General features: G+C 44.1%; 10 protein-coding genes, 1 long non-coding RNA gene and 2 other non-coding genes across 16 annotated transcripts; 8 read left to right on the forward strand and 5 right to left on the reverse strand.

The window, feature by feature from the left end:
• The first annotated feature begins 21,833 nt into the window (after window positions 1-21,833).
• On the forward strand, window positions 21,834-28,548 carry LOC120835462 (protein NipSnap homolog 2). The gene is made up of 10 exons (XM_040204465.2): window positions 21,834-22,161; window positions 23,065-23,204; window positions 23,314-23,359; window positions 23,761-23,855; window positions 24,342-24,412; window positions 24,497-24,637; window positions 25,359-25,390; window positions 26,449-26,543; window positions 27,202-27,285; window positions 27,494-28,548. The coding sequence occupies exons 1-10, from the start codon at window positions 22,067-22,069 to the stop codon at window positions 27,556-27,558; spliced, it is 864 nt and encodes a 287-aa protein (XP_040060399.1). The 5' UTR covers window positions 21,834-22,066; the 3' UTR covers window positions 27,559-28,548.
• A 6-nt stretch (window positions 28,549-28,554) lies between these two features.
• On the reverse strand, window positions 28,555-31,060 carry psph (phosphoserine phosphatase). The gene is made up of 6 exons (XM_040204581.2): window positions 30,811-31,060; window positions 30,097-30,240; window positions 29,846-29,980; window positions 29,482-29,627; window positions 29,107-29,255; window positions 28,555-29,022 (listed from the first exon to the last, which is right to left on the reverse strand). The coding sequence occupies exons 2-6, from the start codon at window positions 30,237-30,239 to the stop codon at window positions 28,912-28,914; spliced, it is 684 nt and encodes a 227-aa protein (XP_040060515.2). The 5' UTR covers window position 30,240; window positions 30,811-31,060; the 3' UTR covers window positions 28,555-28,911.
• Window positions 31,061-31,735: 675 nt separating this feature from the next.
• On the forward strand, window positions 31,736-33,323 carry LOC120835709 (uncharacterized). The gene is made up of 5 exons (XR_005714615.2): window positions 31,736-31,917; window positions 32,230-32,304; window positions 32,396-32,448; window positions 32,760-32,831; window positions 33,222-33,323. It is a non-coding gene; the product is annotated as an uncharacterized LOC120835709 (long non-coding RNA).
• On the forward strand, window positions 32,481-32,616 carry LOC120830214 (small nucleolar RNA SNORA15). Its single transcript, XR_005713875.2, has one exon. It is a non-coding gene; the product is annotated as a small nucleolar RNA SNORA15 (small nucleolar RNA).
• On the forward strand, window positions 32,905-33,041 carry LOC120830207 (small nucleolar RNA SNORA15). The gene has a single exon (XR_005713874.2). It is a non-coding gene; the product is annotated as a small nucleolar RNA SNORA15 (small nucleolar RNA).
• LOC120835316 (phosphorylase b kinase gamma catalytic chain, skeletal muscle/heart isoform) lies at window positions 33,073-38,581 on the reverse strand. Its single transcript, XM_040204210.2, has 10 exons — window positions 38,215-38,581; window positions 37,360-37,526; window positions 36,639-36,817; window positions 36,388-36,442; window positions 36,240-36,305; window positions 35,965-36,128; window positions 34,747-34,837; window positions 34,448-34,601; window positions 34,179-34,304; window positions 33,073-33,964 (listed from the first exon to the last, which is right to left on the reverse strand). Exons 2-10 carry the CDS (start codon window positions 37,443-37,445, stop codon window positions 33,698-33,700), a joined length of 1,188 nt encoding a protein of 395 aa, XP_040060144.2. The 5' UTR covers window positions 37,446-37,526; window positions 38,215-38,581; the 3' UTR covers window positions 33,073-33,697.
• A 54-nt stretch (window positions 38,582-38,635) lies between these two features.
• chchd2 (coiled-coil-helix-coiled-coil-helix domain containing 2) lies at window positions 38,636-41,554 on the reverse strand. The gene is made up of 4 exons (XM_040204794.2): window positions 41,200-41,554; window positions 40,001-40,253; window positions 39,376-39,544; window positions 38,636-39,010 (listed from the first exon to the last, which is right to left on the reverse strand). The coding sequence occupies exons 1-4, from the start codon at window positions 41,247-41,249 to the stop codon at window positions 39,000-39,002; spliced, it is 483 nt and encodes a 160-aa protein (XP_040060728.2). The 5' UTR covers window positions 41,250-41,554; the 3' UTR covers window positions 38,636-38,999.
• On the reverse strand, window positions 41,546-44,943 carry LOC120835393 (protein FAM98C). Of its 2 annotated transcripts, none has more exons than XM_040204330.2 (8): window positions 44,754-44,943; window positions 44,460-44,566; window positions 44,059-44,184; window positions 43,658-43,923; window positions 43,484-43,564; window positions 43,293-43,409; window positions 42,916-43,062; window positions 41,546-42,321 (listed from the first exon to the last, which is right to left on the reverse strand). In XM_040204330.2, exons 1-8 carry the CDS (start codon window positions 44,879-44,881, stop codon window positions 42,151-42,153), a joined length of 1,143 nt encoding a protein of 380 aa, XP_040060264.2. In that variant the 5' UTR covers window positions 44,882-44,943; the 3' UTR covers window positions 41,546-42,150. The 2 variants fall into 2 exon arrangements, with proteins under 2 accessions (XP_040060264.2, XP_077954389.1); XM_078098263.1 differs by having other exon boundaries at window positions 41,860-42,824; window positions 44,754-44,930.
• A 1,953-nt stretch (window positions 44,944-46,896) lies between these two features.
• LOC120827434 (uncharacterized) lies at window positions 46,897-59,853 on the forward strand. The gene is made up of 10 exons (XM_040190312.2): window positions 46,897-47,457; window positions 48,706-48,921; window positions 53,067-53,186; window positions 53,644-53,790; window positions 54,281-54,463; window positions 55,877-56,041; window positions 56,594-56,671; window positions 57,154-57,266; window positions 57,665-57,785; window positions 58,927-59,853. The coding sequence occupies exons 1-10, from the start codon at window positions 47,212-47,214 to the stop codon at window positions 59,137-59,139; spliced, it is 1,602 nt and encodes a 533-aa protein (XP_040046246.2). The 5' UTR covers window positions 46,897-47,211; the 3' UTR covers window positions 59,140-59,853.
• Window positions 59,854-61,087: 1,234 nt separating this feature from the next.
• On the forward strand, window positions 61,088-70,610 carry ube4a (ubiquitination factor E4A (UFD2 homolog, yeast)). Its single transcript, XM_040183757.2, has 20 exons — window positions 61,088-61,190; window positions 62,543-62,708; window positions 62,931-63,107; window positions 63,883-63,995; window positions 64,147-64,299; window positions 64,457-64,616; window positions 64,719-64,921; window positions 65,079-65,270; window positions 65,394-65,727; window positions 65,838-65,964; window positions 66,119-66,426; window positions 66,915-67,047; window positions 67,173-67,363; window positions 67,741-67,841; window positions 68,303-68,416; window positions 68,668-68,842; window positions 68,938-69,118; window positions 69,255-69,402; window positions 69,545-69,702; window positions 69,898-70,610. The coding sequence occupies exons 2-20, from the start codon at window positions 62,582-62,584 to the stop codon at window positions 70,031-70,033; spliced, it is 3,231 nt and encodes a 1,076-aa protein (XP_040039691.2). The 5' UTR covers window positions 61,088-61,190; window positions 62,543-62,581; the 3' UTR covers window positions 70,034-70,610.
• Window positions 70,611-73,136: 2,526 nt separating this feature from the next.
• Window positions 73,137-106,880, forward strand: kmt2a (lysine (K)-specific methyltransferase 2A). Of its 3 annotated transcripts, none has more exons than XM_078098265.1 (34): window positions 73,137-73,457; window positions 80,751-80,823; window positions 80,938-84,299; window positions 84,840-85,017; window positions 85,460-85,688; window positions 85,819-86,522; window positions 86,631-86,698; window positions 86,847-87,083; window positions 87,215-87,361; window positions 88,309-88,407; window positions 88,600-88,720; window positions 88,898-89,011; window positions 89,213-89,397; window positions 89,625-89,801; window positions 90,096-90,206; window positions 90,605-90,678; window positions 92,309-92,523; window positions 92,619-92,713; window positions 92,796-92,933; window positions 93,040-93,198; window positions 93,390-93,501; window positions 93,584-93,662; window positions 93,783-93,943; window positions 94,160-94,306; window positions 94,446-97,062; window positions 97,173-99,758; window positions 100,016-100,087; window positions 100,168-100,394; window positions 100,749-100,823; window positions 100,919-101,093; window positions 101,208-101,315; window positions 101,428-101,508; window positions 102,002-102,131; window positions 102,235-106,880. In XM_078098265.1, the coding sequence occupies exons 1-34, from the start codon at window positions 73,212-73,214 to the stop codon at window positions 102,508-102,510; spliced, it is 13,578 nt and encodes a 4,525-aa protein (XP_077954391.1). In that variant the 5' UTR covers window positions 73,137-73,211; the 3' UTR covers window positions 102,511-106,880. The 3 variants fall into 3 exon arrangements, with proteins under 3 accessions (XP_077954391.1, XP_077954392.1, XP_077954393.1); XM_078098266.1 differs by having other exon boundaries at window positions 100,019-100,087; XM_078098267.1 differs by having other exon boundaries at window positions 92,312-92,523.
• A 1,807-nt stretch (window positions 106,881-108,687) lies between these two features.
• c1qtnf5 (C1q and TNF related 5) lies at window positions 108,688-111,769 on the forward strand. Its single transcript, XM_040192190.2, has 3 exons — window positions 108,688-108,941; window positions 110,117-110,352; window positions 110,432-111,769. The coding sequence occupies exons 2-3, from the start codon at window positions 110,130-110,132 to the stop codon at window positions 110,953-110,955; spliced, it is 747 nt and encodes a 248-aa protein (XP_040048124.1). The 5' UTR covers window positions 108,688-108,941; window positions 110,117-110,129; the 3' UTR covers window positions 110,956-111,769.
• A 4,127-nt stretch (window positions 111,770-115,896) lies between these two features.
• rnf26 (ring finger protein 26) lies at window positions 115,897-119,496 on the reverse strand. The gene has a single exon (XM_040188785.2). It carries the CDS (start codon window positions 118,894-118,896, stop codon window positions 117,547-117,549), a length of 1,350 nt encoding a protein of 449 aa, XP_040044719.2. The 5' UTR covers window positions 118,897-119,496; the 3' UTR covers window positions 115,897-117,546.
• Between the last annotated feature and the right edge of the window lie 6,677 nt (window positions 119,497-126,173).

A 126,173-nucleotide genomic window follows, 5' to 3' on the forward strand; every position in this document is an offset into this window, starting at 1 on the left:
CTGAGTAGGGTCAGGTGTCAGTACATTACCCCCCCTATGCTTGTCATGCCGCTTGCTACATCAAAGATCTGAATTTTAAAAAGTAATACAAAAATAAAAAAAGGTTTTCTACCAAACGAGATACTGCAAAAAACAAAGCTATGGATTATTGTTGGATTGGACGGAAAATACAAGGGTCTGATTGACAAAAAACATAAACCTAAATGATAGACATCAGTTGAATTCCTTATTTAGGGTTGTTATTCACAAGAAGATATTATTGCAATGGATTGTATGATGGCCCTGAAAGCTCAATGCACCGCGGATTATAGGAAAACACCCACCTGGACAAACATCTGTTCGTCGTATGGTTTGTCTATATTAGCATGTGTACTCTGTTGGGTTCTCTTCCTCCCACGGTCCGAACACGTTTTAATTTGAATGTCTAAATAGGCCCGGAGGTGTGAATGTGAGTGTGAATGTTTATCCGGTTGTTTTGGGAGGGTTGAAAATGACAAAGGGTGTCATGTGCTGTGCACGTTGAAAAGCCCCCTGAGGACTATTTGTGACCCTGTTACCTCAACTTACCCCACCAGGTTTATATGTTTTCTACTATCTGGGCCTTGGGTCTGAAATAAGGTTTGGCTGATTGATTGATATGGGCTCATTAAAGTTTTAAGTTAGTTTAGCATAGCTTTTCCTCAGGGCACACATGAGATCCCTTTGCACTCCTGTTGCAACCGCTTCATTCAGAGCCAATGGCAATTTATAACTGCTATAATATTCCTACCAGGATACATATTGAAATGAGGATTTTACAGAGTGAACCATCTGTTTCATGCAGTGAAGTCATCAGACACATGACAAAAAAAGCATCGAATAAGTTTGAAAAAGAGATCACAGTCAATAACAAAGAACATCTGAACTGCTCTCAGCTATTATGATTACAGTGAATTCGTGGTTAGGGCCGAACATCAAGAGTACACTTAGTGCTGTATCCTGCAGGGTAACATACTTTCCACATTGTATTTAAGACCAAAAGCCCCAAGTGACTATTCTGTTTGGGAAGCAAAATATTCCGGATTTGGGTAGTGTTGTTCTCCATTTATTTGCTTGTCTTCATGTCTATTTTAGCTCATGTCTGGTGCTCCGTTTTAGGGCAAAGACGAATGGTGTTATTACTGAAGAGGCTGAAATTGAACATAGACTTTAGTGAGGGATGAGGAGGGGGGTCACCCAAAACCTACTCGTAATAATTGCAACATAAATTGGGAGTTCTTTATAACACTTGGATTATTGTAACATTGTAATTATAATCCGCCCTTTTTTATGGGGAACTGGTACAGAATATACAGTGCAGTTCAATGGTAGAACTTTAGCAATGTCACCCTTGACTAAATGTTGTGAATAATTTCTTTCATGTTCATTTAAAGTCATTAGTTTAACTCTGTAGATGATTTATCTTAATTGCTGCTTTCTGTTTGGAATTAAGGTATTTAATGGCTTTGGCAATTTGACTGTTTGCTTAACTTTACACAAAGAAGTCCAAGTATCTATCTGGACTAGAGTGCGGTTAGAAGCGAGCTAACAAACACAAATAAAACCAATATTCTTCCAAGACTAGCGAGGCTTTTCTGGGATATCTATATTAATATGTTATTCCTCCGAAGACTGCGTGGGAGTCGCTGTAGTCGGGCAGAGAGAGGCAACAGAAACAGCCGCTAAACACAATATCATTTTAGATCTTACTCGCTATTTATTTTGATTTCAGTCCACTTTGAATAAAACGTCATTCAAGATGGCTCAATAAGGCCATTAAGTCCATCTCAGTTCCAAGTGAGAAACTAGAATTTGTAAAGGTTGTTTTTCTGGTTCAGGTGTAAGAATATTTCCTCCATTGACATTGAGTGATTAATTAGCTTCATTCTGTATCAGACGAAGCAAACTCGCCGCTCTCGTGCAATGAATCCTGTTTCATGTCGACACACTTGGCCAAGCCGCATAAAGCCGGAGGGATCCGCTTTTTCGGTCGACCGTACAATTTCTTTAGTGGGCTACATTTGCCAACAGCACTGATTGGTAATCCAAATAGAGGGTGGCAGATTTTCCTTCCAAATTGCCCGACATGAAGGCATCCTTGATTCTCTCTTGGAGACGACCAAGGATTCCAAAAAACTGTTGCTCCGATGGCTCTCCGCTGCATGCACACTTGGTTGGCGGAGCATCACAACATTATCCACGTAAACCTTCCAAGTACTTTTGGCTTTGGCAGGAGGGAAGTTAAGTTTATTATGGCAACTTTTCAGGAAACCGCCAGAGACCATGTCATCTCACTGAGTAAGAAGCTTGAATGACAAGGCAGTAGAGGTTTTATTTACTAACTGACATACTAATTACACATGTGCTCTACAACACAACACCAGCATGCAACTCTAGTCAAGTTCCATAAAGACAATTCAAATAAAGTACAGCAGGATGTGCCTGAGTATCGACAACAATCGCATCAGTCATGTCAACTGATGTGCTTTTTTGAAGGAAATTTGACAGGAAAATTGAAAGGATTTTGAGGGAGTGCAATAATAAATGCTCCGTTTACACAAGCAATCAATGCACTATTTATCTGCATGTAGGTTGCCATTACTCAGAAATGGGGAGGTGATTTCACTGACTATTGACAGCTTAGAAAAACCCAAGGTGACTTCATCAAAAATATATATATTTACATTATCCAGATGCTGGGAAAATGGCAAATTATTACTTGAGCTGCTGGCGTTTTTACAGAGACAAGATGATTTCAATTTCCAACATGTTCATAGAACTTCATTCAATCATATGGAAATTGGCCATGACTGTGGCTCCAAATCTCTCTTTTCAACCCCCTCAAACCCTATTCACACAATGTCACATGGTACAAATTCCACATCGGTTCCCTCCACAGAAACAAATCACTCCTACTTGCGGCCTCCCGGGTGAAGGGATTTTGCTGCCTGCGATGGTCTCACATAACTAGTAAACTGATACTGATTGTGCAAATGTTTGTGTATTTATCGCAGCAGGAGGGGACATTATTGTTTAAAAGTATACACATGGTCTTCTATTGGTACAATGCACCTTTGTTCACTGTGTAAGTGATGACATCTTGCTGCTGGATGCTGTATTGGATCAGCTCTAAGATTGGTATCGTACAATAAACAGTGAAGTCGGCCAGCCGAGTTGGGTGGTTCCAACATAAGTGACATGCCAAGATTATTGGATATTCCCTTGATCTAAACCTGATACCAAACAGATTGATCAGATGTCCATCCATGCGATATTTGTCTTCAGCTACCAAAATTGTTTGCAAAAAGTAAAAATGGTCAAATCACATCCATCCACAGTGCAGTGGGAGCCTGCAGAGTAAGAACCAATGCAACGCGAGTGCAGTGGTGCAGCGCGAACGTCATTCTTTTAATGGTTTGTGGTGGTGTTACCAACCCACATAGACAGTGTGTTGGCTGGCCTACATCCAAAGTGCGGTACGCACATCCAGACCACACTCCAGATGTGGTTTTCCTGCAGTTAACATCGCAGCGTATATACAAAGCAAAGATCCAGTGGACATCAGGCCCAAGCTCAGGCACCCGGGGAAAACTGATGCGTTCTGGAAAGAGCCGGACCAGGCGGCATGGTGACTCAACGTTTGGCATTTACAGCCTCGAGACTCCGACTGCGAGAGAGAGCTTTGCATGCACACGAGTAAATCATCCAAGTCCATGAATCTTTTCTCCTTCAACTTTTGCTGTGATCCTTAAATCCACTACACAGGCTGCAATCGCATCGACAGCGACGACAGGCAGAGTTTGGTTACATTCAGTGTCAAATACAGCACCGATTAGGAATGTAGCCTTGTTCTAATCTTTGTAACTTCTTCATTATTGGGCTTGCCAGATAAATGGGGTTTTTAGTTTGAAAATGCTGTGTTTTGGTAAAAAAAAAAAAAGTATCACAGAGCCCTCTGAGGACGACCAGTTACTTTGAACAGTCATATCCACTTTAAATGGTTTTGGTCAAGCAAACAAAACTCCTAATTCTTATTTTGGTTCAAATTGAGATTATGATTAGTACGATTACTCATAGAGTTTCGAAACACTCCTTTGGAAACAGGAAATGAAATATAAATGCATCAATCTAGTGTGCTTTAAGGGAATATGAAGATGCTTGACCTATGAAGAACTTTGCTTTTATAAACAATGTAATCGTAAACCTAAAGATTGTATCAATATTAATCTGATGACAGCACAAAAAGGCGACACCCATAAATCCTGTTGAACTAGGCAGGGTCCGTGATTTAGGCTCTGTCCCATATGCAATAGTTATCAGATTCGCAGGGTAATTCTGCCCTCTGTGCATTGTACAATCAATACCACCTAAAGTGTTATAAGGTATGGTCATTTGACTAAGTACTTTTAAATAGTTGCCTTAAGTCACGGCTTTTCCCATTTCTATTCATTTAAAATATGGATCCGACCTCCTAAAAAAACAAAAAAAGCTTGTGCTTGTTTTGAAAAAAAACAATGTCGAAATGTATTCAGTGTAATGTCTGAATCTACATAATGTTTTCCATCACTACACAGAGAGCGCAGCATAAAAATCAGACAAACTGACTCCTCCTCATGTCAGATTACATCTAGCTGCAGATTAACAGAGACGCATTAACATTAACGATGCGGCGCTGCAGTGATCGAAGATGTGGGAAAAGTGAACTGAAAACAGGAGACCTTTTGGGCATTCCAACACCGTTTCTCAGGGCCTCCGTTGGGTGCAGTGACACTCATTTCCAACCCACACGCTAACACACTTCCTTATCGTTGTTATCATTTCCTTATATCCCCCCGTAACGGAACTCTTGGGTCCAGCTCTGTGGCCAACAAGAAGGGAGTTCACCCAATGTGATAAGTATTAAGTACCTTAGTTCGCTCAGTGTGTGTTCTTAATGGGTGACCGGGATTCAATGGCAGACTTTAGGAAAGCCGGTGACAAACCCAAATCCAAAAGATAAGCCAGCGAGTTCGCACACAAAGTCAAAATGGTTAACACCCTCGATTGAGACACTTTCCAAAAATGTGCTAGCTCAAAACAATCCAAACAAAGCGTGATATCCATCTTGGGAACCTACTGACACTCTACTCATTCCAGAAATGTACTTTATAACCACGCGCAGACCTCTGTGTTTCTCAAATTCTCAGCACTCTCCTCAGCTGACACTAGGTTGAGCGCTTTGAGAAACAGAGAGTGCAATAGTTCTCAAGGGTGTGTGTGTGTGTGTGTGTGTGTGTGTGTGTGTGTGTGTGGGAATGGATTGCGTCTTTCACTGGAGCTGCATGCAAGCCGATTTCATTCACAGGTTCATCAAAAGCTCTAAAACCTGTGTTGTGGGAACAGATCTCACAGAAAAAGAGAAACAAGCCGCAACCAGCGCAACAAACTTTTGACCACTAGAGGGAAGAAATAATCCAAAACAAAGACGCAGTAATAGGTACATTCTATAAGAAAAGCTCTAAATATATTTTACTGCATGGATGTGTGATCTCAGCTTTGTTTTTCAACATTATGTCCTTGTGTAAGGGGGATTACATACAGATATAATATTGCCAATGATATGCAGTGGCGATAAAAGTGGTTGCATGGGCAAGTGAATTATAGGTTTCTCTGTCAAACTTCAGAAAAACTCCATTGCCAATATGCATTTATTACAGTATCAAACTGTCCATCTAAGACGGGTCATTGCCTACATTTGCCAGTGTTCTGTTAATAAATCATTACATTCACTGTGCAGCTGCTAAAATTCCTCAAGCCCCAAAATGACCTTCAAGTTCTTTGCAAGGCTGTCTGTATTTGTCTTCTGAAGTTACAAATGTTCACAATAGTTTTCACTGACAAATCTAAAAGTGAAGTGTTGTTTGGGAGAAAAGGGCACGAGCATTTCTATATCTGTACTGTGTGGGGTCATACGATAGCTGAGATAGTGTTTGCTTTGGTGCAGTTTAAATGTATGTAAGGTGAGAAAGAGATTCAACTCATTATTATATTTAATAATTAAACTTTCCTAACGGGCTAGAGAATAATGAAACAACATGAGTATAGAGTCACACTTTATCAAGCAGTGCTTTACCCGGATTACAAATTAAAGGAAGTGTTTGGATTTTTTTCAAGCCCAAAAAATTCATGGAGGATGAGGAAGTCAGAAAGAGGTTTGTTTAATCCTCCACCCTAATCATCCACCCTAACCGATCCATCACAACTCTACTTTTCACATGGCTAGTTTATTGTTTTTTATTGTGGTTAATTCAGTTTTTTCCACTTCAAATCACATTTTCCCATTTGAAGAACCTTGTACTTTAAGTAAGCTTGTTGGGTAAAAGCTGACTTGTGTATCTCATAATGCAACTTGGTAGTGTAACTGCAGCGCAACACAGATGCAAATGCTTCTGATGGATTCGTTTTCCAAGCTCACAATTGAGCCAACATTTACCAGCGCTGCTGTTTTGATCGGCATTATTTATGTTCTCTCTGGGTGGCAGCGACGGAACAGGCCGAAGAGGGAACATTTCCTCGCGAAACAGATGCGATGTTTAACGGCCTTTTCCTGACAATCCATTTGGCGCATTGTTGCAGTTGTCTCACATTCATCCAGCCATAAACTGGGCAGTTAATTTCTGGATGTGGTTCTTGGCATGGAAATGGAAATGCTTAAGGGGCAAAAATCTACTGCGTAATGTCTGTGATGTATCCATAGAACACGGTCAGGAAGGGTTTGGCATTGCTGTTCTGCCGATTCAGTAAGCACCCCCCACCCCCCACCAGTGTCTGTTGTTCCAATTCTCCTGAAGTGCCTCTTGTTCTCTTGTTTTCCAGCAGCTGTAATCGCCTTGGAGGGAATGACGAGAGGAAAATGTGAACTAAGACGTGCCCGGGATGTGCCAGGTTTTCTTTTTTTTTCTCCCTTTTTGTTTAGTAAGTAACCACTGTTTGTTGTCGCAGTGTTCTCCTCGTTCATTCGTTGTAATGTTGTGTGTTGACCAGCATACAGTACGCGACGCAACAGGTGGCACACATTACATCTGTAAACACCCATAAAGGTTTAATAGGTGCCTTATTATAGGCGCATTTGGACTTCAGTTAACAACAAAACTGATCGTTAAAATTAGTATACAATAAAAAAAATAAGGAGGTACAGACTGTCAAGAGAAGCCAGCCCTAAACATGTTAGCGAAATTCTAAATGAAATGTGCATTCAATTTGTCAATGTAGGAATGATCGGTGAAGAAATCTGTTCACAATACTGGATGTAAAAGAATTGAACCTGAGATCAAACAATTGTCCCCCGACGACCAAAATAATTCCCTAAATCAAGGTCAGAGCCTCTCAGTAAGTATACCAATGTCAGCAGAGGCCTCCTTTTGTGTTGTGGAGACTTGCCGATATTTCATTGGGAATGTGTTTGTGCATTTCCAACGGCTCTTGTCTTAGAAAATGGCCTTCATAGCACACAATGGGAGTACATGGGAGCACTGATGCTGCATCATCTATTTTAAAAAAGAGATAACAATCGTGCGCTATCCTAGATTGTTGTGATTCAAGATGTGAAAGGCTCAGATATGGTATCAGATATGTGGATAGTCTCTTTCTTTACTGGACAGCTTATATCTAAAGGAAGTGTAACAAAGTCCTTATTTAACAACGTCTCACTGTTAAGCTCCACAAAGAGCAAGGGCTCCAAAAACAAAGAGCTCTTAAACTCTGGCATTGAGATAGAGGCCTCGTGAGGAGGTGTCATCATGCAGGAACACAGCAGATATGCTGTAGAGGCATCACGCTAACTTAAGTCATTTCCGAAATCACATCCAGATTAGCAGATGGATGGTTTTCAGAGAAGTGCTTATTCGTGTCATCGCTCTCTCTCTCTCTCTCTCTCTCTCTCTCTCTCTCTCTCTCTCTCTCTCTCTCTCTCTATCCCTCCCTCCCTCCCTCCAGCTGGATGCTATTCCTCACCTGTTAGACATCAACCGAAGCCCATGAGGAGCAAACTGAGACGGCAGCAAAGAATGCGACCTTAATGGACACCAGCGCTTTGAAGCGTCCATCACCAGTGGGTACGGAGCTCGAACCACATTCTCTGTACTTGTAAAGCTTCAGCCGGGCCAGCGGAACACCGATAATGTGGTTGCGGCTCCTCCTGCTCTGATCTTATCGAACGAGTGCTGGGTGGCCTGCAGGGCACCTCGGGCCGAGCTCGTATCCGAGGCCGTTCTCATTGGCTGTGAGCTTTTCAAACCGCTCAATGTGAGGAGAGTTTTGACAGCCGCTTGAGAACATCACTATAATAAGGAATAGTTATGATGTGGTTCTTTAAAACAGTTGGGGTGGATGTCTTTTGTTTTTTTAAGGTTGCATGTAAATGAGGAGGCGTGGACCACTATACAGGCAAGCTGGGGACGAAAAAAGTAATGGCGGGGGTCTAACAATAGATGTGTCACACCGCGGTGAGATCAAGTTGGGGTTTTCTCAAGTTGGGGTTGCCTTGTCTTGTCATTTCCTGTTTTATTTTGAAAGATTAACCCCTCGCTCGTTTCAGGTCACTTGCCCCTCATGTGTCACCAGTCAAATCGTTTTGATTGTGTCCACCTGTTTCCCATTACCCTCATGTGTCTTCTAGTCTGTGTGTCCCTTTTCCTGGTGCCGGAGTGTACCGACCATTCTGCAACCTGAGCCTGTCGCCTTTAACTTGGTGTTCCTCTGCCTGCCTGCCTGCCTGCCTGCCTGCCTGCCTGCCTGCCTTGGTCTTGCTTTTCCCCGTCCCAGTTCTAGGAGAATTTCAGTTTCTGTTAATGGACTCAGTTCCTCCAACCACTTTATGGTGTTATCGCTCGCCCACGTTTCTTCTCTCATCTGATCAGCACACTTTGCTTGCGTGGTTTGTTCTGACAAGACTGCTCAGCTCCGAGAGAGTAAAAGACGATTGGTCGACAAAGGGCCGCAAATGGTGCATGATCAGTGCAAAACCTTTTTACAGCCAGTTGGCTCACCTGCCAGTATTTATAGCAGAGAGAACAGCACAGGCTGTCGACCATAAACTGCATGTTATTTTTGCGAAAAGAAAGAATAAGAAATCACTGAGCACGCCAAAGTGTTTCTTGATATACTATGTGTGCATATGTTGTAAAAAGAAATAACTTGTGGTCAAATAGGGAACAAGCATAAAAATATAAAATATAAATGGAAACTCCAAGTCACTCCTCATCATGCCACACAGTGACTTCACTATGAGCTCATTAATCATAAAGTAAATCACCCCACGGCTGGTCATTATAACCTCAGAGATGTGATATCAAATGTCAATGTCATATCAAGTCAAAGCTCAATAACACATTGTGTCAAAATGAACACAAAAATACAACGAGTAGGCTACTACTTTTACAACACAAAAAGCCTTTGTGTTGTTGCTTCATAAATCATCAGAGCGACTCTTGTTATGAGTTTTGTCAGGCCGTAAAAACGATGTTACTGAAAGAAAGCAGTAAAAGCCCAAAATGTATTCCACAGACGGTGCCAGAAAAATAAGACAAAAAATGCTTTTGTTGTAGCCGTGGCACGGCGCACACCTATTCGACCCTTTCCTGGATCGAACTGCTAACACGGAGGTGAACGTTTGGATTTGACAGCGCTGAGAGTTCCTGATGCGCTCAGCGTGAAGGCTCGTCACATCTGTAAAAACACCGGCCATCAGTTCTGTGGCATTTTTGAGGGCAGATCCATTACGTTTTACAAAAATGTGTTATAAACAGAAATGTAACTTCATGCACTTTGGATGACTGTCACGAGGCTAGCATCCCAACATTTGGTTGTGTTTAAGGGAAAATATTCGGAGTGATGAAATTTCAATATGGTGTAAGCACCATGGGTTGTTCCATCATAATTTAGGACTTACGGTGGTGTTTAACCCTCAGTGGACATTTGGACAGATTTGTATGTTTCAGAGCACAAACGCTTCAGACAGTAGAGGCAATATACGGCTTTCTTTCTTGTGCTTTTTGGACACAAAAAGCACAGGTACTTAATCTGCTTTAAACCAATATTTTTCTTTTTGCTCCTGATTTTCAGTAAAAATTAAACGGCAAATGCAGGAGTATAACATAGCAGTCCTGACTAAATGCAAAACCCAATCCATCAAAAATGAGTCTGTTCATATGTTTCTTCTGAATATTTAATAGCAATCCAGAGTGCCTGAGAAAACATATGAAACAACTTATTCAACGTATAATAAGTTGGGCCCAATACAGCAGGGACTGATGTAATAAAATAACTCAACATGAGACAGAGCCAGAAGGCAGGGAGACAAGTATCGGTGGATGTTATTTTGTTAGAGACAAACACAAGCAGACCAAGAATGTAAGGGAGTGCTGTCATACTGCTAACTTGGAGCCCGAGTCAGCCAGAGAGGTGAGGTTTTTTGTTTAATATGTCATGCTTTCTTAGCCATGTCTAGACTTTTGATTTCAAAGGGAACCTGGTCTTGGCCAATCAAATAACTTTTTTTTTTTATTGACATTAATCATCTGCATGCACACGTCTGCATGTGTCATCAACTCATTAAAAACGACTTGATGTGGAACAGCAGAGATTTTTTCATTTATTTGTCAAAGATGATTCAACTAAACAAATCAGGGCGGCCAATTGTCTCCTTAGAGTGAATCAAACCATCATTTATAAAATTCCACAAAGCGGAGGTGCACAGGGGAAATAAAAGGGAAATCACCAAGAAATCTAGAACTCTCATTGTTCTAGTTGTCATGTGTCAAAATGTATGAGATTAAATCTGTTATGCGTTCAGACAGGTGAGATAGGAGGATTTAACCAAGTAAAAAAGTTCTTTTCTTTGAGTATGGTTATAAAACCTATAATAAGATGAGATAAGATGTTATTGTAAATTACACGGAACTCCGGATGGTGTTTGAAGTTCCCACAAAACATGCGATTTAAGACTAAAGCTCAAGTTGAATCCCTTAACTTGTGTAAAAGTGATGATTACAAGAAAAAACATCTCAATTGGACCATTAATTGATATTGTAAAATGGCCAATGGCGTTATCAAGCGTTTTGTCAGGTAGATGCTTTTATTAGATTTAACCACTTATCATTTCTACTGATTCTGTAATATATTTAACAAATGAATGACTACATTTTTAAAGTTACTCCACAGATTTATCCAACTTAACTTCAACGCAATGGGACTAGTCTGTTGAAAGAAATTCTTAATGTCTTTAGTGTCGTGAGATATTCCAGAAGCTGCATTCATAATACATTCACACAGAGTGAGTATTGATTCCAATTTCTACATCATTCCACATTCATTTTCATAAAAATCTGATGCTTCTCAAAACATCTGAGCTTCTCAATGGATGAATGAGTAATGAGGCACTAGTTGGCCGGCAGCGGGTCATTTCCCACGACCTCTCAACAAGTGAATCAATCACTCTAAATAGATGTAAGCAATCCTGGGAAAAGCTTGACACAATAAAAAATAAAGCGATAAGCTTTTAGCTGCGCTGCGGTATCCCGTCTGTCACCGCGCTGGCAGAGTAGCTGACCATAGGAATCCGTAAACGCAGACACATCGTAGCCGCCCCCCTAAAAGGAAGCCTTCTATATAAAATGACCAAGAGTCTGAAACAACATCGAAAGAAGAGGTGGGAATTTTCTCCGTTTGCAAAATTCACGTCCTTCTAGTGGGTATACATCAACTTTTTCAGACGGCCTCTTCACCACCTCTGAGCGGATGAACAATGCTGTTGGAATCGACCAAAATAAAAAAATAAGCATTCCTTACCGTTTCTGCGTGATGCTCTGACGTGGACACACTCGCTCAATAAGAGCTCAAGGCCCGAAGACACTGAAGGCATCTGACGGGTGTGTTTGAACTACACCCATTTAAATATTTGAAAATATTGAAAAAGTTCCACGAAGAACCTCAAACTGATCGGATGCCTTTATTCGGACCTTGTTTCAATTTTGTAGACTCAAAAGGACTCTGCAACTATTTTGGGGAAAAGTAATCAAAGCATGATTTTAAAATAAAAGTTGATTCATTTGGGCATTTCTAATGGGTTTAAATGATTTACAGTCATAAATCCTTTTAACGTGATTACAGAAACCCCGCTTTAGAGTAAATGGTGCCATGTTGACTTTTGGCAGTGTGATGCACTGCAGGTTAGAGTCTGTCAAATCTCTGTCGACACAGCGGACGCAGGGGGAAACAACAGTGCATGTGGAAAGCTTGCGGCCTAATTTTTGCCACCTGTTTTCTGTGTTTACATCATCTGAAGGAAACCTTGCGGTTTCTGTTCATGCCTCAGCTCTCCAGTAACCATTCCGACACCAGACAACAGGTATACTGGCAGAAACACGCAGCCACCGGGACGATGTGGTTCAGAGGATGTCAGGAATGTTACTCAACGTTAAATTCAATGACGGATAAAATGTGCTTTTAGCAGGAACAGTTCATTACTTCCGATCTCTCAATGGCCACATTTATATACATTGCGATGCGCTGGGTCCCAGTAAGGTGTGGACAGCATGTGGTCGGAATCTGGAAAATAAAACACAGGTCTCCATAATTTCCCCCCACATGGGAGTAAGAAATAGTATATTATTTTGTCCGATCACTCAGTACTAATACATTCTCTACATATTTCATATGATATTAACTCTTCATACCATTATTTTTCAGTTCAGTCAAGGTGAAACGCTTCTGAACACCTGCATTATCAAACGTTCATCATATCACAGAGCAGATTGATGGCCCGAGTACGTTTGCAGGGCCAAAGGAATGTGACGGAGATTCCAACCACACATAGAATGTAGCTCACAACTTGAAATGAAAATACTCTCATATTACAGTGAGATTTGTTCCAACAGTGCATGTGTATAACATTTGTCACGAATTCTCCATCGTATTAGTTTTTCTCCTGCCTGCCTGCTTTCTTGTCAATTAACTCTAATGTCATTCCAGATCCTGTCATCAACAAGAAATCACCTCATTCTCTTCACCTGGTCCTCATGCCCTTCCCACCTGCAGCCCATCCCCTCATTAGCCCCTCACTATTTAGGCCCCCACACTTCTGCCAGATTGTCTTGTGTGTATGCCAAGTTTTCCAGCGTTTTCCGATTACCTGAGATCCCGTCCTGACTTAGCCTGCCTTTTTAGACCACGAACTCTTCGCCTGCCCCTTTTTGGATTAGTTCACCTGTGGGATTGCCATCCTGGTTCTGAACCCTGCCTATCCTCGTTTACGGATTCCCTGCCTGAGTAAAGAACTGTGATTGGATTTCCGTGTCAGAGTTGTGCTTTTGGGTTCCATTACCTGTAACCCTTCCAACATTAATATCAAATGTAAATAATGTACAGTATTGTTCTTATAACTCTAAAACTCAAACACGCGGCCTAAAAGCATATTCTTGGGAAACTAAAACAAACATTAGATTCGGATAAACTTCCCCTGTTATATGTCACTGTCACAAAAGCACAATGCAAAACCTGCGGTTGTTCTTGTACTTTTTTTGCTATGAATCGCAAGGGGTTTAAACCTCATTTTGTTACGGCATTTATTTCATTATCTTGGTTTTCCATAGGATGAAAGGCCTAAGAGCGATAATTGAGACCGCTTTTCTGCCAAATGAATTGATGATCCTCTCCACTCTTATTGATTCAGCTGTGCTGCGGCTGTGGGAAGAATTAAAGTATATGTTGCTCCGTGGCGAGAGCAAAGTGTACATTTAAATTACGCAGATCCACAGCAACTTACCACCATTTCTAAACTGCCTAATGCATAGCACAATGTATTTGAACTTGTCTTTTAAATTAGTGTTTAAATTGTGTAAACATATGTATTTTTGTATGTGACAGACAAACCCCAGCTGATCAAAAAGGAGAATATGAAAACAAGGTGTAGTGTCGTGCTTGTAGACACATTTTGAGTTGGCAGTAAAAACTGGTTTGCTGGTTCGTGCATCTGGAAACCACGAACCAGGGATCAATCTGCAGCCCAAGATGTCGATCACAAACTGCTGTTTGACTGTTTTGATTAAATCCCACAGTGAATAAATGTAAAATGATAAATAAAACCAATTCTATAAAAATATGTTTACAGAATAAAATCAGCCATATGCAAATATGTGTCTGCTGGACAACACGAGCTAGACAACCTAAATGTTAATCACAATGCCTAATCTACCCTCCGCCCCCCTCAAAAACAAACAAACACATGAATCATGTTTATGACAAAACAGACAAACATGCTCAATATCAATCCTTTTCTAAAGGGTACCCACACGGTGTTGACACAAAAATGATCTCACATCTGGGCAGCATCAAAAGACCGAATCAATCCTCCTGAAATTCAAGGTCCTTGGCCGAACGTGCACCAAATGATTGCATCTGTTTGAACATGTTTGGCCTTTCAAATGTTGCAATTGCATTTGAGGCATCAAAGCCGGGTTGGCTGCACGGACAAATGGCATCCAGCAGCAGCATTGCTAAGGAATGTTTTTTAAAAAAAAGACTGACTGCAATATTGTGTTGGTGACTGCAGTTGTGGTGTGATTATGGGAAGATGACGGATTGAAATGCCTTTTATTAAACAGAGGAGAAAGTGTTTACATTACCTGAACATAACGTCAGTTAGATGAGGGCAAAGGTGATTTCAATAGATTACTGTAAATAAAAACCCAACTCGATGGGTAATTAATGACGGATTGGAAATATGGACAAAACAAAGACTAAACAGTGCTGCTAAACTTTGGAAGTAATTTATTTTAACATCAGTTTTGATTTGGGAAATAAATATTACAGCCGTTTTGCGACGTAGCGCCTTTGAGGCTCACGCCAACACAGGATGGTGACGTCAAGGGCTCACTGAGCTTTGAATTGGGATGCGGTGCAGTCAAGAAAGAAGCCGCGCTCTGAGATGCGATTAACCATTCTGTTTTATTACCTTTTTATGACCTATTGTTGGTCTCCCGCAAAACAGAAAAAAACAAACACTTGTAATGGCCAGAACAAAATTAACCAAATAACTGCAACCTCTCTGCAGGGGACTTCACTCCAGACTCCCCCGGCGTTTCCCTTTCCCCTCGCTTTTATACAGCCTTCCTGTCAATTGGACTAGTTGGGAGAAACCAAATGGCAGGGGGTTCTGTCAGGTCTAATTGAACCTGCTGTATACTAAACAGGTATGCCAATAATCCACATACATTCTTATATAACGTCAACACTGTTGTCATGTACATGTGAATAATTATATAATCAAGTGCTGACATTAATGTACACATTTAGGCGGTTACATATATATTCTGTGCCCTGTCCCAAACAAGGAATGCACTAGCCCATATGTCAGTCAATTTGGGGAAAAGGCTCTTCCTTTTCACACGTTTCCAGGACTAAGCTGTGCAGTGAACATTAACTTCAGCCGTAAACAACATGAATCTCGCTTCACTGACCTTTCCCAAGTTCTAGTTTTGTTGATGGAATTTCACAGATGCTTCTTCAATGTTTTAACTTTTCCCATACCAAACCAACACACACGTATTGTTTAGATTTCCCATATAATGTAGAACCACGTTTAAATTAGCTTAAACAAATCTAGAAGAATAGAGGAGCACCTGCTGCTAATGGAAGCAACCGTTCCCCCCGGCTCTACAGCTTGGACGAGTCCTCCGCATCACGCATCGATTTCTCTGAGCTCACAATGAGGGGAATTGTGAGCATTTCCAAACAATGTCGTTATGCGACACCACAAGCGAGATTCCATCTCAATCCGAGTGGGGTTTTTTCTCACAAGCTTTCTAACCTGCTTAAAATCAGAGGACATCGTTGCACACAGTCACCGTTAAATGTCTAATGTGCCTTTCTAGGCATTTTTTCCTTTCTGATGTTGTGGACTTTGAACATAAACAGGTTTAATACTCTCATTTCTTTCCATCCATATATGATATATAATTTCTCATAATCTTACTGGAACACCCTGATGGTTTGGGGATTCACATATATGCATGACAAGAAAAAGCCACAGAGAAATAAACCCTGCAGGATGTAAAACCATCTGTTGTTATCCTCTACCCAACAGCCTTACACCCAAAATGTATTTGTGCGATCAATGTCGCGTATCACATATTGTATTTGAATTCTAAATCAGCCACGATACACATCTACCTTGTTTTTGTTAAATATTGAAGGACACTATACATCTCAATTCCACTCATGGAAAACAATTTCACCATAATAATATTCAGATGTGCAGACTGGCTCACGCTTTTGAGAAGTCTACTGCATGTGACCTAATACCAAAAGCATTTGGCTTCACGAAAATGAACATGGTGTCTTCAAATGCTGATAAATGTCGATGGATTATTCAATAAGGATCTAAGAATTAGGCATAAGGCCCCTACGCCTGTTTCCTGACCTTCTACACCAAACTATCTAAAGAAAAGTTGGAGAAAAAAAAAGATTACGGCAAACTATATACATTACATGTAGTTTAACCGACACACTCATACCAGATGTTCTAAAATGTATTACAGCTGTGGCTCTTAAGGTTATCCATCTATTAGATTTTAGTTTACCTAGTTTTACAGTACTGAGCATGAAGAGTTGATTCTCACTGCATGGAGTGATTGATGATATTGTCGCGTCATCTTCAAACATTAAAGTGATGCATAGCTGCATGTTCTGCCACACAAACCTCGTTTTTCACCGTATCGACGGGGATTCAGGTCACGGTTTCTCTTTTTCATCCCAATCACTCTGTGAGCTACCTGTCATGTCATTTATGACCACATGTGGTACAAAACTCAGGTACTCTCAAGAGAGGCTGATGCAATGCTATTACACATGCATTCACAGGAGACGGCTAAATAATTTGCAGCTGGAATACTATCGAGCAAAGGACTAAATATAAGATTAATGTTGGAGTAGTATTGAAAATAAAACTTCAAATCAGTGTACTTTTAACCGCCGGGTCCAGTACCATTGAGATTTGCTTATACAGTCCTGTTGAGAAAGGCGTCTATTTAGTCCCTGCAGCACACGTGTCTGTCCAAAGAGCTTTTGGAAGCCCATCGTTGTGTTAACATATGCTGGTTTGCCGTTACACTGCAGGCAGCTTGAATGTGCTGCTTTTAGAGCTTAGCTCCTTTTCCAGGTTAGCTTCATTCATTAACTTGTATTCCACAGTTAATTTAGTTAAATTCATAGGTCAAGTATCACTCTGCCCTGTTCAGTCGGGTATATCTGTGTCATAGTGCCTGATAATAACTGGCAGGGAGGCTACAGAAAACACTCTGCATGAACATTTAGTATTGAGGCGAATTAAGATGAGAAACGTGTCTGCACGACGACGAGAGGCCGCAATGTTTTAACTTAAGCCGTTTTTATTGAAGCATTTTTTAGGGTCAAAATGACCTTTCCGACCGAGCATATTTGTATTATAGTCTTAACAGCATCATAAATATCAAAGATAAAAGTAGGTTACCACAACAATAACACAGTTATTTAAATGAAAACCTTCACCACGTAAAAATAATTAAACTGTAACACATGCGGGCAATGACATGATGGAAGGTCATGGAAAAATACATTTCAACATTTCAGTGTCTCAGTTCACAGTACAAGATCATTTTCTGAGGACAGACTTCTGCACCATCGACTGAGAAATCAAACTTCAACCATACATGGTAATGCTTTTATAGACTTCAGGGGGAATGTTGCTCACCATTTTGCTAAATTATACTATTTGCTGTGTCAAGCTGAGTTGCATATCAATAGAGTGTGCTGCCATCAATGTTTACCCTAATCTCCCACTCTTTCCCACCTCTCAGGATATGTGTTTTATTTTCAGGCACATTGATCTGTTCCACTATTTCCTATGTTCATGTTGTAATAACTGCATTGTCTCTTGACTGCACAAAACATGCACGGAGATGTGTCATTTCCGGTTTAGTTAACCAAATGAGATCTTCATTCACTGCAGAATATTCATAACAGCAGAGATTGTGGACAAAGTTTAGTTTTTTTTTTCAAAATATTGGCCTGTATTAATTATTCAAAAAAAAAACTTGACACCCCAATAAATGTTATTTATCTTTGTACTCATCTATGGTTTCTCTGACCAGGTTTAATCCCGAATAGAGCCAAGTAAAACAAAGCAAATGAGTAGGAAATTGTCCACCACACAATATGTTGGAAGTGGATGAAGCACATGATGAAACGTCCACATTCATACCCAATATTTTCACCAGATAGGATATGTGTTCTTATAGAACTAGATGGGGATATCAGGTCATTGCAGTAATAAAAATAATAGGATGCAGCCCCCGCTGGCCGCAGATAAGGCTGCAGATCAATGGCCTTTTTTTTCTGTGACCACGCTCTTTTCTGTTGTTTTTATAAAATACTGCTGTGCAGCGACCTTGTGTCTGTGATGAATGAGAAACGCACCGATGATGATGTGACTACTTGATTGCTTCCAGACAAACCTCTCATAGGTTAAAAAAGACTGATGAAGGTTGTTCCCGCCCCCTTATAAATCATATTTTTTGGCCAAGAGCGATGAACACCTCATTTTTTATTCACACCTCTGACCTCATATAAGTACCGCGGCATTGAGAAGGAGTGCAACGCTGCAGATGGACGAAAGAATAAACCAAAGACAGACAACAAAAGAGTCCGACGTCATAAAATACCACAGTAAGCACACAGGATTTCGGCATTTCCCCAGAGCCCATTCTGTCTATTCACAAAGGCTGGAGGGATTATCTAAAACAAAATAAAAAAGATATATATATACTATATATGCATATATGTATTAGCAAGCTCTAAACCATTCAGAAGAGACTTGACCGTCCAACACAAAGGTTTCACCTTGTGTTTCCTATACGAAACTAAACAGCAGCAACATTACATCGCTAGAGAAATGTCACATTTTAAAAACGTATTTGGCAACTCAAGCACTTAACCTGATTGTTTCACATTGTTTTATCTGGTGTTAGACTCACCCTGGTGAGCTTAAACTAAATTTTAAATCAACTCTGCCTTAATAAATAATATAATCATGCTTTGGGTAAAAAATAGAATCTGTCTTTTAGTAAATGACTTTGCTGTGAAAACATGTCATGTGGGTGAATGGATATCGCTTACAGGGAGGTAGGACAGCAGCACTGTAAGAGCTTTAAAACGCTGACATACTGTATATCCAGGCACAAACAGAGGTGAGAAAGAGAGTCCCAGCTCAAAATGTTTTTAAAAATAGTCGAGGGAGGCCAAGAAACACATGATGGATGAACCACATTGTCTTCATCGGTCAGTGTTTGATCTCCATTTATAAGTGATGCCCAAAAATCACAGACTTCAAGATGCACAACGTTGTTTTGACTCCCACCGGTTCGTCTGCAATTGAAACGTTACTCCAGAGGACTGTGAGGATTAGGAACACTCTGGTAATTCTTGGCATCGATTCTTTTTCTCATCGTTTAAGCGAAAACACAGACATATCCCAGGATGTTAATCAGCTCACATCGAACATGAGTAATGTTCTAGTGCCACTGTGTGCAGAAGTGCTGCTGCCTTCACTCACTGCTGTGCCAGGACAAGACAAACACAATTTAAACATTCTCTCACGTCCTACATGCCATTTCTTGGAGAGCTTTCCACAGAACGCATGACCTTAATAAAGCCAGAGAAATTAAGAGGAGGGACGCAGACAGCCGGTTAGATTATTTGGCGCGCTGCTCACAGGGCCGGAGTGAGCGGTTCAGCTATCTGGTTTCAAAGGAGTTCTTTTTCTAAACTTCTAGTGCTTTAGTGGGGGGATTCATACGAGATGTTTGTACAGCTGTTGTTCTTGAAGCCCTGCGTTTAAGAATCCCATGGTGTCCGAGCGAATTCCGAGTATGTTGTAAGGGATTTTAGAAATGCAGGGATTTGCCAGAGCAGCACCAGCGCGATGTTGTGCCACAGAAAGGAAGGATGTGAACCAAAGAGATAAATGCTGCAGCTGTTCAATGGCAGACTTAGCAAAGACCAAAACCGCGAGAGAAAAAAACACATAATTACAGCACATAGAATAATACAAGATTAATAGAAGTAGAAAATATTATTTATATTTCTTCCCATCTTCAAGGCAGGTTGTCTGACAGTGCAGTCCAAAGTCCAAAGGCTTGATGAATAAATCACTTTTATTTCCAGTGCAACGGCCAGTTGCCCCCCGAAATAGAGTGAAGATAGACAATTATTTTATATTCAAAACATTCTTGCATCTGTAAAAAGTTGTACATTTTCTGGACTGTCGGGATTATTTTATCAAACCACTATGTCCTCGATAAAGAATGATTTCATGCCTCACTTTCAAGCCAACACAAACAAGAAGTCCAACAAGTCCAAAAAGTCTGAAGAATGAAATGAAAACAGTAACTGTGTTTGCATGTCAACAAAATAATCTCCAAGGCGGTAAGGAGGCACCGTATGTGCCGCATGTCCACAAACTGGAGAACTTTGTAAAAAGATGATTTCACTTCTTCCATTAATAAAACATTCCCTTTTTAAAAGTATTCCACCTCAAACTAAGTTTATTTGACATACAAATCAGGCTATTCAGATTAGTACTGACATTATAGCAACTGAACTTGACTAATTTACAATGGGTAGCCTATTAGTACTATTGAACAATAATGACGATCATGATTGTGGGCCTTTCAATAAATATACAATCATATAAAACAGGTTTGACATATTAAAATGTTGGATGTTGGTTGGATTAATGAAACATGTTGGAGTAAAATTGACAGCTGGATACATTTTCAAACTTAAAGGGTACATTTAAGTAGATAAAATCATACTTTGAATTCCCAGACATTTTCCTTTTTTGCCGGTTTCTTTTTCAAAAATGTTTCACTCCCTTATGATTCATGTCTTTGAACTTAAAAACTATCCCTCCATAGTTTCTGAATTCCATTGATAAGTATTTCTCCTGAAGCCAAGTAGGCTTTTACAACATGCTCCCCTTTAGCTTCATAGCGACCCCGTCCTAGATAAATTATGTTCCTCTTTTGCAACCTGATAAGGTCTCTATTTTTCCATTTTCCACGGCAAGTTCTGAAGTGCTTGTCTGATGGTGTCTATAATCCGTAAGTAAATGGACGCTTGTCTTGGTGGTTCATTCGAATTGCTGTTCAAGTGCTGAAGATTAAATTCTAGCGCCCTCAGCTGTTCAACCTGTGTATGTTTTGGCAAGTATTCATCCACGATGGGCCCCACGCTGCATGCATAGTTCCAAAGGATAACTTTGATACTAATTTCTCAGAGGTTTGCAATTCCTGATCACCTTTACAAACATCTTTATGTTGGATGTCATTCACACCAGAGGCTGTGTTAGGATTGTTGTTATCATTTTTTTATTCATATTGCAGTGTTTTGCTGCATTGAATTCAAAATACTGTATTTGAGCAATTGGGTGAGGCTGTACTTTATCCTCAACAATGTTACAGTTCTAGTTTCCTTTATCACCATTGCAATGAAAGCGGTATCTTTAAGTGCAGGTGCTACACTTTTAACGAAGTAGGCTCCCAGTAAAGTCCTCTGATGCTTTATGCCGATGTGTCTTGGTTAGAAATTTCCTCAGGCACTATAATCTACACTGGTTTTGAAATTGACATTTACTTTTATTTGTAAATATTTCTAACCATTTTAGTGTGTGTGTAATGTTGTACTATTAGTCGAAAGAAACACGCATTGTGATATTAAATTGGTTAATGGAAAAAATAAGATCCATAACGAAAGATGAGATGACCATTAGCTGCAGCAACACAAAATAGTTCAACTCAGCTCCAGCTCCAACCTTTAACAGTCACATGGAATAGTCAGTTTTATTCTACTTAGAACAATTAATCCTGATTACACCTCCACACTGCCTGTTCCACGGCACTGATCACGTGTGCGGCAGCGCCCCCCGGCGGCCACCGGCGGTAACAGCGGTGCGCGGCGCTTCTCTCAACCGTCGAAGATGGCGACCAGAGTCCTTCACAGGGTGAGCGGTGGCCTGGGACGGGCTGCGAGCAGCGGGGCCCGGCCGGCCGGACGCCTCGTCGTGTGGAGCAGGTAGGGGACGGCGCACCTCTCCGCGGCGGGCCCTCGTGTCACCCTGCGGGGTGTTTGCGTGTGTGGGTGCGTGTGTCTGTCCTGCGTGAGCTAACGTTAAGTTAGCCCGCTACCTGCTAGCCTGCCGTGCGCGGCCTTCAGCTTCCTCTCGCACGAGACCTCGCTGCGTCATAAACGCTTTATTACCCGCAGATTTGAGATTTAAGCTGCGCGTGTTTGCTGGTGGAGGAGAAATAACACAAGTTTCTGTCATCTTTTCTTATTGAGCACGTCGAACGCTTCAAGGTCAATCCGGTGACTGTTACTTCATGTTGTTCTGATCATGATGTTTGTCTTTGTCATTGTGTATAATTGTCATCGTCTAGTTCATAATCGTTAGTGTACTGTTAGTAGTATTCAGTATAGTACAATAGAGACATCAAAGTGTATAAGCACTACAAGCAGGAGGCATGATGTATACCATACTCTGTATGTGTGCATGTATGTGTGTGTATATAAATATGTAATGTACGCATGACGTATGTCAGCGTGACAGTTGGATCAGAGTTGTTGTTGCATTGATCTGTACGTCACTGTGAGATCATTTGTAGAGTGGTGAAAATATATTTTCTTAACCTGTAATAATAAACTCGTATTTGTTGACTGTATTTTTAATCTGCAAAGCAACTTCCGAATAAACGTATCAAATATATGCAATATTGGCCTCCGATTGTAGTATTTACGAGTGACTTAAACAACGGGTCCTGCTTGTTTTCATTTTCTGTCAAATTATCATTTTCGCTCATATGATAAGATAATAAATCTTACATCTAATCCGATATACCAATAAGTTATTAGGAAGCCGGTTTTGCTGTAGAGTCATCCATTCGTTTGTTGTTGACCATAACTCATGTGTGTCTGCAGAGGATTCACCACCTCCGTCAGCAGAAGCGGGAAGGACAGCTGGTTTAAGTCGCTGTTTGTGAGGAAAGTCGATCCCAGGAAAGATGCACACGCCACCCTACTAACCAAAAATGAGGAGAGTAATCTGTACAAAATTCAGTGTGAGTTCTCTTTACCGTTTTTTTACTTTAACAGAAACATTTATCAGTATTTTAAAAACATTTATCCTGGAATGATGAGACTGTGCTTAAGTGTGACCTTTTCTTTCAGTCCATAATGTCAAGCCAGAGTGCCTGGATGCCTACAACAAGCTCTGGTGAGTGTAACTTCATATTGTCGTCTGAGCCGCATGCGGCTGTCAGCTTGTACTTGTGTATAAGTAGTGCCAACAGTCGTAGACCGAGACTACCTAGTACTCTGTTTTAAAAATAAATGGGAGCGATCTATTCCTGTGAGGTTACTGACCAGCTGGTCGGACTTCAGTCCTTCAAGGACCATCCTGCTCATACCCAAGACGACTAAGAAGAGTTTTCCTACATATAGTTGGAGAATCATTTTGGAATTGCAACCTTAGACAGGAGGCGCGTGTGAATGCGCTCATGAACATGAACACACACACGCACTAAATGTTGTTGGTTACTAGTGGATTTTTGCCTTCAGGAGACTTAAACTGGTGGTCAAACTATATTTGTGGCTGATGTTTCACATTTTTCACAGTGAGGAGGTTTTGCCCTCCATCCACGCTGATAAGTACTACCCCTGTGAGCTGGTGGGCACCTGGAACACCTGGTATGGAGAACAAGACCAAGCTGGTAGGAACGCTAACGTCAAAACTTCTTCAGTGTGACAGTCCTGAGGTCTGCACAGTGTGCAAATCAGCATTCACGTCATACTGCATGTCACGCAGCTATAGAACGATATATACCTCGTTTAAGCATTCCAACAGATTCATATTAAGTCACATGTCCATGAAAAACAATACTGTGACATTGCTTTATACAACCTAACGCTGTTTTGTTGATTTATTCTGTCTTAAATGATCAGGATGCAGCATATTCACTTTTTAAAATCCATTGTAAAAATAGGATTTTTTGACAAAGACTTATGGACTTTAGGAATCTCCTGCCGTGTACAAATGTCACACTCTCACAAGGAGAAGATTTATGTCAAAGGTCATGTGTTCTAGGGTTGGAAGAACGCCTTTTTTTATCATTACTTAATGATGCTGCTTTGAATTGGTGGACCTTTCCTGTAGTTGGTGTGATGCATCTGTGATCCATTTGTGTCCCTTTCCCAAGTCCATCTGTGGCGCTACAGGGGTGGGTACCCGGCTCTAACGGAGGTGATGAACAAGCTCAAGCAGAACCAGGTAAAGGCCCCTTCAGATACATCTTTAGATACTGCAGCCACCAGTCGAAGTAAAGCCCATTGATTGGTGCCCGTCCATTGGCAGGAGTTCACAGCCTACAGGAAGGAGCGTGGGAAGATGCTGATGTCTCGCAGAAACCAGCTCCTGCTGGAGTTCAGCTTCTGGAACGAGCCGGTTCCCCGAGAGGGGCCCAACATCTACGAGCTCAGGTCCTACCAGCTCAGGGTGGGTAACGCTCTGCCGTCGAAGGAGACTCTTTCACCTCTGCCATGCTGATTCATTCAAACTCATGATCTCCCAGAATCGCAATCAGAACCGGTTTATAACAACATCCACGTTGCAAAAGTAAAAGATCAGAAATAGTCCAGGAACCTCCCTGCGAAGGAGTGCAGGTCAGCAGAAGAGCGCTGCAGAATCACAGTCTTTACATGCTTTGCTTCTCAGGCTTCTAGATGACCTGCGCCCCCGTGCGACTACCGCCACCGACGCGGTGCTTTTCTTTTAGCTTCCATGGAGGCTTTTCATCGACGTGCGCTGTACACTGTAGAAAATGAGCCATCCAGCGGCTCAACGGTTTCCTTGAAAACAGCCTCAGTGCCCTCGTAATGCTCGACGCACGCCCTGGGATTTAATCTCGCTTCGTGATCTGACAAGAAACGCTGTCTGTAGATCAGCGCTCCCGTGACGTGTGGTGAATGCAAGATATTATCTCTCACCCCCGCAGAGGATTACAGCTTAAAGGCAGCAGAGCGTGTGTTGTTTTAACGTTAGACAGCCCCTAAGAGGGATGTTGTTATTACAGCTTATCATCACAGGGACAAAATACCTGTATTACGTGCTTACCATCTATTTAGGTTAGTGTGTTGGAAAGAAGGTGTGTTACCAAATCTGTGGCTCTGGAATGCTCATGAATTGTACTAAAAGAACACTGTTTTCTTTCTTCCAGCCAGGAACCATGATCGAGTGGGGTAATTACTGGTAAGGCCGCCTGTCTTCATTCTTTTCACTCAGCTGTAGTTACAGGAGAGCTGCACTACATGAAACCTTCCTCCCCGCGCTGTCATTAACGGGAGCGATTCCACAGAGACGCGCTATTTTGAAGCTAAACTGTCTTGCTCTCCAGCCAAGATTTAAGTACAAGTGGGATATTAGGCGCACCACAAAAGTGTGTTGATAATGATCCAATCATGTTGCGTCATGCGGTTGATTGCAAATGATGTGAATGAAGACGAGAGCTTTCTGCACACGCCTCAGTGTTCTGATTTTTAAACCTCTGATTGCCTTGTAGGGGAATTTTGTTTTTGTCTTCGCTCGTCCCACCGGATCAAATTTTGTAACTTCTTTTGAACCCTTTTCAGGGATGCCGGCTTTAACCGATAAACCTCCAGTGCAACCCAAATGTCGTCACCCTGTCGACTCTGACTCTGTATCTAATTCAAGTCTCCTGCATGATTTTATGCGTCAATATAACTTGAAAATCAGACTGTTTACATTTCCCTATTTAAGCAGACATGATGTATATTATTAAAGTAGAGAAACACCTGCTAGCACAAGATCATTTTTTTCTTAAAGCTACTATTGTCCGTTTGCTTTTATGCCCACTTTAACTAGCTAACATTTGTACAGACCTCTGTACGCATGTAGTTCATGCCAGCAAATCTAATTTGTGTAACTAAAAGATAAAACATCTTTTAGATTAGCAGCAACGTGAAGACCTAAAGCTTTATATCCAGACAGTGATTAGGATTAGAATGAGTGAATGAGTTTCTTGGACGTGAAACCTTTTTTCTTTTCACAAGGACTTAAGTTAAGGTGCGTACGGTACATAGTGGCGTCGCATCCAATACGACTTTACGCTAACAAAACCATAATTGAAGAACAGTCCAGAATCAATTTAAAGAAGATTCATTAATCCTCGTAGGAAGACTTGTCAAGTACGTTGTGTGTGCCGGCCCGGTCTCGTCGGGCCACGTTTAGCACAAGCTTTTAGGTTGGTCTTGGACTCGCTTTGTGACTAAAGTTGTTCTCGTCTGCAGGGCCAGAGCCATCAGATTCCGCCAGCACAACAGCGAAGCGGTGGGAGGCTTTTTCTCACAGATCGGCAACCTCTACATGGTCCATCACCTCTGGGGTGCGTTCAGATAACCGCTCCACGGGAAATGACTTCCTGACTGAGTAGCGGATCAACGTGCAAAGTGCTTTCACAGAAACTCAGTCGTCAGCGCTTTGGATCACTTGCAAAGCAGCCTGTGGACTGGATAAAAAAAAGCAAATGTAGTTGTCACATTGAATATATACGCAAACTTACAGCTGCAGTAATTGATATTTTTAAACCAACGTTGGATCAGAGGACTGATTACTGTGTAATTTGAACTGGGTCAGTTGTAAAGAACCAACATTAATCGGTACGGCACAACTCTTCAGTTCATTCCAGCAGATCAGATCATTTTAACACTGTAAGCCTCCTTTTTATTTTCTTTCCCACGGTTCAGTTTTGGTTCAGTCCACTGAAACCGTTTCCAGCTCCAGCAGAAGGATATTATTATCTGGGAGAAAGCAGCAGATAAAGTTAGAGACTAGCTGCGTGTTTTTTCCCTGAAACCAAAACAGAGCTGAAAGTATACTAAACATTTCCAAGTGAATGCTGAGAATGCTCCTCGACGAATTGTAAATCTGCGCTGGTTTGCTCCAATCCTCCCCAAAACTTCCATTCTTCAATCCGGTCGTAGGCAGCGAGTCTCTTTTACTGTGAGCGGTGCAATAACGTGTGCTTTGTCGTTGTCGTGCAGCTTACAAAGACCTCCAGTCCAGAGAAGACACCCGGAATGGAGCCTGGCAGCAGGAGGGCTGGGACGAGGTGGTGTATTACACGGGTGAGCATAAAAAAAACGTCCTGACTAAACAAAAAGGCGGAGGGGAAAACTGGGTCGCGTGACTGCAATCCACTAGGGCTTTGTGCAACTTGTCTGGAGTAACAACATATTGGATTTTTTTAGAGCCTGCTGAACCTGATCAATGTTTGTTTGTTTTTTAAAGACTTTAAACTGTGAGGACACACTTAATCTTTCCACCTCTCTCCAGTTCCTCTCATTCAACATATGGATTCCAGGATCATGATCCCGACGAAGGCTTCCCCTCTGAAGTGAAATGAGAGCGGCCATCAAGTGGCTCCCTTTTTGAATGTTACATCCATCCACCCAGAGCATCGCTTTTATTGTTTCTAACCTCCCGTCAGTGCTGCCAAACAACATCCCTTCCCTCGCCCTTCTGTCATCACTTCAAGATGTCCCCGGGACAGAGGAGACAGCTGAGCCTATCACGTATCAGCAAACCCAATAGTCAAAAAGACTTGAAAAAGCCATGGCGATGCATCCTTTCTTCATCCGTTAATGAGTTCTGGAGCAGGGGGAGTAAATTCAGCCGATTAAAACCTCCCGGTGGTTGTCACGTCCAACGTGTGGTGCCACATTAGTTAAACCTGGTCGATGACGAGAGCTCTGTCTCTATGTTAAGAGACAACCAAAGTTACTTAAAGATGAGCAGCTGTGTGAGGACTGATAGGAGGAGTAGTGCTGCGTGAGCTCCCTGCGCGATGCAGAAGCGGTTTATTTATTAAGCGTGCTGGCACTTTGACGCAAGCCAGTGCCGTTACTGAGGGGAGAGAAGGCCTCTGTATATTCAGATTTCCGTTCCTAATAAAGAAGAGGACGATTCAAAGTAACATATTGTGTAAAATGTGAACCTCATAATATTGTATCTGAGGTCTATTGTAAATCACACGTTTTGGAAAATGACTCCTTTCAATTGCTTTTTCCCCCTGAGTTCCCCATCATAATGTTGCAGTTTCCTGGTGCTTTGTTTGTAACAATGACTCCTACCCTGTTTTTTGTGTGAAGACAGCATGCGTAGTTTTGGAGACGGATCGAATGGGGTCATAACGATCACGTATGATGAAATTGTCCCTAAGGGGCTGAGTGAGTTTGGCACCGTGTGGGCAGCCATGCTGCTGCACATTGTAATATCAGATTATACTGTAAAAGGAAGCATATTTATCGCGTCTGTTTGTTCATCGGGTTATAGGGAACAGTGCAGAGGGAAGAACAAGAACAACAAAGATTAAAGCAGTTGAAACAAAAGCCTGCCGTTCCCGTGTAGTGTTTAATGTATATGTTCCTTACAGTCATTGACATGTCTAGTAGACATATAGAAATCAAACATTTCTATTGCTCATTGCACGATAATTTGCATCTGTTTTATTAGCTTAGCTAAAAACTAAAACATTAAAAGGCTCTTTTAAACATTCATAACACTGTTATTTTAGTATCTTTTAGTATAAAAGTCAATAGAGCAACATTGTCAAGTAGGTAAGATTTGTCTAACGTAAACATTTTTCATTATATTAAAAAAAAATATTAAGAGAGGGAGAACGTGAAGGAATCAAAACTATCATAGGCACAACCATAGATAAAAAAATGTTAAAAATGGGGGACTGTACTCTTTTAAATATTTTCCAGTTCCTTTAGCAATTCCCCAAAACTTGTGACGTACCACAAAGACTTCTCCTTCACCTGCTGCCTGACGACATTCCCACCGAATCCGATGAAAGCACTCTGAGGATGCAAGAGAGAACACATCACACTCCGGCTCCCAAGACGGAGTGTTTTAATGAGCAAGCGCACTGCGTGAACACTTACAGCCGGAGGGTACGCCTCTAGATCGGTCGCCCCGTCTCCGACCATCACCACGTTCTTGAAGCCGTGTTGTTCCTTTAACATATTGATGACTTTTCCTTTTCCGCCGGTCTCCGCTGTGGGCTGGCTCTCATCAAACCCTGCATACTCTCCTGGATAACACGCAATTCACATTAGGAATGTAAAACGAGTCCTCTGCAACAAGTCAACGAGAGCGGTGCGACACCTGAAGGACTATTTCATTCACGTTAGAGACGATGTGCTATCGGCTCAAAAGGAGTCGAGCCGCCTCGGGCCTTTTCTCCTAACACTTGTTCTTCAATGCAGACACACAACATTCCGCCGTCATAACATTAGAAAGTCCCCTCAAGGCCTTACCGTTGAAGTAAAACTTCAGACGGTTGGCGTAAACATGGTGCAGAGGAATGTCGAGCTGAGTGGCCACGTGCTCAACAATGCAGCGGAAACCGCCCGAGATGAGGAACACCTTGATGTTCCGCTGGTGCAGGCGCTCCACAAGCTCCCTGGATGGAAAGGAACGGTCCGTGTATCCACGTTAACATTTTTGGGATAGTTAGTAGGCTTTAGCAAACTCTTATTAGGACCAACTGTTGTACATAAGCCAGACTCATCATAAAGTACTGCAGCCTTAAAGCCACTGGATTCAATGCACATAGACATCTATTTCTGCATTGCGTGTAACTCAAGGATTCACAGTGATTCGGCTGCTTCACACACTCACCTGATACCTGGAGTCAGCTGAGGTGGGTGATCCGTGATCAGTTTGTTCACTTGTTCCCTGGAACACCGGATGATGGAAAGACGCTCATTCAGGGCCGTCTTAAACGTCACCGAGCCGCCCATAGCTTTTCGAGTCCTGAATTGTGAAACACATTTGCAATAATGTTTCAAACAAATCCACAGATGAGGTTTAAAATGAGTGGTGTACTTTTCAGTGCACGTCAACTTTGTTGATAACATTAATACGCATACATTTCAGTGACTGCATCCCCCACACCGCAGAATTTGGCAAGTTCATCTATGCCTTCTTCTTTGATGACTGTGCTGTCCACATCGAAACAGACCGCGTCTGCTCTGCGGAATAGTTCCTTTGTCTGTGAAAGAGTTGCCATCATGCTGGAAAAAGAAAAAGGCACATAAAAAAAAGCAGCTTTAAAAAAGAAAGATGATTCCTAACTTCATTGCAATAACATCCGGCTATATTAGGAAGTTATCCAAGGGTACATATCGGGTAATAATAAGATAATAAATTGGTTGGATAAACGCAGTCAGTGGTTTCCCAAAGCAGCCACATGTGTGCAGTTTTTTTTCTTCTGTCCAGCAAACACATTCATTGACTGAAATATGTGCAAGCATTTCTGCATCGATGGATCTCAAATTAAACACGTGACCCGGTTGGGTGAAAAAATCATTACATAAAGCCGCCAGCCTAAACGAACGAGAGGCTCTCGTGGACATCCTCTGCACGGATTGCGTCACCCTGAGACACACTACGGAGCAACTGCGCAGGCGATAGCAAACAAAAGAAGAAGAAAAAAAACACGTCATGACAATTAAAGTCGGTCAAAATAGCGGCCGGTTTTCCTTATGTGTTAACGTCAAACGTAACGCAAGTACTTCAACGTCACGGTTTTACGTCACAAATGACCGTTAAATGTTTCGGAGAGGATGGCGGGTTGACGTTACCTGTCCGGCGCGCTGCACTTTGCTTGATAGGAGCACTTTGCCAACAACCCGCTGCTTCAACTGTCTGTAAACTACTCAAGCTGTCACGCAACGCTAAATTATTCCGGCGTGGGGGGAGTGAAGTTCTGGTAAGAGCGGCGTTGGTAAGGCACTGAGGGCAGCTTCGCTGTGGAGCTTCAATGATGAGGAAGAGAGCTGCTGAATGATGGACCAATCAGAGGGACGCCGGTGAGGTACCGCCCACTTGCCCAAGACTAGCTGGTTGGCAGGGTTACGTGACGACAGCGACGCTAAAGTACCGGCTAAAGCTAAATGTTCACTTTAAGATACATTCTAATAATTAGGTTCAAGTACCCATGCAGTCTCTGAAGCTCATATTAACAAATAAAAAATACTTTAAATAATTTAAAAAAATAATTTGATGTGGATGTTAATTTTTATATATACACAAGAAGACGCTAAGAAAGCATACTAACTGCATAACCTCGGACAATGCAAGGTTAGTTATTATTTCTTTGTTCCCCGTTAAAAGAAAATATAACCAACTGATTTTATTCAGATAAGTGTCACAACCAAGCAGCAATGTAGTACACCCCGTGGACTATCCGGGAAATATAGTACAACCCAATTCTAAAATAATCATCCTAAAATGCAAATGTATCCAAAATAAGATTTTTGAACTAGGTGCAATAAGCTGGAGGAGGAGGCGCATGTTCATTTTGACATTGCATCCAAAGCTGGGAATTGTTATCAAAGTTATTGATATGAACTCTCGTATTGGACTAGGAGACAATCAACTAGCATGCATGTATAACGTAAAGAAGTTATTTGGATTGTTTAGTTATTGTTGTTAGTCAGCAGGTGTCCCGTTTACATCCAGTAAGGGGCGGCCAAACAACATTCAGAATGCCAACCGCCATTAACCACCATAGAAGAAGAGAACAAGGACGTGGTACTTTACTTCCGGTACTTAGCGGAAGCGCTCTCAGCTTGTACCACGTTGTGAGCGGCAAGCAGACTCACACACAGACAAAATGTGTCTCTTCTATTGTTCATGTTTGCTGTAAAACGGAACCAGGCTTTAAATGGAACATTACAACCTTAAAGGTAATCTTATTTAACGTTAGCTCTATTCAGGCTGAATGCATTTGGTTAAAGGTTTGGGATATGGACGCGGAAAGCACGTGGTGAGCTAACTAAGTTACGTCGCACCTGGAAATAGTCAGATATTAATCCACATATTTCGCTGTAACACGACGAAAATAGCTATACAATTGTTTGCATTTAACGGGTAAATTCTAAGTAGTATTTCCAAAAGATGGACCCAACGAGTTCTTTTTTTTAAATTACGGTACTTTGTTTGTACTCAACTTACTGTTAATGCTCTGGCTGATAACAATTCGTGGTTTATGATTACAGGGTACATTGGAGGAGAAGGCCTGACGTGACTCATCATGGAAGAGTTCTCGGCCTGAAACGCACCATGTGGCAAAGGTGAAGAGATCTCACCATTATGGAAAAACAAGCACTTAGTTAATGTGTCATTCTCTCAGAATTAACAACCTTCTGTTACTGGTCTCTACAGATGCCGCGTCTGAAAATGGGATTGTTGATCCGTATGAGGCGAAGCACTGAGAGGTAACTCGCATCCCGATCTAATATATTTGAAAGCATGGCCGAATTCTGTTTTACTCTTGAAATAGTAAATGCAGTCAGACACTATGCCAAATTATTGTTTTCACACACTGACTCAACAGAATAAGTGCAAATGATGTGCCTTATTCTTATGTCATAGTGAATACAGAATTACATATCCAATATGTGTGGTTTTATACGGATGCAATTATTGATTAGTAATTTATATTTTTTTACTAGTTTCTTTGTAAAAACATTACGCAAGTCAAGTTAATCTCGTACCCCAATTATACATTTTTTTGCTTTTGTTACAGAAGTCGTCAGCAAATGGATTAATGGAAAAGTGCAGTAGAGCACAATTGGTACAACTGAAAGTCCCAGCATAGGTAGGTTTGCTCGCACACACGCTACCCTGAAATGCAGCATAATTAGTATTCCCGGTGGTAAGTTGCCACTGAGGCATGGACGAATTCTGTTCCAGCTGGTCCGTGGTGGATACAGTCAGACACCATGCAAAAGCCTAGTCTCGTTTCTGCTAAATGACTGGGTGAGTGCTTCCTTCGGCCTCATCCAATTATGCAGGAAGGAGTACAACAATACATTTGGAAAATGAAGGCGCTGCATTACTTGTTTTTTAAAGCTTTTATTTTCTAAATTCTACAGTTCTTCCGACGCATGTGGAAAACGTAGCCAACTCATTATTCCTGGTTAGAACATGACTGACATATCCAAATCCATGTCAAACTTTAATGCTTTTGTCATTTTTCAACCTACAGGTCCACAAGGGAAAGCAGGGCCTTGTGCCGAAGACTAGCACCAACTGCCTTTGAGGCAAAGCGCTACAGACTTTTGTAATAAACTTGTGAATGTCTCAAGAATGGGTCTTTTGTATTCTACAACATTCAACTTAGGCTTGTTGTACTAAAACAATTTAAATCACTCCAATTTCATAAGCACCACAGACCGATGTACGCATAGTTAAAGGAAAATGTTTCAGGCATCAAATGTCCATTTGCAGTCAAAAGACAGTTGAGAATCGGCAAATACAATTTAAACTGCCATTTTCCCGGTTAATCTGTTACTTCAATCTTTCAGACTGTTGTGTCATAAAACAAATCCCAACAATGCTGCATGTTAAGCTCTCCAAACTTAACCACGTCCTGTTGTCATTGGTTAAAAGTTGCCAGTTATTTTCCTGTAACTACAAGACCATTCCCGTCTTATGTGCAGCAGATCTGTAGCCCGCGGATCATCACCAGATGAGGTGCACCGGCTGGTCGGCCTCGGCAGCCATTGACAGCAGGATGGCCTTGGGAGTGTTCTCAAAGAGCGCCGCTCTGTTCTGAGTCTGGCCCTTCTTGACCCAGTGGCCGTAGATCTTGAATGCACACGCGTCAATGAGCTTGCGGATGGGCTTGACGGCGTACGGGTCGCTCACGATCACCTCCTTGGTGACTGGTTTGGCGCGGCGGTAGTTGCAGTAGATGCGCATGGTGGCGAGAACAGTCTTGCAGATGACCTGAGAGAACATTCACATCACACGTTCACTGGAGCACTAAGGGTGCGACCAATGCTCACCATAACAATGTTATCCTTGCTGGTGTGTTCATGGGTGCCATCTCAGATGTTTGCCTGTAGTTAGTGTTACGGTTGTGAGTATCATGGAATGGGAAGTGGAAAATGAACTTCATTGTATACCTTGTTATGGTGTGTAAAAGTCTTTCATGTCTCACCCTGAATCGCCTGTATGGACTGAACTGCCGTACTTCATTCACCACATACTGAGAAAAGAACGAGTGGTTGAGGACATCTGCAGCTGTGTACCGATGCTTCGGGTCCACCACGAGCATCCGGGAGATCTGAGGAAATGGAAGAAAAGGTTTCGCTCATACTTCTGTCATTAAAACCGCGTAGCAGCTTCACATAATCGTCATAAGTGATTATGAGTCAAGAACTCAAAGTACTGTTACAAAAATCAGCAGAAGCCGAAAAAAAAGCCTACCAAATCTTTAACAGTGTCTGAGCGGTCCTCCCACTCTGGAGACGAGAAGTCGTAGCTACCAGACAAGATCATCCGCAGCATCATCATCTGTTTCCTGTGCCAGAAGGGAGGAGAGCCTGCGAGTAGCGTGTACATGATCACCCCCGAGCTCCATCTGCAGGCATGAAGAATAAATGATTCTGAAAATTGGCATAGTATATTCAGTTATAAGCAATTTCTCAATATTTGCAACAGTTGTGTTGCTTTTATTGTGCCACTCCGATAACGTTCTGCTGTATTTCTGGTCTCTGCTTACTCACATGTCCACAGCGGTGCCATATCCTGCGTGCCCGGCGTCCATGGAGCACTCGATGATCTCAGGAGCGAGGTAACCAGGAGTGCCACACACCTCTGCATCACAACACGCATCACACACTTGTGAACTTTAGAACCCGCATTGACAAAGGTGGAAAAACTGTTCCCCACTTGGTCTTTGGCAGAAGAAAAATGTAGGGGTGTCCCCATGTTAAGCAGACCAATAAGACTAATAATCTGGTGGACTTCAGTTATAGAACAGCGCTACATTCCAAAGTAGAAAGCAAATTCACTAAAGCAGGTGTCTTCAATGTTTTTCAGGCCACGGCCCCCCAAACTGATGGCGAGATGGAGCAGGGACCCCCACTATATAAATTGCATAAAATTGTGTTTATATTATACTGGGCCTAGTGCCACGTATAAACATAGCTACCCTGTTATTGTGTATTCAATACTAAGCTATTCAAATAATACACAGGTTCATCATCAACATTTTTATTTTTAACATGTGCAAGGTACTGGGGGGCCGTGCCACTGCCATTTCTAATTATACATCTGGCATACAACACTGAGTGAAAAAATTAATAACTTATTAAAATAATTCACCGATTTATGTTTTTATTTTAATATACATATAGAAGGCACAGTGAATCCTCAAGCATCTGTGGATGGCACACATACTCCCACATTAGTGAGATGTCTGACCCTGAATTTTCACGACCCCCCCCTGCAGTACCTCCGCGGACCCCCCTAAAACTGTAGGCATTCATTTAGAGACAAATTTGATCTACAGAGGTAATCTTGGCTGATAATGGCACATTTATCAACAAAAAAAGGTTTGAGGATGCACACTTCCAGTAGAGTCTGATTTGAAAGGTCAGTGTACCGAGCATCCGAGGCCACGGCGAGTACATCTGAGTGTCCCGTTGCAACTTAACCTTTGTGGGAGCAGCTAAGAGAGGCCGGAGCGTGTTGTGCAACCAGACCCTGATTCTCAGCCGACCACCAGCAGCTGCTCCAACAGCACCGAAGGCTTTAAACACACTAACCTTTTTAGAAACAGATGCATCTGCAGCTGAACGTACACTGCCTGGGCTTTCCGATTAGAATTTGAGCATCAAGATGTGAACTGGTTATTTTGACATCCCTTCAAATGCATTCAGAGAATATAATAAAGTTTACCGGTTGTTGCCTTTTTTTTTCTCATGTAAACTTTCACCGACCTTTTAGCGTCTGTCCCGGCTGGGTTTGCACGGCGAAGCCAAAGTCGGTGAGTTTGATGTTCATTTCGTCGTCTAAAAGGATGTTCTCGGGCTTCAGGTCCCGGTGGACGATGTTCTGGCCGTGGAGAAACTGGACCACCTTCAGGAGAGCGCGCATGATGTTCCTGAAAACAACACATGGCAACAACTCTAAAAGGTCTTTTAAGAATTAGGGACAATTCATCGCCTTCGTCTCCTTGGATCGATCCAATAGCGACGCAACGGCTCTCACTGACCGGGTTTCTTTCTCACTCAGAGTAACTTTCTCTGTGAGGTAGTCAAAAAGTTCACCTCTCTTCATCCTGCAGGAAAGAAAAATAAATATAAACATTTAATCGTCCGCTTGCTTGAATTTCCGTTCACAACTCAGTTGTCGGAACTTACAGGTCAAAAACCAGGAAGAAGAAGGCGTTGGACTCGTAGCAGTCTTTGAGCTGTACTGGAGAGGAGATGGAGACATTCTAAGGTATATTCAGTGTTTAATGACGATGGACACAACTAAGAGGACACTTGATAGGAGGGGTCAAAGGGCAACCCTGATCACAGAAGACCTCTAGTAGCAGATTAGCGAGACAAAGGCTTTCTGAGTCTCATAACTCAGATTCACATCGGGGGGAATGAATGGATGAGCTCACTGATGTTGTCCCGTCCGCAGACTTTCTTCAGGATGTCGATCTCCTTCACCGTGGCCTCTCGGATCTCCTCGATCTCCCGCGGGGTCGTCTTGTCCGAGGGGGTGATGTCGATGATCTTCACCGCGTACTCCGAGGACGTCATCTTGTCGACGCAGCGGCGCACCACGCTGCTCACTCCCCTGAGGAGCAATAAACTATTGACATCTACGGCTCTGTCGGGTTATACGCCCCCCCCCCCCCCCGAGTCTGTACAGCTGGACTCTGCGTGGAGACATTTTCTATGTTGCTCTTATATTACTCTGATGTTACCTCCTCGCGGTCATCTTCTATGGATGACCTCCATTTAGAGGGAAACTAAACTTAAACCGCCTCTCCATCCGCTTGATTGTTCCGCTCCCTGAGGCTCGAGTGAAGAGCACTCGAGCGGCTGAACATTTTGTTCCAGTCTGGCGACCTCGTGACCCGAACGCCGGGACGCGAAGAGAAACTAACGGGCTGCTGTCCAACTAAGGGCCTTTGTCCACCACTCACTGGAGTTATCGCACGCTTCCTCCCACCCACAATGTGCAGGTTATGTAACAGCAGCGCCCCCCCCCGTCCCGTCTGCGGTGGTGAATGACAATGAGACAGACAGGTCCAGCACGTTTAACGCTTCTCGGGGAACTTCTGGGAAACTTCTGGGAAACCATTTGTTCGTTTGTATTCGTCTGTATGAGCGTACCTTCCCAGAACCTCCTTGGTCTCGTACTTGGCGTAAAACTCTTGGGCCCCCACCCAGTCGGGGGCCTCCTCCTCCTCTTTGGTCATGGTGGCTTTGATGCGGATTCACCAACGAGGCTGCACAACCTCTCCTCTCACAGCGGGTCGCTGACGGTAACGGTTGGTTCTCTTCAATGACAAAACACACTATTACAAGTACTCAGCAAACATCGGGAGGAGCTCTGTGTTGTAAATGGATCTTTATTGAGCGAAATGTCAGCCAATGTTATGCAGAAATGTCAAACATTTACTGTTAAGCTGTCCTATTTATATTGAGAAAATATGCGAGAGATTATGGATATTTGTCTTATTTTATGAATGATTACTATTACTATTTGCAGATTAACAAAAATGCAAAAATATAAGTTGTTTTACCACCTTAATCTTTAAAGTAAGGAGCCCATAACAGCATTAAGCGCACAATGCGCAGTCGAAATGAATTCCCACAGTATGAGGGAGATTAAAAGGAATTGCTCAGCCATCATGAGAGGTGAGTTAGTAGTAACGAGGCTTTCCTGCGGTGTAATGTGACAAATCACACTTCAAATAATTGAATAATGTTCCCCGGGACAGATGGACGCCATTCTTAGCACGGACGGGAAATACTTGCGTAACATTGTTTTAATTTTCATGGTTTAGGCTCATTTTCTCGTGCCGGTTGTAACGGATAACAAACCGAGGAGGACTGAATGTCACCGTCGACTTATCAGGACAACGGAGCAGCGCGTGCCACTACGCGGGAACTATTTGACCTTTCGCGGGCTCCATTAATTAACTCAGACAAACCGCCGGTTTAAAAGGAGAATAAAATACCCACCTCGCACCGAGTGGGTCACTGCCCGTCGGTCCGGTTCTCCCTTACGAGCACATTGAGCGGGGCGGACGGGGGGCTCCGGTCAGACCGCGGCGCCATCGCACTAAAAAGGGATGCGCGTTAATGTCAGACCCAAAAATAAATGGATGCTTCCGCGGCAGCGCGCTGTGAACGCGTGACGCCACGACAAACTAGTTCCATGAAACGACACCCTGCTGCGCTGGCGATGAGACGTGGAGAGAGAGGTAGAGAGATATAGAGGTAGAGATAGAGGGAGAGGGTTGTCCTACATCCACAGCAGCACTCCCCACGCAGCGTTCAGCCCGGAGTGACGGGACAGCTGCGGAGCCCCAATGGCTTCCAATTCATTAAGATGCATGTAAAAATAGGAACGTTTCTTAGAGAAATGCATCAGCTCACACACTTTATTTTTTGATGTTTCAAGTGCTTTATTATTTTGAAATCGAAAAGCGTTGCAAACAAACCTCAGACAAGCCAGAGGCTGGAAACAGGTTCATCCATCTAAATCAAAAGCACTGCAGCCAATGGAAATCACTGATGACAACAATTGAAATCAACATGCAGCAAAATATATAAACACTATTTATACGACTATTATTACAAACTCTGCGGCAATATCCTGAGAATGAACACAATAATGCTGTCTAACGATCAGTTGTCAGAATATGTTTATTGATCTGTTACAAGTTAAAACACTCCTAGTATTCGTCCCACACGTAGGCTCAATACAGTTTGTGCGTGTGCTCTTCAATTTCCTGGAGTTTGCCTCATGACAGACCTGTGGAGACAATAAAGGTTATTTTCTAATCATTTGTAATGGTTTATAATGTCATACAGTACAAAAACATACTTATGTAACATTCAGAAAGACCTGTATAGTTACGCCACCTTTTGGCCACACTGAGTATTGCAAAGAATTACAAACGCAAAGTCATTTGGCTGTGACGTCTGAATGACTTAGCGAATCAACACGACTGCAGAGGAATAAAAGGATCAATCTGCTAAAATACTAAAGTGTGTGAGCTTTTCAAAACATTGGAATAAAAATTATACATTTTATTATAGATAATATATAACCAATCATCAACAAGCGAGCAATCCATGTGTAATGTCATTTTGTACAACTGCGTTTTTTTAACTCACCATAAGAGGACTTGCACTGTTTCAGCACCTCACTGAAGCCCTCGCAGAGCTTGAAGTCGCTCTGGTTTTGGGCACACTCGACAAACTGTTTGAGCTCATAGGAGCAGGCCTGTTGCTGTTCCTGGGGCTGCTGCTGGTACATGGACTGGGGCTGCTGCTGGTACGGCTCCTGAAAGACACGAGGCAGACGATGGGATCCATACATACATATGCACACACAAATCTGGAGCAAGCATGGTATTTTGAGTTCTTGATTTCCTGTCATTTGTTTTAAAGTGAACACAGTATTGCTTATAATATATTCTTGCCAATGCTACAAGGAAAAAATTAAAAATGTATAGTGCAAAGATTAACATAGTGAGGCATTGGAAGTGTCAAAATGTCTTAAAAGGGCTGCTATGCAAAGATACACGCTAAATGGCTGAGCCTGGGTAAAGGGGATAAGGATATGATTATGTAAATGGTTCAGTTATCTGCGGATTACCAGTTAAAACCTTTTGGTAGTGATCACTAACCCTCCACCCAACAAACACACCTGTATTACGTTACTGCTAACTCCCTCCCATTGGTCGGACACACTAATCGGCCCCCGAGGCTAATTCAGACTAAGTCACAGTGTGTTTACCTGGTATGTGACGTCAGGCTTGGCGGGCTCAGAGCTTCCTCCGCCGAAGCCTCCAGTCATGGCGTGGCCGAGGGTGTGTCCTACGGCAGAGCCCACTGCCACTCCAGCGGCCGTGGTCGCCATTTGGGCAAACATGCCGGGCTGCCTGGGCGCGGCAGCCGGAGTACCCACAGCAGATGGAGGAGCGTGCACCGGGGCCGGGGCGTAGGAGGGAGGGGGAGCGGCCCTGGCCATTGGTGGAGGTGGGGCCCGGCTGTAAAGAGAGAGGCATTTCAAATACAGGACCCAAACACCCCCTCAACGACTGGCAGGGCCTGGAACTGCTGGCTTCAAATTAGTTTGAATCAAAGCCAATCTAGAAGGCCAAAAATAATTCAGTCTTACGCATTTCACCAGGGCTAGTTTGATGGTGGAAAACCCACAGGCTATAAATAATATACATGTGAAAAAGGAACAGATCCATCAACCATAAAAATGTTATTTAAAGTGTAGAATAGAGTGAAGTATAAAGGATCAGTTCAGTTTGGAAACTGTAAGCCGGACTGGCATTTGGTGTCACCGGAGAACAACTGGGACCTCGGGACAATTTGGAAAAGGAGCAACGGCTTAGTATCAAGAGTCCAAAGCCTTTATGTACTACGCAGAATCTAGATGGGGCTAACATGATTACAAAACACACACAAGTTAGTTTGTGTAAGTGATTGGGACATAATGGCACATCATTTGAAGGGAATTTGCTTTAGAAGTAAAGATGCCATAAGGCACTGAGGCGAGGAGAATTGTAATTATTATATATAATGAGGTAGGTGTGGCTTAACAAAAATAAAGTCTAACATATGTATTCAGAAACTGATCATTTTGGTCTATAATTTGATGCAAATGTTGCTAAAAATGTTTAGTTAATTGTGATGTCACATAAGGGGCTGCAAAGTCAGATCACACATTGTAACCTTCATTATTTAATCAACGACTTCTGAACAATCTACAATGTCCTGGTATTAAAAGAACACATTTTGATTGATTGATGTTATTTCTATTACTGACGCTACTCTAACAGATAATGTCCCCGGAAAAAGTCCACGTGAAACGTTAACTGTGACGCTAGCTACATTAGCTAAGCTTGTTAGCAGTTAGCTAAAGTAGCACACACACCATCCTAAACCATTTTCAGCGTTTCAACATCATTTATCAAATGTTACCTGGCTGGAGGGGCCATCCTAGATGTTCGGCTTCTGCTTCCTCTTGGCATTTTGATGATTATAGGGAAGATTTCGGACTTTGCTGGCTGATAAAGACGTACGCGGTTCTGTCGGCTGTGTTATGTCGACCTTTAACGTAAGCTGGCTGGTCCGGAACTTTCTGTGTTACATCATATGTCTCTCGGATAACTTCCGGTGTTATGTCAAATACTGGTTCCTCCCTAACCGAAGCACTAACCACCGACGGTGACGCTGTCATTTTGACGGGAGAGAGACACAACTCGACGGGGGAACCGACTTTGCCATAACACCAGTATAAAAGAAACAAGACAAATAATGTACCTCGTTTAGTTCCCACAATTTTATGAAATTACATTGTTCAGACAAATTCTGCTAATCATTACTATAAAGCTAATATTTTCTATGGCACCAACCGCCAAGACAAATTCCTTGTATGTTTGACATATCTTGGCAACAAATGTTTCCAGATTTGTAAAATAGTTAATAAAAAATATATAGAATTTACATCAGTGTAAGTTTCTTCTTGCTAAAAATGTGAGCTACAGCCCACATGTTACAAAGTAATTAACGTTAGTAATTATTAGGGCGTCTTATGCATAATAGCATTACCAACATGGAAACATACATATCAGAGAATCATTTTTACTAAGTTTATTATTTAGCAAACAAAACTGCATATAAATGTGCCAAGCTAACACATACAAAATGTATTCAAATATGGATTTTCTCAACAAAAATATCGGGTAATATATTATAACATTATAGAAATGACAAGCCATAAGAAAAGTACAATAAGCAAGAATTTTGCCCTCCTCTATAACCATAGAATCATATCGTATGTAGCAGTTCACCACGCATACATAACAAGAATTAAAAAATAAAGAAAAATGGTCAATAATTTCTCAAATTAAACAGCGAGAGAAAGACATGTTAATCGTTTTTCCCTCGCTTCTTTTTATCGGAAAATCTATGTTTTTGATGTTGTCCACCCCCTCCTCGTCCTGCCCGGTTTCCTTTCGCTTTCCGATCCGTCCACATCGGCATAGGAGGCTCAATTTCTCCTGGACGTCCACCTCTGTCCGGTACGCCGCCCATCAACGTCTAGCGAGACAAAAAGACAATTAGAGGCCATCTCAGGAATCAGGAAACATTTATTGCCATAATATGTCAGACATACAAGGAATTTGACTTGGCGGTTGGCGCGTAACAGCAGAAAGTACGACAAGACAACAGTGCACGAGGAATAAAATAAAATATAATGCTATGGGTTAGTAGTATAAGGCTATGGGTTATTTTAAACATAAAAAGGAATAAAAGTTAAAAATTAAAAATAAAGTGCACCAGCGAACAGAAAGTGACGTGTGCAGTGTGAAAGAAAGTGACCGGTGGAATGACAGAGTCAGTCAGTGGGGGACCGGGCTCTGTTGATGAACCCGACTGCCGATGGGAAGAAACTGTTCGTGTGGAGGTCTTAGTCCTGATGGACCTCAGCCTCCTAACCCTAACCCTCCAGATGGAAGGGGCACAAACAGTTTTTGTCCGGGGTGAGAGCAGTCGGCTACGATCTTTTTAGCTCGTTTCAGGGTCCTGGAAGCGAACAAGTCCTGGTGAGACGGCAGATTGCAGCCGATCACCCTCGCTGCAGTCGGAGTCTGAGCTCAAGCCGTCTTACACGTCGTGGGTTTACAGTCGTACCTTGTAGACGGGGGTGCTTGTTGCAGCCTTGGTCGGCTCGACAAGGAACTTATCCTCTCTGGCGGCGATCAGCAGAGACAAGGAGACGAGGGATGAGCAGGAGAGGGAGGAAAGAGGAGGCACTGTGGCCAGAGCTACACTGCGCTCCTGTAAATAACATTTTAAAAAAACCGAATGTTTAAGAATGTGTTTGGTGACGATTTGCAAATGCCAGCAAGTTAACACGCTAAAGTAAAATGGTGAACACTGTAAACATTATACCTCTATGGAATTTGTTTTATAGACAAAACAAGAGTCATGCATCGCAAGGCCAGAAGGCCGTCACACGAATGATCCAGTTTGGTGCAACTGCTCTTAAAGAGCTGGGAGACGTCTACCTTTTGTTTCTCTCCCCATGCGAATGACTCGAGTGTGACCTGAAAACGCTTGATCATCATTTGTCGCCGACAGTCGTAGTCCTCTAGAAGAACCTTGTTGATTTTTTTAACCTGCGCCTGAGAAACAGAAAGAGGATTTAATAGATTGAACTACTCGTTGGAGTTACATATTAGTAACCCGGGGAACATACCCACTGCTGTGAGCTGAGGCTGGCGCTGAGGAGCGGCTTTGCCACGTCTCCACACGGGAGACGAGTGAGCCTCGACTCTACCTGCATTCAAATAACATTTTAAAAAGCAATCATTGTTTCGCAGTTGGTGGCCACGACTTATGCACATCTCAGTCGCTCTTACATGAAACTTACCTCACTCAACACATCCGGAAACTGAGCGGAGGCATCCATGTCAAGGGCGTGCAGCAGTAATATCCATTCTGCCTGCATCTCCGCCGTCCTTCGGTCTTTGTCTTCGTCGTCTTCATATTCATATTCCTCACCAAACTTAGCGAGTTCACGGCTGCGTTCGGGAGCTCGCTGCTCTTTTTCAGACTCACCGGCTGTGGTTTTCTCCTCGGGATGCAATTCCTTACGCTTTACTATTCGAGCCGCTTGCAATTCGGATAGAAGGAACTCTGAAGGATGGAACAGCCAGTTTAAGAAGACGCCCCCTTAACTGAAAGGTGGTCGGTGGGAAATGTAGAAATCCATGGGCAGTACAATCAAAGCCTTAAAGCTCTACCACACAACCCACAGTTATTAGTTCTCACCTGTGACTTTGTTGAGGACGGACGGCCCCAGTACCTCCGAGGTCAACGCAGCGAGGGGAGACGACATGTTTGACAGTAAAGTTCTCAACTCCCCCACCAGCAGGACGTCACCGGTCCTGCTGGAGTCTAAATGAGAAGACGACAAGGAAAGGTTATAATAACAAGTGAGATTATATATATATATATATATATATATATATATATATAGGCCACTTCATTAGGCCACCTAACGAATTATTTTTGTATCAATGTAAAGTACATGTTGACAGACAGAGAGAGAGAGGCAGAGCGAGAGACAGTGACAGACAGAGACAGTGACAGACAGAGACAGTGACAGACAGAGACAGTGACAGACAGAGACAGGGGCGGGCAGACAGACAGGCAGACAGAGGTTTGTCAACCTCGCAGCTCGGGACACAGAGCCGTCAGCTCCGCGGTCAGCCAGGTGAGCAGCGGACAGGGAAGCTCGTCACAGTCACAGCGCGCGCGGCAGGAGCGGCCCGGGTACCTGGGCAGGAAGTAATGACGTCAGGTGAAAGGTCTGCTGCAGGTGGGTATTAATACACAGGAGAGGAGGGGAGGGAGGCCCACTCGTGTTGTCATGTCCCGACGGCTAGCTTTGAACCGGGTGGCACGCAGGTGACTCAACGCCGCGTCCCGTGACTACGCAGCAAACGAGAAGAAGCGTCACTCACCCCGAAGCTTGAATAGATGAAACTGTCCCCGCGCTCCTCTCCATCGTCTCCACGAGGCAAACAGGTTCTCTAAAGCTGTTACAGAAGCTGCGGCAGCTCCCAAGTGAAGAAAGTTCAAGCGTGTTCATAAATTGCGCTTCCTCTTCTGATGGTGTTTTATTGAAAGGTCACATATCGCCGCCTGCTGGGTGGAGGTGGTCGTTCAATAAATAAGAACGCATGCAATAAATAGATAAATAGTAAATAATTAAAACATTTTGACGAGATAGAAAAACAAAGAAAGCAATAAAAAGAATACAAAATTAATTATTTTAATTAAATTATTTAACGTATTATTTAACACCTAAAAAAATGTTTAAGAAAATGGAAAAATAATAATAGTATCCAAAGTAACAATACTTCCAAAACAAATTTTATATATATATAAAGATGTTGTTGATACAAAACATTGCGCTCCCTTATCAGACAAAACACCATCAGTGTTGTGTTCTGCATTAGTGTCCACCAGGAGCCACTAGAGGTTCATGGAGTCCGGAGTAAATTTATTAACAACTAAAAAAACATTGTATTTCAACTGGCCTCGAATCTTAAAAAAATTATCCTATATATTACTAGCTGTTCTGCAAAATGTTGTTTTTTCCTTTTTGATGGATGTGCAAAATGAGTAGTGACCAAACACATCAGCCTTCAACCACTGGCCATTGATAGACGTACTGATGGGGATCTTATTTGTTTATCTTATCTATTTACTGGAGGAATTTTATATAACCATGATTTATAGTGCCACTCACTCAGAAGGGCATACTTTGGCACACTTAGCACCTTGGACACCATCACAGGTGCATGCAGACAGTGCAGCTCCCATTAAGTTGCTGGTAACATAAAAACATCAACCGTGCTTTTATGGTCCGTTCTGTCTCAGTTGCTTTTGGGCAATTTCTTCTTCACAGCCACTGCAGAAGCTGCTACAGCAGAAAATGTAGGACTTAAGTGGTGCTGTTACTGTTAGAGAAAAGTATGGGGCCTGGTTCAGCAGAAGAAAGGGTCATCTTTATTGGTGTTGAAAGGAGTTTTTCCTAATACCTTACTGTCTCTTCCTCTAACAAATGACTGTGTGCACACACACGTTCTGCCTCATTAGCTTTGTCTGAATTTCTTCTTTCATCTCCTCGTTGAGTTTGGCTTGGCTGCATATGTCACACTCATGGCAACAAGCCCCCCCATCAGCAGCCTGTGATCTGAACAGGAACAATGAAGACAGTGGTGGATCGCGTCAAACGTTTGATGCTCAAATGTTTGCTTGGCCTCTGCTGCCATATGTACAGAAACCGTGCCGCCCCTCGACAACAATAGCCCCGCCATGCGTCAGGAAGCTGCGTCTTTTATTCCCCCGACACTGCCCTCTGCTTCATGAAACCTTGCGGGATGCTGAACTTTGACCTTTGGCAAGCAGCCAGAGACAAAGCAACCAGACACTCCCTTCTCGGTGGACTTGTTGAGCCCTTGTTAGGTGGATGGATGAATGTAGCGATTCCCCCGCAGCCATATTATATCGGCACATATTGCCTGCAATTCAAAATAGCATGTAAGTCTGAGAATAATTCTGGGCATTCAAAACATAAGTAGACACACTTATAATACACATGTCGGTTCACTTTGGGACAAAATGGTCAAATAAAAGGAAAATGGTTCTGTGAAATCTCATTCAGAGGCACTTTTTCTCTACTTTAAGCTTTTTCTTTCTCCTGAGAAAAATATTTTACATCATAAACCCCTAAATCTGTTATTTACAGTTAGTTATATTTCCGTTAGAGATTCATATTATTTATTCAAAGCATCATCATTTTCAAATACAAACCATAATTATTATCGATTAAGACTGCAAGACATAAATAGTTAAAATCAGTTCAATTGTCTAAGTTTATATCATTGAAGCTTTAAAATATACAACAGTATGATCCATTAATATAATACACGTGAATGTATTTCAATGCCAACACTTAAAGATTTCCTTTACTTAAGTAACATTTCGAATGCGCTTTTATCGGAGTCATTTTACCGAGTGGTGCTGCTACTTTTACACAATATAAATAAACACTTCTTCCAGCACTCTAATCACAGGTGTGCGCGTGCGCTGCGGTGATTTTCCGCTATAAACCCCCAGCGCGCGCGGGGACAGGTGTCTGTCTGTGGGGCAACGGTTGCCCAGGTGAAGCCACGCCCCCCTGGAGACGGTCATGTGCTGGTGACAGACGGATCAGCCCACACGCAGCTCGAACCTGCTGCTCCACACACACACACCGGTGTGATGGACTGACCACTTCTTCACACACACACACACACACACACACACACACACACGCGCGTGGAACCAACGTGTTTCTGCGTCTTCTTCTTCTTCTTGAAGCGATATTTTCTCACAGCTGGAGGCACAGAGGTTCGTGTCACCTGTCGCGTCATGGATCGGCTGGATGAATGGAGCTTCAAGTCCCAGAAAATGGACCTGGAGGAGGGTTTCTTCTTCGACTACGGAGCGGAGGAAATGACGGGTTATCCAGAGCCCGGTGAACTGCTGGCTGCGCTGAAACAAAAGGAGGAAGAGGTTATTTTGGCGGCCCAGCTGGGAAACGCGTTGCTGCTGGAGAACCGTCAGCTGAAAGAGCGCAGCGACAAACTTCATGACGAGTACGCGGACAAGCTGGAGGTGAGAAACCGACCTGCTTCTGTTCGCTGTTTGTTTATGTGCGACGACCGCTTTCTGGTTCAATATGCGCGGTTTAAACGATCCGACAACGCGGTTCTTGCTGATATTCTCGCATTTGGGATGTTTCCTGCTTTTAAAAAAAGGACGGTAACAGAAAAAGCTTCAAACGTAAAAGTAATATATTTTAATGTGTCCAGTATGGACAAGAAAAGGCTGTCTTTAGGTTTATTTAACCGGTGTATGTGAAAAACGTCTAACCGGTTCTTCCAAAATAGTTTGTTAATGTATTCGATATTTAAAGGGGATCCGTTGTAGCTGTCATGCAAACAGATATTTTTCATTTAAACAGTTGCTTTACTAAACTTTTCCTTTGATCGTGTCCTCCCATTGTCCTTTGTCTCTCTCTGTTGTATTGTTGCACTGACTATGTGCAACAGAGAAATGTCTCTCCTGAAATGCACCTTTTTACAGCTTGTGGAAGAAATCGTCAATCTGCTGTTTTTGATTTGAACTTGTGTAACACAAACTTCTCCATGAAACATCAGCTGCTATAAGGTTTAGACTGAGCATCATAGACTGTCTTACAAAGTTACATCTAACATCAGAGAAACGAGATAGCAGTGGCAATTAAGTTGTCTAAAGGTTATTAGTGTCCAGGGTGCACATCAGCGCGGTGACGGACGACTACGTAATGGCTCCTTTGTTTTTCTCTGGAGGAATGCCGATGATTCCGAGGTTCAATCTCATCTGGCATGACTACGTCTTCAATTAGTATACTTTATTAAAGTGCTGTAAACCGTCTGAATAGTGTGATGAATCCATGTAGCACAGAGGCCGACACTGATTTACTTTCATTTGCCATTAACTGATTTAAATGTTAATTGCTCCATAAACTGGGGATAAATTCCCGCTTTACAAAAGCTCAAGTACACATGTTAACTCCAGTAAGAAAACAACTAATGTGTCAAGTTATTAATGATCAAAGTCCACTTATTTTCTTTCAATCAATCTACAGGTGCAGGCCTGATGGAATGAGTCAACAAGTCATTTGTTTGGATTCATTCTGTACTTTCAGTGCACTTCCCACGAAACTCGCAGCTCTGAACGAGCCTGTTTTGTCCCCCGATTTCAATATCTCCCGTTATCACTGTAACATTCTGTTGCTGCTACAGAGAATTTCCAACCGATGCTTACTATAAACACTGCGCTGAGATGACCGTGATCACGGATTGCCGTTCATCTGTGCAGGAGCTGGAGCAGGGCAGACATGAGCTGCGGCTGAAGCTGGAGGGCTGCCGGTCCGAGTGGGAGAGCCAGGTGTCGGACCTGGAGAGGGATGCGAGGGAGCTGAGCGCCCAGGTGGAGCGGCTCAACCGGGCCCTCGGCGAGGCCGAGCGGGACAAGAGTCGAGCCCAGCAGGAGCAGAGCGAGCTCACGCAGCGACTCGGGGAGCAGCTCAACACCGTGAGTCCCAAGCGCTGGCTAGAAGGCCTCAGACAGTGTGTGTGTGTGTGTGTGTGTGTGTGTGTGTGTGTGTGTGTGTGTGTGTGTGTGTGTGTGTGTGTGTGTGTGTGTGTGTGTGTGTGTGTGTGTGTGTGTGTGTGTGTGTGTGTGTGTGTGTGTGTTGTTTACTCTGTCCGGAACTATAGAACTATACACATTGCTTCAAAGGACTGCAACAGGTGACCGAGGCTCTGTGGAACAAAGTGATCCGAGGATCCAAATCTAGTGGCCCTCCGTGAGTCAAACCAGATCAGACGAGCCGTCGCCCGATCCGCTCACTGAAACTCCATGTTTTCTGCAAACCAGCCGGGCATCAGTCTGACTCTGCAATGGAGGCTGAACCTTCAGGCTGTTCAGACTCGGAACAAGACAAAATGATTACTGGCGCAGGGGTTGAGTTTTTATCTGAGCTGCAGAGACGGCGGCTGGTTGGTCCGTATCTATGAAACGAAGCTTTTGCCTGCAGGCAAATGATCCGTGCCGCAGAATGGACAGGATGTGTAAACAAGAAGGGGAGTGGAAGTTGATGCCACGGTGGGATTTTTAGATCCGGGACAAAGGGAGTATGAAAAGTAGTTTGTTTGAGCTAAGCGTTTCAGCTTCTACTTTTTTTAAACTGAACCTCTTTTGGGTGTTTGTTGAACAAGACCAGATATTCAAAGACTTGTGTGCATTTCTTCCATTTGATTTTTAACAATAACTTTGTTAGATTGGTAGGTTATATAGATAATCCTTCATAGCCCTGCATGATAACCATTATATGATATCTATTTACCCAGATCCAGTTCATTCAGTGACCATGAAGTTAACGTTTAACGAAGTGCTTCGGCACACGTGTGACGTAATGGGTAAAATAATCGTCAACATTCGGCCGATTCATCATTATGTGTTTAAACATTTATGATTGGGGAAATCAACCGGTGATACTGTATCTTACTGCCTCTTATCAGTTAATGTGGAGGCGCTGATTGGATCGTACAGCTGGACGCCCTTGAGTGTTTATCCAAACTGCAGAGGAACGGAAGGTTTTTCTTAAACATTACTGTACCTGTGACGTCTCGCGTCGCACAAGGCCGGTTACTTAGCAGAGCGGTTAATTGTGCTCTCTCAAAAGAAGCAACAGGCCTGAGCGAAAGTTAAAAATGAATCCAAATCAACAGTCCCTCCCATGAGTCAAGGTCCGAGGAATAAGGAACTATTAAGGTCTTCTCCTTGCCGAGGAAAACAGACTGTCAAGAAGTTCAGGAAAAAGTCAATTTAGATTGAAAAAAAAGGGGGCTATCTCTGTTTGGGCTGTTCAGGGAAAAGGAAGTGGAGGAAATGTTACGTTTGGCATCAGACATGTTTCACTGTGAGCTCTCGTTGGTTGTAAAAAGCGAGAAGAGAGTGCGACTGCTTTGAGGGAGGACGAAGCTCCACGTCTGCCGTGTCTCTTAAACCACACGTAGTGCCGTTGGTTCTGCCCTGGTGAGTTGTGTCTGCATTTTTGGGATTGTGTGTGTTTGTTCAGACGCTCCCACGTTTACGGTGGAAAAACGTGCCCCAGTAATTATTTTTAATTTAATTAATTCAGTGGTAACTTAATAAAATGGCAGAATATAGGGAGTGTCTGCAAATGCCTTGAAAAACATACTCAATGCTGCAAATACATACATTTGATAAGAAGACAATGTTGGAAGTTAAAAGTTAATATTTTTCCAATGATATGCTTTACAACCTTTTTTCTTTACACTGTATCTCATAGATTCTGAGTGTGTGTGTGTCACTGAACCGCACCATAGAAACCTGAGCGAGAAATAATCCTTTGTTTACCAGCAACCGCAAAGCCAGAGAGGAAAGCTTTGCTTTGACTCTTCGTCCTGGTGCGTTCGAGGAAGCGGCTCCATTTAAAAACAACGTTGCCGTGTGCCAGTTGGCCACATGGTTCAGTGCCGCTTGCTTAGACTGCAGCCGAGGAAAGTAGATGTTGAAATATCAGCGAATGTTTTTGCGAGTCAGGGTGCTTTTTTTTCCCCGTTTTCTCACTGCTTTTAAAAAATGTAATTTGTAGGTGATTTATTGAAACAAAATTGACAGATGAAACGCTTAGTAAAAACTATTATTATTTCCAGGTCAAATGTTTTTGTGTAAATTAAATATTTGGTGATGGTTTTTTTTTGTTTTGTTTCTTTTCTTCTGGTTAACAAACCGACCTGTTGCTTTCATTAGCTTGTGAGCTTCCACTTAACTTGCATGATCATCTTTCCTGGCCTGGATCGCCGTGTGTTATTGGATGACTGTTGCAAATCTCTTGGTGTGAGATTTCGATCAATTGAGGCACCCCCCCCACCCCGTGACCTCTGCCCCTTTACCAGCGTCTCACAGCTAATGGACAAAAAAGGAGAGATATAAATCTTTAATTTGCTGCTCTGATGTCGCCCCTTTACGTCCCATCATCCCAGGGGAGAGCCGTGTTCTCTGCGTGCTCTCTGAGGGGCTTGGCTGTAATAGGGTCAGCTGTGGGATACCTCAGCGTTTGGCTCGGCGGAGGCCCGGGGCTCGCGGGGGCCCCCGTTAGGGCACCTCATCTTTCTGTCTTTACCAAATGGAGCGTGTTCCATTCCACTTACTCCTTCCACTCCTGTTTTTGTGATTCTCGCTGGGCCGCTGCCTCGTCTCGTCAACACAGGCCCCCTTCTCCACATTAGAGGCAGCGGTAATGACGACGACTCATGGACACAAATGTTCATATTCTGCCCCCCCGAATCTGTGTTTGCATGCTATGTTTTGTTTTTGTCCATCAGTGTCGCCTTTACTCTTGTCTCTCTATCAGACACACACACACACACACACGCACAAATTTTAGACTCGCGCCCGCCTCACTTCCTCTGTACACGCTGTGCCCCTCTGCTTCACCCTCGTGATGTCCGAGATTACCCTGCGCCACATTGTCGTCTAATGTGGCGTGATGATGTCACAGACACAACCAAGATGCCCTGCGCTCCATCTGCTGCAGAGGTCGGCCTTTAATCTTGTATTATGTGGCGGTGATGGGACCTGACAGGGGCCTACCAAACTGCTGCGTCAGGGGAGCCGAGGGTCTCAAACGAGGGTGGGAGTGAGGGGAGTGTGAGAGCGATGGGTCGTTGTTCATCGCTCCAAAGGTACTGACCGTGTTTTTAAATTCCTGTTTTTTAAAGCGCGTTTGAGAAAGGCATGTAGCTAACAAAACAAAGAGATCATTATTCATCACTTGAGTGCATTCGTTTGGGTTTTTTTCTTCAATTTCTGTCATTTGATGGATGAGTGATCACAGGAGTTGGGTTGCTTTTGTTCATGGATTCCAGCTCTTCTGACTTTTGACCTCTTAAGGGAGGTGGAATTTGATCTTATTTTTTTTTCATTTTTGGTTAGACAGGAAACAAGTGAACTCTTGTCAACATGTTAAAGTCAAAACCTCCAAATGGTACCGATTTCACAGGCACTGTGCACATATGACCCCCTTACTGCAGGTTATGGTCTTCCTGTGGGAATGTCGGTTATGAGCTGAACAATTATTCATCCCTTTCAAATATATTTATCTGATAGATTTTTAAAGACCTGTGGGAATGTCGGTTATGAGCTGAACAATTATTCATCCCTTTCAAATATATTTATCTGATAGATTTTTAAAGACCTGAAAAGCTGGAAATATCTTTATTTAAGTCCAAATATTTAAAAAAATGTTTGTCTTCTTACCCCTTTCATCATATTGTGACCCTTCCTAAATTATCTTAAGCTCAAGGTAGACTCACTCGAGGTCTTCGGTAGGCAAACTGACTATTGTAACCCTGAGTAGTTCTACTGGAGGCCAAAGCTACACATATTTCATAATAAACAATAAATCTCATTGTGCCGCATGGCCTGCAGCAAAAAACACACGAAACACATCCATTTTAGTCTCCTAATCCCCACCAGGTATCATATTGTGCTTCTACTCATCTGGGTGCAGATTACAGGATTTCTTCCACTTGAACTTTGAATGAGCAAAATATGCAAAGAAAACTGTCAAATACAAAAGCCAGATTCTCTGTTGTGAATCTCATGTGTCTGTTTTCTCTCTGGTGTGTGTGATTGTGATTGTGTAGGCGATGGCGGTGGAGAGAGCCATGTCCAGTGAGCTGCAGGCGCTGAAACAGGAGCTCCAACAAAAAGGAAGCCACAACAGGCCGCAAGAGGAGGAGCTTGTCAGCGCCATGAGGGAGCAGGTAGCCATTTACTGTGCATCAACGCTGAAAGTGAACCAAGGCCAATCCTTAATATGAGAAGGATTGTCAAGTCAAATGTTTCCAGCCTTGAGAACATCATGTACTCTCACGAACAGGATGACCACAGCGCTTAGCGTGTGTTGCTTTGTTTTGTTTTTTTGTACTTCCTGTCAAAAGTGTTGATTGTGTTGCCAGCTGGGGCAAGTCCGTGCATTTAGGATCAACATTTAAAACCTTACACAAAAATAAAACGTGAAACATTTACACAAAGAATGGGAAATGGTACAAATCCCAACATATAAAAAAGAAAAAGGTACTATAAAGAATTCTAAGGAAAAAATATTAAAACGAGCCAATGTTGTCGTGGGAGCCATACTCTCTTTTCCGGGAAGTAAATGTTGTTGTTTTTTTGTGTGTGTGTGTGTGTGTGTGTGTGTGTGTGTGTGTGAATTTTAAGGTGCTGCGTCTCACCCAGAAGGAGCAGGTGCTGGAGGAGCGTTTGGCGAGTGTGTGTCAAGAAAACACTGAGCTGAGGGCGACTTTGGCCTCTTTGCACACACGCCTGGCTCTACAAGACCAAGTCAACCAGCAGCACAGCCAACAGGTACATAGACGACACAAAACGGCTCAGTGCGGTTGGTGTGTGTGTGTGTGTGAGACTGAAAGGGCCTTCAACAACAAAGGGATTTTCCGCTCCCGGTCTAGACGGCCCGGGTTTCGGTGGGATTGATGAGAGCGTTACTAAACAATCACCGCGTCCCGTCATTGTACCTGTGGAATCCTCTCGTGGTTATTTAGTTTGTCGTCGGGCTGCAGGCTGGAATCTGGCACGTCGGGATTTCTCTCGCACTCGTTTGTAGAAAAAAAAAAAAGGTGTGCTGACGACTTTTGAGAAAGCTCATGCGTCTTTTGGGTTAAAGAATGTTTGGGTCATTGTCCTCTCCCTATTTAGCATTAACGTAATGGAAAGATTAATGAGGCCATTTCTTCTTCGCTATCCTTTGTCATCGTTGTTACTTCACAGCCATGTATGTGCCTGTAGGCTTTGTCTCCATATTCATGTGTGTGTTCACCTGCCTCCTTTGTGTTTTCAGCTAGCCGGGGCGCTGCAGGAGGTGGAGGCTGCACACGGTCGCTCACAGCAGCTACAGGCCCAGGTGGAGGAGCTACAGGAGGAGGTGTCCCTGCAGGAGGGCAGGAGCTACGGAGACGCCTCCCTGCTGTCCGAGCTGGAGAACAGCCTGGAGACGCCGAGCCTCGGGGTCAGCAAAGAAGAGGTACAACAGCAGATTAGTCTCCGGCACCGCCAGACTACTGTGTTTCTTTTTAAGACCTTCAAGCCACAACGTTAGACAGATTTGGCACGTGGGGAATTTAAGAAAGAACAACAAAAAGATGCTCAACATGACATATTCAATATTTTTTATCAATTTTATTAACTGGGGTTAATGCCATCAATTTTTTTATGTACCAAAAAACGTTGGGATACAAGTTTGATGGTGTTCTGAGATGGGGAGGAAGATAAATGGTTGAAGCTTAAATTGCAGTTCTGAGCTTGTGAATCCCAAATACTCCTTATTCATCTGACATCATCATTTTAGAATTTAAAAACGGTAAAACATCATCATTTACACATAGAAGCGCCTTCACCGGTCTTGTGAAATAATATAATATTACGGTCAAATACCGTTGTATTTGCTACAGAATAATGGTGCAAAGCAAAAGTAAGTCTATACTCAAAAGAAGGACATATTCTGTTGATGTAAACGACACCACCAGCCTTCACTGAGGCTGTAAATCAAACACTGTACTATAAATAACACCAGAATAGTTTAGCTGCTAGTTTATACTCGAGTGTTCTATTTTTTTTTTTCCTGTTCTATTGTGTTCCTGCAAACTTTGAGTCACGTATTTTGAGGGGATTTTTTTTTTTTTTCTTGAGATGACTGGAAACGAGAATATTAAACTGTTGGACTGTTTTTACTGGAAGACTTGAACAGTGGGGTGGAGGAAAAGTAATGTTTCAGTGAAAGGAATATGGTGCACACGTTCTCTGACAGTATGACTTGATGTGAGGACACTTTAGATAAGCCGAGTCTTCTAACGCTCCTCCCAGGGCCTCTTCTGCTATTGTTTGGTTTCAGCAGCAACATGTGATGTATAACTGCACCCATGAGTCATTCACCACATTTCCTGTCTGTCACAGTCACAACATTGGAGTTTTCCGCTTGCAGCGCACATTAGCGCCTCGAAGAGTCTTTGAACTCATAGACGTCACAGAATATCCTATCATCCTTTTTTTAGTGAATGATCAACCTAAAAATATCTTTCAGTCGCCATGAGATTACTCTCATCATGTGATGTATATGACTTAAGGTGTTAAATAAAGTCATGAGGTAATGATTTCTCCTCCCAGTCTTCAAATAATTGATGACGTCACTCAAGGCATCAACAGTGTGTGGAGAGGCATCGTGCTGAAACTGAAAGGAGACAAATACCCCCTTTTCACCCCTTTTTCAAAGATTTTTCACCCAGTTTGCTGTCTGTAATGGCTTACTTTTCATATTTTATTTTCCCTCTTTAAATATATTCCAGATACATTGAAGCCCAATATAAAAAATGAGAGGAGATCAACACTACCCAGATTGTGGTTATTAATTAACAAACATGACTCCTCTCCTCTCCCTCAGATTACACAAGAAATGTGGTCCAGTCTTCAGTTGCTACTCCCACTGACACAGAAACTGAACAGCTCGGGGAGGTCAGAGGTCGTGAATCAGAAGGAAGACCTGCAGGCAATGCTGCATCAGCTGAAGGGAGTGGCCCAGACCCTGACGCTGGCGTCCGGCCCGCAGGTGAGCCAGAGAATGAGCAAGTGAAGCACGACAGGAAATAAAACAAAAGGCTGCCTTTGCTCGGCTTTCTTTTTTTTTTTTTTTTCTCTTGGCAGAAAACTGCATTCCTAAAATGTTTTTATGATCCAGAAAGGGCGACTCCCCTGAGTGGAATAACTTTCCCACCTTGTTATTTGAGGTCGGGTCACGTGGCTATTAGCCTTCTTGTATGCATCCTTCATGAATGAATTCGGCCTCTCTACCTCCCTGTTGGCAGTTGGAAGCACATGCTGGGGATTGCGCGTCCTCGTTTATGCCAGTTGATTGTTTGAATTGACTGATTTCAATTTTTCTTTTCTTTTTTCTTAAGCCTCCATTTGCCACAAGTTGGCTTTTACAATGATCCCGTTGTGTCTTAATGCTTTCAGAAAGTAACTAAATATTCTTGCCCGCCACATTCCTCCGTCGGAGCACTTTGCAAATGGGCCAACCTAACAGTAGCTTCTTTTTGGCCTGAATCTCTGTGAAATACGCTACTGACACCTGATCTCTTTGTTAACGTCTCTGTCCCAGGAGCTGAATCGAGCTTTTGTCGACAGGACGGGCGATCAGCGTGGGAATCCGAGTGCAGCACATGAGCTGAGCGATCAGGTAACACAGCGATGAACGCACACGTCTGCCCGGGCGGAGAAGCGTCTACGGCAGCCTGTTATTCTAGGATTTGGTTGCGTCATTGCCGACCTTGCTACCGTCACTGTAATCCTTCTTAGTGTCGTGGACTCATTCAGTGACTAATTTGCAGCACTTTCACTAGAGTCATGAGGTTAAATTATTATTATTTTCCCTCAAAATGACCCTTGGCTATTAGCTTTAACTGGCTAACAGGTTAAAACCAACAAAGTATGTGGTCAGGTATAACACCTACATTAGTTCTTAAGTTGCATCAATGTTCTGCTTTTTTATTATTTTAATTTTTTAGGATATTGGCTCTGTGGGCCCCAGAGGAACCAAACGTTATGGCATCACATTTTAGTGCACCGCAGGCTTTATTGTGTTAAATACATATAATGAGAGGACACATGCAGTTCGTTTCACACAGTGGTCTAAACACGGACAACGTCTTCCTCCTCTAGAACGTCCATCTGCAGCAGGAAAACGCAGAGTTGAAACAGAAGCTGCAGGACGTGCAGGAGGAAGCTGATGTCGTCCAACAGGCCATCAGAGACAGAGATGAAGCCATAGCCAAGTGAGAACCTTGTTTTTCCCCTCGATATTCTCCCTCAAAAGCATTTGTTTGTTTTACAATGTCAGCTGTTCTATTTGATACAATGGTTCTGTGAATCTTTGGTCGTTTTGTGGCAAGCAGGACTTGAAGTAGGATAAAGGAAAGTGCCAGTATCATTTACTTTATGGCATCTCTATCAGACGTCACAGCTGAATATTTCATTCTTCTGTGAATTGTTGCATTGTAAAATCCTATTCTGCAGATCAAAAGACATTTTGTTTCAATACATTTGTTCACAAATAAAATGATCAATATAGTTTCTTATAGAGAGCTTGTCTTGTAGCCATAGTTACAAGTTTTAATCTTTTCTTTTTATCCAACTGTAATGTGACTGAATCGGTTTCCTCATTTCCTGTTAGGAAAAACCTGATGGAGGCTGAGTTAGTGAGAAGTAAAAGTGACATGATGTCTCTCAACAACCAGTTATTAGAAGCCATCCAACGCAAACTGGAGTTGTCACAGGAACTGGAAGCCTGGCAGGTGAGATCCCTTTTCCTTCTGTAGAGCGTCTCAGTCAAACTATCTCTCGTGCCGTCTTTCTCCCAAACTGCCTTGAAATCGTTACGCACAACTGCGGCTGACTGAGACCCGTGAATATGTGTAAACGAGGATTAAGATCTAAAGCTAACTAAAGTTCCAGTGATCATGTGAAAAGACAGACGCAGCCATATCTCCCTCCGCTCAGTCAGATGGGAAGAATATGAGCAGCAGGTGTTTCTTTCAAATCCTTCTGCTGCTGGTGTATTACGCACAGAAGAGCCATCTGCACGAGGTTATGATCTCTAGCGTTGTTGTTGAAGATGATGCAGATCATATTTTTAGCTGAAAACGGAAATATGTCATTGTTTGTCTGTCACCATACTCCTTTTAAATTTAATGAATGTAAATAAATCCAATGTGTGTGTTTTTTTTAAACAAATATCTTTGATGAGCAAATACAGACTAACTTTAATTCCTTATTCGACAACAAGTATGCAGAAATACACATGTATTAGAATTGTTCAGCCAAAGGTTGCATACCTCGTTATATATTTAGTCAAAATGTGTTAAATTCTTGGTGCGCCGTCTGCCTGGCTCTTATCTTTGTTTCCATTGGTCCTACTGATGAACTAAATCTCCAAAAGAAGATCAGAAATCTATTGACTTGATTTGAAAACAGATTCAGCGTTTCATCAAACAGCTCGGCACCGGAGTTTTAAGAAAATGCAACTTAAACAGGGTTAAGTGGTTCAGCAACATCTAAGTCATCTAACATCTAAGTGATGTTAAAGTTTCTGAACGACAATGGAGCTCTACGGGGCAGCAACAATATATCAGTTTAACTACAGAGACAATATTGTTAGTGGATCAATTCATTGTTGGTTAGACCTTTCATCGGATTAGTTGACAATTAGAAATATAAAAAAATGTTACCAGAGTTTTCCTATTTGGTGCTTTAATATATAGATGATAAATCCTTTGTCAAGAGAAATTCATTAAAGCCCAATGAGCAGTGACAAAAAAGGTCATATTGTTAAAACTGAAGTTGTATACTGAGTTTGAATGATATAAGCGCAGCGTTGACAGTGTTGAATCTGCTCCTTAAACGTCCTCCTGTCCTCCATCTTCCTCCCTTCCTCAGGACGATATCCAGATCATTATCAACCAGCAGCTCAGGTCCCAGCAGCAGATGGAGCATCCTCAAAAGAAGTCCACCTCCAACGGCACGTCCTTCTTCCGCAGGGGGGGCAGGGCGGCCTCCACCTCCTCCACCTGGAGTTCGGACGCTAATCAGGGCAAAACACCCTGGAGAGACTGGTTACGACGGGGGAAAGGGGCAAACAACGGACAGTGAGTGCCATGCCAACCTCTTGTGGTGCTGAGGAGAGGATGTACCAGAATAATGGGCTGGAGGTCCCAAGTGCAGCTTCCACTCCATGCGTGGTTAGCAGAAGCCACGAAGACTCTTGTCATTCAACGGAGCCGCTGAGGACAAAGACTTGTCGAAGGGGCCCTTAATCGTCCACGTTTCACTGAGAGGGCCTTGTGAAAATCTCAATTGTGATTTAAAAACCATTTTCGACAGAATTACATGAAAGGGTTTACTTGAGACTGTAAATATTGTGCCTTGTTTTGCAAAAAATGTGAATGTCTTTATGACTGAGACTTTATATGGTAGGTGTAGATCAATGCAGAGTATTTGTTCAGATCAAAAGGGAGAAGCACTGTCAGGAAATAAACAACGCATTTGAATCATTCTGATTTTGCGCTCCAAGTTTGATGTGAGAAGTTACATGTTCTACAGCTTTGCTCAAAAGCTAAATATGTGAAAATGTTTATACAAGAAACACTGTATGTCTTTGTACACTGAGATGGCTGTTATTTTTTACAATTTTGTTTTTGTTCTCTGGAGGACAACTTTGTGAGCTATGAATCAGTGTCTAGCGGAACAATGTGTTTGTGACTTAATGTTCAATATTAACTCTGCTCAGTAGACTGAGCTGTTCCTTAAACTGTATAAATGTACACAGCTGGAATCATTTCATGAAACATAAAATAATCCTTGTAAGTTTTGAGTGATTTGTGTTCAGAATGTTGATCAGAAGCGGGGGAGAATTGGAAAGCTGCCTACGCATCTGGACAAGATGGCTGCTTGACCAGTAAGAAAAAGTAAAGATGTTAAGTCAGGAAAACGAATTTGCTCATTGACGTCATTCTGGAGAAGTAGTTGTTCATCAATATAGAGTAAAATACAGTGTTAAAATGCAGCACGGGCCCCAGGAGGACCATGAACTGAAATTGTTTGACAAATACGCAAATTATAAACCAGTGCCTGAATAACAGAGGCAGCCTTATGTGAGGTACGCTGCTTGAAAAAAATGGAAGGAGATGAATTAAAAGGTATTTATAAGAACTTCAAAAGCCCAATATTAGTCAAATGGCCTTTAAGTGATCTATTTAACAGTTACGAATTAAAGGATTTGTGTCTGGTTGTGTGTTTATATATTTATGTATCAGACTACAGTTTCAGACACTCAGGAGTGAGAGATGCACTTGCTGCCCTCTGCTGATGGTCAGCACAACAGCACAACATTAAAGAAAAATCCCAGGACAAACAGATCACGCTGTCAACATATTAATGAGGAAAAAAAGAAAAATGTTCTCCTCAACTAATTACACTTACTGAGATCTGATTGCTCAGAAATCTATATGTTATTGATATTTTATGAAAACATTTTCCACAAATATTTGATTATTGGGTTGTGCAACAAGACACAAGAAAAACAAATGAATAGAGAAAAGTAGGTATAAAAGCGAAAACCGCAATAAAATACAAAATGTAAAACTATGTATGGACACAATAGCTGCAAGGTAGAGTGACAGTAGAGGGATGTATTGTAATATAATAGCTGCAGCCTGCAAATCTAAATTAACTTCTTATTTACACAGCAATATGAAAGTGAATTGAGCATTGTTCATTATCAACTGTTTTCTTGTATTACCCATAAAACATTTAAAATCATTATTTGGAAATACAGATTTTCTTCAAGCACAAAAAGACATTTTTATGCACCTACGGAAAATACCTTTTTTTCTTTCTTGCGTAAGTAAAAATCCACAGATAATAGAATATAGAGAATATAGTTTAAACGTGGAATATATTAGCTGAATCTTTAAAAAATATTAATATATTATTGTATTGCATGTATTTACTTCCTATAACACAGTAACACAGAGGGTTATTTAACCGTTTGTTAAATGTTTTCATGTTCTGTAAACTTATTTCGCAAAGACACTCCGTCTCATTTTGATGACGTTTCAATTTCAATTTACATAGAACCTGCCACTGGTTTCGTAGAGGCATTTTTTCTTAATCAAAAACACAAACTTCTTCCATCCAAACAGGTAGGACAGCTATTTTTATCGATCGTAGACTTATTATTATAGATGCTACGTGAAATCCAAATAACTGTTTATAAAAGCAATGCTGAAATAGAGTCGTGGTGACCCCGTGACAGCTTAGCTTGCTAACTAGCTAACTAGCCATAGTGCAGAACGGCTAGTGCTGCTAGCGTACGTTAACCCTGCTAGCTAGTTAGCCAACTAGCGCCAAGTAGCAAAATGTGCTAACGTTACTAAATCCCTTAAAGGGTGACATGGCACGTTTGAAATAGCGTAATAGTGGCTAGCCGGAGAGCCTGCTCCACACAATAACACGAGCATATTAACTGTGAGGCGTTGAACTGACGTGATGGGTAACCGTGACAGCATATGTTTACGTTAATTGTCGGACGGTGAGGACTGATCCGTCCAGTGAACCACAGTGACAGCTACACGTTCACTGCTCCGTTAGTAAGTGTACGCACGGGGAGTTGTGTTGTTGGATCCCATTCACCGCCATTGTAACTGTGTTGTCAAAAACTTTCCTTATCTAGTCACAGGGGAAACATCGTAACGCTAGTGTGTGGGGGGGGGGGGGGTTGTACATCAACAGGGAAAACGTCAGGGTTGGGAAAAGACAGGCGTTTATATATTTAATCCAATGTAGAGTTTTTATGGTGGGATCGAGATGACGACATTGCAGTGAGTATAGTCAACAGATTGAGATTAGCACGGTAATCTGAAAAATATTCAGCAGTTTGTTGAAAACTGTATTCGTAGAATAAATCTGTAGAGCATTACAGTTTTGCATGCACAGCAGAGATCGGGAAGTTTGCAAAATCGCACATATATAACTTCTGTAAAAGCTAAACAACAGTTTGGCGTGGCAGATTAAAACTGTTAAAATTTGAGTACAACTGGCCTCTAGAGACTGGGCATTTTAGAAAACATTCAGTCCCGGAGGCAATGTAATGCCACATTAAAGAAAATTGGATGCGATGCGCTTCTCAGTTTCCCTCATAGAATACATTTTGAGAGATAATGGAACCTTTGTGACTTGCTCTCAACGCACACAAACAACACACCACGGCATGCATTCTAACCAAACGTTACGTGAGACATAATCTTGCCTTTATGGAAATAGCTATATATTTTTATTTTATTTATTTTGTCATATTGGGCCTTGATACCACTCTAGATAATTAAGGTAATAGAGGCAATTGGGCAGTGGGGCTGATGTACAAAACTATTTGTAGTATTTTCAATTTGTATCTGAAATGACATTGTGTTTATTTTAAATCAATGTCGGGTCATTTTTATAAATTAAGAAGGAATTCCATTTTCACTTAGCTGTCGTGTCTGCATTGTTCCTTAAGGCTGGGATCTTGATGAAGTGAGTGTTGAGCCCCAATGAGATGACTGACCAGGGCAACAACAACCAGAACATCTCCTGCAACCCCTTTGCTGCCCTCTTCAGCTCAGTGGCGGATGCCAAGCAGTTTGCGTCAGGCCAGAAACCAGAACAATCTGCTGAACCACCGTGTAAGTAGAGTTCCCAGAGCTACAGCAATCCTCTTAGTTCGCATGATCAATACCTACGAATCAAAATGTATGTCAAAAGGCAATTAGAATACAGATATATTTTTTGGGGGTAAGAAAAGAAATAATATTTTTTATATTTTCTTGTTAGAATTGCGCACAGTAACATCTTGTTTGAATGGATCCAGATTGTTCCACGGTTAACCTCTGTGCCTTACATCCCAGTGGAGGACTCAGGAGAGAGTCATTCGGAGTCAGAAAACTCTGTGTCAGACAGTGTTGATGACAATGACGACTCGGTGGCAGAGATCAGCCGCTCCTTCCGGTCCAGGCAGGAGCTGTGTGAACAGCTCAATGTCAATCACATGATCCAGCGAATATTTCTCATCACGCTGGACAACAGTAAGTAAAAGGAGAAAAACAGTCTGACTCTGGTCCTTACTCTATACACACCCCTCTCATACAGCAGTGTTTCCCCGACCATTATCAGTTAGTTAGCCTTAGTCTAGTTTCTTGTTTATGTCCTCAACCTAAAGGTGTGACAGACAAGTGTTTTATGGGTTAATGCAAAGACCCCTTATTAATACCGTATATTCACGCACTGCACATTCAAGACATTGTAACAGCATAACACGACTGTATTGAAAGCCAACAGTGGATAGATACCTGGCAGTACCACACAAAACCGTCCTCAAATGTAGTTTTCTCCTCCGGAAGGGTATTTCCGTCAGTGACAAATAGATCGGTTGTGTACGTGAATGACTGTGTGCAACTCTGTGTCAAAGACCTCTTGCGGCTGCAGTGACTCACTTTCCCAAAACCCCTTTTAGACCAACAACTGTAGCGGAAATTGTCAAAGAACTGGTTTTGAACACTTAGCCCAGTGTTTATAATTCTGTCTAGTTTGTGGACAGATTTTTTTCAAGATGCAGTCCCAATAGTTGTCTGTGGTTGCGATGAAAATGAAGGGCGAGTTTGAAAATGGCCGCAGTTGAAGCAAAAGGAACCAATGTAGGGGGTAACCAGGAGGAACACACCCCTCGCTCGATTTTGCAGTGACTTGTGTGATCCTTCCGCAAGATGATCTGTAGTTTGGAGTGGTTCGTGTGACTGGTTTTTACGTGTAGTTCGATTAGACGTTACTTTATTTGAAGGGCCCTGGTTTTATTCACCCTAGGTGACCCCAGTCTGAGAGGAGGTAATGGGATTCCCCTGCGCTGTGTATACCTGGAAGAGATGGCTGCCGATCTGGATGGACAGGACTGGCTGGACATGGATAACATAGAACAGGTCAGATGCCAACGTGTTTATATGCCATCACTTGATTATGTAAAGAATGCAAACAGAAATTGAAGCTTGACTGATTGGAAGATGTCATTATTTTAGGTACTTGGAAAACACACGTGTGAGTGAGCGGCTGTGCTAAATGTGTGTCTTCCAGGCTCTGTTTAACCGTCTGCTGGTACTGGAGCCCGGAAACTACCTCATCTACATGACGTCGTGCAGCGCCGTGAACCTGTCCGCTGACCGTGATGCTGGACAGAAGCGAGCCATCCCGTACCTTTTTGCCTGTTACCAGAGGGCCAAAGAAGAGGTGTTTGATGTTTTTTCTACCGGGCTGTAATTGTGGCACTTAAATGTTTTGAGACCTTTTTTTCAGAGATTCACGGCTGTTATCAGACTCGTCATGTTAATTAACACATCAAAATAACCCGTCCTCTTCCGTAATAACTTAATTATCTGTGCGTCAGGTGACGAAGGTACCAGAGAAGCTGCTGTCGTTCGCTGTTCGCTGTAAGAACCTGGCGGTTTCGAACACCCGGACGGTTTTGCTCACCCCAGAGATCTACGTCAGCCAGAATATCTACGAACAGCTTCTGGACCTACTGCTGGAAAGTTTTGATGGATCACGTAGGTTCAGGATTCCAATGTTCATGCTATTTCTGTTTTTCTCTGCTTAAGTGTTCCTAGAATTTTGGTCTACTACGTTTCTTACAGTCTTCTGTGTTTCAGAGCCAGAAGAGGTGATTGAGTTCTTGGAGGAGGTCATTGCCGGCCTGCTCGCTGACCAGGAGGTGCGTACCTTCGAGGAGGTGATAGTGCCAGTGTTGGATATCTTCCAGGGACGCATCAAAGACTTGGACCTGTGCCAGCCTCTCCTCTACACCTACCTAGATGTTCTGCTCTATTTCAGCCACCATGCGGATATCGCTAAGGTCGGGAGACACACAGGGATGTTTGTAAATGTAGTTGTATATTAGGTGCCCACTACTGGCCAACTAATATGCAATAATAAGCAGTAATCACATTATTGTAATCAGATATACTGTAGTGCCATACTATTTCACTGTGCTTCTCCTTTTTTTCCCCAAGGTATTGGTGCACCACATTCAACCCAAGGACCCAGCTAATGGTTTGCAGTACCAGAAGACCCTACTGGGAGCAGTGTTGAGTATCTCCTGCTTGTTGAAAACCCCAGGTGTGGTGGAGGGACACGGCTACTTCCTGAACCCTTCCCGCTCCAGCGCCCAGGAGACAAAGGTCCAGGAAGCCAACATCCATCAGGTAAATAGACTCTTTAGTTTGATGTGGCTATTTTGTGTTACGTCTATAGATATTAAACCATTACGTGATTGCCAAACTAAAAATGCATTAGGCCTTATGATGTTTGCTCCCCTTACGTTCCAGTTTATGGGTCAGTTTCATGACAAGCTGCACCAGATCTTGAAGAACTTGCTCCAGCGATCTGGTGAGACTCGCCATTTGCTGCTCTCGTGGTTGGGCAGCTGTTTGCAGGCGAATGCTGGCCGGGCCAAGATTTGGGCCAATCAGATGCCAGAGATCTTCTCCCAGATGTACGCCTCAGACGCGTTCTTCTTAAACTTGGGCGCAACATTACTGAAGCTGTGCCAGCCCTTCTGCAAGCCACGATCCAACAAACTGCTCACCTTCAACCCCACCTACTGCGCCCTCAAAGAGTTGAGCGAAGAAGAGAGGCGCAATCGCAACGTGCACATAACAGGTTCATATGAGTGAAAATGGGCATCGTCGCCTTCTCTTTTTATTTGTTTTTTTCTGGGTTTTACAGCGTTACCTTTCCATACCTGCATGGTCCCCAATGTCTTGTACCAGGTCTCGACAAGGAAACCTGTCTGATCCCCGTCCCCCCTCAGCAGCCGGTGGAGTCAGCGCAGTCCTACAGCCTCCTGACTGAAAACCTCATCCTCACGCAGCTCACCCTGCACCTAGGCTTCCACAGGTACTCTCCAACAAGCGGCAGCACAACGTCCACAAAGATGAAGTTCCTGTCTCACAGATCCCCAAGGAATGTACCGTGCTGTCTTTTCCTCACATGTCATTCGTCAGCAATAAACAATATTGTTCTGTGTGTGTGTGTCCGCGCACCTGTGCAGACTCCACGAGCAGATGGTGAAGATGAACCAGACTCTTCACCGGCTCCAGGTGACGTGGCAGGAGTCCCAGCGAACGGGCAACCCCATGTCAGAGCAGCTTCTGGAGCAGTTTGAGCGTCTGATGATTGTTTACCTCTCAACCAAAGCCGCCAGCACGCAGCCTGCAATGCTGCAATGCTGCCTTAACCTACAAGCCTCCACGGCTGCCCTGCTGGTTCAGCTTGGGGTCGGGAACCAGGGGCCTGAACATGTAGCACTCAGTTTCCCCCTTTCCTCCTTACGGAAGACTATGCTCTGCTATGTACCAGGTAGGTTGGATCTAAAAACCCAACTTCAGCTTCCATTGTTAGAGACTGAACCGAGGTGTGTAATTTCTCCTAATTATGTCAGGCTTGAATGAGGACAAGTTTATTATTTTTGTGGGGGAGGGGGGGTCTTATTGACCTTTTAGTGCATGTAAAACAATGTAATTGATACATGATTGTGCCCCGATAGCTCACATGGTAGACAAGGCGCTCCAGGTACATAAAGTTGTTTTTGCAGACACATAAATGTTACAGTATGTATCTACTCGTGGATGACTGACTTGCTAGCATGTAATGTATTACAGAAAAAAACAAATCATTTTTTTCATAAAGATTTCTTTCCACTAGAAAACAATTCAAATAGAAATACTTCTGGACCTGATGGGGAATAAACAGCTGATACTACAAAATGTACTGAACTGAATGTGCATGTAAGGAAGTGGGCAGTTGTTCATTATGCTGCAAATTATTTATTTTTATTTTTTTGTCAGAATTCTTTGCAGAGAACTTGGGAGATTTTTTCATCTTCCTGCGTCGATTTGCAGACGACGTTTTGGAGAGTTCCGCAGAAAGTCTGGAGCAGATTCTTAACTTTGTCACTGTTTTCATGGGTAACATGGAGAGGTACGTGTCCTAATCTGCTCTGTCAGTGGCCGTGTTGCTTGAACAGAATATTGGATGTGCCCAATGGGGCTTGAATGGTGCAAACCCCCTTTGGACCTTTTGCTTCAATCTCTTTTTGTCCACAGGATGAAGAACCCTCATTTAAGAGCAAAGCTTGCAGAGGTCTTAGAGGCGGTGATGCCCCACATGGAGCCGGTGGCTCCTGGTGCTGTTCAGCCAATCGTGTTCCAGCGAGAGAGAGTATTCTGCTCCTATAGACACGCACCTCAGCTGGCTGAGGCCCTCATCGCTGTGTTTGTCGACATTGAATTCACAGGTGTTGTATTCCTCATAGGTTTTGATTCGCTGCTGCTACTTGTAGATGGAAGTTGCATTGAACTCCTGAACTATAAAAGCACATTCAGATTGCTTAACAGGTGCTGTAACAAGTATGCACTCTTGGAAGGTTTGAAAAGAACCTGATTAAAGGCTATTTGATCAAAAGGTTGCACAACATTTACAAGAAGAAAGGAAAAGTTCCAACTATCATTTGGAGTCTTTTTTTATTCAGGTGAAGGAGGCGGGTTGTGTATGAACACCTGTGTGGGTTTAAGATAATTATCACAGTAAGAAGATAAGCTGGATGAAGAGAAAACAAATAGTTATTTAACCAGTTTTGTAGTTATTCAATGTGTTTCCCTCTCATTTTTTCAGGTGATCCTCATCAGTTTGAACAGAAATTCAACTACAGGCGACCCATGTATCCCATCCTCAAGTTCATGTGGGGCAAAGATAACTACAGAGAGAGTATCAAGGTAAAGATTCACTTTTTCCTCAAAGTAAACTCTTTTCAAAATGTAAACTATTGGCATGATAATTATTTCATGACCTTTTGAAAAAGTGGCTCACGTGTTTAGTTTTTTTTGGTAGTTTGGTATTTTCCCCATGTGGTTGATGAGAATCCCCTCAAAAGTCTAATGATGTCTTTATCACAGTTCTGCTGTCCCAACAGCTTGATTGAAACTCCTTTAAACTTGAAACTTCTTTAAGAATAGTAACACCAGAAACACTCTACTAAAAAGCAGGTGTATGCCATGAGGTGTATTATAGTAAGCTGCAGATACGCTGTTTTTCCTCACTGTCTCACCACATCTCCTTCAAATTGTGTTCGACTTTGAGAGAAGCATCAGTGAAGAACGATTGAGAAAAAGAAATGCATTCATCTGGCAGATGATCCCAAAATGCTTTTCATGTGGTTTGACACCTCGTGTTTCAGCATTTGGCGCACTATGCGTCCGAGAACCTGGAGGCCATGAACCCCCCTCTGTTCCTCCGGTTCCTCAACTTACTGATGAATGATGCCACCTTTCTACTGGATGAGGCTATTCAGGTAAGATCGGCGATACAGGAAAAAGTCGACACCCGGCAGATAAGCTTTTCTGTCCCATTACTCATATGTGGTATATGACAAACTGCTGTAATATGTCCACTTCTGTTTGTCTGGTGTTTATTCAATGGATTAGTTTGTCCCCACCCACTTGAAATTACCCCAAACACACACCCCCCCCCCCCCCCCTTCAAGAAAGTATATATATTTTGTTTATATTATTCATTCTTCAAGTACATTTTCCTATCCCGCAGTACCTTAGTAAAATCAAAGTTCTGCAGTTGGAACGGGATCGAGGGGAGTGGGAAGGACTGGCCCCCGACGCCCGCAAGGAGAAGGAGTCGAGCCTGCAGATGCTCGGACAGTTGGGACGCTTCCATAATATCATGTCCAACGAGACCATCGGCACGCTGGCCTTCCTCACGTCAGGTCCGTCAGAAAAAAAAAAATTGGATTCCTCACATTGATTCCCTCATTTAAAGTTTGCCTTGATCCGTTCCGTGTGTGTATTTTCTTTCCCTCAGAGATAAAGGAGATCTTTGTGCCCCCCTTCCTGGCTGAGAGGGTCATCTCCCTGCTGAATTACTTCCTTCAGCACCTGGTGGGACCAAAGATGGGGGCTCTTAAAGTCAAGGACTTCAGTGAGTTTGACTTCAAGCCCCAACAGCTTGTCTCTGACATCTGCACCATCTTCCTCAATCTCGGGTATGTTTGTGTCTCCAGTTGATATTTTTTCTTCAAAGTCCAGATTGTATGGGTGCCATATCCCTTGGAGCAGAAACACACATTGCTGAGTATAATAACTATTGTAGTTTCCAATTTTTTGTTCTGTGTTTGGCAGTGATGAGGAGAATTTCTGTGCTAGAGTTCCAAAGGATGGACGCTCGTACTCTCCCACCCTCTTCTCCCAAACAGTTAGAGTGCTGAAGAAGATAAACAAGCCCGGAGACATGATTCTGGCTTTTGGGCTCCTAGCTGACAAAATAAAGGTATCATTTGATTGATGTTTGCCAAATAGCAATAGAATGTATGTTTTATCTTTTACAAATCTTGTGAAGTGTGAAGTGATTCCTGTGGGCGATACAGGTGGGAACACTCAAACATGTTGTTGTCCTTGTGCTTCTGTTTTAGTCCCATGCAGATAGACAGCTGCAGGATGAGGAGACGTATGCAGATGCCCCAGATGAGTTCTTGGACCCCATCATGTCCACGCTGATGCTCGATCCCGTTCTTCTCCCTTCCTCCAATGTTACAGTTGACCGCTCAACCATAGCAAGGCATCTCCTCAGGTTAGTTACTTCCTACAAGACACCGGAATTCATTATATATGATTGTCATTATCTGTCTTTTCTGTGAGACGTCTGTGACTTCATTGGGATCTTTTGTTATCTAGTTGATCGGTATTATTTATTATTAGTCAGAAATTAAACTTGGTGTTCTGGAGTCAAATATGCAACAATAGATTTATGATGTCCTCCTCGCAGTGACCAGACAGACCCTTTCAACCGAAGTCCTCTCTCCATGGACCAGATCCGGCCGAACCAGGAACTCAAACAGCAGATCTTACAGTGGCTGGATACACATACGCAGGATAGGATGCAGCTGGGACCCAGTGGCTAGCCAGGCCGGGATCCCTCGCTGCAATAAACAATGACCGCATCCCGGTTTTCTCTACCGGCTCACATCTTGAGTGCTCTTCTGCTTCTTGGCTAATCCATGATGTGCTTGCCTCTGGATTTCTTCTGGTTCTTCTACGGTGAGACTTGAGATCGCATTAGCCTTTTCACGCAGCCTTCACGCTCAGTGGATTCTGTCCAACGGTGCAGCCAACTGCAGCCCATCAGCTGGTGACAGCTTCAAATCAATCCAATCAATTGTTCCTCCCTGAAAACTATGTATTAATTAGTTATAATTACAATCAGAACTGTGGCCAGAAGTATCATTTTCAACAGGACTTGTTGAATGTACTTTATGAACTCTGGACTGAACAGCTGGCCCTAAACACATTTTATACTGGAAGGTAAGTATTTTTGGGAACTCTGGAGGCTTAATATGGATGGAACTGTTTATGATTTCACCTTGATTTCAAATGGATGAATACGTTTTTTTGAACACCCTACATTTCAGCTCTTGTTAAATCTCAAGCCGTGTTGTAAATATACATTTTAATTAAAGACGAGGCACGAGTAAAGCAGAATTTAATTGTGTGGGACTTTTTTTTTATTATTGAAAATAATTTTTATTTACATGTGTTCACTGTAATACAGCACCTGAAGCACAAAACCATACTGTGAACATTATTATTTTGTATTAACATAGATTTAATCAGGGACTAATTAAGGGCATTGATGGGGTCTAAGAACTTTCTAACTAATGCTGATGCTAATAGGTTGCTGGAAATGTGGGTTTAAACTATGTTTCAGTTACTAGTAAACCCTTTTAGAATAGGGTACATACAGGCTACAACAAAGTCTATCTTATAAAAACTACAGTATTTTTATCTTGAAATGCTGGAATGCATACTCCAATTGCTTGATAGTTACGGGTGGCATTGCTGGAACATGATAGTTTGCTGTGCACACACTACAGACTTACACGGACACACAATTTCTCTGAATTGTACATGAAATAAGTCACCAGTTTTAGGAAGCTCCCTCCAGAGCTACATGCCTGATAATCCAAGTAGTAAACTGATTCTCATGTTTAAAGTGTGTTAAGCGCCCTGTGATCACACGCACGAAACGACTGCACATTGCTACTGCTTTCAATACTACATTTTTTAATTTTAATTTTTTAATCCTACTAAAACATGGTGCCTGTTCCTAAACGTTCCACCAAATTTAACACAACTAGATCTGAGGTGTAGAATTAGCATTGCAGTCACAGAACCATACTTCAAAATACATCTGAAATGCCACGTTTTAATACACATTTAGAGATGGCAAGTCTACATATGCATGTTTGAATCTTTGCTGATTTGTTGGTGCATCTTTGATTGAGCTTAATTTTCTCAGGTAGATGTTTCCATACTCAATTCTTGTAGTGAAACATGAACTTGCAAAAATATATTCTGGTTAGTTGGTTTCCACAAAATATAGATCAGAGGATTTTCTCAATTAACCTAATCAACCTCAATTATTTTTTTAAAGTTCTTTACAATAAGAGTATTTGTTATGATTCTACTCAAAGAGACCAAATGTATGGTGTTCAATCATTTTTTCATTTGCAATGTGTACTATTTGAAAACCATTGTCATCTTATGAATTAACATTGACACATTTAACTGATGTATTCTGCACTAGCGTTTTGAACAGACGTTTGTTGTGTGTAAGCATAGAATATTAACATGTGGGCAAACAAATGATCGATAGAATCGGTGCCTAAAACCAAGAGCTTTGTCAAAAATAAGCATCTGACTTTCATACATAATTATGAGTTTGTTTCTGTAGGGTATACAGGGGGCAGTTGGTAGAATATTAAAGACGAGGGATAACTTGTTTTTGAGATGCTTTTGGATTAAATGTTTTTAATTCAAAACCAAGCGTGTTCGTATGTTGAATATCTACCACCTGAATGGTTTCATGGGTTAAACTATAATGCAATATTTTTGTTTTAATTGTAATTATAAAATGTTTCTTTTGGATGTACAGTATGATTAAACAATACAAACTAATGTGTGTTATATTACATTACATGTCATATAGCTGACGCCTTTATCCAAAGTGACAATTAATGTTTGCTCTCTCAATATCTTTCAGTTTCAGAGTTCACTATATTACACTTGTAAATGTAGTAATTCTCACTGCAGTAGATAACATCTGTCATGAAATGGATAAAAAAGAAAAGATTTTAAAAGACAAGTTCATCCCTAAACATGGATAACGTTCATTTTATATTTACTTGCTAATATTTGTGAATGCCAAACTAAATAATAACAGAACATTTTTTTCAGACGTTTTCTGATCAGAAATATGAGTACAAAAATAAAAAATAACCTGATGTGACCACGAAGGGCTATTTCTATACTCTTTGTGATGTTACAGACATGGTAGCATCATAAAGTAACCCCGACAACCTCCAGTGACATCAGATGAGGTCACAGCTAACGTGATGTCACCAACTGCTCCTCAGAGTCGCCTCCCGTCAGAGCTTAATGGTGGAAGCAGATACCGAGCGCCCAGTCGATCCACCAGTAGAAACTCCTGGTTCATTCGGCGGCGTAAGCCCCGCCCACTACGTACAAACCCATCACATCGCAAAACGTATTGATCCCAGACCAAAGGGTTTTTTTTGTTTTAAGGGCAAAAGTTTTTGTTCTGCAGGCAAAAACAATAGTTTCATAAGCCAAACTAACAAATAATTTATTCTCAGTTTATATAGTTTTACTTACAAACTTTATTTTTGCTTGCCTGGCAAGAAATTTGCTCTCTCTTTTTGTTTGTATAATAAAGACACACTTTTACCTTCGTAAACTTAGCACAAACCTTCTCACTTTAATTGCCTGGGGAAATGTTTGCAAGGTAACGGTCTCCTCCTTCCTTGCGATTCAAGTACGAGGCACCTTTCCCGGGCAAAGCCCCTGAACCTGATTTGGATTCAGCCATACAGTCTCTGAATAGGGCCGCTGAGAAAATGCATTGTCGGGGTTTCTCCAGTTCCGCCCCGCAACCTGAATAACGACGTGTTGGCCAGTGAGAGCGGAGCGCTGTGGTAGAGGTTGTTTATGTGGAGTGCTGGGTTAGGGTTCCGCCCACCGAGGTATCTCTGATCGCAGGGGCAGACAGGCAGAGAGTGTAAAATGGCGCACAGCTGTCGGTGGCGGTTCCCCGCTCGGCCCGGAGGGAGCTGCAACTCCGGTACCGGGAGGAGAGCGGGCCGAATAAGGGTTACTGCCTCTTTGCGGAGCGTCTCGGGAGCCCACCCGAACGCCGCCGGGCTCGGACCCGGTTTTGACGCTGCACTACAGGTCTCTTCGGTTATCGGGAGCAACCTGCAGACATTTCGGGATGTTTTGGGGGAATCGAGTGACTCGAGCAGCGGGGAGGTAAGCACTGGACAGGACGGGTGCAGCCCGATGGTAACCCGGGAGCATCAGTTAGTCAACCGCGGAGTCCGGTGTCCCCGGAGAGCCGTTTTAGGTGGAAAGCTAACGGTTACTCTCTGACCGAACGTTGACCATCTTTTCCTCCTCACGTTAACTGTGGCTATGAGCAAACTTGTCATTTTCCAGGATGCTCTGTTTAACTTTGCGGTGGTTCGTGTGGCCTTAAAACTCCACAGTAACATGTGATTATGTTAACTTTAGTGTGGAACGACACACACACCAACGTGGTTATCAGATTTATGGTCTGAAAGGTCCAACTGGAAAGAAAGTTTTCTTCATCCCAGTGGAGTGAGAGGACAGGCTACATCCACACAGATGAATTGGTGCTTATGTGGACTCTGCTAGCCCGACCAAAACACTACAGAAACCCCGCTGTTAACCCCACTTTATGTTGTAATTAACCAGTTAACACATAGCAAGAACCATGTGTAACTTCGCAGTTACAACTAGGTTACGACTTAACTGTTAGCTTACTTGACATTAGCTTGACGTAAAGCCTTCAATTCTGGACATGTTGCCTTTCTAAAGCATGTAACGTTACATCAACACTGTTAAAGTTATCGTCCAGAATTGGCTTCAATCTTAACTCCGAACAGGATTTAAACGTGTTGTTGTTTCCCCGTGGTGTAATAACACGGGACCTTCAAGATAGCGTGTAATATGTTTGGAAAGAAGACATGTCATTTTGAAGGAGGCGAGAGTGCACAATTGTGGTTTGTAACGAGCTAACGAGAATTTGGCGTCCGTCTACAACATATCCAAGAACGGTCTCCTCGTTATTGACTCACTTTCAGCTTTCCATTCGCTTATATTTGTCAGCTAACGTCTAACAGCCTGGTAATTCCCACATTTACTCCGGGGCTTGCTGCTTGCAGTGAGAGGTGTCAGCCTTCCAGCGAGGCTCTGGCTAACATAACGCTTAGCTGATTGGTTAGCTCGCAGGCTAGCTGTCCACATCTCACAGCTAAAACTACAGCAATATCCTCCCGTCCCGAGCGATGCTAAAGGTGCAGGTTGGCCGGAGATTGCTCCTCTGTGTTTGGCCGTACCTTCGCTGGGCACAGTGCTACCCAGCGGGCTAAAGCACCGTGGCTAAAGTTGGCGGAGCTCATACACAAAAACCAATACATCATTACCGATGCTGTTTGGGGTTAAGCTAGGAGTCAGCTACCATGCTACGCACTACGCCACGCTAGCCACCGGGGCTATTGCTGATGCATAGGGAAAATGGGAGGTGGACATGTTTTCCCCTTCTCTACACAGTCAGTACGAAGCTATTACCAAAATATTATCGGGTTGTATAATGCTTTTGGAGAGACCGTCTGCTACACAGCCGGATGCTCCAAAATCGCTCTCTTCAGGAGCCGAAGTGCGAATAAAAGAATATCTGCCGGGTTTTGGTGTATGATTTGGCTTCGCTTTTTTTAAATGTATTTTTTATTTTATATTATCAGAAAATGTGACTTGGTAGTGGCAGTGCTCGTGCAGGGGCTGGCTACAATAACAACGAGCCTCTTCTTGACGGACCGTGTGATGTGGGGGTGTGTTCGCCTTAGCGAACTACCATCTTCCTTCTTCATGATGAGCAGCATGCGTTCATGGCAGTGGGAGTAACGTTACAATGTGTGGGGATGTTTACCACCAGATCAGGTGCTCCGCAGGCCGATTATTCCGTTGAAGCACAGCTTTATTTACATGCATATTAGTTAGCCATTTATGTGTATATATATATATATATATTTTTTTTTTTTAATTCTGAACTTACTCTGACGTATGTACTTTTGACTTTGACACGTTTTATAATATAGAGAAACATGCACTATATTCGAAATATCATATTTACCATTAATGACAAGGGAACTTCAGTTATAAGGAAAGTGTGCAAAACGTATGGAGATTACATTTTTTAATTTAAAAGGTGGACAATGGGGAGATTAAACCACTATTTTGTCTGAGTACATCGATAACATTTAAGTGCAACCTGCAGTCCCACAATAGGGATTTCCTTGATTTTCTTTTAATGTACACAGCTTTATGATATTATAAAATAATAGTGAAGTTGTTTGAAACACCATCTTTATAAGCACATGGCTTTTAAAGTAGTTAGGAGTAATGCTTTCCCACGGCAGTATCGGATGTGTGGAGACACACATGGAACCTGAAGCCTGTGGAAGTTGCGTACGCAGCGTGGTGTTTCATTGAGAGGCTGTGTAGTGGCCGTCTGGCCAGACCAGGGCAGGATTGTTCAGACTCACTGCAGCCTGCTGAGCTCACGGGGCGACCCTGAACAGAGCGCCAGCCGGACACTTAGCCAGCCCCCCCCCCCCCCCCCCCCCCCCCCCCATCCAGGCTGAAAGACCCAAATCCACTTCAGAAAAACACAACCCTGTCTGAGAGGCAGAACAACTTTTTCTCCTGACAGCTGCCACTTTGGAATGGATTACTAAGCCTATTGGGTGACTCAAAAGGCCACTTGTCGGCTGTTGCTGTCCAAATGAGGGCATTTGTTAGCTTTTGTATGTGTGTAGGGAATTCATTTTCTTAATCTGGCCAAATTGCTGCTGCTTATTTTGGTGCAGAGTGCAGTCCATGTGTGTTATTTTGTAAATGTGTGACTGTATAACCCCCGTTAACTTTGTTAATCCAGTAATATTGCCTTCTGCTGAATCTATTCCACTCACATATTACCAATGTTTTATCATTCATATAAATGGACAACTGAATAGATGTATCAACCCAAAATGTCTCTCTGCCTCACTGGTTGGAGAGAAATAGTGTGTTTGAGCGGAAGGGGCTTCAGTCCAGCAGGTGTTTGGCCTATTTAAATGGAAGACCCCCCCCCCCCCCACCCGCTTACCCATCCCGAGACAGCGTGTGGATAGGAGCAGGAAGCTTTGTGTCTGCTTTTATTCTAGCTCTCACAAAGTACGGCCGGCTGAAAGAGCACAGGCAGGGATATCAAAGAGTGCGGGGCGACCCCCCTCCTCACAACGGGACAACGCTGGGTGGAGAATTAGTCACAGACCCTCCCAGCCATGGCTTTATTCTGCTACAGCAGAATGCTTCAGGAGCTCCCTGACTGGGAGAAAGGCGGCAATTGTGTTGTCTTTCTTACTCTTTGTGTGTGTGTGTGTGTGTGCGTGTGTGTATGGTGGTAGGGGTGTTAGACTTTATGTCCCCTATTGCACTCAGGACTAGGCGTGCCTTCTTTGTCTTTATTTTGATTAGAACTTAAATTCAAGCTGCCCACTTGGGTGGGTGGGAGAGACACACACACACACACACACACACACACACACACCATGCTTGCGTTCCAGTCAGTCTGTTTGTCTTTGTCCGTTGACTGTCCTCCTGTGCGAAAAGGAGTCATCTTGCCCTGCAAAGTGTTTGTTTTGCTCTGTGTGCTGTCGAGCAAATGTGAAACAGTTGCAGCTAGTGTTTGGGACACTTGAGGGGGAAAAAACAAATGTCCACCTTTTGCTCCCAGATAACAGGTCACCAAGCCATCGCCGTTGTGTACCTCACTCTGGTATGGGACGGAAGGAGTTATAATCAATGACTAAGACTGGACCGAAACACTTTAATACTCATATTTGCTGCTTTGTATTATAGTATCTTTTAAAATTATGCTTCAAATTCCTCTGGGGCTTTTCTAAAAGATGTGTGATCAGAGGGGCGTATGGAGTATGAGCTCATCACCAACTTACATTCCAGGCAGGAATGAGGCATCATGTCTGTTCAGTAAATCCAAGAAGAAAGCTTCCTGGAATGTGTGAGGACAAATGTTGTTTTTCAGACTACTGGTGCGGAAGGACTTCTTAAGATGTGTTCTCTGACATCAAAACTAAGCGACGGGGTCCTAATCTGAAAACACAACACATCTCTTTGACATCCCTTTCAAATGTCAGTTCTCCCCTTTCTCCTTAATACTTGTTCTGATGTTTTCCTTTTCCCAGAGTGGGTAACGTGGTTCTTACTTTAAACTCATCGTATTACTCTGTAGTACTTTGACGTTAAATTAAATCCCACACTGTATATTGCCCAGATAGGCAGGTTGCAGTGGCTTTAAATCTGTAACCAAGGGGTGTTTGTTATGTTGAGCAATGAATTTCAGCTTATTTAAAAGTTGCACTCTGTGTCTTTTAGTTAATTAGCGTGCAGTGTACATTGTACATGGGGGGGGGGGTTGCGGCGGTTGGCCGGTGAGTGAGGCGCGTGTTGCATAACCGCGATGTCTGGATTTCCAATCCAACTCAAAACATTTTTCACATCCCCGTGTGTCCTTCCCAGCCTTTTATGTTGTCCCTTAGACTCAAGAGTATGAGTGGGGCAACAAGTATAGATGGTGTTTTAGGTATTTGACTGCTCAAACGTCAATCGTTAAAGTGATCGTTTCCTTTCTTACTCTGAGCATAAAAAAATGCTCACTGTATGCTACCACATCAATGTGAAACCAGTTGCAGCATGCATTTGGGCATTCGGTTGCGGTTTAAGTTCAACACCTTTTTGAGAAGCAGCGTTGCCTCAAGTTTGACTGCTTTAGATGAATATTTATTTATTTATCAGTCACTTTCTCCACTGCTAGTCACCTTTTCAGAATCAGATCAGACTGAGTCCTATTTGCCACGTTTGCGCACATTAAACATTCTTCACATTCTACACAAAACTTCTTCGCATGTTAGACCCATTATTTCCATCTAGCACGACGACATTGGTGAAGATCACAGCAAGTGGAATTTTTACCAAAGCTAAATTATTATCAACTGCATGTCAAATGAGTCATAGGCCACAAAGTGAAATTCCCTCTGAATATACAATATATCCAGTTCCGAACAAGCAGTGCGGCAGCCCATTGTCTCTAACCACTTTGAGTTCTCCTAAATGTGGCCACGAAAGGCGGTAAAAAGTCCCTCCGTTGTCAGAGCCAAACCGATATATAGGGGTGAATCTCAAAACCCTCTCACCCCCGTCTCATAGCTTCCAGGGACTGTCCCAGCTGTCCCACCATGACTATGCTTCCACAATGACTCAGATGCGTTTCCTTTTCTCTGTCTTTGAGTGACTTAAATCAAGTCATTTAAGCACTGATCAGTTAAGTGAGTTGTGACAAAAGAGCAGACTGGAAAAGCCTGCAAAGATGAACCGTCTCATTGAAAACACCCTCTGAAGCTGATGAAATAGAAAAAGAAAAAAGAAATCCCTCTTATCCCTCTTACCTCTTCGCATGCCGCAAGGCAATGCGGTGCATGACCCTTTTCTTTGCTAGTCTACTACAGTGTTTACTTCTCTGAGTTGCCTCCTTGCGCCTCCACTAGGGAGCTCACAGTGAGCACTGCGTTTCACACGCTGCCGCTCTGTGCTCACAAGCCAGTGGGCGGGAAGCGAGCGAGCGAGTGACTGAATATGTGTTTGGGAGCAGGGAACGGGAATAAGGGAGCGCAAAGGGGAGGCTTGTCGTGCGTGGGAGGCCCGTTCAGATCGAGCTTTTGCTTGAGCATGTAGAAAGCCCGACCCCCCCCTTTTCATCATCACTGCTCCCTGGAGACGACTGCGCTCTCTGTTGTTGACGGCGCATGTGGTCAAAACGCTGCTTCCTGGTCTCTTATCTTTTTCCTTTTTTTTTTATCCCTCTCCTCCCCGCCCTCCTCGCACAGCCCCCCTCCTTTTTCTCACTCATGTTTGCTCGCTGGCCTCGCCTGTGCTCCCCTCCCCCGCATCCTCACGCCTATGTCCTACATGTTTACATCTTGCTGTGCAGTTCACGCGCAAGGGGTGTGTGACTGTTTATCTACCCCCACCCCCCTCCCCCCCCAGCGTGAGCGTGGCTGAGGGCATCAGGAGGTACACGTGCGCGTGTACACAAATCAGTGCAATGCGCTCCATGCTCGCTGTGATGTCATTGACTGCTTCTCGCACTCACTATCACAGCGAGTCAGAGCCGTCCGTTGGCACTCCGCCCCCCTCCGCTCTGCAACGACACCAGCCAAGAGCAGCAGCAGCTTGCTTACAGAGGAGAAGATGCTGGTATTATGGTGAACAGAGATGGGGGCTAGGGGGGGGGTTGACAGACTGTAAGTGGACAGGGAAGCATGAGGACGATGTTTGGATCAGTATTGCCTGCCAGGATAAACAGTACTATTTACTGTTTGTTATTGTTGTTTGTTTATATATGATGAAATAGACACTTTTTTGTTGTGCACATTAGTGGTTTTAATACTGTTTTTTTGCAATGTGTTTCGGACACATTGAGGTATGAATTATTCACACTCAAATGTGTGTAATCAGTTTGCATGTGCACACACTCGCGTGTACTACACTTGGATAGCAGCTGCTCTACAAAGTGGGCCAATGAGACCTCGACTGCATCCCCTCACGTTGCTATAAATAAACATGATTAAATGACATGCTCACCTCCACTCTTAAACACACACACACTGATTACAAGAAGAAGTGCCATGGATCAGGATACGGAAGATGTTAACCATTTTCTAATGATGTCTGTGTTGCACATCTCAAGGCTTTTCTGATGCAGGCGAGGACGGATTGATGTACAAGCTACTCTGTAAATGTCACAGTTACAGAAGCATGCGTCATCTCGGGAGCCGCCAGCATTGAAGTGAAGTCCAAAAGAATATATTTTTTGGCATAATATAATAGAAGTGAAATATCAAGACACACCATTAGACCCAGTGATAGGCAGACGGCCAAAGAGTCTTTCTTAAATGGCACTGGTTCCAAGGTAATAACAGAAGAACGGGACTCACGGCGCATGGGAAGCAGTTATGTCTTTAATCCTGGAGTGATGGGTGGAAAAAGTTGACCTTGATGCGAGAAGGTCAGGCCGTCAAAATGCAGTATGCAGTATACTGTGACAACTATTTGAAGGATGAACTGAATGTCTCTGTCTTTGAAGATGCTATTTGATTTAATGTAACAGGCCAAGCATGCCCTTTACTAAAGAAAAACTCAAATCCTGTCAGCCTCAGCTTCCTTGGAGATGAATCGTTTCCATGATAACAGCGATGTCACGCCATCATGTGAGATTGAGGGAATCATTGTAGCCCGTAGCCTGGTCTTCATTTGAGTCAGACTTCAAAAAATGACTCGAACATCTTTGTAATTGTGACCTTTTTAATCAGCTGGTTAAAAGTCAGCTTTCTTCCCCGTCTTTTAGCGTCGCAAAAATGGTATGGTAAAAAAATCGAAATATGTTTTCTTCTTTTCTATTTGTAGGAAGAAGAGTTTCGAGGATTTGGACCGGTGGCTGAGCAAAACAGAATACAGAGCCCTTCAACACCCCCTTTAGGTAAAGTCACTTAAAAGTAACTCTGATCCATCAGATAACTTAATGTTGTGTTTATCAAATGCACCCCTAGATTATTAAATGGCATCCATTTTGCTCTGTTTTTTTTTCCAACAGGCCTAGCCATACAGGAGAAGAAGCCCAGAGGCCGCCCCCCGCGGGCCCTCACTACCCAGAAAGCTGCTGCAGGTCAACCTTCCCCATCCTCCCTTCCCTCCCCGACACAGGCGAAAGCTGAAGGCCCTGAAAGGCCAGCTGAGAAGGTGAAAAGGCTGCCTGGAAGGCCACCTGGCACCGGGGAAAAGAGAAGGGGTCGACCCCCGTCTTCAAGTAGCAAGAGAGCTTGGAGCACAGGCAGCCATGCAGCAGGGGAGGATAGAAGGCAGGCAGGGACTGAGCTGGGTATGGAAACAGAGGAGGACAGGAAGGGCGCCAAGAGGACGCCACTGGGCTCTGGGCAGCCACATGACACAGAGTCCAGGTTTCCCAAAGGTGGGCGGGAGGAATCCAAAGTTACCACCCTAAAGAGGCTGAGGGCGACTAAACTCAGTCCTCTCAAGTCAAGGCTCAAGACTTTGCCCGGTGTACCAAGACGCAGACGCGGGCGACCGCCCTCAGCTGAGCGACTCAAAGCGGAGGCCGCCGCTGCTGCTGCTGCACAGCTGTCTACCTCCATTGAATGTGAGGAACACAAGGCCTTCCGGGTCAGGGGCACAGAACCACACACTCCCCAGCATGGGCCGCCGAGGAGTGCGGATGGCGCAGAGTACTCTTCCAATCCACCTGCCTCCCCGTCGCCCTCCAAGGCGGTGGGCATCAGAAAAAGCCCGCGCCATAGAAAGCCTGTCCGGATTGTCCCCTCCTCCAAACGCACTGATGCAACCATCGCCAAGCAGCTGCTGCAGCGCGCTAAGAAAGGAGCGCAGAAGCGGCTGGAGAAAGAGGCTGTCTCCATTGGGGGAAGTGGGACAGGAGCCGTCGACTCTGGCATCAGGAAGACCCAACTGAAGAACATCCGGCAGTTCATCATGCCGGTGGTCAGCACCGTCTCCCTTCGCATCATCAAAACCCCCAAGCGCTTCATTGAAGACGAGGGCAACTTTGGAACACCTCCACCCCATATGAAGATAGCGCGGTTGGAAGCAGCCCCGTCCTCTGTGTCAACATCTGCCCAACTCACCTCCACCTCTGCCGCCTCGTCCTCCCCCGCTCCTGTACTGGCCTCCTCTGCGCCAGCTGTCGCTAGCGCCAGCACCGTGGCTCCAGTCGACTCCCTACCCCCTCCTCCTCCTCCTCCTCCAGCCCCTCCCCCTGCGCCTCTCCCCACTGCTCCATCGACAACTGCCAGTCTGCTCAACAACAACAACAACACCAACAGCGCCTCCAACGGGCGATTCAGCAGCAGCGCAGCGTCGTGCGCCTCGAGCGCCGTGTCGCAGCACTCCTCCCAGCTCTCCTCCGCAGAGTCTTCCAGGTCCAGCAGCCCCAGCTTGGACGACTCATCGTGCGACTCCCAGGCTTCCGAGGCCACACAGGCCTTGTCGGAGCCAGAGGATCACTCGCCGTCCTCGCAGGGAGTGAGGGAAGCCAGCCTGTTGCACAGCTCACGGCCACCCTCTCCCCCCTCCGAGCCGGAGCACGCGTTGGCAAATAGGAGTCGGCGAGGCCGGCGAGGGCAGGGGGGCGGCCGGGGAAGCCAGAGGGCGAGGGAGCCTCTCCCCACTGGGGCGAAAAAACCTATCATCAGCCCACCAACAGGAGTTCTTATGTCCTCCTCCGCACATGTAAATTCCCAGCAAGCTTCATCCACAGCCTCCTCCTCTTCGTCGCCGCCACCTCCCCCCCTCCTCACGCCGCCGCAGCCGCCCCAGTCGGCGTCCTCCAACTCAGCCGCCATCAGTGAACACCACTCGCAGTCGCCTTGGATGAGTCACCCCGTCCCTCCGTACCTGTCTGGGCCGTCGGTGTTGTCCGGCCTGTCAGACAAACGAAGCCGCTCAATTCTGAGGGAGCCCACTTTCCGCTGGACGTCCCTGTCCCACCCTGAACAGCAGTACTTCTCCTCAGCCAAATACGCTAAGGAGGGCCTCATCCGCAAGCCCATATTCGACAACTTCCGCCCTCCCCCACTCACGGCTCAGGACGTGGGGTTGTTGCCGCACGGTGTCGGTGGAGCGGGGGGAGCCGCTCCGGCGGTATTCCCCACGGCAGGCAGCGGAGCGGGCACGGGGACTCGTCTATTCGCCCCCCTTCACCCACACACCCACCACCAACATCCGTCTTCATCGCGCTTCGACGCGCCGCCGCAGCAGAAGCGCAGCCCGTTGCTCCGCGCGCCGCGCTTCACACCCAGCGAGGCTCACTCCCGGATATTTGAGTCCGTCACCTTGCACTCTTCTTCCGGAAGCAGCCCCGGGTCTCTCTCCCCGCACCAGACTTCGTCGAGCTCCAGCCGGAGCTCGCGGCGCCGGAGGCGGTTGGTCACGGGGACACCCCGTGGGCACCCGCGATCTCCCTCTCACTCGATGACCAGACGCAGCAGCCAAATAGGAGGGCCAATGTCGATGGGCAAAGGCTCCTCCTCCGAGATGTCTGTGCTGACAGGCTCTGTTCCCTGCAGTAATCCCAGCTCTTTGCCAGGGGTTCCTGCAGGTCCACCAGCCACTAGTGCCTTAACTCCTCCATTCAGCACCTTCTCCAACGTATCCATTGGTTTGGCCCCTCAAGGGCCAACTGATAGCAGGAGAGGGGCTGCAGGAAACCCAGCTCCTTTGTCAACTACGTCATCCACATCTTCCCCACTTTTCCCTCTCTTTCCTTCCAGTGCCCAGGACACAGGGCGAGGAGCTGGAAAAGGAGGTAAAGACCTAAGCACCTTGTCAACTCCCCAGGAACCTGCCCAAAAGGAAAAAGAAAGGGATTCTGAGAGAAACCGAGAGAAAGAAAAGGAAAACAAGAGGGAAGCAAGAAAGGACTTGGAGAAAAGAAGTAAGGTTTCTACACCAGACGGCTCCCCCCATACACCTTCCAGCCTGTTTACTGTGGATGGGAGGGACTCCGAAGATGCTCTTCAGCCTATTGCTCCAAAAAAGGCTCCAGGGAGAAAGAAATCCACGTCAGTTGACACAGTTTCTGACACTGCTTCCTCAGACGTCCGTGGGCCCCATTCCACTGTTCCCATATCTATTGCTAAAGGACGTCTATCTAAGAAGAACAGATCCTCTGAGAAAGGACCAGAGATGGAGGATGGGGAAAAGGAGAAGGAGAAACAAAGTGCTCCTAGCCAGCAGACCGCAAGCCTTCCAGGGCAGCCAGGCAGACAACAGCTCCCTGTCTCCTCGCTTGGATCAATGTTGGCACAAGCAGAGAAGCAGCCTGTGACCGACAAGCGTGTAGTTGGACTACTAAAGAAGGCCAAAGCTCAGCTCTTTGCGATAAAGAAGAGCAAACTGAAGCCTGCAGAGCAGACAAAGGGCCAGGTCAGTTTTTCCTGTTCGTGCTTTGCCGCATAGTTATTTTGTCCCCTTAAAGCTTCTCTTTTTCTCTCACCCTCATCATGAAACCACAAGCAATTCTATGAATATTTGCTATTAATAGAAGTATGTGTTTGAATCAAAGTGAAACTTGATAGTAAAAAAGTCCCTAAGAGGGTGTTACTGACGGGGAATTCTGTGCGCCTCATACATTATGCAGTAAGCAGCACTAGCTGTCCTTTGAAAGTATTTCCAGAATATACTAATTTGTTCTTTGGTGTGAATCCAAACTTTAGGTAGTCATTGCAATTTTCAATAAAAATACATTTCCTTTCCTACTTGAACTTGGCCAAATAGTAAGTATCAAACCGTCTCCTCTGCCACCTCATTATCCTCATCATCACCAACCAACAACAGAAAGGAGAGCTTTATTTGGTTCCCTGAAACTTTTGCAATAAATTAAATAGATAAGAGATAGATAATGATAATAGATAATGTAAAATGAAAATGTTTCACCGTCCCGTGTGGATGTGTACTTGTGAGCAGGGTCAGGAGAGTGACTCGTCAGAGGCCTCAGTCCGTGGTCCACGTATCAAGCACGTATGTCGCCGGGCAGCCGTGGCCCTCGGCCGTAATCGGGCCGTGTTCCCTGACGACATGCCCACACTTAGTGCCTTGCCCTGGGAGGAGAGAGAGAAGATCCTATCTTCCATGGGGAATGATGGTGAGTCACACTCAACTTACCTCTCCACTGGCATGTGGATGACAAGGTTCAATGTAACTCACTCTGATTGACTGACAGTCAGTTATCTAATGCCCTTGTTTGCCTGGTCTTTTACTCAGAGGAATCTGTGTTCTAGACGAGCTTCTGGACAGCTCACATTATCTTAAATCTATTTAAAGTATTCAAATATGTTTTAGGTGAATGTTTTGCTGTTCATTTAAAGCTATGGGCTACGTTTTACACTTTAAGCTGTCTTATTTGGAAACAGAAATGTTAGACAATTAGTACATTTTATTGCCATACATGTCACCTATGATGATGGTTCATCTAATGGACATTTTGCCTCAAATATTGTCAATCATAAATGTTTTCCAACCAAAGACCTTTCAGTCAAATGAACCCGGTACCCGGATTCATACCGACATTTGTGTTTCTCTTACAGATAAGTCATCAGTAGCAGGCTCCGAGGAGGCGGAGCCTCAGTCCCCTCCATTAAAGCCACGGGAGACGCGGCAGAAGGCGGTTCAAGAAGCTCCTCCCAAGAAGGGGCGGCGGTCGCGGCGCTGTGGCCAATGCTCAGGCTGCCAAGTTCCAGAAGACTGTGGTGTCTGTACCAACTGTCTTGATAAGCCTAAATTTGGAGGACGGAACATTAAAAAGCAATGCTGCAAGTGAGTGTTTGTGGACAAGCGTGTTTTTGCAATATATTCGTATAATTATGAAGCGAGACTTGAATAACATCTCAAAATGTATTTCTTATGGATTTCATTGAGAATTGAATGGTTTGGTCCCTGACTACAGGATGAGGAAGTGTCAGAACTTGCAGTGGATGCCCTCAAAGATGTTACTTTCGAAGCAAGGCAAATGCAAGAAAGACAAGAAAAAGAACAAGTCGTCTGAGAAGAAAGACGGTGTCATTCCAGGAAAAGGGCTGGTCTCAGAGTCCGGCCTTAAACCCACTCCTGCGCCACTAAAGGAGGAGCCCCTCCGCAAAAAGAGCGAAACTCCTCCGCTAAAGTTGGGAGAGGAGAAGTCGAGACAGCAGCCGCTGTCAAGGCAGTCCTCTCCAGCCCTCGCACCTTCCCCCGCCACAGTAGAACCTCCACAGGCGCCCGGCACAGTCGCAGCCCAGACTCCGTCTCCGGCCCTCACGCCAGATGCCAAACCGCTGTCACTCCCGAGCTGTGTCGCCAGCAAGAAGGGACACAAACCACAGCGGTCTGTTACAACCTCGTCCTCCTCTTCCTCCTCGTCCTCCTCGTCCTCCACCACGTCGTCGTCCGCCTCATCTTCATCAGCTTCCTCTCCGTCGTCTTCAGCCCAGAGTTCTCCCTCCCAGTCGACGCAATCTCACCAACTGTCACAGCAGCAGCAGCGTTCTCTCGCCAGTCAGGCACCTACGAGAAAAGACGCTTCCCCCCAAATTTCTCTGAGCGAGCCCAAGAAGAAGCCCCAGCAGCACTCGTCGCAACAGCAAAGCTTAACTACAACTACATCAGACATCGGTAAAAAAATGGTTCCAAACTTGTATTTAATGGATGTTTTTTAAAATAAATGCACACTTTATACGCTATGTTCTAATTTGAATGTTGTGTTCTGTCTCTTTTTCATAGGTGAAGCAAAACAGATGCCAGCTTCCCGTTCTATTCCTCCATCTCCCAAACAGAGAACAAAAGACAAGGTGAGAAGAGGTCACTGCGTGAGCTGCATCCAATTGCTTTTTAAAATTCCTACATAATTCCATCTCAAATTTTAAATCCACACTACTTATCAAGTATCTTTTTCTGATGTTCAACCCTCTGTCCCTCTCCTCTCGTCTGATGGCAAAGCCGCTGACCACCAAACCCCCCAGCAGCAGTACTTTAAACTGGCTAAGCACTCCCTCGACTAGGGGCCAGGCGAAGTCCAGAGCGCCCTGCGACGGAGTGCATCGTATCAGAGTGGATTTCAAGAGAGACCTTGATGTGGAGAAGGTTTGGGAGGCTGGAGGCCTCAGCCTGCTCACCTCTGTGCCTGTCACGCCCCGGGTCCTCTGCTTCCTATGTGCAAGCAGTGGAAATGTTGAGGTCAATAAAATCACATCGTTGTTTTAAGAATGTTGCTTTCAAATGGTAATGTCAGAGTAATAGCTAAACCTATATTCTAACTTGCTTTCTCCCACATGCATTTCTCTTTGTTTCTCTCTCTCCATCTATAGTTTGTCTTCTGCCAGGTGTGCTGTGAACCGTTCCATCTCTTTTGCCTGGGGGAGTCAGAGCGCCCCCTCCAGGAACAGTTTGAGAACTGGTGTTGTCGACGATGCCGGTTCTGCCAGGCCTGCGGACACCAGCACCAGAAAACTAAAGTAAGCCATTCAGTACAGTTCTTTTCATGTTAAATATGTGCATATAATAAGCTTATTGTAGAGACTTTGTGTAAAGGCTTTTGAGTTCTTCATAGAAAGAAGCCTGCTTGTCTTGCCAGCAGACAGCACTTAATCAGCTTCTTGGATTCCTGCCAGGATTTTATTTGTTAACCGATGTCCTGTTTGAAATGTGCATGTGTGAGCCTTCAGTGGTTTTCATTTCAGGATCACGCTCGTCTGATTGTTTGGTACTGTGGTTACATGTTCAGAATGTCTATGGATTTGTTGGTTATTGTCTGTTACACAAATGCAACAGATAATCTGAGGGGTCAGAATGAAGTATTATGGATTTTTGGAGCACCCATTTCTTCGTCACTGACTTTTTTTGAAGCCTGCATTGTTGATATCCATGTTCAGCAGCAGTCGTTTTCTTACCTGCTTTTGCTGTATTTACCTGTAGATAAGTAGAATAGTGTGAAGTCATTGGCATGAATGTGTATCGCGTCACCTTAATGCGGATGCAAGTGCACCCTTGTGTAGGTTGTTGGGGACAAATAGAGATACTACTAACTTTGAATGCTCCTTAAACACTAATGAGAATTTAATAGCCGGAGAAATAGAAAGTCTTATGGAACACCATTTAACTGTTCATGGGTGCTTATTTTCAGTATGCAGGGATGGATCCTGGTGTGTGCAGTAAAGCCTGTTGTGTTCCACATATTAGTTAAATATCTGCATAAAATGAATCCTCTTTTGAAAACACTTGAATGCTGCATCCAACCCCTTCATTGATTTCAAAACAATTACTGATTGTCTGAAGTCATCATTACATGTTGTATCTAATTAGCTTTGAATGGAAATGGCTGTTTGTTGGGGATGAACATTTGGATGTTACCGCTTGTCATATTTAAATTATGTAATGTCTTTTCTGGCCTCTGTCACTGTAGCAGCAGCTGCTTGAGTGTGATAAGTGCCGTAACAGCTATCACCCAGAGTGCCTGGGTCCCAACCACCCTACTAGACCCACCAAGAAGAAGAGAGTCTGGGTATGAAAATCTACACTGTCCATTCATTCTGCTCTTCGCCCTCACCCGACTAGCATTATGCTCACACATAACCTCTCCTTTTGTTCACACACATTCCTATGAAACCATTTCAATACTCATAATGTCACTTTCACACCACCCTCGCCTGCTCAACTGCTTTTGCACCTTGTTTATGTGTTCTTTCTTTTACAGGTGTGCACCAAATGTGTGCGTTGTAAGAGTTGTGGAGCCACTAAACCTGGGAAGTCCTGGGATGCCCAGTGGTCACATGACTTCTCCATGTGTCATGACTGTGCCAAACTCTTTGCTAAAGGTAAGTAACAAGCACATTGAATCCAAAATGCTCTTCATTTAAGGAGTCTTTACATACCAATGGTATTTGGTAACAATGATAAGAATCTCACCTGGATTTTGAAGGGTTCATCAGTTACAGAGGTCAAAATTACAACATTGGAAAACGCTGTACCGGTTACCATCTTCTCTATCTTAGGAAACTTCTGCCCACTGTGTGACAAGTGCTACGATGACGATGACTATGACAGTAAGATGATGGAGTGCGGCCGTTGCAAGCATTGGGTCCATGCCAAGTGTGAGAGTCTGACAGGTCAGTAGACTTCCAAAAAAGCCAGGTAGAAGACCACATTCAAACTAGAACCGCATGCCGTGTTTGGTATTCAGCAGCACCTGTTACGTCCGTTTGCCTCGTCAGATATCGCTCTCCGTGCCGCTGGCTGTCTGACAGGCGGTCCTGTGACGGCTGTCATGCCAATGAGATGCTTGAAGACATCTTTCTCTATCCCCACAGATGAAATGTATGAGCTGCTATCAAAGCTGCCAGAGAGTGTTGCCTACACGTGCACCAAGTGTACCGAACGCCATCCGGCCGAGTGGAGGACGGCGTTGGAGAGAGAGCTTCAGGGATGCGTTCGCCATGTTCTCACTGCGCTGCTCAACTCACGCACATCCTCACACCTGTTACGCTACAAACAGGTTAGATACACATTCCCCTGCTTCTGTGGTGCCAGTACAAAAAGCTGTGTTTGACCTCCTGGCACGATTCATTTGTTTACCGTGCCGGGTGCTTTATTCTTGTTAACAGAATAGACATTGACGGATACACACACTTATTCGCTTATAAACAGCTAAAAGAACAGCCGCTGCTAAATTAACTTAGTAGTGAGATCTTTACTCGGTGTAACTCTCTGGCTTTGGGACAGGCGGTGAAACCTCCAGAGCTGAACCCAGAGACCGAGGAGAGTCTTCCATCACGTCGCTCCCCAGAGGGCCCAGATCCTCCAGTCCTGACAGAAGTCCCCTCCACACCTCCCAGTGACTCCCCTCCAGATCTTGAGTCCGTCAACAAAAAGATGGATCAAGGTCGCTACAATTCAGTGGTAAGAACGTCATATTCCAGGCAGGGACAAACTAAATCTGGTGTAGTTTCTAGCGACCATATGAAATGTTGTGTTGTTGTTTTCATTTTGGCCAAATTACCTAATGCTTGTGTGAATTTAATATAGAAATAAACCCTAGCCTTAAAGCATTTTATAGTAGCTTTTGATATTGCATGTGTGCATATCAGGCCTGTAATGTACAATGGTTAGTCAGCAAATTCAGCTACTGCAGCGATGACCTTTCCACCAATGTTAATCATTCTGCATGCATCTGTCCCTTCGTTTCTCTCCCAGCTGGAGTTCAGTGATGACATCACACGAATCATTCAGACTGCCATCAGTAGTGATGGGGGCCAGCCTGAAAGCAGGAAAGCCAACAGCATGGTCAAGTCTTTCTTCATTCGGGTAAGAACACTCAAATCAATTCAGGTTATATCATTCCCATCAGCACCGCTGAGAACACAAGTAAATGTCAGTGCATTTCACAAGCACTCAAATTCCCCAAAGGCAATTATGCAATTGAACACTTTCGGGTCATGTCAGCTGTATGGCGTTATATTATTTTCAGACACACGTGTCACAAAAACGCTTGGTGCTTTTAAAAATTGAGAACAAAACCAAAACAATTCCTTCATCCTGAGTTTCTCCTTTTCTATACTGGGAGAGGCGTCTTGGTAAAAATATGACAACGTGAAGCGAGGGCGCATCTGTCGAGCTACAGAATCATTAACCACGATCTTGCCCAGATCACAGGTTTGTGAAAGTGTCGGCGGATGTGCAAACTTGAATGTTTTCTGTTTCAGCAAATGGATCGAATCTTCCCGTGGTTCAAAGTAAAGGACTCCAGGCTCTGGGAAAGGCAAAAAGTCTCTGCTAAGTGAGTATCCATCTCACAATAGCCAACTCTTTTGAGTTTTGTAAGATCATTTCTTTTTACCAGTCAGGGAGATTTTTGTACTTGCGTTGGCAGTTTGCAAAAGATTTCATTTTGTTTTGTAAAGACGACTATAAAATGAAGCAATAGTACTGGACTGGAAGTTAAAGGGAGAGCTCAAACTGTACAAAGCCTGAAAGTCAATAGTTGATCTAATCGCCTTAACAGGCAGCTCAAGTTGGTGTTGGTAATCAGAGAGAAGAAAATTCAAATGTAATACTTTACTGTAATGTACACCCACTTAAAGATCTTGGAGGAGTTCCGCAGTTTTTGAGAGCGGCTGGTCTATAATTATTCAAATGTAAGATGTGGTTTGTCCGGGATAAGCTGTACAGTATCATCGTCTGCATATAGGAGGAAACCAGAGAGCAGTGAACTAATATTTATAAGATGTGTGGCTGACTGTACCAGCAACCTCTGGGTGAAACTAGTGGAAATAACAGCCAATAGGGAAGATCAGAGTTCCAAATGATTGCCCCTTTATATGTTTGAATGGTTAAGGAAATCTGCAAATCAGTGTGATGTTTAGCTTGGGAACCACAACTAAAACACTTTCTCTGCCATAAGTTCAAAAAGGGAAAGAGACTCTTTTAACAACTTGAGGATTTAGTGACTGAATGGATCGATTAAGTGATTTTCCTTCAACGGGCCTTATCTCTGGACAATTCCTGTGATTAAATGTACCAATTTAGATTGAAAGCCACAGTAATAAAATTGATTCCTCTGGTTTAAGGAGGCCACTGGACAGCTTAGTGGTCAATATGAGACGGTAACAGATGACGGAGGCCCATTTACTCAGAATAACACTGATTGATGATTGAATATTAAAATATCTACTGAATAGAAAAAACGTCAATACACGTATGTGCGGTCTTAATTAAGCAGACTGGGATAAGATCAATGAAAGCAAGTCTTCTTTGCTGCAGTCACTTATTCACAGAGGACAGCAGCCTTATTTATTAGTGCACATGCATTTTTTATTAATGATGAATGATAAAATGATCATATTGAATAATTTATGCTTTTAGTGTGTCAGTGATGACAAAAAGAAATAACTCAAAAGCTCTTTTTTAACGCCAATGTGAACCTTTCACTTTGAAACTTTTTACCGCTCTGCATATTAAACTGCTTACCAACTCACTCACTTCCATTTAGATATCAGCTTCCCCCGTCCTTTGGCTGTGCGTGTCCTCCGGGCATCGTGGGAAGCAAACCATAGCAGTGTCACATTTCACGTGACGGCTCTTTGGTGCATACTTGTTGTCTAATTGTGTCAGTTTGCGTTCTGTGGCTGTGCTCCAGGCCAGGAAACCAATGATCCATCCAGCGGCTCTTGTGGTCGTCATTGGAGGGATGCCTCTTTTTAGTTGCCTCTGCTGGCTTATTAGTCACATCATTCAAATTGCCCTGGCTTGTTTGACTTGGCAAAACATAATTTGGCAAAGCCCCTTGGGTGGGATTATTTACATATTGCGTTATGTGTTTTGGGGAAGAAATCGGCAAACGGTGCTCACAAGGTGCTTGAAATCATTGTTAGAACATCATTTAATGGCGCCTGTCTCTTTATTCCCAGCAGTGGGCTTCTCCCGAATGCTGTGCTGCCTCCGTCCCTGGACCACAACTACGCGCAGTGGCAGGAGAGACAGGAGCTTTCCCGCGCTGAGCTCCCCCACCTCATGAAAAAGATCATCCCAGCTCCTCGGCCCAAGACCCCTGGCGAACCAGATTCTCCAGCCTGCCCTCCCCTTCTTCCTTTATCTCTACCTCCACCACCCCTACTCCTTTCTGGTAAGGCGATCTGCAAGTATATGCTCAAATACTTGCATGCACACTAGTTTTGCACATCTTCTCTGTGGCTCTTTCTCATACATTTTTCCCCTCAGATCGTGACGACAGCCCGGAGCTCCCTCCTCCGCCAGGCATTAGCGATAACAGGCAATGTGTTCTGTGTCTGAAGTATGGAGACGAAAACACTAATGTGAGTCAAGAAAATGCTTGAACTCTACTCAACGCAAAGAGAGCGGTATTTGTGTCACTCGTAACACGGCTGTTGGTTTCAGGATGGCGGCAGGCTGCTGTACATCGGTCAGAACGAGTGGACCCATGTGAACTGCTCTCTGTGGTCGGCTGAGGTTTTTGAAGACGATGACGGCTCTCTGAAGAACGTCCACATGGCTGTTCTCAGGGGAAAACAGCTGGTAAGAAACCTTGCACATCACATGTTTCCACTTCCTTTTAAGTGTTTATTTGTTTGACTGATTTGCATTCAAATCCTGTTGTAACCTGTATTTTTTTTTTATCCAGCGCTGTGAGAAGTGTCAAAAGCCAGGGGCCACAGTTGGTTGCTGCCTCACCTCCTGCACCAGCAACTACCACTTCATGTGCGCACGCCAGTGCCATTGTGTCTTCCTGGAGGACAAGAAAGTTTATTGTCCAAAGCACAAAGACCTCATTAAGGGAGAAGTAAGAATATTATCAATGTTTAGTATATAATAAAAAACTCATTAACGCGTTTAGGTGGCAGCCATGTTCATGTGTTTAAACTTCAGTCAGTAATAACTGTGCATGTGTCTTGTTTAGATGAACCAGGCACTGCGACTTAATGATCTTACTTTTATCTTCAACTTTCCTATGGTTGTATATTATTTCTCCAGGTGGTGTCTGGGTTTGAGGTGACCCGCAGGATACTCGTGGACCTGGAGGGCATTCGTCTCAGGAGGAAGTGGCTGGCAGGACTGGAGCCTGAAAATGTTCACATGATGATAGGTACAGTAGGTCGATCACTAGATGGATGTTTTGATGTCTTTTCACGGTCTCTTGAATGCTTATTTAAACACTGTCATTACAGGCTCCATGACCATTGACTGTTTGGGGATACTGACTGAATTCTCAGACTGCAAGCGTAAACTCTTCCCTGTAGGATACCAGTGAGTTTTTTTTACATTTGAGTCTTCTGTAAGTCCTCTGAGACCATATTGGTCTCCCTTCAATTAAAGTACATCTAGAGGAAATTGAAATCAGAACCTAAATTGATTCTCTTCTCCCAGGTGCTCAAGGGTGTACTGGAGTACCTTGGATGCTCGAAAGCGCTGTGTGTACACCTGCAGGATACTCGTTTGTCACCCTCCCGTGTTAGAGTCTGACTTGAAAAACATGATGGCTCCTGAGGAGAATCGCACAATAGCACACAGCCCACCTCCCATAGCAGGTAAATATACAGACCGTAGATTAGAATATTGATAATATGAATCAACAGTTCAGTTTTCCTCTCAATGTCAATCTCTTATCTAGTTCCTGGACTTCAGTTTTCACCCCTAAAATAGATCTGGGAAACCATTTCAAACCAAAGATGAATCAGAGCAGTCTGGAGGGGAACTGAATCTCAACTGTGTTTTGTGTCAATCTGTTTGTCCTGCTTATCCAGAATTTCCAGATCCATTTGAATTGCCAAGGCGCTCTGACACCCTTTCCCCTGCCAACACACCCAAGCTCAGGGTTTACACCAGGAACCGACACCCCAGCTACCCCCCGTGTCAGCGCTCACTAGGTCCAAGGCCCATGCCTTCTCCAGGTATAACTTTGCACTCCTCTTTTTGATGTAGTTTGTTACCGAATTACAACTCATTTTCATATATATACATTTTTCAGTTAATTGAAATAGTCAGCAGTCCCGTCTTCCTATCAGTTACCATTCCATTTTGTTTTTGTAGGTGGTACCCCTCAGCCCCAAAGTCATGAGATTGTGACAGTAGGAGACTCGCTGGTGAACCCCGGCATGCGGAATATTGACTCCCGTCGCCACAGCTCCCCTTCTCTCTCTCCTCCTCCCCACCAGCTGAACAGACAGAGAATGGTGACCTCCTCACCTCAGGTTGTGTCACGATCCCTTACCTCACCCCCGCCTCTCATCCCCTCGCCTGCCCGAGACCCCGAAAAGTCTAAACACCTCAGCAAAGAGTCGGCAAAGGGTCCAGTCCAAAGAGACGATGAAAAAGGTAGAATGTATTCCACGGACAGAAATAGACATCAACCAAACAAAGACCAAGGGTTGAGAGATTCCAACAAGGGGAGGGCATCAAGTCAGGGCCAAGCTTCTAAAGACTCTGACAAGAACAGATTGTCTAGAGAACCTGGACCAAAAGACTCTGACAGGGGCGAAATATCAGCCAAAGAGTCAGAAAAAAGGAGATCGTTGAGTAAGGACTCGGGTGTGAAAGAATCTGAGAGGAGAAGACCGCCCAGTAGAGATTCTGAAAAGGGAAGACAAGTAAATAGAGACTTTGAGAAGGGAAGACCGACAAGCAGAGATGCAAGCAATAGTGTAACCGATAAAAGCAAATTGTCCTCCAGAAATGTCAACTATAAGGATATTGAAAAAGCTCGGTCTCTGAGTAGAGAGGCAGGGCTAAGGGACTCTGAGAAGCAGAGACAACACTGCAGGGAAACTGGAAAAGACTTGGTTCAAGGTAAAGACAGAGCATCTAGCAGAGACTCTGACAAAGCTCGACCTCCCTCGAGAGATTCCAGCTATAGAAGCACAGAGAAAAACAAAGACTCTGGCCCAGTGAAAGACAATATTCCCAGCAGTCAGTCCAAACAGACTGGAGGTGAGAGTAAGAGTCCCAGGCTGCCACCTGCACGCCAGTCCTCCCCTCCTGCGGGCACTGCCGTTCTCACCGGTCAGCCGAGAGTTGGCAGCATGAAGCTGAGCGACAAGCAAGGGAAACACGGCAGCAAAGAACAGGATGTGTCTGCAGGTTTTTTGCCCCGTCACCGGGCCACCCCAACGTCCAACATCAACCAGTCTAAAGAGAAGACCAGCTCAGGAAAGGAGAGTAGTAGTGGCGCTGGGAATGTAGTGCCAGCTTTGCTCCATAAGGACTCTGTTGGGAAATCTGGCTCCCCACAGTCTTCACTTCAGAAATCCACTTTACGGAAATCCAACGATTACTCATCGGGTCCAGCCACAGCCGCAGGTATGAAACCGGTGTGGCCGGCCAGGACACCAGCAGAAGAGGAAGTTGTCAAGAGAGGCTCCATGCACTTGGCCGCCACAGCTGCAGCCTCAGCTGCCAAAGAGAAACACCCCAAAGTTAAGATGGCAGGCAGCAGAGAGTTGTCCAAAGAGCGGGAAAGAGAAAAAACTCTCCAAAACAGCAACATCAGCAACAAAATCCCCCTTCTCAACAACAATATTAAAGCTACTGGCAGCGCCAATGCACAAGCTACAAGCCCCAACTCACACAACAGCACAAACAGCAAAGCCCAAGTGCTTGGTAACAGCACCAAAGCCCACGGGAAGGCTCAGGGGGAGAAGCTCGAGAACCACGGTGGGGACAGACCAGTGTCAAAGAGCAGAGAAAATTACTCTGGTCCCGAGAGGAAAAACAGCTCCTCCGTGGACAACTTACAGCAGCTGCAACCGGGTGGTTTAGTTCCAGAGAAAGGAGCAAAGATCGCTTCCCAGTCTCACACTAAACCAACGGCGAACCAGCTACCGTTGTCTTCCAGAGACAAAAAGAGACCAGTCAAACCGTCTACTGTAACTCTGCTAAAGACCGACATCAAGGCCGACCCGAATGGCACCAGCGCTGTGGGCGGTATTTCTTCCTCATGTCCCGTGACTACCTCTGCTGCCGGTCAGGGGACCCGGCGCGCCGCTCTCTTCTCCCCCTCAGGCAGCAGCAGCGACAGCTCCGAGTCGGACACGCGGACTCAGATGGAGGAGGATTTGCGGCAGGAGCGCTCGCTCAGCGAGCTACGAGACCACCACAACCTCCTCGCCAGAGGCACGGAGGACGAGGGCGACGGCCCAGAAGATGACCACGATAGAGGCATGGACGATAAACATCACGAGGACGACAGCGACGGGTCGGGCTCGGCGAAGCGGCGCTACCCCCGACGCAGTGCCCGCGCGCGCTCAAACATGTTTTTCGGCCTCACGCCTTTCTACGGGGTTCGCTCGTACGGCGAAGAAGACCTGCCCTTCTACAGCAGCGGCGACGGAGCCGGCGCCGTGGTCAAGCGGAGGACGGGCGGCCGCAAGAAGTCGGCCGAGGGGCAGGTGGATGGAGCGGACGATATGAGCACCTCCTCTTCGTCGGGGGACAGTGGAGAGGATGAAGACAGCGCGATGAAGCAGAGGGGCACAGACCCCTATTACTACAACTTCACTCGGACAATAATAAACCCCGGCGAGGCCCTGCCGTCGATAGAAGGGATAGACCGCTGTCTGGGTCGAGGATCCCAGCTGCAGCGCTTTCTAAAGGACGAGGAGCAGCAACAGAGGGCGCAAGGAAAGGCCGAAGAGGACATGCTGAGTGCTCTGTGAGTACACACAATGTTTGTTTTTACAAATGAATGATTTACAAATGATTTTTGTTTTATTTTCTGTTGCCTCGACTAACCCGGCGGACTGTCTTTGCTGTGTGCGACAGGACTCTAGGCAAGCAGCGCATTGGCCAGCTCGACGGTGTCGACGACGGATCAGAGAGCGACACCAGCACCTGCACCGCCAGCACCACCAGCACCACAAGCACCGCCACCACTGCAGCCACCTCTTCTTCCACACCACACAAACGTGCTCCCAAGAGAAGGGGCAGAGAACGACACACTGAGAAACCGGACTCCCGTGACTCGAGCAAGGAGGCTGACGGCAGCGGCGGAGCTGTAAGCGGCGGCGCGCGGGAAGGCCGAAAGAACCAGAAAGAAAACTGTCTTCCTCTCGGGGGCGGGGTCAAGTCCCAGCCGCAGAGCCAGAGTCAGGATCCTCTGGAGGCCCAACTCTCCCTCAGCACGGACCTTCTTAAATCAGACTCTGACAACAACAACAGTGATGACTGTGGCAACATTTTGCCGTCTGATATCATGGAGTTTGTCCTCAACACACCTTCGATGTCGATGGGGGCTCTGGGCCAGCAGTCTGAGCCGTCCTCTTCAGAGCTGCTGTTGGACGAGGGCTACGGAGTGGATGTCAACCGGCCCAAAGACATACTGTTTGATGACTTTTCCCAGCAGCTGCCCAGTGCAGAGAGCGGAGCTGTAGTGGAGAGCAGTGTGAACAGCTCCATATCTGTAGAGGAGCCGTATCTTCCTTTGGAGCTACCTTCTGACCTCTCTGTCCTGACCACACGCAGCCCCTCCGTCAACGCCAGTCAGAACCACACTGTTGGGAGTCTCATCTCAGATACCACAGGCCGCACCATGCTGGGCTTGACCTCTGACCCAGAGACAGTCGGTGGAGAGAAGACTGGGGACAAGAAAAGAGCAGGGTCAGGTGTCTCCCCATCGGAAAATCAGCGTGATGCTACAGCTTTGGGCAACAGGGACACTGAGGGTCACATGACTCCTGAGCAGTTTATTCCCAGCCCTGCCATTGGCCAGGTGGTTAAACCGCTAGGTAACCAGGATGTTCCCAGGAGTTCTGGCACCCCTGGTTTGCCAAGTTCACCCTCCCTGCCTCTTCAGGGTCAGAAGTACATCCCGGTATCAGCTGCAGCTGTAGGCAGTCCCAGTACAGTCCCAGGACCATCCCAGACTCAGGTTTCCAGCCCAGCAGTCATCAAACCAGGCCCTGACAAGCTCATCGTGGTCAATCAGCAGTTCCAGCCTCTCTACGTTCTCCAGACCGTCCCCAATGGCGTCGCCCAAAAAATGAGTGCCACAGGGGTGATGGACACAAGCTCTGCAGCAGTGCTGAGCTCCATGACACTCGCCACGGGGCTGAATACTTTATCTACGGCCCAGTCAATATTTCCTGCTGGTGGCAAAGTCCTGGGCACCATGGCTCATCCATCCCAGATACACACCTTTACAGGAACCACACAGACGGGCTTCCAGACCGGAATTCCCAGCACGACATCGGGGCTTCTCATTGGGTTGCCCCACGACCAGTCCCAGATTCTGGTCTCGGAGGCTGGTCGCCGGCACGAGCTGGGTCCCGGTGTCGCCATAGTGTCCAGTCCTTCCTCCCTCACTTCCTCCCAGACTGTGCTCGCATCTGCTCACGGCAAGAAGAGGCCCATATCTCGTCTTCAGCCAAGAAAAAGCAAGAAGCTGGCCCGCTCCCGTAGCCAGCCCACTCTGGCCCCATCGGAAGTCGGGCGTCCCAACATGAGGCTCATCAACCTGTCTTCCCCTCAGATTACGGCCAGCATCTCTGGCCAACCCGGTGGCCTTGTTGAGTTAAGCACCCTCTCCGCTTCTCACCGCAAGGTCCCAAATATTATCAAGAGACCAAAACCGGGCGGGGTCATGTACTTGGACCCAACTACTCTCCTTCAGCAGAGGATTCCTGGCACAGCCCAGGCTGGTATCCTGGGCCATGATTCCTCCACTCACCTTATACCTTGCACAGTCTCTGGTCTCAACCCCAGTCAGTCAGTGCTAAATGTTGTGTCTGTGCCCCCTAGTGGTGCCGCTGGCCTTCTTGCACCAGGATCGGTTTCCCTCTCCACCCCGGTCCTCAGCTCGACTGATATCACGGGGCCAATTAGCAACCTCCTGTTCAAAGCAAGTCCACATGGCTTGGGCCTCCAATCAGCTGGGGCTCCGCTGATATCACACATCAGCTCCTCCGTGCAGACATCTATCGCCAGCAGCATCTGCGTCCTGCCAACCCAACAGACTATCAGCATGGCCGTCAACCAGCGAGGAGAGCCGGAAGTTACTAATATCCACTTACAGCACCGATCTCAGCGTATAGGCAGAGCCCCGACTGTGGACTCCAGTCCAAACACCACGGTTACCTTTGCCACCTCGCGAGGCCCTGCCAATAGACGCCTTGTTGGAGTGTTCACGCAAACTCAGACCTCCACACACTCCCAGAGTAGCAGAACAACTCCCATCTCCAGATCATCTGAACAAAGGCCGCCCAACTGCACCACTTTAGGCGCAGAAAAGGGAACACCGAAATCAAAGAGGAGCAGGCAGAGTCCAGACATAACCAGCGTGAAAAAGCTCAAGGCATCTCAGGCAGAGGAGCATCAAAGCAACCCTGCAGGACGGCATCACTCAAAGCCAAGGTGAGGCCATTGTTATTCTGGCTGCTCTAGATGTGTTATTTTTTGTGTTTATTCCTTTTTACAAGAATATATAGGAATAACTAGCAAAAACCATTATTCTCCATGTCGCATGTATCAAGTCACCTACCATTTATGAGAACAGTTTTTGTTCAGATCATTTTTTGTGCTGAAATGGCTGACTGGCTAACACACTCTCACCATAATTTCATTTCCATGACATAATATATATTTTGGGCCTCTCTAATTGTCTTTGCAAGCAGTTCCAAAGAGCTGAGCTCCCCCGAACCCATGGACACGGGCAGACCGGCAGACAAGGCAACCAACAAGAGGTATTGGCTCATCCATGCTAGCTGCCCATTTTCATATTCAATAACCCAGAGAGTTCTAATGATGCGCTATAATCCTCCAGTGTGCTCGGTAAAAAGAAGACATCTGAAACTCCCATGTTAGCGGGAAAAGTAGTGGGGAAAGACAAACCATCTGCAGCTGGCGGAACAGGGTCTCTTCCTGTGGCTTCACCACCCGACCAAGATGGCAACAGCAAGGACACCAGCCTGGACAGCCAACCCAAGAAGGGTATCATTTTTGAAATCTGCAGTGAGGACGGCTTCCACATCCGCTGTGAGAGTATCGAAGGTCAGCAAATGGCATTTTATTTCCATGCAAATAGGCCGCTGGCAAAAGGTCATATAATGAATGCTTTTCATGTATTTAGAGCTATATCGAGTAGCTTGTTGCCCATTAGTAAGGCTGGAGACGGAGAAAAAAGGTTCTTCTTGTTGTGTTTGGACTAATTTTAACACATTTCTGAAAATACAACTTCCTACTTGACTGCACTGGAATTGCAACATCTACATTAATAGTTCCGTTTGACATATATACTGCAAATGTATTTGTATAAAGCAGACAAAAAAAGAGTAGAATAACATCATAACATTTAAGAGGCCTTTTGTGCATGAAATGCTGAGCTGTGTTGTCCTAACTTTACAGAAGCTTGGAAATGCCTGACCGATAAAGTGCAGGAAGCTCGCTCCAGCGCACAACTCAAGGAGCTCTCCTTTGAAGGTGAGGCATCACTCTGACTGCACTACAAAACAAAGAGGGATAGATGCGTCGCCGTGCATGCAAACGATTCATTGTGGATCCTTTGTTCCTCCCAGGTGTGAATGGATTGAGGATGCTGGGAGTCGTCCACGAGGCGGTGGTCTTCCTTCTCGAGCAGCTTTACGGCTCCAGACACTGTCGAAGCTACCGCTTCCGCTTCCACAAATCAGAGGAAACCGATGAACCTCCCGCCAACCCCCACGGGTCGGCCCGTGCAGAGATCCAGCACAGGTGAGGAAGCAGCCCATGCACAAAAACACATGTTAATCAAACTTGGAACCAAACCTGTTTGGATCTTACGGTTGTGTTTCTGACTGCTCCCTCTTACATCTGTTTGCCTTCCAGGAGGTCGGTATTTGACATGTTCAACTTCCTGGCTTCAAAACACCGCCAGCCTCCCGAGTACAGGCCGCAAGAAGATGATGATGACGAAGGGCAGCTCAGGTCTGCCAGGTCAGTTACTGCCCCCACAAGATTAGTAATTTATTCACAGTCATCACAATCTATGATTCTGCTGCTGCAAACCCTGAAATCCACCATGAATTGAGATTTCTTGTTGTTGCAGACGTGCTTCCATGGAGCTCCCGCTGGCTGTGAGATTCAAACAGCTCAAAGCCATCTCTAAAGAAACTGTCGGAGTCTACAGGTTAGATCAGGGGGGCTTAAACTGTCAATCATAAGTCAATTATTTACATTTGGGTTGATGAAAGGTTTTGCTACTTTGAACTAAAAGGTTCCTTCAGGCCATTGTTGTCCGTATTTCCAAAGAGCAGAGAGACTGACACTGAGGTAAACGCACGCTCAGCCTGCAGTTCAGTGTGCAGTGTGTCACCCCTTTAATTTATGTTCTCAAAGAAAGAGAAATGGTCCTTACTCCATACATACTTCCTTCTTTTATGATTACAGCCTTACATGAGTTCTTAGTCCCTGTGGAAAGTCCTGTGATCAAAATGTAGCTTTTGGGACATTTTCTGTTGACGTCACATTTACATTTATTGTTCATAATAATGAGATAGCTTGTGGTTTACATTTATTTTGATAAACTTATGAGTATAAAAAGCCTACACAAAATCAACATCTACATATGCAAGCTAAAGCCATTACTGGGATTCAATTCTGAAAACGGTAACCCTCTGCAGGTCTCCCATTCATGGCCGAGGTCTGTTCTGCAAGAAAACCATTGATGCAGGAGAGATGGTCATTGAATACTCTGGAAATGTCATTCGCTCCGTGCTCACTGACAAACGGGAGAAGTATTACGATGGAAAGGTGAGGCCCCAGAAATAAACTCTGATGAACAACGCAGTGCAAAAAACACCATTGGCTGCATAATCTAACATGCATACAACGTTGGTCTCTTCTTTCCTCAAAGGGGATTGGCTGTTACATGTTTCGTATCGACGACTACGAGGTGGTGGATGCCACGGTGCACGGCAACGCCGCCCGCTTCATCAACCACTCCTGTGAGCCCAACTGCTACTCTCGGGTCATCACCGTGGACTGTCAGAAGCACATTGTCATCCTGGCCTCTCGGCGCATATTCTGCGGGGAGGAGCTGACCTACGACTACAAGTTCCCCATCGAGGACGCCAGCAACAAGCTGCCCTGCAACTGCGCCGCCAAGAAGTGTCGCAAGTTTCTCAACTGACATCTGAAAAATAAGAGAGGGGACTGTTGGGTCCACGACGTTCCGAGGTCCTGCCTACGGGGGGGAGGGGGGGTTTGCCGTGGCACAAACTCCACGTCGATTTCCTGTGTCCGCCTTCACGTAACACCACCGCTGCCAACAGGGTCAGTGGTTGGGCTGCTGATGGGCAGAACGCAGCAGAGGCAGCGGCCGCGGGTCGTACTTTGCAAACAGGAAGGGCCGTTTTGGAGGAGGGGCCACTTGTTGAAATTCAAACTTATTGTGCCTCCTTTTGTCTCATTTACATTTGCCATGGGAAGTTTTGCCTCCAGAGGTGAGTTATGAACAAGTTTGAGCCTTCACAGCATCGCGATATAACAATAACTTTTATTTATATTTGGATAATAAAGTTGCCCCTCATAATTTTTTACATTGGCCCAACCTTTTATAGAAGTATGTTATGGTCCACTAATGAGATGTTATCAATCATTAGTTCGAAATTCAAGAACGTGGTTCAATTATACACCAAAGTGCAATTTGTTGAAGGGACTCGGAACAATTTGAAAGGTTAGAATTCTTTTGCTTTCTTTGTTTGTGTGTGTCTATTTTTATAAATCTCAGTGTCAGCAAAAATTGAAGCGCATTTCTCCCTCTCTGAATGTGCGCTGATGCCTCCAGAGCCGTTGGGATTTACTGAAACCAACACCCACCACCCCCCCCCCCTCTCCCTAGTGTGTTTGTCTACATTTAACACTGTAAATAGGAGCTGCTTGAGAATAAGCAGCCTGAGAAGAGCCGTGCAGGTGGGAACACCAGGGGGAGCAGTGGCCACAGGAAGGAAGAGAGGAAAAAGAGACACGGGTAGAGATGTAGATTTGTTAAAAAACAAACAAACAAAAGGTTATTTTTGTCCGTTCGTGTAAAGTGTGATATCTGAGGTCGATACCATTCGTTGTACTTAAATTGACTTTAAGTCTGAGAGTTTTGTAGCTATGTAGACATGTTATTGGTGGGATTAAGCCTCTGGCCTGACAGAGCGAGGCAGCTAGAGATGCTGGTGGACTGACAGCCGGGGGCCTGGAGAACCCTACTGAAGTGCTTTAGTAGACATATTTATAAGTGGTTTTTGGAGCTGTGATCCAGATGCAGGCGTGGATCCTACAGAAACATACAGACATGTGCGTGCTGTCATCATCAAAATTTATATTGGGACATGTATAAGCTAAGATTTTTGAATCGCGTTCCAAATCACAACAGCAGAGAGAACCAAACATCACGCCCTTGAATTGAATTTTCACACAGCTTGTTTTCCTCTTGGCTTGTTGTGATAACCGTTGCTTTGGAAAATGTTTTTTTTTTTATTTGTATTAAGTCTTTTTTATTATGGACAGGGAAATATCATGCTTGCTTTTAAAAAACAAATGTAAATAATGTATATTTTTCTACAAAAAAGACTTACAAAGCACTCACTAGTGAATAGCACTTAATGATGGTATTTATATTTTTAAGAAATTGTATTTATTTTATTGCCATTTTTGTAGGAAATAGAGGTTTACAAACACTAATGCTTGGTCTCTATGTTTTGTATTCCGCTGCCTTTTCAAAGTTTTTTTTGTTTTTTTAATTTTTATTTTAGTCTTTTATTTGTAGCCTGAATGTTTTCTTTGATTCCAAAGACTGACACTGGTCTGTGGCTTGGTCCGTTGAGTTCAGTCCACCAGTTGCTCTTTTATCTATCCCGGGCCGTTGGGTCGAAGCTGACGTTATTTTTTATTGTTCCAGTTCCAACTGGCAGAATGGCAGTCGAGAACTATTATTATGCACTTGAGAGAGTTAAGATTGTTGATCCCCAGCCGATATCTCCTCTCTCCAGCCTTATTGTCTCCACACCACATCACGCCGAGAATCAAGTCCCCTCACAGGCTGCTGCTACCAGGCAGTCTTCCCAAAACGAGTCGTTTTTCTTCCTTTACGTTAGCCGGAGTTCCACCAAACAGTTTTGTCCCTCTCCAGACTGAAAACAAAGAGGTGCCTTTTTTATTTTCTAACATTTGAGTGCCGTCAATAGCGTCTATCGTTCCCCTGTCGAGCCAATCGGTTCATTAAAGAAGCCGCTCCTCCGTGCAGCATTTAGAAATCACTTCCAATTCTCTCGTCCGCTGTCCTCGTGGTCTTGCCTTCGTGGGTAACGAGCGCGCCTCCTCTCTCTCACGAGCCGTCATGTCTTAGTCTGAAAATCTGACTGGGAGCTTTAGAACGGCTGGTTTCACTATGCGACTCAAGTACAAAATGTTTGTCTCTTGAAAAAATGAATTCACGTTGTCCATCGTTCATGCTGACTTTGTCGTCACCTAAAGGCCGTTAGCGGATATTCCCTCAACTGATGATGACCTCTACATGATTTGCACTTTAGCTGTGACACAGGCACTGAACAGGCATAGGAAAAGTGTTTTTTTTCCCAGGCAGATGATACCGACCCGATGCTGAAACCACAGGCACAGATGGTCACTGAGAATACTTTGCGTTTGTGCATCAGGCCCCCGAAATAGATGTTCGAGGCTCTAGCCAAGTGCACTTGACTCTTTTCTTTTTTTTCCTTTTTATTATTTATAACGCAGTGAAGGCAGGGACCACGCCAGCAGCCCTCCCCTTCCTGAAGGTGCAGTGTGTACAAACGTTGGCTGTGCCTTTCCCACGTAGGGCTCGAGATCAGCCCCCTCCCTAAACCTGACCCTGACCGATCGGCCGGCCGCGCCGTTGTACAGCTGCGCCTCCGTCGGGCTCGCTGGGTTCAGCTGCTAAAGGTCAACGATGAATGTATATTCCTTCACGTCACCGGATAATGTTGATGCTTCGTCAGCCGCGTTTTTGTTTTCAGCTCTTGTGTCGATGACCCTGGTTAGAGATGTGATCAACACGTAGATACCACCTCGACAACTGGGCAGCAACGGTTTTCATTTTCAGCACTGGGGAAACGGCGAATTGGCAACAGGTTCCCACTGGGCGAGCTCTACACTTCACGCTAGCGTCGGTGGCGACGCGTTTACTGATGCCAAGGGCTCTGTCTGCGTCTCTCTCACTCCTCGAGATCCACTTTGACTTTTCAGTGAAGGATAAGTCATTTATTTCACTGTTGAGACGGCATATATACAATAAGGAAATGGTCTGTGTTGTTTCTTCGGACTTCATTTTACCACGCCACACCAGTGGCCCTTCTCCGTCGTTATCTGTAATTATAGTATAAATACATAACAATATTATAACGGAAACATAGCAATTTCTTGTTCTTTAGTATCTATACAATATATGGAATGGACAAACAAACTTAGTTACAGTAGCAAAACAGCAGATTTATAACGGTTAATAGAAATGTTTCAATGTACTCTATAATGGTTTTGTGTTACAGTACTATCAGATGAAACTAACGTGCATCATTCTTTTTGTATATTGATATCCAGTACCAGTTTTGCTGTGCCTGCAGTGCTCCCCCGTCAGCGAGGAGCACTGCAGTTTTGCTTTTCAAACGTCTTCTCTGGAAAGGAACCTTTTCTTTACGTAATGAGAAATGTAATTGTATTAACGTGGTTGTGAAACTTCTTGAGGTCAGCCATTTTGTTTCTTTTCTCCCGCTCTGGTTGTTGTAGTGAATGTTTTATTTTATTTTGTTTTTTCTTTGAATTTTTAAACAGGGAATTTTTAGACTGCTTACTTGATGTGGTATAAATTAAGAGTTTGGTCCGTGGAGACTGTCCGGGAGTTTTAAAAGATCCCACCAGAATGGCATTTTTCCATTTTGGAAAACCTCTCATGTCCCCCCCGACGACCTCTTTCACCTCCGAAGCTTTTGTTGTACTTATACAAAGTCATATTGCTGAGATAATGCCGATTGTTGAAAACATTTCATTTATTTATTTTGTGCAACATCAACCATGAATTGTTCTTTTACTAGTCACGGTTTGGGAGAGGTCAGACACGTACAGAACGTGTATTTTCTAATTGTTCCGTGTGTATAGAAGCTATCAGCCTGGGACGGGACGTGGTGTCACAGAGGGGGCGGAAAGAAGGGATCATGGATCACCAACAGGCTTGTTTCTTATGCCTTGACAGATACCTTTTTGTCTCATCAATATTCCTCCTGCTCTCTGTAATAATGGTATTCATGGGTTAGACATATTTTATCCCGTTTTAACAGTGTTCTTTCAAAACACACCAACGAAATGAAGGAAAACCACCACAGTGAAAATAAACCACAAACTACTTGGTTGAATGTATAATTAGGAAAAAAAAGTTGTATATAAGTGTAAAAAGAAAAGTTTCTAATCATGTTTATTTTCTATGCACTTTTTTATTTAAGTGATAGTTTAAATAATAAACATGTCTCCTTTACTCTTTGTTGTCTCTTGCCTCGTTTACTGGAGTTCTTCAAATTGACCAGGAAATAACTTTTCTTTACTTTTACTGGTCTTTACAGCCTTTATTTTGAAAAAATGTGTGTGTTTCTGAGCACATTCCCACACTAAAACTGATCAGCTTACCATCCTTACCTTTGCTACAACCTTTCCACTGCACCAGAAATGTCTTTGAATTTCCATTTGCCAAGTGGTGTAAATCAACGGTTAATCCTTTCAAAAGCAGTTTATGGTCTTTTACCGGAAATTAGCAGAACCAGAATGTGCTGATTTGGGTGCCTGCTAACTAAAGACATGCCTCAACCCCCCCAATAAAACCAGCACTTTATCTTTAAAACACTAAGCAGACCCATGTGTTCAGTCACAGCAGTACTACTACAGCACATATTCATAACCATGGAAGTCATTTTAATTGCTTTTTAAAATGTTTTATCAATAACAAATAAAGATATATTACTAGTAATGACACGATGCGCTGTGTAATAATCAAACTATACTAGTGGTTTGCTGTGGGCCATATTCTGCCCTCCAGCAAAAATATTGGCCCCCTGACAACTTACCAACTGACCGTTTTTAAAGCTTCCATACTCTTTCAGACACCTACTAAATTCAGAAATGTTAATACATACAAGGCTCATGTGAGTCCATGTTTTTACCACCCATTCTGCACCAAGCTATTCAAACAGCACTAAGATGCTGAATTCCAACACACCTTCAGAGCAATTACTCAGATAAATACACCGTCCACTTCATTCAATTGTAAAATTATTTTTAATGTTACTTCTTTAGCCTTGTTGACCCATAACAGATCTGTGTTCCTCAAACAAACAGGTGACCGTCCACTTAAAGTTTAATGGTGACAACATTTTATCCTAAGACAAGACTTGAGAATGTTTGCAGTAACATGATCATTGGTCAAACTATTAATAAAACACACATTTTAACCTGTGATGGTACTACTTGGAAATAATAAGTATTATAATTAAACATCAAAGGAACAGAAAATGTCTGCGCCAAATCGATCCAGCAGTTGTTGAGCGACCGCCTCTAAATGGCTCAAAGAGGGTTTTTTGGGATACAAACTTGACATAAACAGTTCTCTCATTCCATTATATTCTGAATTACAACACAACAAACACGTCGATAAACCTGTAAAACATTGGCTCGTGGTTGAACATGTGCTGCGTCACACTAAACACAGTCCAGCTCCAGGGCTCCGTCCTGCCTGCTGTCTGTGTTCTCTCACCCTACAGAGATCAAACACACCATCTCCACGTTTGGCACAGTTCTGTTTTTTTGGGGGGGGGGCACTGGTACGCGATAACAGGGGGAAACTTGTTTTCTTTGGCCAAAATTCAAGGGGAGCTGCCGAGTTCCTCCGGCTTGAGTTTAGCTCCATTGCCAAAAAAGATACGAGGAGCTCTGGCCTCATGGTTTTGACACTGCGGGTGAAGGAGGAGAGGATTACTGTCATGGAGTCTTGTCTGAGTGGGAGACTGATAATGGGGAGGATGTTATCTGAATGCAGCGAAGGCAGACAAAGAGAAGTAAAGGAAGTGCGATTGTTCCTGTTTCTTTGTATATCAGTGTGCATTTTTCTCCTCAGTCGATTAAACGCTGCTGTTCTGTGTAAATTATCTCATGTAATAAGAGCTCGTTCCCTGCTGCAGTTTGTAACTTTTCCCTTTTTGTGCCCTCAGCCCTCTGAGCTCTGAGGTTACGTCTTGGAGACTTTCCCAAACACTGATGCACAATCTCCCAAATATCCAACCCCTCCTTTCATACTCATCCCGTCACAATGTGGCTTCAGAGTTGATTATTTCGGCTTTTGTTTTTTGCTGGAGCAACTCTGTATCCTCCCTGCTCTCTCTCTCTCTCTCTCTCTCTCCTACCAGCCTCTAATTGGGTTTCATCACCATTTCCTTGCAGTTTTTTCCCCAGCAGACTTTGGGAGGAACAGCTTTCACTGGCTTCTCTTTAAAAGCCCTCAAACATCAGCGGCAGCAGCAGCAGCTCCAGAAGACTTTACTGCTGCACCGTCCGGTAAGTCAAGTTCACTTCCTTCACGAGGCTTTAGTGTTCCAGCATCTTTTTCCCCCCTTCAGAGCACCTAATAACGTGTTAATTAGCTTAAAGTTTTAAGTCTTACTCTGTAATGCGAGTAGCCAACTAAAGCTGTCCGGTAATATGAAGACGTTAAAAGTAAAATGATGTGTAAACAATTAGTTTAGCAGAAAAGGAAAATGAATACATAGCGTGTATTTCGTCCTGAAAACAGTTCAGTGTTTCTAATGATCCGAGGAGTGACGGCAGGCAGCTGTTCAGAGTCTACATATTTTGTCCTCCTGTCTAGTCTCCTCGTCTGCCAAAAACGCTGATGTGAATTTCTCCCTCTTACTTTTTTCTCTGACTGTTTCCTTCTGTTTTTGTGCCTCCACCCTTCTCTTCTTCTTCTTCTTCTGAAAAGAAAAAACAGCGACATTTGGGACTGAATGACCCTCCCGGAAACAAACGTTAAACCTTCACATGGATTTCTCTCTCAGATGTCTAATGTCAAACAATTAAATTATGTCTCATTCAAGTTTAGAGTTATTTTCCTAAAGGTCTGCCCGTATATGATGGTCTTTTCTGTTAGCATCATTATATTTATGGACATTCTTCCACTTTCCACCAGACTCCTTGTTATTGTGACTCTGGACCCGTCATTGGAGAGCGCTGAGTCACACCTGTGTTAATAAAAACCAGCTCCAAAAGGGAACTTTCATGAGACTTCCATGTTCTAAATGACTGACTATTTCTTTGTGGTTTTGCCAGTACTGACATTTAACGAATAATGCCGCCTTAGTCATGCAATATGATTATTTCAGTCTTTTCAGTAATTTGTCCTCTAAACAATTGCGAAATTAGAAAAAAACAAATATGTCACAGTTCTTCACGGCAGTCCTTAAATCGCTGTGATAAATTCCCTCTAATTGAAACTAAACCGAAGCTTTGCCACAGTTTAACTTGCAGTACAAGTCCTTAAATGATGTTGTAAAACCCTCACCACAGGGCGTTTACACAAAGTCAACATTTATATGTGCTGAAGTGGCATCTGTTGTTGTGGGGACGTTTAAAGTGGTGCTTGTTTAACTGGATCCCATTACCCCCACTGCGTGTGGTCCAGTTTCATGTCCCTCGTCCTCGGACTTGTTTGTGACCCTTGTTGTCTGTGTCAGGCCTCACGCTGCGATGACGTCACTCTGGCTCCTGCGCTCGCTCTTCCTCCTCCACGTGCACCTCTCCAGCCAGTTGGACGACAACAAGATCCCTCCCGGTCTGTGTTCCGGTCTGCCGGGTATCCCGGGCTCTCCCGGAGCTCACGGCGGCGTTGGTCAGCCGGGGAGGGACGGCAGGGACGGAAGGGACGCCGCTCCGGGGGAGAAAGGGCACAAGGGGGACGCTGGAGACCCAGGTTTCTGCGTTTCATTCCTTTGCGTGTGATTGTGTCTCGCGTGTCCTCCGTCGACGCTCAACGCCTGCTCCTTCTCCAGGTGGGACAGGAGTGCGAGGCCTGACCGGAGACAGAGGGGACTCGGGAGAGAAGGGAGAGAGGGGACAGGCGGGCGAGTGCGCGGTGGCCCCCAAATCGGCCTTCAGCGCCAAACTCTCCGTGGGCCGCGCCCCGCCCCTCGCCGCGGGGGAGGCGGTCCGCTTCGACGAGGTCGCGGTCAACGAACAGGGCGACTACGACGGCGAGACGGGGCGCTTCACCTGCAGGGTGCCGGGGGTTTACTACTTCGCCGTCCACGCCACGGTCTACCGCGCCAGCCTCCAGTTCGACCTGATGAAAAACGCACACGCGACGGCGTCTTACTTTCAGTTCCACGGCAACTGGCCCAAACCGGCGTCCCTGTCCGGCGGCTCGCTGCTGCACCTGGTCCCCGGCGACCAGGTGTGGGTGCAGATGGCGCTGTCGGAGTACAGCGGGTTTTACTCCAGCACCAAGACGGACAGCACCTTCACCGGCTTCCTCGTGTACTCGGACTGGAAAAACTCTGCGGTGTTTGGTTCATGATCCCATTTTGGGAAAATGACCCGCGAGCTGTTTTGTGTTTGTTTACTTGGGTTTTGCGTTTAATAAGTTTAATAGGTAATGAGTATAAAACGCCACGGTGGTGAGCCGTAAGGTACATAAACACTGTTTATTCAGTGTCTTTTCCTACAGGTGCAGCCTTCAAACTGCTGTGAGGCTTCATTATTGTAACAGATTATTGTGACAGTCAATCAGACAGCTTTGTGTTGGTACTTTTTTTTGGCGTCAATCTCTGCACAGCAAATATGAAAAATACATGAACCATCTCAGTTTTTAAAATACACATGAATGACGCATTTTTGGGCTTAAATACAATCAAGGAACAAATCAAGGAACATTCTCCACTTCTCAAATTTATATAATGAAAATATGGTGCAGTTTCAACCTGAGATAGTATGGAGACAGAATACGTATGCCAACACAAAAAGAAGTTTAATGAAAAAAACTAAACAGCCAGCTGTTAATTCAAATTTTCATTTTCTCAGGCAAAGGCCCCGACCCATTAAAAACGTCACGACCCACCAGTTGAGAATCACTGTATTAGAGACCTCAAGTTAAAAAAGATGGGAACCATTGTTTTATTTTTTCAAGGTTATTATGATTTTTTATATCTTACTCAAAAAAAAGAGTAATAAACTAGTAAAAGTACAACTGTAAATAATGTAGTGCAGCAAAACTGCCTAATTGATCAACTTTCGAATGTCTTTCATACCAATGAAATCCACTCGACACACCCGACTCTTCGGTTTCCATTGCCGAAGGCAAAGCACGACCCAAATAAATACCAGAAGGAAAAGGTCTGGAAGTGATTCTTTTTCCAGTAGACTTCCACGGTTTACTTCGGCCTAATGGTTTCACCAAACACTGTGAGCCTCTCCAGCTACACTCCAGCACCGTGAGCTGCTTGATGTACGTCACCTCCTTTTTCCCCTCACTGCTGATGCTTTGAAACAACAGTGACGCATTGGTGTCCTGGTTTACTGAGCTGAGTCCTTCCCCATTGTCTCTTGACAGGCTTCCATGAGGCCGGTGTGTTTATGTAGGAGGGTAAACACTGACACCAGCACACCCCAGGTAACGTCTTTGTGTGCCTGACAAGTGCAAAACCTCACACACGAGGACGCGTTGTTTTCCCTTCACTCCGACACAATCAGGCTGTGAATGTGGAGAGAATGAGAGAAGCAGGGAGTTAATGAATCCTCCAGTCGGTAATTCTTTGCAGCCTGTAAATCGCTCTGTTTGAAGCTAATGGCCCAGCAGGGACATAACTCCCCCCGAAAAACACTGAGCTCTTTTTGTTTGACAGGTGTCTGTGGCGAAGAAGGGCAATGCTTTGAGATCTAAGACCTCGACACAGAGACGATGTAGATAATATACACTGAGCCACCGGGTGACAGCATGAACGTCAGGCCACTAAGTATGAAAACTCTATTCCATTCTCATTATTATGGGTTTATGTTATATTTTTTATGTCATGAAACTGGTTTTAAACACAAAGTACATAAAACCTATAGTTTGTGTGTGGTTGTAGAACACAAGCGTTTCCTCATGTGATTGATCCCCAAATGACCAGAAACAATGTTAAACTTTGTCCCTATCGAGAGCATATCTCCAAAACTAAATTAAGATATGGGTACATGAACATGATCCTTCAAAAGCACAATGCTGTTACTTTGTCCAGCAGGGGGCTGTGCTGTATCACTGTTCAGCAGCTGGAAACTTGTCCGGATGAACATCTGCACAGGAAAGAAGCACATAGCATCAATTTGTGCTTCACGTGATGGAGAGCGGATTATTTACACCGTCCGCATCCACCGCCTGTGAACCCGGAGGTGACTTTGTGATGCGTGTCTGTGTTTGAAAGACACGTCAACTGTCTGCACACTCACACGTTTGCAGTATAAATTACTTGACGAGGAGACGAGGAGAGGATTTAAAGCATTTTTTAAGCACGTTTGAACTTAAATATGACTTGTCATTGTGTAGTTTTCCACATTCCTCATGATGTACAAGTTACTCTTGGCATGTTATTGTTGGATCATCATTTTTTTCATCAATGGTACAAGATGTAGATTATTGCTAAATACTAAATATTGTAGATTAGAGTTATTCTGTTATGGCACAACCAGGAATAATTTCCACTAGTGTAACTATGGTATGTTTCTGAGAAGAAAAAAAGAAAAGGTTCTAGTTTTCATTGAGAGTTACTCGGTGTTCAGAATGCTTCAATGGCTTCAATGGCTTCAATAGTCTTACAGAAAATAATGTCATTCTTTTTCATTGATCAAACATTCCTAATACAGGTGCATTCAATCAAAATAAAACTGTTCTTTCTCTCTTCAACTTTCTAACAAACTGTTGTTTTCCATCCTAAGTCAACGCCAACATTTCTAAATTGTGTCTTTGCTTACCTTTTGTAAAGCTTGTTTGATCCTCTATGTATGAAAGTTTGGTCCCTCTTGAACTTGCAGATAATTAGCTGTGCGGCAAACAAGCTTTCTGGCTGCTTAAGCAACATAATCTTCACAAATAAATACCACTCTATGGATTTTATAATGGAAGTAAAGGAGCAAAGAGCCCCCTTTAGGCATGGTCACATGACCACTTCACCACAGAGCTAACCAGCGATGACAATCTGTAGTTTCTTTATATAGATTGTAAACCACTTCTGTTAGGGAATACTGCTTATTGTGCTATTACACAATATACTGTTTCATTGTCCTGTTTCAATTGCGTTAAAACAGGAAACGGTGGACTCAACTGTATTTTCTCCACCAAACTGGAAAGCTACTCAATATATGGGAGGAAAGTCCAAGACACATTTGCACACACTCATACGGTATCTTACGCACACACACATTCACCTGTGTAAGCTGTTTTAAACCTCGAGTCGACATACTCAGTTTGCTGTACGATGCCTTTTGCTATTACTGCTGTACTACTGACCTTTTTAACAAACGAGTGTTGACTCATCATGCTTACATAGTTCACTACCTCAATAAAAGGAGACTGCCTGGGGAAGTCCAGTCGGAGTTGGCTGTGATCGAGTGAAGAGTCTAGTACTCTAAGATTCTTGACCTTGCAGCCAGTAAAACTTTCAAGTCGACTGAGTGTCTTTGTTTCTCGTGCTGTGATTGTTCTCTGGCTTCCACTAAAAGCCATAGCCCATCAATGCACATCAATTCTCTTATTGTTTATGAGCCCCCATTGGGAGGTCAGAGGTCAGGGCTGAATTGCCGTTTGATGCCGGTGACGATGTTCGACATTCTAGCAGCGGAGAGGCTCACGATTAAAGCACAGGGTTCAGATATGAGAGGAAGACAGTGATCATAAACAGAAAAAAATAGAGCCTTGACATTTTCCCACGCTGCTCTTTGCCAGGACAACCAGGGTCAAAAGAAGGAGGTCAAATCCCCGGAGTACAGAGCGCTCCTTGGTTCACCCCTCCCTGCTCTTCCCCTGACATTAAACTTCCTCTCCACTGTTAACACCGACCTCACTTACATCTGACACATAAACACTGCCGGGGCTGGACTCAAAGGTCAGGAGACCAAAAAACTACTCCTGGATTAGTTTTCTGGCCTTGAACGAGGTTGTTTAATTTTAATAAGTTAATAAAAAATGATATGATTTCCCACCTCCCGCTTACCTACCCTGTGTACTTAAATCATATAGGTACACGAGACATCATTACATAGAAATAAGAGGGTCAATCTAATGGCCAATCTAATATTTGGGCAATAATTGTAAAACAGGTGTTGAAAGTCATTCTATGCATTCTTTCATCAAAGCAGATGCCTGCTATGAAGCTGGAGATATTTTTAGAGAGAACTGGGAACGGGAGTAAAGTTGTAAACCACAAAGCTCTGATGAATGGTCACATGGTGCTGGAAGAGGTCCCGTGTGACCATTAGGGGCCCCCTTCCTTTGACCCCGCAAGCCTACTGTGGCTCCCCCCAAATCCCCCTTTATCCAGATTCAAGTGACAGTCGAGCTGTCTGAGGACTCGCAGAGACGGCGATACGAGTAAGAGGAATCTATCATCCTGTTTGTCCAGCCCCCCCCCCAGAAATACTTCCCACTGCATTTCACTTCGCTTCCCTCTCCTCATACGTAAGACCCGGGGGCACCAAGCACTCTGTGTGGGCGTCATGTGGGAAACCAAATTTGGTAAAACTATGTAGGTAGGAATGTGAGATGGAAACGTGGTTCTGCGCTCGGCTTTACATCCTCAACGCTCATCTCTACACGGGTCTTTTATTACACCTTTTGTTAGTAGACCGACCGACCTTACTCCCGTTTCCTAATTTGACATGTCAACTCTTCCTCTGGGGGGTAAAGTCTTTGTGATGATTGCTCTGTTTATTCTGAGCTGCACCTACAGGCAGCAGCAGCAGCAGATGAGCCGCCGGGGCCCGATGAGGCAGAAAAGGGCCTTACTGCTGTTTACCCCTCAGCACACCGCCTCTCATTAGACTCACACACACCGCGGGCTCAGGACAGCTGGTGGCGCAGTGTTTATTGGGACTATAAATATTCCTGAGATCAGCCAAGGAGCACTTCAAAATCAGACACATGCGGTTCATTTTATTGACTTATTCTTAAGTCCTGTGAGCTACTCCACTATGTTTCCATGTGGCCAGGTTTATATTTCCCTGGTTGGGAACCAATGCCCCTACACTACTGATATCACTGTTTTTTTAAAACTTTGATAAACAATTAAGCTGTTTTTTTGTTTTGTAATGTCTTACTGTTCTATGAGAGTGGGCTGAATATCTTTATATTTCACTCAAGGAGCAGTAGAGCAAAACAAAACATTGTTAGACTTCACTGTGGGCTGTTGGGAGTTATAATCAGCATTTTATTGCTATTATCAGACGTGCTTTAGACCAAATGAATTATGACGCACATGAGCAGAAGATGTTAATAATAAATCAGTTTCAGTTGTTTTATTATAAACAGAACACTTGCCGTTATGTGGCAGTCATAGTATTTAGAAAACTAGTTACATTCATGTATTCAATTCACATTGTCCCAAGTTGAGTCACACAAACTGCAAATAACAAGAGATGGTCACGGGAGCTGTTTTCAGTTCACTGCTAATCTTACATTAGGAATGCCACTGGCATTTTAGAAATGGTCAATAATGCCTAGAGCCTGTCGTACTGTCAGTAATTGGTCTAAAAACAATGCAGTGAACTAATTAGCCCAATCAAACAAACTATTAAAAAAGACTTCGTACACTATCAACCATGGAGCGGTCACAACTCTGCCCTGTAAACTTTAAAAACCAATCAATAGACACTTCCGTTTCACCGAGAACAAATGAAAAAAAAAGAAGCAAATTTGATTTGAATGCCTTATTTAGGTTGTTGAAATGACAAAGGGAAGGGGAAACCTGCTATGGATTCCGTGTTGGAGGCGACTCTAATGTGCCTCTGACTGGAATAAGCTCTATCAATAGAACACCTGGAATAAAGCTGGTAAATCAGGCCTGACTGGAAAAGTACACATCACGTTCGTTAAACACAGAAAACCTTCTTTACGTGGCTCTGTGAGAAGTGGTGACATTTTTCTGAAATGGTTTTAACAATAGAACGAAACAGGCAGGGTGTCATCACACACACAGCAGTCATTCACGCGTAACTCCGTTAGAAACTCATGCAACAGAGCACAGTGTTAGTTTCCTCTTCGGCACAGCTTGGCTCACTGAAAGCACAACATTTTAAGACTTGAGCGGCGGTAGGCAGGGCACCGGCGGGTAACCGTGGCAACGAGACCTGAGACTCAACGTGGCAACAACCGGTAAAATCTAAACACGTGCCAAAACAAACTGTAGTAGTGTCACAAACCCACACTGTCCAAACCGCCCCTTAGTGTTGTGCGTTCACTATTCTCCCAGAATGCAATGCATAGGATGAGCAGGTAAGTGAAGGGCGACAACAAACAATTATTATAGATTAGTGGCATTAGAGGCATTTTACTACTGGAGTTTGATTCATATCCAACAGCGTGTGTAGTATGTTATTTCCTGTTCCCTTAGTTGAAACAGAATTGCCAGACTGTAAAACAGAATACTATTAATATATAGAATAGTGTACAGTTGTTGATTGTCATAAGAAGTTGGACACGGTGTGTGTTTTTGTTTTGGGTTTTTCTGTTCTACCTTTAGTTTCTCAATAAATCCATCACCAACAATAGATCGACATTAAAGGCAGAAATTGTCCGTGAAGCCAAAAAAATCCCATTTCGTACACTTTGCATTGTTGGAGTGAGACTTTTCAGAGAAACATCTAGAATGTTACATCTTTAACAAAAAGGTTTTGGGGCTGACCGCCAGCCGTCGGGGTAGAAGAGCAGGAAAGTATTAAAGGACGGACTGACATGATTCTTTTGGACTTATTGTTGACAGCAAGAAAAAAAACAAACGAACAGGATTACCGAACTTCCTCTAACACAAACTAGTGAAAGCGAAGCTCATTCACCTTAATGTCAGTGTTGGTAAAACTTTAAGCACAGATACTGATGGGGTGTTCCCCGTGGTCAGCCGTCCAGAGTCCACACAGCCGTCCTTCATAGATACACGTCCATAGTGTTGAGGATCATGTGTCGACATAGCGGGCAGTTCTGTTGATATAAGGGCTGCCTCAACAAGATGTTCGTACAGTCTCTACACAAGCAGAGGTGCCTGCAAGGCAGCAGCACCACCGTCTTGGAACAGTCCTGACAGATCACACACTTCTTCCTGTCCTCCTGCTCCTTCAGCAGAGTCAGCAGATTCATAGCAGGCAGAGGTTTGCCATCTTTGCGCGAGGACGACAGCTTGTTTAGCGGTCGGTCTACGCTGGACGACGGGAAGACTAAGTCGAGCATCTCCTGGTGGGCTCCGTCCCCCGCTCTTCCATCTGGTGGGTCCCGCCTGTCCTCTCGGGGGTCGCCGTCGCCTCGTACTCGGCCGTTGTTGTCCCCGCCGAGCACCGTCCTCAGAGCTAAACCCAGCTGGCTGCTAAGTCGGGACAGCTTCTGCCAAAGCCCTCTTTCCAGCAGGCAGAGGTGGAGGAACATTCTCTGCAGGCGCTGAATGGCACCACGTAAAAAAAGCGGGGCGTCCTGCACGGCCGAGGCCAGTCGGCAGTAAACCAGATTGAGTCTGTGCAAGGCAGGGGAAAGGTTAACGTAATCTCCGATTCGCACGGCAGTCTGACGGGTCAGCTCCGGATTCAGGTAGGCGGTGGTGGTTAGAGCAATGGTGACACTCAGCAGGAGACCGTAGATGTTCAATATGAAGACGCTGACAAACATGTGAATCAGCGAGACCAAAAAGTCCAGCATCAGTTTACACGGTGACCACAGGAAGGCGGACGTCCCCACCAAGCTGCTGTACAGGAAGGTGAAGGAGGTGAGCGTGAGCTCCAGCACGGTCTGCAGCGGGCTGGACACCGTCTGCCACACGCTGACCACCACGCTGTAGACGTTCTGGGTGGCAATGAGGGCGAAGTTGACCACGGTGTTGGTGAAGTAGACCACCAGGCTGACGGCGATGCCGCAGCCCTCCAGCACGGAGAGCAGACCCCGGCACAGGTGCTCCTTCCCGCGGAGCAGGACGTGCATGGACAGGTAACCCACCATCTTCAGACTCTCGAGCAGGCCCTCCAGAGCCAGCACCAGGCTCCCCAGCATGGTGACGGTACCGTGGGCGACGTTGGACGTCGCCTCGGCCGCGAACATCAGGCAAAACACGGCCAGGTTCCCCAGCTCCATCACGGAGTGGAGGAGCAGGGTGGGCAGGCTGTTTATGAAGGAGACGACCGCAAGCACGGCGCGCACCACGCTGTGGACGATGACAAAATTCAGGTCCAGCAGTAAGCAGGCGGCGTCCAGGCATTTTCCCACAGTGCCGAATACGAAGCTCACCAAACCCATGGCAGTGTGTGTGTGTGCGTGTTTGGCTCTCAGCGCTCCACGGTAAAGTCCATGTCGTGTTAACGTCAATTTGCTCGGTGCAAGACACACAGACGTTAGCGTAAGCTAACGTTAGCTACATCGTGTTGTCCGTTGGGAGTCAGGCGGGACAGCACGAAACGAGTCGGTCGGCGGAATGGACGAGACGGTTCATTCTCATATTTTCCTCGAATTTGTTCCGCTGAGACGACGAGCCAACGTAGTAAACACACGCGTTGCCGCGGCGGATGTTTAGTTTCAAACGAGAGGCAGACACTTCCGCTTGTTTTCCGGGTTTCGTTGCGGCTCGCCGTTGGAAACAGATTCAAAAACGGTTTGTTAGCTGGTCCCTTTATAACACGTGTTGTGTGTGGAGTTGAGCTGCTAACGCAAGACAGACGGAGAGAACACAGGGACGCGATGTGTTTACCTTCGGTATTGTGGCCGCCATATTTGTTTTGGTTGCAGCGACTGAGCTCTCCACTTCCTTCCGGTCAGATGGCCCAATGCTCATGACGTCACAGAACGGTGAAGATACAGAGACGATTGATATAAAATCAAATATGAATATAGAATATAATGCAATGATGATATATACTAAAACATGTTCTTGAATTCATACAACTGCAACAAAAGTATAAAAATATAAGCTAAATGAAATGAATAACCGTTGTTTTTAAATGACTGATTAATAGAATCATTAACACAAACAGTAATAAGAGAGATAATAATAAACCGTACTGAAATGGACTCTATAACTAAAAACCAAAGGGAAAAACGACAGCAAAAAACAAATAAATACTCTTACTTCCTATAGATTAGTCTTCATTATGTTCAGTTCATTCAAAACAAAATACTATTGGTTGTTTTGGGGTCTTGTTAAATGTAGTACTTCTCCCCAGAATTATCTATAAAATAAGGAGGAATGTAAATGCAATGCATTTTTTGTTCTTAGAAAGAATACATCTTCACCATTGTGCTCTTATGCTGTCACCAGAGTTTTCCAGCTTTCCCAACTCGTTAACTAACACAATGTGACGTACTCTCCCATTACCTCAGCTACTTCACTGACAATGAAACACAAAAGATTCCTTTTCCTAAGTAATATACAGTATTTCCTTCCTTGCCCTGTGCCTCATCCTCCCCATCTGAGCTGTTCAACAATATAGCAGAGGGAAACCGTCTGATACGATCATGGGAAATCCTGTTCTGAACCTTTGGATACTTGACAAACAAGCATTTGTTTAAGCATTCAACGACCCAACAGGGATACACGGAAACATTGCATGAAGCCGTAAACAGTTTTATGCATTTATTTGTCTCCGGCAGAGAGCTTCTCTCCCTGCTCCTTTTATGGTAGCTATAACCTTCTGCGTGGTGCTTCAGCAGCCCAGTCGCCAGTTTCCTTTGTTTGTTTTCTGGTCAACCAAACCCTTCCCCTGTAAATGGCGAGACCTTACAAAGTCATCTGCACACATATCCACATTTTTTTCATTTACTTTAACTCAAGAGTTTCTGTGGTATCCACTGTCATAGATTCTATTTTTATGAAAGACGGCCCTCACAACAATCATGCAGGCTATATTTGGTAGATCCAAGGCTAATTGGTTCTTCTTTACTTTTTACTTGCACACAACATCCACAGCTGCCTCAAAGTGTGTATCTTCCTGATTTATCAGCAGTCTTTACGGTGCACGTTAACATCCACTCAATCAGCTGAAGGCAAGCAGGCAACCTGAGAGCACCACTCAAGCAGAGACAGCAACTGACCATTCGTCAATGACTACAAACCCTAAAATCCATCTTATAATAAGACCTGGAAGCTGTCTCCGTAGAGATGTTTAGTGTTGAATACAAAAACAAATCGTCTATAAAATAAAGGGCTGAAAGAACATGCACTCATGCGAAACAATGTGAAGCTTGCACCGGATGAAACCGCAAGACAACCCAACCCTTTGACGTGCTTCCTGCAAGGAGCTGAGGGTCAACGGATGACTGATTTACAGCGAATAGGCTTCTCACCCGCTGGGTCACTTCCACCCTTTAAAGAAACTTGAGCATCAGACCTGCCCTTCCACCTTTTTTTTGTCTGCTCCTTTATTCCTCAGCAGCAACTCTCCATTTATTAGTTCAAAATAGCCTTTTGTCATGTTGAATATCCCTAATGTTGGAAGTTTAATGCCTTAAACATTTTGAGTAATCGTACAGTTTCAAGCCGCAAAAGGGTAGATTATGCTGAAACTAAGAAAAAAACGAAGTTGACTATAATGAAATAAATCTAAAGTGTAATACTACACATTATCCACTGTACATAGTGACCCGGTCATTTTGCACACACCAGTGTCCCAATGATCTTGATTATTTGTCATGGTGGCCGTGACTTAAAGTTTTGTGTCGTGTTCCCAGACTTTGTGAGTTAATTTTGGGATGTAGAGTTTGATTCCCTCTGATGTGATTCAATGATGACTTTGGCTGGCAGCCAGTACACTCGCCTCGCATAAATTTACTCTCAGAGTACATCTGTGTGAGTGTTTTGAGATCGACTTTTGGTAGGCGGCAGACAACATGCCTCTCTGGGAAAATATAAACTCCAAGGAGTCAAAGTCACCCTCCAGGCTGCTTGGAGACCCAGTGCAGGACCCTGCATTCCTCCGAAACCCTCAAACCCGCTGCCTCCATCAAACGCCGAGCAGACAAACAAGGGAGGGATGGAAGTCTGAGAGAAAAAGTGGGTAAATGAGGAGTGGGACAAAAAACTGATTTCATAAAAAAAAAAAAAAGGGTTTACTGATGTGACTCAGAACGATATTAATAGGATGACTAAGACTGTGGGGGTCTCTCAGTGGGACATTCCCGTTATTTGAGTTGTCTTCTCAGGACCTTGTCGGTGCATCTGGAGGATGTTCAAGAGTTTAGGCTGAAGTAGCAGCTTCCTGCCTCATGGCTCTTCTATTTCTGGAATGTATTCTATTCAAACTTAGTCATCAACAGCGGCGTTTAGAATTTGAAACAGCTTGAAACTTTACCAAAACTTAAATTATAATGATTTCCATCTGCAACAAGCAATAACTTTCATTACAAATGAACCTGCCGGTTAATTTCTCCCTTAATACATATTTATCTTAAAAATCGATACATTTACATTTGACAAAGAAACACAATACATTCACCACTGGATTGCTTGAACATTTGGAATTTTGAAAAACTGAAACAATCTATTAGTCACCAAAACAAGTTGCAGTCTCCTTCATCGACTCAATTAAATAATTTATAATTTCAGCTTTAATATGAAACTTTAGTTATGATGAAATGGTTCCATTGTGTGAAGCTGCAACTACCCAGTTTTTGGTTTTACAGACAGACAGATACAGATAAAATAGCAGTTATCAAACAAATTATTAGTCAACAAGGACAATGTATATAAATTGTTCAAAAGAAATAAGATTCATAGAAGTAAATTCTATGATGGTGATTCATTTCTGCAGAATGAGTGAGTAATTTCTCATTATTTAATCCTCTTTTCTCTTAAATTATATATCGCTCCGAACAACCAAAACCAGTTGCATTAATAAACTGAAGTTATTAACCTTTCCTTTCCACTCCTTTTCTCTTCTTCTTAACAACAAGCTTTTCCCAGGCTGAAACACTGTAGAAACATGTCAGTGGGTGGATTTATGATGATGAATGCCCTCCATTACGTATAATCACCATGGAGAAGCAATTTCAATTCATGGCCCATGTAGATATCAAAGTGTCTCTTTGTCACAATCCCTGCCGTTGTGACGGAGTTCAGCAGAAATTCTAATGTCTCACCCACTCTTCCCCCAAGCCCCCTCACCATATCAGTGCACGCTCCAAAGCCCCCCAGTCCTCTGGAGCGACTCAAGACAATGGCCGCCTCTCATGCCGGGGCACACTACCCCCCCCAAAACAGCTTGCTCTCGGGTCTGCTCTCAGTGGCTCGGAAAGAGTGACATCTTTCCTCTCTTTCCTTCCTAAAGAATTTCCTCGGCCCATGAGCAGAGCGCTGTGAGCCCCGGTGAGATAAACAGAAGTCATCAATCACAGAGGAATGGCACTCTCAGGGCGTGCAGGGTAATGACCCTTAAGTCGGAAACTACAACTGTTTGCTCATTGTCTATGATTCTTTATTTCTGATAACAATCCCACAATTTGTCCCATTTATACATAAACACAAATACACGCAAAATATACATTTGTGAAAACACACCACTTTTGAGCTGGTTGATGTTGTTTGGACCTGCTCACTACTGTTACAATATTGGTAATTAGAAACAACTCCCAATGAAACAGTGAATTCAATTAGACAAACCACATAACATTAATATATTGTGGCATCACAAGGGGACACGTGGTGGAAGGCTGCAGCGTTCCCACACAGGATCGGTGGCCCCACCCCAAAATGGCCGCCGCCACCACACACACTACAGCCCCCAGAATGCCTCACAGCACCCCCAGCTGTAGGTGTTCAAGCCACTTGATTACAGCAGGGCTTAAAAGCCACAGCACCTGGCTGGAAGGAGAGACGACTGGAGGAGAGCACCGGGCTGGACGGGCTGGACGGGCTGGACGGGCTGGACGGGCTGGACGGGCTGGACGGGCTGGACGGGCTGGACCGGTGCATTGGAGCCCCTAACGATGCTTGGAGAAGGAGACTCCCTCCACCCCAAAGTGAAGGGGACGCTCTCTGGTTGTCTTTTGAAGCTGAGAAATGGCTGAAGGTCTTATTTACGTTTGACTATATATTTAAGGAGAATAAACCTTCTATTTTGCTTTGGAATCTGACGGTGACATTACCTTTGCACTGCCCCACCCTGGCTTGCCGTAGGAACCCCCCCGGTCCCTCTGTGAAGCTTATTTTCCAAAATGTTAAATTATTCTTGGATGAGTAAAGTAAAACAGAGTGTGACTATGCCGATAAAGGAGATTTCTTTATAAATTAATCTTACTGTATGTGCAAATGCTAATAATTTAATCGTTGACGTTAGGTTAAGGATTGTGTTCATACTCTCATACGCTGTCCCTGGGACCTCTGTGGAGGAGGGGATGTTGCTTTATCTGCTTCTATTTTCCCTTTTCAGTCACATTCCCAAAACCATTGCCCCCTGGTATTCCCAAATGCCCTGTCCAGGATGTATGATATTAAATAAAGGGTGAAAGGGGGAATACTTGAAATGATCCACTAGGGATTCTAATCTGAAAAAAGTAACATTTTATATTTTTACTTCCCTTAGACCTTGTGCTCGCAAGTCACGCAGCCTTGAAGATTTGGTCATCGTTCACTGACACACAGTGAACAACATTGTTATGAGTACTGTGCTATCGCTGCATACCATGAGGGTTGTGCTTCACCACAAAGGAAGTAAACCATCAACATGACAGTTTACACACTTATTTTCATTTCCAATAGCAGGAACTTCACATCTCTCAATTGTGTACATGTTGAGCAATCACAATAGTTCCCCCTTTTTGGCAGCAATACCGATAGGATGTGGTGTTGATGTACTACATCAATAGACCCAATTAACCCTATTTCACAGTAGAAGGAGAAAGAAATAATATGTTCTGAGTATTGGCCTCATATTTCCATCAAAACAGGGTGTTGGTACGTCTACCAACATCCTCTGGAGGTTCTAAAAGCCCCCGTCAAAGCAGACGCACTGTCTTCCTGCCGCTCTTTTTTTGATTTGCTGTTTGCTTGCTTTCACATTTTAGAAACCGCAACCTTAAAAATAGAGAAATGAAGAGATACTTACAAGAAAATCGTTTATAAAAGGAATAGTTCTAGATTCAGGAATGTGTGCCTCTCTGAAGATATATATATATATATATATATATATATATATTGTCTTTAAGGTATATGCATGGTTGAAGGCAAACAATGATCCTCGCTCCACAGCCAGCTCCTCGTGCCTCTAACGTGGCAGTTTAGTTCCTCCAAGGCCTTTGCGAGTCTGTGGATCAGTCTGTGATTGAAATTGTTTTAACAACGGGAACGTGCGTTTTCTATTTCTGTGAAAAAAAAGTTTGGCAAGGAAATGCACGCAAAGAAAATTGCCCAAAGTTCTCTCATGGCCTTTTTATTTGGGTGCCACCAAATCCAAATAAACAAACAGCATTTATATCTAAAACGTCTTAGAACCTAACAATCCCAATTCCTTCCTAAACAGAAAGATAATGTTCTGAAACATGGAAACGGCCTTGACTAAATGTCCTGATCCAACCAGCATTAAATGAAATACATAAAGTAAATGAGTTATTGGGTGTTCTCCTTTTACAGGCTTTTAAAACCACACCCAAGTGAAAAAAAGTCTCAGATGAACCCGACCGCAAGTGCTCCATCTTTCCCAAAAACCTTCCTCCTCTTCAGGCGTTCTCCGTGCAGCAGTTTGTGCAGCGCGGTCAGACCTCGTCTCCACTGTTTGGTATCCTCCTGCATCCACTCGGCGGGAACAGTCGGATCAGATGGCCGACGGTAGTGGTTTCCAGCAGTGAAGGTTACGGAGATCAGCGTGCATGACACATCCGCCCTGTTCTTTGATCCCTCTCCAGCTGCACAGGCTGTGACACTTCACACAGGATCAAATAATACCGAGATTAAACAATTGTTGTAACCGTACTGTTTGAGGTTTTATCACCGTCCGTGCAGAATTTGAGGAAGTGTTGGATCGTGTGTAACGCACATTGGCCCCTCAGGTCTTCCTCTCAGGCGATCATGGGCTGTGCCAAACACCGGGATTAAGCTGAGCAGTACGGCCCTGAAAGATGTTCGATTGGCACAGTTCATTTTATAGTTGAAAATCATCAAAGACTAACCAGAGACACTTTTCCTTTTTCTTTTTGCAGTGTCTTTGTTTTTAGGTGTATTGGTCTCTACTTCTGTTTAGTAAAGTCTTATGAAAGTATAATTTAAAAACATATTTTTAAGACAAATTGAGCTTATCACCAATGTACTGAAAAAAAACTATCCATCATCCCAATATTCATTCACTATTTGGACTGTGCAGATGAATGTAGTATGCGCACGATAACTAGCAGAACATGTTTGTGTTTTGATATTTTAGGTGCCCTGCTCAGCCGTAAAGTGTTAAATATTTCATCTTTGTGAAAGATAAGGAGTTGGCGGCAAAACATGCAGAGCCTCATCAGTTCACCATGGAACAGGTGGAGGTTTAGTTCGGCGTGGAGTTAAATTTACTGCACATCCTCCAGGGTCCGTTCCACAAAAGGTCATATTA

The sequence above is a fragment of the Gasterosteus aculeatus genome, chromosome 1, assembly GCF_964276395.1.
Source record: "Gasterosteus aculeatus chromosome 1, fGasAcu3.hap1.1, whole genome shotgun sequence".
Taxonomy (NCBI): domain Eukaryota; kingdom Metazoa; phylum Chordata; class Actinopteri; order Perciformes; family Gasterosteidae; genus Gasterosteus; species Gasterosteus aculeatus.

Excerpts from the sequence above, each read along its gene's own strand:
- LOC120835462 (XM_040204465.2), top strand. The coding sequence starts at position 22,067 with ATGGCGACCAGAGTCCTTCACAGGGTGAGCGGTGGCCTGGGACGGGCT. Across the intron at positions 22,162-23,064 it reads CGCCTCGTCGTGTGGAGCAG|AGGATTCACCACCTCCGTCA; the intron begins GTAGGGGACGGC and ends GTGTGTCTGCAG. Across the intron at positions 23,856-24,341 it reads TGGAGAACAAGACCAAGCTG|TCCATCTGTGGCGCTACAGG; the intron begins GTAGGAACGCTA and ends CCCTTTCCCAAG.
- psph (XM_040204581.2), bottom strand. The coding sequence starts at position 30,239 with ATGATGGCAACTCTTTCACAGACAAAGGAACTATTCCGCAGAGCAGAC. Across the intron at positions 29,981-30,096 it reads GGGGATGCAGTCACTGAAAT|GACTCGAAAAGCTATGGGCG; the intron begins GTATGCGTATTA and ends TTCACAATTCAG. Across the intron at positions 29,628-29,845 it reads CAGCTGACTCCAGGTATCAG|GGAGCTTGTGGAGCGCCTGC; the intron begins GTGAGTGTGTGA and ends CTTTCCATCCAG.
- LOC120835316 (XM_040204210.2), bottom strand. The coding sequence starts at position 37,445 with ATGACCAAAGAGGAGGAGGAGGCCCCCGACTGGGTGGGGGCCCAAGAG. Across the intron at positions 36,306-36,387 it reads TTCTTCCTGGTTTTTGACCT|GATGAAGAGAGGTGAACTTT; the intron begins GTAAGTTCCGAC and ends TCTTTCCTGCAG. Across the intron at positions 36,129-36,239 it reads CTGAGTGAGAAAGAAACCCG|GAACATCATGCGCGCTCTCC; the intron begins GTCAGTGAGAGC and ends TGTTGTTTTCAG.
- chchd2 (XM_040204794.2), bottom strand. The coding sequence starts at position 41,249 with ATGCCAAGAGGAAGCAGAAGCCGAACATCTAGGATGGCCCCTCCAGCC. Across the intron at positions 40,254-41,199 it reads AGGATGGCCCCTCCAGCCAG|CCGGGCCCCACCTCCACCAA; the intron begins GTAACATTTGAT and ends CTCTCTTTACAG. Across the intron at positions 39,545-40,000 it reads AGCCTGACGTCACATACCAG|GAGCCGTACCAGCAGCAGCC; the intron begins GTAAACACACTG and ends CGTGTCTTTCAG.
- LOC120835393 (XM_040204330.2), bottom strand. The coding sequence starts at position 44,881 with ATGAACACGCTTGAACTTTCTTCACTTGGGAGCTGCCGCAGCTTCTGT. Across the intron at positions 44,185-44,459 it reads TCTGTGTCCCGAGCTGCGAG|ACTCCAGCAGGACCGGTGAC; the intron begins GTTGACAAACCT and ends CTTCTCATTTAG. Across the intron at positions 43,924-44,058 it reads CGTCCTCAACAAAGTCACAG|AGTTCCTTCTATCCGAATTG; the intron begins GTGAGAACTAAT and ends TCCATCCTTCAG.
- LOC120827434 (XM_040190312.2), top strand. The coding sequence starts at position 47,212 with ATGGATCGGCTGGATGAATGGAGCTTCAAGTCCCAGAAAATGGACCTG. Across the intron at positions 48,922-53,066 it reads TCGGGGAGCAGCTCAACACC|GCGATGGCGGTGGAGAGAGC; the intron begins GTGAGTCCCAAG and ends GTGATTGTGTAG. Across the intron at positions 56,042-56,593 it reads CGCTGGCGTCCGGCCCGCAG|GAGCTGAATCGAGCTTTTGT; the intron begins GTGAGCCAGAGA and ends TCTCTGTCCCAG.
- ube4a (XM_040183757.2), top strand. The coding sequence starts at position 62,582 with ATGACTGACCAGGGCAACAACAACCAGAACATCTCCTGCAACCCCTTT. Across the intron at positions 65,271-65,393 it reads AGGAAGCCAACATCCATCAG|TTTATGGGTCAGTTTCATGA; the intron begins GTAAATAGACTC and ends CTTACGTTCCAG. Across the intron at positions 68,417-68,667 it reads TACTGGATGAGGCTATTCAG|TACCTTAGTAAAATCAAAGT; the intron begins GTAAGATCGGCG and ends CCTATCCCGCAG.
- kmt2a (XM_078098265.1), top strand. The coding sequence starts at position 73,212 with ATGGCGCACAGCTGTCGGTGGCGGTTCCCCGCTCGGCCCGGAGGGAGC. Across the intron at positions 86,699-86,846 it reads AACAGAGAACAAAAGACAAG|CCGCTGACCACCAAACCCCC; the intron begins GTGAGAAGAGGT and ends CTGATGGCAAAG. Across the intron at positions 94,307-94,445 it reads AAGGCCCATGCCTTCTCCAG|GTGGTACCCCTCAGCCCCAA; the intron begins GTATAACTTTGC and ends TTGTTTTTGTAG.
- c1qtnf5 (XM_040192190.2), top strand. The coding sequence starts at position 110,130 with ATGACGTCACTCTGGCTCCTGCGCTCGCTCTTCCTCCTCCACGTGCAC. Across the intron at positions 110,353-110,431 it reads GGGGGACGCTGGAGACCCAG|GTGGGACAGGAGTGCGAGGC; the intron begins GTTTCTGCGTTT and ends CTCCTTCTCCAG.
- rnf26 (XM_040188785.2), bottom strand. The coding sequence starts at position 118,896 with ATGGGTTTGGTGAGCTTCGTATTCGGCACTGTGGGAAAATGCCTGGAC.